General features: G+C 40.6%; 3 protein-coding genes and 1 non-coding gene across 9 annotated transcripts; 2 read left to right on the top strand and 2 right to left on the bottom strand.

The window, feature by feature from the left end:
• The first annotated feature begins 5,891 nt into the window (after positions 1–5,891).
• On the top strand, positions 5,892–69,900 carry LOC119119652 (vitamin D3 receptor A). 3 transcript variants are annotated; one of them, XM_037246137.1, is made up of 11 exons: positions 5,931–6,083; positions 11,529–11,696; positions 36,005–36,152; positions 37,082–37,212; positions 42,990–43,174; positions 43,872–43,971; positions 44,837–45,014; positions 46,808–46,959; positions 47,483–47,599; positions 67,790–67,872; positions 68,730–69,900. In XM_037246137.1, the coding sequence occupies exons 3-11, from the start codon at positions 36,007–36,009 to the stop codon at positions 68,763–68,765; spliced, it is 1,128 nt and encodes a 375-aa protein (XP_037102032.1). In that variant the 5' UTR covers positions 5,931–6,083; positions 11,529–11,696; positions 36,005–36,006; the 3' UTR covers positions 68,766–69,900. The 3 variants fall into 3 exon arrangements, with proteins under 3 accessions (XP_037102031.1, XP_037102032.1, XP_037102030.1); XM_037246136.1 differs by lacking the exons at positions 67,790–67,872; positions 68,730–69,900 and adding an exon at positions 48,458–49,552 and having other exon boundaries at positions 5,892–6,040; XM_037246135.1 differs by lacking the exons at positions 67,790–67,872; positions 68,730–69,900 and adding an exon at positions 48,458–49,552 and having other exon boundaries at positions 5,948–6,083.
• On the bottom strand, positions 34,244–34,315 carry trnae-uuc. Its single transcript has one exon. It is a non-coding gene; the product is annotated as a tRNA-Glu (tRNA).
• Positions 69,901–73,453: 3,553 nt separating the features above from the next.
• Positions 73,454–112,001, top strand: hdac7a (histone deacetylase 7a). Of its 3 annotated transcripts, none has more exons than XM_037272498.1 (27): positions 73,454–73,656; positions 82,728–82,864; positions 83,536–83,610; positions 95,126–95,304; positions 95,942–96,002; positions 96,539–96,659; positions 97,033–97,133; positions 97,266–97,388; positions 97,473–97,582; positions 98,259–98,360; positions 99,316–99,487; positions 100,263–100,468; positions 101,419–101,619; positions 102,562–102,793; positions 102,912–103,045; positions 103,272–103,392; positions 103,642–103,691; positions 104,391–104,498; positions 104,648–104,703; positions 104,836–104,923; positions 104,999–105,118; positions 105,185–105,282; positions 106,761–106,879; positions 107,205–107,338; positions 107,519–107,600; positions 108,339–108,477; positions 110,124–112,001. In XM_037272498.1, exons 4-27 carry the CDS (start codon positions 95,158–95,160, stop codon positions 110,164–110,166), a joined length of 2,868 nt encoding a protein of 955 aa, XP_037128393.1. In that variant the 5' UTR covers positions 73,454–73,656; positions 82,728–82,864; positions 83,536–83,610; positions 95,126–95,157; the 3' UTR covers positions 110,167–112,001. The 3 variants fall into 3 exon arrangements, with proteins under 3 accessions (XP_037128393.1, XP_037128384.1, XP_037128376.1); XM_037272481.1 differs by having other exon boundaries at positions 73,457–73,656; positions 95,915–96,002; XM_037272489.1 differs by lacking the exon at positions 82,728–82,864 and having other exon boundaries at positions 73,456–73,656; positions 95,915–96,002.
• On the bottom strand, positions 111,923–116,822 carry LOC119135137 (twist-related protein 2-like). Of its 2 annotated transcripts, none has more exons than XM_037272508.1 (2): positions 115,479–116,822; positions 111,923–113,750 (listed from the first exon to the last, which is right to left on the bottom strand). In XM_037272508.1, the coding sequence occupies exon 1, from the start codon at positions 116,460–116,462 to the stop codon at positions 115,833–115,835; it is 630 nt and encodes a 209-aa protein (XP_037128403.1). In that variant the 5' UTR covers positions 116,463–116,822; the 3' UTR covers positions 111,923–113,750; positions 115,479–115,832. The 2 variants fall into 2 exon arrangements, with proteins under 2 accessions (XP_037128403.1, XP_037128411.1); XM_037272516.1 differs by having other exon boundaries at positions 115,483–116,822.
• Between the last annotated feature and the right edge of the window lie 1,561 nt (positions 116,823–118,383).

Below are 118,383 nucleotides of genomic sequence, written 5' to 3'. Positions count from 1 at the left end.
TCTTTCGGACTCCGGTGATCAACAAAATATTTTGTGTTCAGTCACTCTGTGTGGCCCTTTACTAAATAAACATTCCGCAGCCCGGTGGTTTGGGATAGCTTCCTGAGAGGAATAAAAGCACAAACAGTACCGCTCTCTGCTTGCTTGCATCTCTCCTGTTGGGAAAAAAAATGCGGTTCGTGCAGCATTTTATAGAACAACAAGAAAAACTCGGTGTTTGGGAACGGATTTGTGTAATGAGTCAAAGTGTATAATTTCACTCTTCATTGAGATTGAACTCAAAAGAACAAAATCAAACAAAACATGCGTGTGTGGGGTGGGGTGGGGCGGGGTTGTGCACCAGACACAATCTTATTCAGCCTGAAGCTCATTTTTCGTACATCAAGTTTATATTTTAATGGCTGGTGTCGAGCTTGTGACTCGGGATTCTCTCGCTGGGTGCTGCTGCCATCTGACGATCCATCTAGTTGCTGGAAATGTGGCTTGTGAATGGACACAGGCAGAATAAGTATGTTTTCTCTGTTTTTCTTGCAAACACTCGCCGATTCATCGGAAACTGCCGTTTGTCTCTGCATAACTTGTGACAAAGCACACTAGGGCAAAGGGCAAAAACAACATGGGGGTGGTGGGTAGCGGTGGGCTGGTGTTTGCGAGTGGTTAGCCATGAGCATAAACAAGCAGTAAACAGAGACAGAAAGAGAAACAACGTCATTTGATCAGTGAGCGGCGAGAATGTCGTTGCCACGTGACTTGTGTTGGATGAAATACACCATGAAGCCATAAATTTAAGGCCAACGTAACTGCAGGGAAAAAAAACAACTAAAAGGGGGTGTTGCACAACAGCTTTGCACTGATCGGTGGTCAGCTGAGGACGCAGCACTCCATTGTCTCTCTTGTCTGTGGCCTTGTTGCTTCTTCTTGCAGCCAAGGCAAAGCACCTGAATTCTACTAATTTAAAAAAAAAAAAGATATCTTATTTAAACTTAACCCCCAGGTCAGATTTGTATTTTCTATTAATATTTTAATATTCAACAACAAAAATACACCTAAATTATCAGTGTGTGTTAAATCATGGTAGTGATGGAAATCTTGAAAATGCGAAACTGCACATGCCGTCAACATTTTTTATTATGGGATCGTTGTAACAGTATTCAAGAGGTCAATTGAAACAGTACAATTCAATAGAAATAGTTTTGTTCCTGTCCACCCAACAAGCGTCAACTTAAACATCTGCTAATTACTTGAAATTTCTCTCTGAGCTTGCCTTTCTGGGCTTCCTCCCTAGTGTTAGTGTGTGACAACATAAACAGCCAAATGTCACATCCATGAGTTAGAATATTTTGCTTTTCTTTAATCTAAGGATGTTTCTTTTCCACACTCTGGGAAGCAGTGCTAGGGCACAGCAAATTTACCCCCCCCCCCCCCCAAATCCTAGTGATAATTATATAAGTCTTGAGTGTGATGTGTTGCGTGTATGCTCTCCATGTGAAACGAGTGTGAATAATAGATACGAAACTGATTCATTTAAGATCCCAAGTAGCTGCTGCTCAATTGTGTGTGCACGCACCGTGACAGATTGCGGCATCAAAGTCGTGTTTTGTTCGGCTCCAAGTCTGCCATCGGATCATTCAGAAGCATTGCCGGGTATATTTTACGTCACACTAATTGTTTGTTTGTGTCTTTTGAAAAATGTTCTGCCACATTGGCAGCTCTTGGTGTGCTTTTTTACAGCTGCTTTTCAGATGCTCAGTTCAAAGACACAAAATCAGCCAGGACGATTCAATTAAGGCTTGATAACCACATCGCATGCAATTAAATTAAAGCAATTAATCTATTCGCATCTATTCCTCCCAGATCTCGCAAAATGAACTGTATGGTAACGTTTGACAGATGCAATTTGTTTATGTAAGCGTCAAATTTTGCAAGTAAAATGTTCCATGACTCAGGCCCTTTACACCAATAGAAATAATTGTTAGAACGCATTAACACAGGATGCAGGACCATTTTCATATATCTGGAGACATCATCAATGACGTCAGCATAATGGTGCTGACATTTAACTAAAGGGTAAAGCCGGAAGAATGATCAGCCTCACCAATCATCACATTTTACCTGTAGTGTAATGGAAGCGCTTCCATTATGCAAATGCTTATGAAAAACGAAATTATGAAATTTCAAATATCAATTTGCCTTGAGAGGTGTCAAATATTAAGTGTCAATCTTCCATCCTGTGCTCTCTTGTGTCAAAGGCATCTTGTTTGTCTGCGTGTTTTCCAATACCAAATGTTTGTGGACTTGGAACTCATCCCGTGCTAATTCCTTCAATGCAGGCGAGACGGGCAGTGTTTGCAAACACACACTTTGCTCTGTGGGGAAATCCTTTTTTTAGCTTCACGGTGTTGACATGTGCTTATAGGCCCTGGCTCCAAACCAGCATCTGCTAAATGGAATCGTCATCAGGCGCAGTTGCCATGCACTTACTTGTCCCTTGTCCCTTACATTTTTTTGACGAGTTCACTCTACCTGTGCAACTTGAAAAATGGTAAGCTATTACCAGATCATTTTATGCAGTTTTATGGCCCCCGCAATCAACTCCTGGTATGCTCACGGGAATATTACAGTTGACATTTAGAATACATTTTGTCCAAGAGAATAAATGGAAGTTGAATTAACACCCCCTTTCCTCCAAAGATTTTTACCTTTTAACCAATTTTCAAAATGTGAACAGCTCCACACATAATGAGGGGGGAAGAAAAAAGAAAAATCACAGTGTGTCCTTACCGCTCGGACAGTGTGTGATGTACTCGACACAGCACACCGCACACATAATAATCTGTGCTTGCACTAATACCAACCTGCTGGTTGCCACGGAGCTTCCTGGCTGTCCAAAAAATGCAAATAAGAAGAAAGATTAGTTGTTACAGGAAAAGAAATGGAAGTAGCACAGCCAATTGTTGTCTTATTTGGCAACGACATGACATTTACAAACTGTTCTTGTTATTTTCGTTGCGGTGAACGACGTGTTATGCAAACACTCAGATTTGGCTCAGTCCAAGTCGATGTTGATCACTTAAGTGAGGCTTTGCAATCGGAAACTTTTTCTGTCTCGCTGAGCGCTATCTCTGACAGTGGCCTGTGTTTTAGTTTAGGGTTAGAGAAAGCAAAGGTTTTCCTCAAATATTTTGGTCTCTGGGGCATATGACTTAAGAGGTTCCCTAGCATGTATATTTATGTTACTAATATTCCACTTTGGCTTCAAAGATAAGGAAGCAGCGGCGATCTAGTCCAACGGCTGTGTTGTGTATTGCATTATTAACTGACTTACTGACCCAATTTTCGAGCTATCCGATTCCCTCATGCCTCGCTGGACACAATCCAACAAACCTGCGGTGAATTCTGAATGGGTTTGAGTTTGTTGTGAGGTGTTAAGTTGATGATGACGGCGCCGAGAAAGACGAGACCCAAGTGAGGGGCATCAAAGTCTGACACGAGCGTGTGATCCCTGCGTGTGGCCCCAACTACGTTCGAAGGAGCGAGGGAATGGCTACGGTGTTCCTTTAGATGTGTGCTGTTGCGGCGCTCGCGCATTTCGACTGCGACCGAGGAAATCAGTGTGAGGGCTGCATTCATCCAAGTAATGGTCCAGTCATGTGTGAGAGCAAGCGGGCCAACTCTTGGCCGGACTATTTGCTTTTCCAGCTGTTTCCAAGACTCAAGTAGAGAACGTGTTTTGTGTGTGTGTTTTGTGTGTGTGTGTGCGTGTGTGAGTGAGTGTTTGTTTGTGCGGTAGCAAGCAGGGGGGCGGCACTCAAGTGGGATGGAGAGAGCCAAGACACCGTGAGGAAGAGTGTGTCACAGAAGCTATTTGTGCTCACTTTAAAGTCCGGGTGTCAACTTTTCCTATTATATTGGAGTTTATTTACACTGTGGAAACCACACATACGCTGGCGCAGGATGAGAAGCTTGTCGTTCCGTGTACGTGTGTGTGTGCATGCCCCCTACGTAAACCCGCCCATATGCCTGGCTGGCCCTCATATAGACAGGATCTGCCCCTCAGACACAAAGCCACAAGGGATGGCCCAGATTCCAACACATACACACAGGCTGCAGTCTGCAAAGACATATCACGCGACCCAGCACTTAATGGGGTAAATGTATAGTGCAGATTGTTAAAATCAGTAGCACTATACATTTACATTTGCGTGCTGCACCGTGTTCTGTAGCCCTGGAAAAAATTGCAAGACCAACACAAAAGCAGATTATATTGCAGCTTAAAAGACAAGATTGGCAGTCATTTTCAATAATATCAATTTGGTTTGGAGATGCCGTTATTCACCCATCCAGACTTCTTACGTAACCTAGAAATTAGAATTCAATTCCATGGAGATCCATTTTGAAAATATGTCACACTTTCAACGTAAAATTAATTTGAATCGTGGATCCGGAAGTTGTTGCCAGTGACGGGTGCGCGGCTTATCTACAGGCTACTTTGGAAGAAGAGCGTGTGAAGTGAGACTACATTCATTTTTGCTAGCGGTTTGAATGCATGCTCCCCTTTCAATTGTTAATATACATTTATGCAATGTCTCTCAAGCCTGGATAAAAAATAGATGGCTCGCAGGGCATCTGGGGTAAAAACTCCACCAAACAAATCATGAGAGAGACTCGCTGTGGCAACAACACCTGATGAAACAAGCCAAACGTTGCAACAAAAACAAATACCTAGAGTATATTCTATAAATGAAAGTGATTTCCTCAAACCTTCTTGATGCTTACTGGAACATAGTGTACATGAAGCAATGTAAATCATCATTTGTAGAAAGCATCTTTGGTTTTACCCAACACACTGGATTTTCTTTTACTAGTGTAACTTCATTATTTAACTTTGTCTGTATCATTTCATTACATAAAACTGCTCATTTTTTCATTGGCTTCAATGGTGAACAAACTCATTTGCTGAATATCAGAGAAACAACTCCATACGCATAATTTTCCTTTGTATGGTAAATAAGAAACCCCGGCAAAGGAAATTCACAGTCAGACCCCAAATTTAAAAGAGGTAGATTAAAATTTGATAACACCAAAGGAAATCTGGTGATTGTCTCCCAGTAATAATATAACAAATACATAATTAAATAAACAGTTAATGTGCATTCAGTCAGTTTGCTTGTGACTAGGCCCTCCGCTTGAATAACATGCATTTGTCACAACAGCAACTTTCTCTCTGTGAGCGAGTCAATGCTCAGAACTAGTGATGGAAGTTCAGAAATATTCCACATGTCCTGTCTTCAGACAGGTCCTTACATTGTGACTGTGGAGGCAGCGTATTGCTCTGTGCTCATGCTCTCAAAGCCCAGTCAGGGAGAGGTGGGACGGTTGAACAAACTATATAACTTGAGGCTAATGTTTTGTCGTCAAAAAGTATGTTCAAACATATCTTCTCTCAAATTCTAGGGCTCCTGGGATTCAATTTAGAGGAGCATGAAACCTATACTCGGGATGTATGTTCTTTCCATGCGCTGTGTATACACTCTACTATCACTTTCCAGCATTTGTCAGGATGGAGAGGGGATGCAGAAGATTTCATCCATTATGTATAGGTAAATCATAAATAATTAATTTGGGCAATGCGGTTTCAAAATACGTCTAAAATTGAACAATGTCAATAAAACAAACACAAAACTCAAACGCTCACTGTGACACTATTTCTTGCATACTCCACAAAGAAATTATTTGTTTTGATAGAGCAGTTTAAAGCCTGTTTCTGGCAATAAATGATGTTTTGTGATCCTTTTTGTCTCAGATTGTTTACCCAGCGCAGTCTGTATGTGACGTCACGACACACCCCTATATGGGTGGGAGACAGCTGGCGACGCAAACGAGAGTGAGCAGTCTCTCGACCAATGAGAGAAGAGCTGGTTCTCCAGTGAAGACCCGTGATTGGACGCTTGGAGATTATAGATATGTATAGATATGTCGTGTACTCCACATAGGGGGCGGGACACAGACTGGAGAAGCGCTTGTCCAGCAACATTAAGAGGTACCAGAACACTGCACTAATGCACCGTTTCGTAAGGATCAATGTAAGTTGTTTTACACTTTTAAGCGTCATTTGCATTGTCCGGAGAGGTGTTTTAACTCCGAACCCGCAATTGCATTTAGTTCTTTTCTGCCTTCGGTTTTGTTTCGGGGCAAAGCAAAAGTGTGCTAGCTGTCGTTACTGCTCTTAGTTTAGTTTAGTTTAGTTTATTGTTTAGCACATATTATTATAACAAATAACAGTGCAGGGAGGGAGACGAAGCCTAGGGCTTGTAAGGAGCTCCACTCCTGTATAATCAAAGTGCACAACAAACAAAGTGCTGTGACATCAAATATTATTCAAGTGTTTAAGAAAGAAAAAAAATAATAATAATATATATATATATATATATAAATGAATAAACATCAATGAATAAACACAAGCATAACTAGCTAAATATTAAATCGTCATATTTATATATGCATATATACGAAAGTGAACGTATACATACATAAACAAATACACTATACAAAATGAGAAACAAGAGAAACAAAATTTGACACTTTAGTGATGTTGAAACAATCAAAAAACACCAGGTAAGAAAATAGCTGAGCGGAAGCAGAAGAACTGCAAACAGAAAATAACAAAACAAGGAAGAATCAGGGTATAAATAGTGGTTTAAGTTGATGTTCTTAGTATGGATCAGCTGAGTGCGGTGGAGTAATTTTGGACTGGTAGGATCATGAGTGGAGAAGGTGGTGTTTCAGGTGCTTTCTAAAAGCAACCTGTGAAGATATGGATCGAATATGGATTGGTAGCTCATTCCAGAGTGAGGGCCCTCTAAAATGGATATTGTATTGATGGCGTGATGTTCGACAGGACGGTGGGTGGAGATTGTCCCCCTGTCTTGTAGGATAAGAATGTAATTCCGATACAAATGCGAAGAAATTATGAAAAGTGGCTGGAAGACAGTGTTTCCTGTATATATATTTATGGGTGAGTAGACAGGTTTGATGAATATTTACTTTATCAATTGGCAGTAATGAATAGTTTCTAAACAATGGTGCCGATGGTTCATATCTATTTGAAAAAGAGATCATTTTTAGGAACTTCTTTTGTATGATGAGTAATTTGCTGAGGTATGTTGGATATGTAGCTGCCCAGACTATGTTGCAGTAATTGAGTAAAGGAAAGAGGAAACTATAATACAGAGTGAGATGAGCAGACGGATGGACCAAGGGACAAACTTTTCGTAAGATACCTAGCGTTTTCATGGATCTTTTGCAAACCAAATCAATGTGTTCAGACCAGTTTAAGTGTTTATCTACTATAACTCCTAGGAATTTAGTGCTAGTAACTTGATGGATTTCGTTATTATTTATGTAAATTTTGGCCTGTTCTTTGGGGTAAGATTTATTTATATTGCAGAAGATCATGAAGTTACATTTGTTTATATTGAGTGACAACTTATTTATTTTGAACCATTTTGTAACAGCGTGCAACTCAGTATTCACACGTGCAATGAGGAAATTAAAATCCTCGTGGGTGGCAATGAGATTGGTATCATCCGCAAATAACAAAGGAAGAAAATTTGAACAAGACATGGAAAAATCATTTATGTACACCAAAAATAATAGAGGACCCAATATTGAGCCCTGCGGGACCCCAAATAGTATTTTAGATCTGTTGGAAGAACAACCATTTATATATACATATTGTTCTCTGTTGGCGAGATAGTTTGTGAACCATTTCAGGGCAGAATCGTTCACTCCATATCTCTCTAGCTTAGCGATGAGGATCTTATGGTCGACAGTATCAAATGCTTTGCTTAAATCTAGAAAGACACCAAGAGCGAATTTCTTATTGTCAAGAGCCGTTGAGATGTGGTTGGCAAGCTGAAGCAGTGCATGCTCAGTAGAAAACTTTTTGCGGAAACCGTATTGATGTTTATAGAGAATATTGTTTGTTTCTAGGTGCTTTGCCAATCTTGAGTAAACCAGTTTTTCTAGAATCTTGGAGAAGCAAGGAAGTACGGATATAGGTCGATAATTACCATATTCATTAGTCTCACCAGCTTTGAAGATAGGAATGACTTTAGCAATTTTTAATTCTTGGGGTACAATGCCAAATTTTAAAGATAAGGAGAAAATGTGTGTTAGTGGAATTATTATTGAATGAATAATTTTCTTAATAAGTATGCTTCTGATCTCATCATGGCCAGGGGCCGAGTTTTTCAAGCTCATGACGATGTTGTAAACTTCCTCAACACTAGGAGGGTCAAGAATGGAGAGTGAAGGAAACTGCCCTTTAATAAGGCAACAGGGGCTTGTATCAGAGGTTGAGAAGCTAGATGCCAAGGTAGCGCCAACATTTACAAAGAAATCATTGAAACCATTAGAAATATCTATTGGGTTTGAATGAGCTCTATTCTTCCCCAGCATCTCATTTGGGGTCGATGTTTTTGATTTCTTGCGATGTAATAAATGGTTGATAAGATTCCACGTTGTTTTGATGTCACCGGAGGCTTGTGTAAATTTATCAGCATAGTAAGTTTGTTTGGTTTTCCTTAGTAAAGCTGTAAATCTGTTTTTATATTTCTTGTATGTTTCTATATTTATAGGGATGGGATTTGCAATAGATTTTCTATATAGTTTATTTTTTTTACGTGAAGATTTTTTTAGTTCATCCGTTATCCATGGTTTCCCCTTAGAGTTATTTTTACGACTAGAAGTTAAAGGAAAGGAGAACTCTAATGCATTTGTGAGTATTGTTAGAAGGGAGTGATAGGCTTTGTTGACATCTTGCAACAGGATAACCTCATCCCATGACACAGAGCTGATGATAGATATAAAAGATACCATGTTTTTCTCAGTAAATTTGCGGAATTTCATTTGATCTCCAATATGATCTTTGATTTCAGGACTACTATCATTGTGGATGAGATGGAAGACAGGTAGATGGTCGGATACATCACAGATCAAAAGGCCAGATGTTATCTTGTAGTCTAGAGAATTAAATAGGATATTGTCTATGAGAGTGGCCGTTGAGCTTGTGATCCTGGAGGGTTTGTTGATAAGAGGGAAAAAGTTTCTGGAATATAATGTATTAAGGAAGTCTGCTGTATGTGACTGCTTAGATTCAAGCAAATTAATATTATAGTCACCAAGTAAGACACATAATTTGTTTTCTTTGTTTATAATTTCTAGAGTAGAGTCGAGGGCTTCATTGAAGGTGATTTTATCAGAGTCTGGTGGTCTATATATACATCCAATTATCACATTTTTGTTGTTTATAAGTGAGCAAGAGGAGAGTTCTATAAACACAGATTCTACTACAGTCATGTCAAAATTGACACTTAAATCCTTTCTGGGAGAGAAATTTAAGTTATCAATCACATACAGTGAGACTCCTCCACCTTGCTTGTTTGGTCTACAGGAATGTATAGGAGTGTAGTGAGAGAGAGGATAGCTAGATGTATTATCAACCATCCAAGTTTCAGTAAGAGCTATTACTGAAAAAGAATGTGTTAAGGTTGATAAATAGGTTTTTAGACCATCATAATTTTTAGAGATACTCCGTACATTGAAGTGGACAGTGGAGAATACATTTGTTTGGCAGTGGCCAGGAGGAGTATTGCACAGTTTGTTAAACATATCTTCAGAAAAATATTCACATGACATTTCAACAGATTTTAAGGGAGTGTAATTTGTATCTGGGTTAAGGAAGGACTCATAGATACCAGCATTAGCATTCTCTAGGTCAAATGAATTAAATAGTAAAGAGTCAAGATTCGGTGGGACAGAAATTCCTGCATTTGTGAGAATGTCACTGGATGGCATGAAAAGTGTAGGGGAACTGTCTACCTGAGATGGATGTCCTCCCTGCCAGTCTCTGTTTGCCTTGTTGTACTTCGCTGTAATCCATTATTTTCGTCCGGAGGGTCCATAGGTACCAGTTAATGGTCATTAGTTCAGCCATTGTAAATGTTTGGTTCCCCCACCACCAGGCCACATTTCTTCAGTTCCTCCAGTTCACTCACAACGAGAGTTTTGACATCTTCTGGTGTTGCTCCGTTTGTTTTAATCCATATTTTACAGTTCCTGACCCACGTTGCGAGAATCTTGTTTTCCTTCTTCAGTTTGCGTGCGTTCCAGGCTATCTCAGCATTCTTCTTAGTGAGGTGCTCATTTAGGTAAACACCCGTTCCTTGTAGCTTCCTCCCTTGCTTCAAAAGATCCACTTTATGTTTCCTATTTGCGAACCGAATGATAATTTTCGGAGGATCCAGTGGTCGTTTTCGGTTTCTTGGGAGTGTGTGACAAGCGGCAATGTTTCCTTTCTGGAGTTCCATGTGCTTACTCTCGAAAAACTGTACTACCTGATCTTCGAGCGTTGACAGCTCGTCCGATGGAGAGTCATCTGTCGAGGGATCCGAAGGACCCGCCGCCCTGGCGTAGGAGCGGTGAGATGTTTTTAGACCCGTGATTATGAGGTCTTCTTGTCGGGAGTACTGCTCCAGTGCATCTACTCTCCGTTCAAGCGACAGGATTTTCTCGTCTTTCTCCTTCGATAAGTTCTTAAGCTCCGTTAGCTCAGACGTTAGCTGGAGCAGGGTGGCTTGCTGCTCTAAAAGTGTGGTAATGTCTTGCCGTATCAGGTCAATGGATGATTTAAGTTCATCGTAACCCTCATTTTTTTTGGAGGGCGGCATAGCGTAAAGTTCGAAAAAGTTAGGCTCTATAAAGTTCAGTTATCAAAACAATTCGGTCACCCGAAGTAGTGCAAAAAGCTGCCTTGCCTCCTCACTATGACCACCTTTATCTACCTTCCCTCCTCCAGTCACTGCTAAATCTCTCTTCTCTTCACAGTATAGCTTCTTCTTTCTCCTGTACACACCTGCACATCCGCCGTCTTGAGCGAGCTGCTATATTTTGACACGCCGCTCAAAGGGACAATGCACGCAGTCAGCAGCCAGGGTGTAATGTCATTGCCTGGTGGCCATTTCACTGTCCCGCCGCTCTGGCTTTATGCAGACGTGACATTCTAGCGGTGTGCACTGTTATTTGTTATTATTGCTAGCTTCGCGGAGAGCGCGATCCCTGTTGACGTCCCTCGGTCCGTCCGTCGTCGCGCGCACGCCTAAAATCCCCGACTTGAGGGCACAAAAAAGCCTATTTTGACTACGATGACGGGTGAAGCCCTCTCGTGAACGACGAGCCTTCTTTGGGGGAGTTGGACCACTACGCAGCGTGATATTATGTCAAAGGTGAAATGTTGCGTCATGTGCAACTTCTCTTCCCTGAGTGTCTCACTATGCAAATGTGCGTGTGTGTGAGAGTTTGTGTGTTTTTATATTTTAAATGACGTTTTGCATGCATGTTAGAAAGGGGCGTCATCGGGGCTAACGCGACCCCCCCACCCCCTGTGTCCCCCCCCCCCCCCCCCCCTCCCATTTGACTGACCGTTACTCTGTCTGATTCACTCCCACTTTTCTTCTCTGTTTTGACAGTTTGGTTGTATCCAGAGGAAAAGTTTTTCATCGGGGAGAATTCCTTAAAGCCATTGCCTTCAACTGGCTCGGAAAATTTGGCCACCACAACAATTTTGCCCCCCTCTTCCTCCTCCTCTTCCTCCTCTGCTACCTCTGCACAGAGTGAACGTTGATATGCTGCATCAGGTAAGCGAAATCCCGTGTACGCGCACGCACGCACGCGCTTGTAGGGTTTATCGTGCACGCTGCTTGCACATGGTCCGAACAGCATCACGCAGCCTTGCGTTTTTTCTTTGTTTCCACGCTGAAGGGAGAGCCTCGCGTGGTATTTCGCATTGCAGATACACACTCGCACAGTTTCCAGCACACGCTAGGTCTGTTATGTGTTTTGTGTGTGCCTGGTGTTATTGTCGTGTTGCTTCCCTCCACATTCCACACTTGCGCGCGCGTGTGCAGCAGGGCTGAAGCGCGAAACAGCCTCTGCAAATGTGAAACACTACCAGAAACAACCAGCTGCATGGTTGCAATTGTGACTTGAACGTGTGAGGAAAATAAAAAGTGTTGCTGTGGTTTGTTTGAGCCTGCGAGACAACAGGCACATTCATTGCGCGCGGACGTGAGCGGAGTAGGTTGGACACGCCCCATTTTTTGGATCAATTCTCTTCTCTTCAAGGTTCTAATTGTTGTCGTGGCAAGGACACTTATTTGTTTTGATTATGAACTGGACATGTCTGTTTAAAACGTGGGCCTGCAAAGTGTTTCCCACAAATCATTTACACCACTTGTAATATTGGTTGCCCAAATGCTGCTGTTTCCTTCCTAGGACTGTCTATTTATAACACATATCTTTAAATCTCCCGCGTTTATCTTATTAAACATTTGACCTTTTCAAAAAGCAGTTGTGGGAAGAATTGAGACCCCCAAAATATTGGACTTGAAAAAAGTTATATTTTTAACCAATGTTCATTTTCTGCAAAAAATGCGACTGTTGTCACGTTTTATTTCCATACACACAACCCACAAATATTAAGGTTCTTAACCTGGGTTCGATTGAACCCGAGGCGTTCGGTGAGTCGATCTCAGGGGTTCGGCAGAGCCTCCACTGCGGAGGTCCGAACACACCCGAATGTCGTGTAAATTCGTGATGAGGCATAGCTGAACTGGTCTCGCAACAGCAGAAGTTACACTGATTTTCAGGTATGTCATTTTTTGGAGTTCGTGCATTGTGCATTATGTGCTTTGATCAAGGTGATGTTCATGCATGGCTCATTTTGTGCACCAGTAAAAAACATCTATGTCTTGAATTTGAAAAAAATAATTTTATTATTCACTAAAGAGGGGTTCGGGGAATGCGCATATGAAACTGGTGGGGTTCGGTACCTCCAATAAGGTTAAGAACCACTGTCTTAGAGCCACATATTTGGAAGAAAATAAGTACTTTTCAGGACTCATAGTCAGCATTGGACTTGTTGAAAAGCTTCCTCCCCATTATTCTCTGTCTACCTTTTTCAGATTTTGTCTCTTTTTTTCACCTGTCAATGTGGGGAATGTAAATTCCGATTACATCTGCCATAGTTATCTTTACATCACGCTTTCAAAGCACAAAAAGTCATCTGTCTATAGAAGGCATTTTATGGCATCTTTTCTACTTTTGAATAATGCATGAATCTCCCGGACAAAGTTCTGAGACTGAATCGGATGTTGCAGTTTGGTAGTGATCCAAATTACGATTGTTTGGCCTTGGCGCATGTCTGCACTCCTCTAAGTGTCATTGTAAGTTATAATAGTGCCAAGATGTGACAAATTCAACCAATGCTGTTTTATTACAGGAATCTCCAAAGGTGACTGCAATTGGACACAAGAAATAATGAAAAGTTCCATTACCACATTCCAAGGGCAAACTTTTATCAACGTTGAACACTTAAGTGTGCACGTAATTTGAAAGATACATGCATGTAAAAAGAACTTAACCACTAACAGTGAATTGTTAACTGACCTTCTGGCAGGTGTGACAGATAGCCAGCAGGATCACATGTTTTAGCATTCTTGACTGTCATTTAAATCAAAAAGAAGTTAGTCACAGCCTTGACTTACTTTTTACTGCGTTGTACTGTGAAGGCAGAGACATGGTACATCTTGTTGCCAAGCTACTTCCAGTCGCTGCTTGTCGTCATAGTTTTCCTCTTTGCCATCACCATCCTGCGGTGACGTCACAAAGAGGTCCAGGACAAGTCTTAACAATCGTCGTAGTGACTGAAGTCTGATATGCCCAAGTCTTGATGGAATGTATTTCACTTTACTGTGGTGATTCTTGATCGTAAAGGCCACACATCTAGTACAACAGATGATACAAAAGCTCCCTTGTAGCAGTTTTAGTTGCGAGTCTGCTGGCTGTCAAACTCTTACCAGTTCTTTGATTTCCGATGGTACCAGCAGAGCCACAAAGGGGGCACAGTCCATTTTCTGTCTGAAGTTGTATGTTGATCCCCTTGTAATATAATGTCATGCTAGATTAAAATTCATAATATAAAATCATTTGGACTTGAAGCAGATGGGCCTCGCTTAGTAGCACAACCAAAATAGTCATACTGACTTGCCTCATTAAGTTTGATTGCACGAATTATTTTCTAATATAACTATTTATGCCATGTATGCTTTTATTTAGTCTTCAGCTGATCTGTTTTCCATCTTCAAAGTATGTTGAGAAATGAGATGACAAGCAAGCTGAACACCTGGAATATATAAAAGGAGCTGAATGTCACGGGACGGGTCCCGTTGCTTGCACACGGGAGATCGTCATGCATGTTGAGCTTTAATGTGTATAATTAGTCAAAAATGTAGTCCCCCAATTGATTTGATTCAACTGAAAATTCTTGCCTGGCGTTGTGATCCATCGTTTGTATGAGTGTGAACACGGACACGCTTGCACATTTGGGTGCATTTGCATGATAATTAGTCTCAGCACTTAAACAATGACATTGTGTTGGTTTGTTGGAGCTCCACCGAGCATGGAAAGCCAAATTGGTGCACAGTGAGCTCACTCTTGAACCAGAACTAAACTGGCTCTGAACACTAGCCCAACCCGCGCTGCGGTTAGTTGAATGGAAATGATTTGTGTTACTCAGGAAGTTTGTGCTTTGTCGAGTTCCAGGCAGGTTGGAAATGATAGCAGATTGTTTTGCTCTTTCTGCTAATTGCCAAGCTTGTGTTGTGCACATGTGCACAAATCCCCAAAGACAATGCTTGCTGCTTTTGTTTTGAGCTCATTAACTTTATGATGCTTCTTGTTTACAATCCGGTCCTGTGAGTCAAAAGAGTATGTTCTGGTTACATTGTTTTGATGCTTTATAAATAAAGATGGTACAACATTCAATCACAATAGAGCATTTGTATGAATTCACTAGTTAAGCTGGGCATTGTTGACCAACATGTTTTCATGGAACTCAATATTGTCAGTTTAGACAACAAGATTGAGTTTTTCGAGGCAGTTGCAGTTTTAGAGAAAAGGTTCAACCTGAAACGCCCCAAAAGTGCTAATTTTTCCTTCCCAAATGGTGCAGTTAGAGCCAGAATTGGAAGTGAAACCACATAGTAAAAGTGCCAAGTTGCTCAGTACATTACAAGTTATCAATGGAAACAATCTTTTACACTACATATGTTAATTTTCCCCTCCAAACAAATTTAATGCTGGTGTAATATACTTCTTATGCACTGTCAGGCAAAAAATATTCTTAAAATGCCACTAAGTGACAGTATTATGTGTTTGTCAGGTGTTAAAGAGGGGACCACTTTTTTTGTTTGTTTTACTATTAATATTTACGTACACTTTATTACACATTATTTAAATTGGCTTTACTGTACAGTTAAAAGTTGAACTATGCAAAACGATTTGAACTTAGGAGAATTAATTGTTTGACTTTGAAAGTTTCACTATATGCTATTGTGTGGGTTGGACAGGTTGACGACCACTGTTTGTGAACCCCACATGACGGGATTCAAAGGTTGTTTCAAGGTCTATTGGGAGAATTCGGTTAATCAGATTAACCTTAAAGGTCCCATGTCACTATGTTAAAAAAGGATAATCTTTGATGACCTGCTATTGGTTTTGCACGATAATTTGGGTGGGAAATGAGTAGGTTGATTATTATTGTTTTTAGCTTTTTTCCATTAATCACTAATGTCAGATTTGTTTTAGCAGTTGTCTCATCATTAAAATACAACACGCAATCAATATGTACATAAGTCGACTCTGACTGGGTGACTGTTCTTGATTTAATAAGGAAAACAGCTTCAGTGAGGACCTTGATGCAGACTAATGTGGTAAAGCCGTAGTCTCCGGCTGGTTCCAAGTTGTACTCTGATTTCTATTTTGCGTTAAACCTACCTCCATGGTGTTGCTGCGCAAAACTTGCAGCCACCACAGGGAACTGACCAATGTCAAGGATGCATACACCTCATCCCCCCTCCCCCCACTTGGTCGCTCGGATTACAACCTTGTCCATCTGGTCGCAGACTACACCCCGGTAGTGAAACGGCATCCACCTGAGAGGAGGTCTGTGATGTTGTGGTCTGAGGAATCTACTGTCAGGCTCAGAGACTGCTTTGAGAATACAGACTGGGAAGCTCTCTGTAGCCCCCATGGCAGTGACATTGACAGCATGACCCACTGCATTACGGACTACATTAATTTCTGTGTGGAGACCACTGTGCCCTCCAAGTTGGTCCGGTGTTTTCCCAACAACAAACCCTGGGTGTCCTCCGAGATAAAGGCTCTGCTTAATGAGAAGAAGAGAGCCTTTAGTTCGGGGGACGTGGTGGAGCTGCGTAGAGTCCAGAAGGAACTCCAGCTGAAGATCAGGAAGGGGAAGGAGAACTACGGGAGGAGACTGGAGAAGCAAATGGAGCTTAACAACGCCAGGAACATCTGGAGGGGTCTGCAATCCATCTCAGGCCATGGTCAAGGGGTTGATCGGAAACTGCAGTGAGCAGCAGCGGTGCCGCGCTCGGGAATCATTTGGTGACCTAACCCCCCAATTCCAACCCTTAATGCTGAGTGCCACGCAGGGAGGCAATGGGTCCCATTTTTAGTCTTTGGTATGACCCGGCCGGTGTTTGAACCCACAACCTTCCAGTCTCAGGGCGGACACTCTACCACGAGGCCACTGAGCTGGTATTGTCTGTTATTTATCAATTTTTGCATTTGGCACTTGTCTCTTGTATTCTTGCACTCTTGTACGCTGCTGTGACAAGTAAATTTCCCCGCTGTGGGATAAATAAAGTTCTATCATCATCATCAAATCTGGCCCTCCTTGCAAAAAGTTTGGACACCCCTGCTTGAGTCATGAGCTAAAACTCATGTTGTGCTGTTTTTAAAAACTCGCTGTTTTGTAAGTCACATCTAAAGTCCAAAGGCAGCTGAGTGAAATTGATAGAAAATGTGCTTTCACTGCATTTGCTTGCACGTCAGTGCCTCCCCAGTCATGAACCTCACCGCATGTCACTGGTATATAGATATGTATGTATGTATGTATGTATGTATGTACGTACGTACGTATGTACGTGTATATATGTAAACCAAGCAAATTGGCCGAAAAAATATTCTAGTCTGAGCTCGAGCTCGGCGCACCAGCCTTATGTTAAATCCTTCCATTAATTTTTCCCCCTACTTTTCCGTCCCCTTGTTACCCCAGTAGAATGTTGGGAAAATGCTGATATGTGTATATATAACAGGCATACGTGCGTCTTTTCACTTTCTAAAGCCTTTCAGGATCTGGCTTTATTCAGAATAATAAATCAGCAATAAGGAAATAAAGAAGCAGATATTATTCTGCTTTATTGCATTCACATGTGACTGCTAAATCCTCTATGAACAGTGTCTAATGGATTCCTTATGGGAGGCAATTGTGTGCTTGTAGTAACAACTTGGATGTAGCTGAGGCTCTGGTGTTGTGGCCAGTGGGATTAGGACTCCTTTCAAGCGCCGTAAGGGGCTTGGCCAGATAAACCGAAATAGCGGCTCACCTAACCGTTTAAGTACACGGCCCGCCATCCATGAAGGGCTTTGAGAATCGCAGCTTTAACTTCTAACAGACTCGCGGCGGCGAACAATGCCAAAGACCATACAGACGGTCGAGATGAGCTTTAACGGAAGATCACCAGTTGCGGGACCATTTCCCACCGGGCCAAGAATGCATTGACCACAAAAACCTCTTTGGCGCGCTCAACAGAATACGCAGTGCTGCCTTAAAGCACTGTTGCTGTGTTGTGCCGAGGTGTTGGATTTCATACGCAATATATGCCATTTATTACATTGAATAGTTGAGCCTTTCTTGTTCTGTCTTTCCCAGAGTTTTTTTTGTAAGTTCTCTGCAAGAAATCGACGTTTAGTCCTCAAAAACAGATTTGTTGCCATTGCCACTCAATGCATGCACGCTTGCACTCGGCTTCTGAGGTTTTTGAGTCTGACAGTGAATAACAAAACTTTAGATAGAAATTCTGGCAATTTAAATCAGTACCTGGTGAACAATTGGAGGCATGATCTTATTTAATGGACAGAAATGTGATGGCACGTAACCTAAAAATATAAAAATGATAGATGAGAAAAATGCAAATGTATTAAACCTAACCTGTTTATCACAGTAAATAACTGTTCTTAAGGCAACTGTAATAAGTTAGTCTGCAATATAGAGACCACCTTTTGTTTCCTCTACTTTCCACTCTAATAATAGTTAGTTTAGTTTTAGATAGTTTTGTAAATGTACGATGTATAGTTTCAGTTAGATTTGTGTAAAGCATATTCATTTTTTATTTTATGTCATTAATAAAAATGTTTTTTTTAAATTTTAATATATTTCATTATTTTTCTGTTAACCCTTGCTCCAGACTAGGGCTGTCACTCCTGAATATTTTAGAATCTATTTTGTCTAGCAATTTTCCATTGAGCAATCAAATAGTTGGATACTATTTTATTTGCATTAAAGTGTAGCAAAACATTTCACCCAATTACTGTTTATTAATAAATGATTTTGTTTAGAATGATTTTTGTGATTAAGAAAACAACTAAAACAACACTTAAGCAATATTCCACAATATTGATGGTCATAGTTTTCCAAAGTAAAAGTAGATGTTTACAAATGTCTTATGTCTGCTTTCATGAAGGACTAGAGAAATCGGAGACTTACTACTTTTGGGAGCCTAAAATCAGATTGGTCAACCTTTAGTTATGACATCTCTAAACAAGGATGTGATTGTTAAAATACGAGGAGGCGATTCATTTGATAACCAGTTTGTTGTTGATTTACTCAATTATATTCTTGCGTCCTTGGACTTCTCTCCTCGCTGCTTGCCTGCCTGAAACACACTTACTCAAGCCTTTTGCAAAGCTTCTCTGAATAAGTGATGACTATTGGTTGTCATGAGGGAGGAGGTGCAATAAAAATGTTTGACGTGTGTATGCAAATCACCGACCAAAAGCTTTAATCACATCCACTGTATACTACTATATATATCAGAGAGCAACTGTAACAACCTTGTGGTGTTTTTCAACACCTGAATATATGAACACTGCTATTCCTTTAGTGGTCACCTGAGGATACACTGCACATGTTTCTGGATATTGTAAGGAAATGCCAAGGAGAGTAGAGCAAAAACACTCAAATGAGATTCAGCTCGTCTTTCTTCCCTTATGCCGCGCTCAGACTACACAGTTGTAGCCCGATTTGGACCCCTTAGTCTTTGTGTTGAATGTGTTGAGGCCCAGTGTAAGGGTTTTCACTGAGCAGTAAACCCTCCTTCCTGAACACCACCGCCCCCGCCTCCATTCCATTCCATTGCATTCCATTCCTCATTTTCTTTTTCCTGATGCTACTGTTGCAGAGAGAGGGAGAGGGAGACAAGCCCACTGAGGTGATTGGTTGTAACGCAGCAGGCCTCCCGCATTGAGGCCCCACCCATTGCTTCCTGGGGCAATTAGCCACCCACAAGGGATCTCGATGGCCGATAGCTCATCTGCATGTGCAAACACCTAACTATACTACATTTGTGTACTATTATATCCTCTGCTGGTCTCTGTGCTTTGACTGCATTATCCTGTGCCGGGGAGGAAACAATCAGTTATTAGATACGTGAAATGATGGAGATAGATATGATTCTGAATACATCACGACTAATCAAACCTTCTACCTTGATTTTGATTAAAAAAAAAAATATGCCAGCAAAATACTTTGGTATGAAAAAAACAACATCCCTTATAAAAAATGTAATTTTTGCAAGAAAACTAATAATTTCCCTTATACAATAGACAGATTTTTCAATGGGAAGATTGTTACAACTTTTTCAAACAAAACAAACATTGCTTTTCTTGTAAAATAATTCTTAACCAGAGATGAGCTGCACTGATCACTCAATGGATTTAGGTTCAGCACGCTACCTTCTGATGAAGTATGGAAGAAATCTAAAAGGGAGGCAGACCGAGCGCGGTATGCAGAGGCAAGGAGGGCGTCCCGGACAGCAGTGTGGGAGGCCCAAGAGACCAAGAGGAAAGAATTTGCAAGTGAATTGGAGAGTGAGAGAGGACAAAAGAGCTTCTTCAAGATAGCGAAGCAAATGGTTAAGGAGAGGCGTGATGTGACCGGTGCAAACTGTGTGAAGGATGAGGATGGCAACATCGTGACAGACAACAGAGGAGTGAAGGAAGTATGGCGAAGGTACATGGAGAAGCTGCTGAATGTGGAGAATGACTGGGATGGAGAGGTGGGATGCGACGAAGTGGAGGGTGAATGTGGCCCGATCACGCGAACAGAAGTGGGGAAAGCCATGAAGGCCATGAAGGATGGAAAGGCAGCTGGACCATCTGGAGTGGTGGCAGAGATGCTAAAGGCAGCGGGAGACATCGGTGTGCAGTGGATGACCGACCTGTGTAACAGTGTCATTGCTGAGGGGCACATTCCGGAGGACTGGACAAGAAGCGTCCTGGTGCCTCTATTCAAAGGGAAGGGGGACCCACTCGCATGCGGGTCATACAGGGCCATAAAGCTGCTGGAGCATGGAATGAAGCTATTAGAGAGGGTGTTGGAAAGGAGGGTGAGGTCACGGGTAGAGGTGGACGAGATGCAGTATGGCTTCATGCCTGGTAAAGGTACAACAGATGCAATTTTTGTCATCCGACAGATGCAAGAGAAACACCAGGAGAAGAGGAAGAGGTTGTACTTCCCTTTTGTTGACCTGGAAAAAGCGTTCGACAGGGTGCCAAGGGAGGTGGTGAGGTGGGCCCTAAGGAAGTCGGGCGTGGAAGAGGGACTGGTTAAGGCTGTGATGGCTCTCTACTGCAGAGCTGGCACAGCTGTTAGAACAGGAGTTGGTGACAGTAATGGGTTTGAAGTAAGGTTAGGGGTGCACCAGGGATCAGTGCTCAGCCCATTACTGTTTGCTATCGTGATGGATGTGGTATCGAGGGAAGTGAGGGGTGGACTACCATGGGAGCTGCTCTACGCGGATGACCTGGTATTGATGGCTCACAGTCGAGAAGACCTAGCTAGGAAGCTAGCGGCCTGGAAGACATGCCTGGAAGTGAAAGGAATGAAGGTGAATGCGGCAAAATCAAAGGTCATGGTCGGTGGTGCTGGCCTGGGAGTGATATCGCAGTCAGGAGCATGGCCATGTGGAGTTTGCGGGAAGGGAGTGCAAGCTAACTCTATCCGGTGCAAGGGTTGTCAGAGATGGATATACCGAAGATGCAGCGGAGTAAAAGGCCGCCTACTAGCTGCAAGTGAGACCTTCCAATGCAAGCGGTGCAGGGGAGAAGTCGCCCAAGCAGACCCAGCTGAGCAAGAGGGGCTCGTGGTAGATGGGGAGATGTACGAGGTGGTGGACAGCTTCTGCTACCTTGGAGACATGCTTAACGCTGATGGGGGGGTGGACCTAGCAGTGACCACAAGGGTGAGAAGCGGGTGGAAGAAATTCAGGGAACTCATGCCCTTCTTAACATCTAAGGCCCCATCCCTGAAGATGAGAGGCCAAGTGTACTCAGCCTGCGTCAGAAGTAGTATGACGTACGGAAGTGAGGCATGGGCCCTGAAAACAGAACACGAAGACAAACTAAACAGAGCAGAAATGAGGATGATCAGATGGATGTGTGGTGTGTCAATGAGGGAGGAAAAGACCAGTGCAGAGCTGAGAAAGAAGATGGGAGTGGAGGCCATGGTGAATGTGGTGAGGAGAGGCAGACTGCGATGGTACGGACATGTAGTGAGGAAGGACGAGAACGACTGGGTGAAGAAAGTTATGTCGTATAACGTAGAGGGAACAAGACCCAGTAGCCGACCTAAAAAGACCTGGCAGACGACCGTGGCAGCCGACATGAAGGCACTCGGCATCAACCACGAGATGGCCATGGACCGTTCCCGGTGGAAGAAAGCCATATCGAGAACCCAGTCCAACCCAGCGGCGCCTGGAAAGCGGACTTTAAACCGATGATGATGACGATGACGCTACCTTCTGATGACATTTTATAAAGGTTGGGCAATGCAGTTTTGGGCACAGTTTATCTTCAGCTTTTAAAACCACTCCATTCCACCGTTGTTTTAGAACCATGTCTTTGATGTTGCCAAGTGTTCCGGATCGTCTGTGATTTATTCCGTAAATCTCTGAATGCGACCTTGTTATGACCAGAACATGTGATGTTATGGAGATTTATAAAAAATAAAAAAAAATAAAGAAATCCACTGGTGGCTCTGATGACACAGCGTTATTGCAGACGAGCCCAAATTTAGCTGGAAGTGAAACTGAAACTATTTGACTCAATCTAGATTGCTGCCAATAAAGGTTGAAAATGAGCACAAATACATGGTAGATAATTGCAATCTGTTTGACAACACGCTGCTTTTGTGGGTGCTCCAGATGATGTAATGTGATGCTACCAGACAAGTCCAAAGTTAGCTCAATGCTAACGACTTGACTCGGCCCTTGTCGCTGATACTTTCAATATATTAATATCAAAGGGCAGCCGCACAGCGAGGCTTCATTGGCAAATTAATATGTCCATTGACATGCAGATAATTATGTGCTAATGACAACTTTAGGCATTAGAGAATAACATCATCACACTGCATTGTGTTGTAAGTTTTATCATTCTTGTTGGCCACTGGTCGGTGAAGTGTAGTAATGGTGAGTGACAATTTTAAACACTTGTTTTTGTGTTGGTCCTTGGAAGTATGTCTTTGCATGAAAATGCTTTTATGATTTAAATTTTTGGTATAAGGTGCATTTTTGTGTTTTCCTTCAAGATGCTTCTGTTTAGCGGACTGGATGGACCAGTCAAATGGATATTTTTTCCTCTTACGCTAGTTTTCCGGCAGTCTTCATGCAGCACCTGGCTCCCTGTCATGAAATTATGCACCCAGTATAATTTCAAGTGGGATAAAAAACATAATTACTGACACAGCAGTTTTACATCATTTAGAAGCTCCTAATGTCTTTTTTTTGTTGGTGAGGATTTGCCGCTTGTCCAAATTGCTTCTTGTTCAAGAATTCAAGTTGCTTTCAAGATCATTTGAGCCAAAAGGCTATGAATCTACACTGACACTGAGTTGGAAGAAGTGCCGTGGAGCAAACGCGCAGATGTTTATAAATGCCATTGTCTGTGGCGGTGCATCAAAGCCTTTATACCGCTGACGGGCACAAATGTGTCAATGATTGTCTATTAATTGTCTGATGATTAACAGTTGGAATGTTTTTAACCAACCCCTCTAGCAATGTCAGGGTCCTTCATTGTATAACATGTCTAATATGTCCTCTGATACCATACAGCAGATGTAATTTAAGTAATTAGATGGCTAATGTTAATGTATCCAGATAAGGACACGGTTCCTCACGAATTAAAAGTATTTTTTCTACCATTAACTGCTTTTGAGTGTCTGTTGAGTGTCCTTTGCATTTTTGTTATTATTGTGTGTTCAGATTGTTTTTTTTCATAGCACCAATAGTTCATCTTTGTTTGCACGCACATGTGAGAGCGAGCACTTTGCTTTCTTTCACACTTATCACTTAACACACTGTTTTACACCCTTCTACAGTATGTCTCGTGTATTTACAAAATAGTACACTACTGTCTCAAAATACACAACTAAACACATCAAGTGGTGGCCAACCTCACTTCGTTCCATTCTCAGATTTGTCTTCTCACTTTCTTCCACTTCTCATGACTTCCTTTTTTTTTAAGAGTGATCCTTCTTTCAGTGAAAACTGTTTGAAATTGCCAAAGCGGAGGTGTGCTGCACTGACAACTCGTGTGGTATCTTTATGCACGGGGACCAATCAATGTCCTTTTTCACATAAATATGTCAAACTGCCAATTTCATGAACTATAAGTCCTAAGCCATTAAGAGTCAAATTTATAGGAAATTGTCTGTTTTTTGATGCATGCATGGCTTTACTTTCTATCTATGAGAGTGATGCTTTGACTCAGTTGACTTTATGCAGAATTGGTGTAAAACGTCTGCCATCATGCGGATGCACTTTTTTGTACAAGCTGTCACACCGTATTCAGTATTTGTTCATTCGGAGATTACTGTTGGTGAGTTCTGTTTGGTTGCTCCAACTTACTTGACAACTGTGTCCATGTGGAAGAATGTGCAAATGTGACACTTTCGAGCTTCAAGCCGGTTCCTCACAGCCTTAATGGTCAGGTTTATACGACTAAGTTTGTGTTTAAATAAGTTTGCGAAGGTTGCATTTTAAGACTATACTCACTTAAAAGCAAACCATTTTTTAAATTTTTTATTTAGTGAGGTGTGCCCTCTTTCCGAGTCAAGTGCCTCTCCCGGCCGTTCTCTCTTTTCCGATGGCCCGGATGGCAGTGGACGCAAGGACAGACTATAAATAAATGAATAAGGGCTAGGGTTAGTATAGGTTAGGCAGTATAAAATCTCATATACAGGGGGATGCAATAGTAGTTATGCACTAGTATCATGATGAACTTATTTTTTTATTTGTTTAAATTTGATTTCATTTGAAAGTATTGTTTTCTGTTTTCAAAACATGTTTATCTACTTTTCTATCCAAAGTATTTTATCCGTAATTTATTTTATTTATGTTAAATTATTCTGGTCTTACTTTTTTTACGTCATCAAATCTTTCCATTTGAGCAGCGTGTTTGCAGACTTTTTATATCCACTGGAAATCCTCTGTAAACCATTCCATTGTTCTGTCACCACCACGTTGCCGCCGATGCCACAGAGACAGCCGGGTTTACTGTGTAGATGTGTGTGTGACTCTGCATGCTGATGTTTGAATAAATGTATGCGTACATGGCCTGTTTGTGTATCTGCGTATTCAGTGAGTATTTTCTGAGGATTTGTTAGTTTACACAGACAGTAAAGACATGCAACAAGCAGCGGCCTCAACAAGTCTATTCAGTTACATGTGGGACGTAATCCTTTCCCTGCCATTTGGCGGTAGTTGGAAGTGTTTGTATTTCTGAATTTTGGGCATGTATACATATTTTGTGAATGGCCCGAACTGCTAGGGGAACAGTCTCAAATTAGACTCCCATGAAAACATGTGTAGTGGATGTATTAAATTAATACACTCTTCTTGAAACACAATTTATTGTAAGATGTAAGAAAAAAACCAGACTGTAGTAATTTTGTGGGAATTAATAAGCGTACGTTTAGGCTGGCTGACACAGGCATCTTGTATGTTTATGACTCCTGAAATAATCAGATGGCCAAAATCTTAAGGATATTTATGCCTGTCTAAATGTGCTTGTTTTGTTCAATGCACACACAATTAATGTTTTGTAGTCTTGGCAATACAAGTGCACAAGTATGTAATGTTTTCACAATTTGAAATGCCCACTGTCTACAGCTCATACGCTACACTGAGTGGAATCTCACTGCCAGTAATGTACAGTGTGTGAAATCCACTCATTGCGTAATGGTTTAGAGCCATTATTAACTAAAGATTGTCCAAATCTTCTCATTTCAGGCTCTTGAAATTATTAATTCTCTGAATTCTCTAGTCCTTCATGCAAGCAGACTGATTTTGCTTTTGTGTTTAATCAAAATAAGACTCTTGCAAACATCTGCTTTTGCTTTATAAAACAATGAGCAGCAATGTTTCTTATGTGATATTGCTTAACTGTTGTTCAGTTGTTTTGTCATCACTAAATATTACCAAAAATGCAGGCAGAAATTGTTGGGGAATAAACAGTAACCTGCGAAACAATGTATTTTTTTTTTAATACACTCTAATGCAAATCAAATTCTATCAGATTATTCAATTAATCAATGGAATGATCAATTTTAAAATTATTCCATAATGACAGCCCTACTGAATACTATACATTTCGGCCAAAACTTCTAAATGTTGGCAAGAAAAATGAAGGAACAAATTTACATCAATCATATAAGCACGCAGCCAAATCAAAAAAGGAACTGCTTCACCTGAAGAAAATAAATGTCCCATCCAGAGCTCTGACCTAAATCCAAATTATAATCTGTAGGATGACCAATCTGTAAATTGTCTACCTAACCTAGTGGGGTGCCTTCGCAGTCAGAAATACTTTGATCACTTTTACAATGCATACGTGTGATGCAAAGCTTCAACTTAAACTCAAGTTGATGCCAACATAACTCACAGGACCCATCCCTCATTCCATGTGTTTATGGCCCCACAGTTGAAACTGTCGCTTGGAGACCAATTCTGTTTTCGTATGTGGTGACCCGAACCACTTGTTTAAAAAAAAAAAAAAAAAGTATTCATGTTTAACAGATGTGGATGTGATGGCTTCAGCAGAGATTTACAAATACTATCACCACAGTTTCCTGTAACTTTTGATTATGTGTTTGTATTCAAATGGTGAAAGTTTGGCCTGCGAAGGTTGTCGTGTGGTTCTTTGTTAGATGTTTTTGTTCTCTTGTTTTTTTGTTCTTGGTCTTCATCTGAACCATATAATTATCAAATCCGAGTGGAAAACAAACAACAACATAAAATAGATTCGTTTTAAGAAGGTGACCAAGCCTTTGAGATCAGAAATTAGTCGGCTCGCCACAAATAACTCAAAATACGAAAATCTTTATGGTTTCCCTAATATTTTCCCAATTTTTGATTTTGCCATATCGTCAGTAGGACAGCAGAATTAAATAATTTGTATTGTTATGATTACATTGTGTTCATAGTTTTCCCCAAAATATTGTTCACATACCAGTATTTCTTTATCTGTTTTACCATATTATATAATGCATTCCCTACATTTGTTTTGCATATCTCAACGTACAGTCCTTTTTTGTTCATTATATTTTGAAATGGACAGCACAAATTACACATAGAAAACTGGTGGATGAAGCATGGAGTGGCACAAAGCAGAGATTATCAAGCGGTAAGCGGGCATCACTGCAGGGGGGTCGTACGCACGCACGCACACACACACATACTGCAAATTGTTGGAGGGCTGAATTTTCTTCAGAAATAATCCAATTGAAATCCCTTCCTTCCAATTATTTCAATTATGATTTATTTTTCTAAAGGTCTTCGTTTCATGTATTTTCAGCAAACAGAAGTAATGAATGAATCTTTTTATTTTTTTAATGAACAGTAAATGAACTGTTGAATGAATTTGTTTTTATATTTTAGTCAGCCGAGGCGTAGTTTCTCCGAACCTAAGGCTGAGCTTGTTTGTGCACATTATGTCGTTGGTCACGTTGGGTGTTTTTGTGTTCAGGATGTTCTGTATCTGGTAACTCGACTAGTGAGCGCGAGAGAGAGTGAATGATGGAGGAATAGAGCAAGATGAGTCATTTTTTCTGTTAGACACTGTTGTTTTCCACTAAGCCTGTTATTTTCTCTCTTATATAGAGATGCCAGGTAGTGGGTAGGGAAAAATGATTCCTTTTTTTTGGTTTGTTTTGAACATTCAGTCTAATTTATCAACCTAATTCAGAAATTGTGGTTAAACTTGATGTAAGAAATCCTAATGAGACTGCTTTTCTTTTGTGAAGCCATATTTATGGTGAAATGACGTAAAGATTTAATGCGTATAAATCACACACTGAGAGGTTTTAAGTTGACAATAACTATTAAATACTCCCACATTTGGTTTCATACAATTTTGTAATTTTTAAGTGGGAAACTCACATCAACTTAAATCACACTCAAAAAAATGATACCAGAATACCCAGTGGTTTTCTCCTGAACGCAAAAAAACATCCTCTAATAAAAACTGAAATCTTACTTTGTTGTAATTTGCTGCAATAACATGTCAACAGAGAGCATGGCTTGTATCTCAACAAGCACACAGGGTTGTGCAACAGTTCCAAATAGGCAAGCAAGATTAAAACATCCTCATGTAAAATGTATTGTGGACCTTCTTTGTGGCTCAATGATGGAGTCTCCCACAAACCTCAGTTATGACAGAAGGTTGTTCAACAACCAGTTGACAAAAGTACATTACGTTTGCTTGTGTGTTTTTGGGAACACTGAATTCGCAAGTGAAGTCGTGAAGTGGTGATGTTTTGTTCTATGAACAGCATCTCGTGGATGCTTAAAAATTCTCAAAGGCAGTGAATTCATGAACTTAAAAAGGAACATGATTTTATTTTTACTTTGAACCCAGCTATCGTCTAGATGGGAAGTACAAATTGATTAAAAAAAAGAACTTTAAAAGGAACATGATTATATTTTTACTTTCAACCCAGCGACAGGCTAGATGGGAAATTTATTTAAAAAAACAAACAAAAAAACATCCCATTTCAGCCTTGCACAACCATGTAGAAGAGGAAATTCGCAAAATTCTGCCTATACAGATACAGCAGGGGACATTTTAGGGTTAGAAGTTTAATGATGCTGTCAGTTTTGGTGCCATAAGAGAATAGGGCGGCATTCGGTGGGTGGGGTCCTGTCTGGGTGTCACATTTTAAAGTTCGAAAAACTTGCATGCACACATGTACACACACTCAATTTTTAAGTAGGCTTGAATTTACTGTAGGGGGGCTTCAGCACCCACAAAACTGGGCTGGACACGGCTATGACAGATAGAATTTTGTTACTTGTTGAAGACAAGTAGACTTCAGCAAGAAACAAAGACATTTTTATTTGAAATTTTTATCCAAGTTGTTTTCTTCTACAGTTTTAGGTTGGGCTAAAACAAAGCTGAGCTATATTATGGACTATTTGAATACATGCTTGTAGAGCAAGTGTTTTGATAAATGGTCACATCATTCCTCAAGCTTTTATAGCCCTACTGGGAAGTGTTGTTTTTTTGTTCGACTGAGTGGAACTTTTATTTCCTCAGGTTCAGCTGACACTGCATCCTTTTCTGGCTATGCGCTCGTCGAGTGTTGTGTAGCTCCATGCTTCGTCCCACACCCTCACTGAAAATTCACTAAAAACTTGTTTTTGTTCTTGTTCCTTCTGCTTTGACGCCATGAGACCTGATCATCTAATGTGGGTCGATATTTTTACATTTAAATTATTGCCCTTACTTATCTCTATCAGACTCTCAAAAAAAGTTAATTTTTGTGTCAAGTCAAAGAGAAGAAATTTTGAAGGGATCACAGAGGAGGGATCCCCCTTCATGAATGACCAGATTGCAATGGATGCAGAGTTCACAACATGATGCAATGCTGTACAATGCCAGTTTTAAACCACAAGTGTCCTTTTAATGAGAAACTCCAGGGAAGTGGTCCACTTCAGGACCTGTGAAGGTTGCTCGATGCACAATCCAGACAACAGCCGCACTTGGCTTACAACAACTTAGCCCCCTCTCCAAGCAGGAGAGAGCAGAGGGGAGAAGTGGCAGTAGAACAAGCAAAAATACCTCTTAAGTTGAGGTTTCAACATTCTACACGGGTCGACCGAGTTTGCTTGCAAGCGACTGAGTGCCGATGTGCAAGTGACATGTTTTGATATCGGGACGGTAAGCATCGTTTGTATAGGTCACAGCAGAAAATGACTTCACCATGTCTCTAGTTATCGGAACGGCGTATGCCATACCACTGTGTGAATGTGTTGCAGAAATAGGCCTTGTTTATTGGGTTCTGTGTAAAAGCCAAGGGTGGATAAATGCCGTATGGGACGTCTGAATCCTGATGTGCCAATTTAGTGGAATTGCTCTGTAAACTGTGTCTGAGTTCTAATTCAATTTTAATTTATGTTGTAATTCAATTGTGAACCCCCCCCTTTTGCCATTCTGCTCTTTCACACGTTGTGGCTTTGTGTTGGATGTGTAGTTTGTTCTGAGTCGACTAACCTCTGTTTATCACGTTAATAATTCACCCACATGCTTCACCTTGTTGCCTCTTTGGCCCCATTCCATGTCAACACAAATGTAGCCACGGAGTAGTTTTCCTTTTGCGATAGGATATCTTGATAGCTTCAGATTGTAAAGAGGTGGACATTATTTGTGAGATTAGTAGGTTTGCCTTTATATGGAAAGGCTATCATTGATTGTCGTACTTTTTTTTAGTTAAGAACATTCACGTTTATGTCTATAGTTATAAATTCATTACACATGCTTCATGCGATTACTGTATTTTTCGGACTATAAGTCGCTTCAGAGTAAAAGTCTCACCAGCCATAAAATGCATAATATTCAAATAACTATGACATAAATAACATATAAATCGCTCCTGATTATAAGTCGCACCCCTGGCCAAAGTATGAGAAAAACTGTGACTTATAGTCTGTAAAATACGGTGCATTTATTATTTTCAATCGTTGTGCACACATAAACATTCCAGGTTTCCAATGTATTTGAAATGCACTTGTGATATTTGAGTCTTGGCTTTATAGCATTGACTGTCTAAAACAGGGGTGTCAAGATCCTTTCCTCGGGGGCCGAATCCCTACATGTTTTCCAAGTTTCCCTCGTTAAACACACCTGATTCAATTAATCAGGCTCCTGCTGAAAGTGAGGACGAACTGGTCATTTGAATCAGGTGTGTTTAACAAGGGAAACTTGGAAAACATGTAGGGATTCGGCCCCCGAGGAAAGGAGTTTGACACCCCTGGTCTAAAACATATTTCTACATTTTCTTCTAGAGAATTAACATTACATTCTGTAGGAAAAAGTTATATGTTAGGTATTTACTACATCAGAAACAATAATATTTAATACTTTTAATAGTGGAGCCACCCTCCTTCCTCCACATAACCCCTATTTAAATTAAAATCATGTGCATCTGAGCATAAAGAAGGAAATCACTTGGTTGCTCTTACACAGTCCTAGTTTAGAAGGTCAGAGGTGAATGTGGGTGCCTGGTGACATGTGAAAGCGACGTCCCCGTTTAGTTTCGGTTTGAGTCATCCATTATGTCATACATGCAACCAAATTTTGTATGCGGACAACTAACGATCTCATTTCGATCTCTTGAAAAAGGTTGTCATTTATCAGTTGCAATTTGTTGCACATCTTGATCGGCGCTTCTTCATCATATAGGACCTAAATGGAGGTAAATAATTAAAATTATGAGCATTAGACTACGTGTGATTGACAAAAGGTCAAACCTTTCACTGATCAGTTAATTTTTCTTCTGTATGAAATTGTTTTGAAATCAATTTCTGAAAGTTTTCATTTCACTCAATCACACTGATTTTTCAATGGTAGTGTTAGTATATTAAGGAGAATGGAGAGCTGGTCCCAACGGATGAAGGTAGCCCTTGGCTGACTCCATGTGCGTCATGTTGGACTATTAGGAATGATTCAACCTTGCCTCTACTGGTTGAAGCCAAACAGAGCTCTCTTTTTTCCCTAAATTGCTTAGTGAGATGATTAATCAATATCAGTTTGTTTCAGTTTATTTAATTTTTAATAGTCAGTGAAATGAGTGATTGGTATGCCCGTTTCTAATGTGGATTAAAATGTAGTACGATTGGGTGCTGTTTAATCCTTGGCATGTTCTGTATTCTTATTTTTTCTTTGCAGCGTTCTTGCTTTCTCATTTTGCTTATTCCCATGCTCTTCACTCCCAGTCAATTATCTTTCTTTTTCTGTTCTATCCTAACTTTCATTCTGTTTTTCCTCCTTACTTACAATTCTTTACAAACCTCAGTCACTAAGCCGCTCAGTCACTCACTTAGTCTGCCTGTTTGTTTTACTCCTATACTTGGTAAACAACGTCCGAATTGCCAAACTTAAACAGTCAAACTGAAACTATTTTCGAAAGCCGTTACACCGCTAGTGTATGTGTGTGTGTGTGTGTGTGTGGGTGCCAACTCGCCCAACGGCAAGCAAAGTGATCCCAGGAGTTGTAACGAAGCAGTGTGACTGACTGCTGACGGTGTATGTGAACAAACATGCCTGTAAATGTCAATTTATTGAGCTTGCAAAAAAATAAACGTCCACTGTATTTGTTGAACGATAAATCCATATAGTAATTATTGTGACAGATGTAATTTCAAGCATGCCATGCTACTTGAATTTGTAATTAAGCTCATTTGTGGCAAGTAATAGGTGCTGGCAATTTAGTAATAACGCTTTTAGCCAGTTAAAATTGAGGAAATGTGACCCTTTGTGTTGTGTCTTTGTGTACCATACCAATCATGAAGGGAAGAAAGAAGAGCAAAGAATTTTCAGACGATTTGAAACCCAAAATGGACAATCTATGGCTAAAGGTCTATCTGCAGACATCTGAATGTTCCTGTGTTTACTCTTCAAGTCCACAACCAGTGGGATTGTAGCTAACCTTCATGGACGATTTAAAACCCAAAATGGCCAATCTATGGCTAAACGTCCAGATATCTGAATGATCCTGTGTGTATTCATCAAGTCCACAACCAATGGCACTGTTGTCAACCTTCATGGACTCATAAGAAAGATTGATCAAAGATGCAATAAAGGATTGTTAAAAAATTGGGTAAAGAACCCCAATCCACTCTCAAACAAATTCAGATTCACTATGGCTATGATACAAGACCCAGGAGGACCCCACTGTTGCCACAAAAAACACAAAAACCATGCTGGAGATTGCCAACACCTACCAGGAGGAGCCAAAATCCATTCTGGGAGAATGTCCTGTGGATACGAGACCAATGAAAGCACATCACTGCACCGTGTATCGAAAATGAAACAAGGCCTTCAAAGGAAGGATTTGGCGCAAAGTACGGCCCAACGTCAGAAAGCTCTGTCTCCATCTGTGGTCATAGGTCTCAGTGCAGGACAATGACCTAAAGCACACTAAGAAATGGCTTAACACAAAGCGTTGGAGAGTTTTGAAGTGGCCATCAATGAGTCAAGCTCAGAAACCCAAAGGGGGTCACCGATGGAGACCTCTCAGAACAGCAGCTGGCAAGAGGCAGCCTTCAAATCCGACAGACCTGAAGCAGTTGGCAGAAGAACACTGCGCCAAAATACCAGCAGAGAAGTGTAAGAAACTTGTTGAAGGTTACAGGAAGCGATTCATTTCAGTTGCTTTTTCCAGCCAGTGTACTGCCAAATATTAAGTTAAACGTGTCAATAAATTTGCCCAGTCTGTTTTTGGAGTTCTGTGTAAATGTTCATATTTGCCTTTTTCTTTGTGGTTCCAATGCAAACAAAAGAAATATGTGAATACCAAAACATGTGTTTTTGCTACAAATTTGCGGGAAAAGTGGTGCATGATGTGACAAAAGCACAGGGGAGTGAATTTGGGATTTTTATTTTTGTCCTTACATCTTGAAGCAAAGTTCAGCAGATATGTTGATAAGAATAATAAGTTTGTAAGCGGTGGGATTCAGAGATTTTGTTTTTAAGCATTAGTGTAGCAGCGGGCTGTCAGTGAGGCCTTCTTGAAGGCAGCTGGTGGTAAAAGTAGGTCATGTTCCCCGTTGCGCTGCCTATAGAGCATTCCTCCCTATATGCCACGAATTCCATTTCCAATGTTGCCCTCCTATGCTGAGCTCCATGCAGTCATGTGCTTCTACAGCGACTGAGATTTAGAGAGAGACAGTCAAATGATGCCGCGATGGATACTTTACAGCCAACTGTCCCGATTTAAGAAGGTTGGTTTATTCAGCTACTCGACGGAGCATCTTAGTTAAGTACAAAACGTGCACATTTGTTTTATTTGTACACTTGTCTAGTGTACAAAGGTAATCAAACTTGTTGTAAACTCGATTATTAAATGATTCGGTCTAAAATACATGATCTCCTCTGTACCTTTTTAGGAAGGGAAATCTGATTTGCATTTTCCTTTTTAAAAGAATTTTTTGGGTATTCCCGAGACCATGCTAGTTGAGTCAATCTACACCGTCTTTGTTGGTTGCAATAAAGAAGTGCGCTTCATTTTTCCTCATTCGCAGACTAGACGTGGTCAATCAGGAACCAAATCAATACAGTCCTTCAGAATCATTGAAGATCAATCAACACAGTTTAGTCACTGTTTGAACATGTGACATTGACGTGACAAGAACAGTTGCGACAAATCCAAGAAATATGCAGTTTTCTATACGGATAAACAGTTTGTTGGGTAAAGTTCACTGGAAGTACAATGGAACAGAAAAGCATAAGTGTGCCTTCCAGGCCCATAAAAATATTTTTCATGTATATTATTGATAGACTTGGTTGGCTCCTTTCGGCTTTTTCCCCGAAGGGGTTGCCACAGCGAAACACACCCAGTTTTTTTTGTCCTGATGATTTGCATGAGAAGTGTTTGGCTCCATTTTTACACCGGATGCCCTTTCTGACGCAACCCTCTGCATTTATATGGTCTTGGGACCGGCACAGGGGAGACACTACACATGTGCCCTGTGGCTGCATATGGTTCCCTGACCGGGAATCGAACCCAGGCCGTGGCAGTGAAAGCCCCGCATCCTAACCACTGGACCATCAGGGATATTATTGATAGACTATATAATAATATATGAAATAATATCATATCGTAAATCCTTTTATATATTTTTTCAACCAATGAAGTACCAGGTAGTGAACAGTGATTGTTTATCCACAAGTTCACTTCTTCCCCCTCCTCAGCAGTGCCACCTTTGTCTTTGTCTAGGTTTGACATGCCTGAGTGGAAGTTCTGATGCATGTCAGCGGCATCCCACAGCCACGTGACTGCTGGGCACGCAAGTCCATAGCGTGAATCCCCCTCCTCTCTCATTTGCGCGTGTTCTCCACACGACTCCTCCCTCTCTCACAAACACAAATTATTTATGATGTTGTCGACCTTGTGCCAAGATGGTCTTTATCCGACCGCAAATGTACCAAACTCTTTTATGGATCTTACCATTTGACTTTTCTTTTGGTTTTTATGTCTATTCAAGTCTGAATTTCTACATTCAAACTCTGAAAACAAAGATTGTGGCAAATTGGTTCCTTGGTATTTTGCCTTGGCTTGTAAGCTGAACAACAAATAAGGTTTACCGTCCCAATTTCAACCGCAAATGCATATCCAGGCCTTATATTTTCTTCTTTAGATCCCTCCAAATCATCCTACGGCCGGGCAATTAATCAAAATATAACGGTGATTTCGGGCGGCTCGTTGGTGCACTGGTTAGCACGACTGTCTCACAGTTAGGAGGGTGCGGGTTCGATTCCACCTTGGGCCCTCCCTGTGTGGAGTTTGCATGTTCTTCCCGGGCCCGCGTGGGTTTTCTCCGGGGTCTCCGGTTTCCTCCCACATCCCAAAAACATGCTTGGTAGGCCGATTGAGCACTCCAAATTGTCCCTAGGTGTGAGTGCGAGTGCGAATGGTTGTTCGTCTCTGTGTGCTGGCTTCTCTGGATCTTAAAAACACTCAGTCAAAGAAAAAGAATGTGCCAATCAGTGGTGTGTGTATGTTCCTGATGCAGTGAAAGTACCTTGAATGCACCATGTTACCTACTCAGCAAGTGTGTGACTGCGATTCTGCCGTCCCTGAGTGTGCTTTAAGGGTTTAATGACACCCTTGCTGGAATTGACCACAAAACTGAACACATAACAAAAACAATTACACACATTTCATATCAAAATAGAAGACATGCTTCATTTTAAAAACATCACCAGTGCTAATGCTAAAGTTAATGTAAAATCTCATTGGCATGCGAACAAGAATTTGCCATTGAGTGATATTTAAGATAACGAATCGTATTTATTTTTTCCATAATCTCCCAGCCCTTCTGTCTTTATATTTCATATAGGTCATACAATCAGACATTTTGTACATTTCTTAGTATTAGATTTAAATTGAGCTTCCAGTTTTTCAAAAGGCATCATTTGGTTGTTTACTATACACCTTGTCTGTCCTGACTCATTCAAGCAATAGCAGGTTGTGAGACTGTCATTGCATGACGCTAAATATGCTAATCGCCCAACATCTGTGTTTTTATAAGAGGTGACAGCATAGGAGCATTTGACCAGGTACAGCCTTACAATTTGCCTAGAACATACTGCTGGTAGGAAACCAGTTGATTTTTAATCTTGCTTAGGTTGGTGGCATTTATAGCTCTCGCAGGAATATTCAAGCTTTTATCTTGTATTTGACTGCTCAGTTGTCAGCAGGATGAACAATAAGCAGCTCTGAAAATGTTCTCGTTTTTCACAGTGATGGAGCCCATGACGTTTACCACGTCGCTGGCGGGATCAGAAGAGTTTGATCGCAATGCCCCACGGATCTGTGGGGTTTGCGGGGACAAGGCCACTGGCTTCCACTTCAACGCCATGACCTGTGAGGGTTGCAAGGGCTTCTTCAGGTCAGTTAAGATGCCCATGTTATACCGACCACTTTGAATATATGAAAAAGGGATGGGCTAATTGTGTATTTATTGATTGTGTAATCATTGTCTTCAAGCAAATGAGAAGGAATAGAGTACTTGGGGAAAACAACCTCCCTAATTATGATTGAATCCTGTCAATTAATGTTTTAAATTATCACGTGAATAATTGTTTAGCAATTAAGTCTTGTGGTTTTCCTCATAATTGAGGAGGTAGAGATATTTTCTATAACGCCATTCCTGGCAAAAATACCAGCTAAAATATCTATATTTTTCCATCCTTTGTGAGTGTATAAATTGATCCAAAGTGTGCACATTTGGTTTGATTCGCTTGCCATTTCCAGTTATTTTTGTCATTGGACCAAAAGTTGCCGTAAAAAAAAAAAAAGTAATTGAAGTCAAAACCTGATTAGACTGTTTACTGCAGATGATACTCTTCAACTAATGCTCTCTCTGAAAACCTCTTATAACCAATGCATCTTTACCACTGTCCATAATTGCTTCTCTAAAATTGGTTCTTGGAAAAACTATAATGTACCTTTCAGCTACTCTTATCTGAATTCATTGCAAAAGAGGACTATAATAATGAACCAAGCTTGATTTCATTTATTCTTCTTTACCATTTTTTTAACAGATCTTGATGTTTTTCCTGCTTCTCTATTTAACATGTATGCCAGTTTCAGCTAAAAATATTCATCAATAGTTTTTTGTCTTCTCGTTCAGATATAGCCAATTTTTCATTTCGCGGTCTTATTTCCTTCTATTGTCATGGGTATGAAATGTGTTTCACTAATTCCATACGGTTCATTTACATTTCATACCAGTTTATTTCTGCTTGACCATTCAACCACAACAGGTAGTAAATGACTATTCATGAGTGTAACCAATCTCACGTATCAATCTGCTAGGCGCAGTATGAAGCGTAAGGCTGCCTTCACCTGCCCGTTCAGCGGAAGCTGCACCATCACCAAAGACAACCGACGTCACTGCCAGGCCTGCCGTCTCAAGCGCTGTGTTGACATTGGCATGATGAAAGAGTGTGAGCACATCTCTCTGATTTCTTGGCATGGTATTCTTTCAGACAGAGCATGTTCTTTCTTTAAGAACCTTAAAGAAAGTAATCCACATGAAGTACAGTACTCCCGGTCACCTCATGGTTGTGTTTGAATTGCCCTGTCTGTTGGGACGTTTTGGCTTCAAAGACTTACTGGTGTTGCTAGGGAATTAGTTGTCTTCCTGTCTGACGATGAATCAAATAATTAAAGACATTCAGAGGGAGCCATACAGCTACATTGATGGCATGCCTTTTTACCCCATATCTGGAGAATGTACTATTCTTCTTGCCGAGTTCAAAATGACTTTGTAAATTTAAGCCTATTTGCATTCTACCCTTTGAAGGCTTGCATTTTTGCACACATTGAAACTGTGAATAAGCTTTACACTTATCTTTTTCGTATCTTCATATTTATCATATTTCATCTTATTAAAGTCTTGGGACTGACCGGGCTAATGGCACCTCTGGGATTGTCTTTTGAGCTATGTCATGTGGAAATGTGTGCTGATCTGACAAAGGAGTTCTTGTATCCTTGAATTTTGAGGAAAGGAAAAATCATTGAGTCCTTGAAAACTCAACTTTAAATACAAATTGAAAGGACTAGTCCATCCATTATCCGAACCTGTCATGCTGACATAATGTTTTCAGCGTTGTGAATTTCTTTAGACTACAAAAAGGGAGATTGTCTAAAATGAGCTAACTCAGTAGTGGCTATTCATGGAGCTTACTAATTGTTATTTTTTCCTAGCCTAAAAGTGGCCCTCCCCTGAAGCTCTCCTGTTGAGACCAGCACATTACCACATTCAATTAGTCACTTTACAAATTGTAAATGTTTCTTTTGCCAAGTGCTTTGGCTTGCTCAAGTTGTTGGTTTGGTTTTTGTAAAGTAGCACCTAAACAATGTGGGCTCAATCATGGCAAAAGACCAACTGGCTCAAACATGTCCCTGGAATAGCCAAACACTGACCAAACTGTGCCTATTCACCAGTGCCACCAGGAGTGGTTTTCGTGTGTGCTGCTGGCATGAGAATGCAAGGGTGGTGGATTTGGACGGGCACTCAAAGCCTAATTAATGAGGACAGGGTCAAAGAGATGAAAACCAAACAAATATGTGGGCCAGATTATTTCAGAAGCCTTCTAAATGTTTTTGTTTTTGACATCCACGTCATGTGGTTGTGTAACGCCGCTTCTGTGGTTTCAGAGTCCAGAGTGCAACCATTCAAAAGCCACTTCACACAGACTTGTTTACAGAAAATGACCAGTATTTAGTAAAAATAGCACGATTTGCATCAAAAATAATTGTTGCCATGCTCAATCTTAGAAATTTATGTGTTTTAACTTCTTAAGAACAGCACTAAAGAAGCCTGAAGTTATTTGCCGCTTGCATGTTTAAAAAAAAAAAATGGTACAGACATACGGTATTTTTTGTGTAAAGTTTGCTCAGTTTACCCTGACAGTTTCATCTATCAACAGTCGAGCATTCTCAGAGTTGCTTCCTCGTGTGAGACGGTAGCAATCTCGCATGATTTTCATTAAATCACAAGTCAAATAAAAATGTAGCTCAAGGATAAAATTGTCTATCTGTCAATTCGGATAGTTTGTCTTTAGCTGACAGTCAGGCCACCTCGTTTCTATGCAAGCTGTACTCTGATGGCTCTGGGCCTTCCCCGTTTTGGCAGTCGCGGTCTTTCTGGCAGTCAGGCAGTCTGTCTACACAGTTGAGCGTTTCAGGGGTAATCGGCCACCATGGCAGAGAGTCAAAAGGATAATATGGGTAGAGGCATTCAGGGGTCAGTGCGTTTCTCCCTGAAGCGACTACGAGAGCCATCGAGCCAGTCTGGCTATTTTTACTTGTTTTCTACGGTACAGTAAGCACTAATGAGTGTAGGGTTTATGTGATTACCTTGTCAAACTATGAATATTTATCTTTTTGAATACAAAAACTATTAGGCTGAGCTGTTGACAGAGTGCCGAACAATTGTGAGTGTTTCTGAAGGCAGCGACTATTGCGTTCTCGACAGTCGCCAGACTTCTGTCATGTTTTGCAAACATTTGTGACCTTGAACGAACGCTGACGGACTCTAACGTGAATGCTACATTTGCTGCCTTCAAAAACATAACTGAGTGGGATAGGGGCTTGAGAGATGTAGTATGGGCCTAGCAAGAAACCTTAAAGCACACGTAATTGATCTACTTGGATTTGTATGCATACTTGCTTTCTGAGTAACTGTTCATAATCCAAAAGGTAACAAGGTCTTTTTATATAGGGTGTTTCATAAAGTACGCAGTTTTTAAAAATGCAATAAATCAGCCAAAATCGATGCAAAATTCAACATTTTTATTTAATTTCATTCAACATATACTTCAATTTAATAATGAAAAATGATATCGAGCATATGTCCAACCTCCACTTTCTCTGCAGGCAGTCATCCGATCGTTGAAATTCACAGGGCTCACATTCACACTGTCTTGCACTACCGCAATGTTTTGTTGCGTTCGAACATTACGGTTTCGACCGGGCGATTTTCTGGTTGCAACTGACCCAGATTCTTCGAATTTCTGTACCAACCTCGAAACTGTTGTTGCGGTCGGGGCATTGTCACGTCCAAAGATCGCGCGAAGTTTACGGACAGTCTCTGCGTAGCACTCCCCGTTTTTGTAATGAGTTTTCACAATAAGAATGCGTTGCTCGATACTGAACCGCTCCATGGCTACAAAATGGAAAAACGACAAATGGTCTTCTAATCGGAGTGATAATAGATAACGAAAATGATAGGAACAGTGCTGACAATCTTCAAACAAAAAAATCCCGCGCAATTAAAAAACTGCGTACTTTATGAAACACCCTTTATAACGATATATCGCTAGAAACATTATTCTACATTTATACAAGTATGATCACAGTTTTTATAGTTAGGATTAACAATAAAGTGTGTTAGAAGTGAAAAGGTAGACTTTATGTACTAAAACCATTGTGTGTGTTTATATTATACTTAACTGTAAAAACAGAAAAACTTCATTATTGATCTTAGAACAAAAGCGTGACGTACATTGTTGGCATTGAGCAGCGACAATACAGGAGAATGATGGCGTCCTTCCTACAAGTAAAAAAATCTCTTGCATTCCTGTCAGCAAATAGAAAGGCTTGATCGTGAGCCATCAGATGTTGACATTGGTTTAGGGAAAATACAGCTGTTCTTATGACAGAGATCAAAATTGTTTTCTCAAATTATTTTTTTCTCCCTACCTTTTTTTAAAGAGTTAAGATGTATTTTGTGCAGGGGAAAAAAAGGCAATGGTTTCTAGAAATGATCAAAAGCAGCCGGGTATTTTGTCCACCATTGTTTATATGAAGGCTGTGGTCAGAGGCCTGCAGGATTGTCTGCCTTCTCTTTCTGTTGTGTCGAATGCTCCAACAATAACTGTTTATTTAATTTCAGGTCAGTTTAAGCTCTGCAAATCGCATGGTAATGGCATCCAATAGCCCTTTTCCCAGCCAAGGGCCAACCTCCGCTCCCTACTCGTCTTGACAAAGCACGTTAGGAAAGATTAAAAGCAAATGTTAAAACACCTGATGGTTGAAAACAGCCATGTTTTATTTTTGTGTTCAGAGCAGTGGTGGTTATTTGGTCTCAGGCTGTTCACAGACTGCAACTATTATTAACCTTCCCGTTAGGCTTCTCTTGGAGTTAAAGATTTACCTTACCCTTGTGCATGTCGGACTGACTTCACTCAAATTTTGTTGTGAAAAATTAATCACTTCAACTAGTTACTTTACAATACAGAGTATTAGACGTCTTCTCAAAGTTTGACTTTTTTTGCATAGTTTGCCCACTTTAATGTTTAAGATCATCAACAAATGGTCATATCAGACAATAATAACTAAAGTAGATGTAGAATGCAGTTTTCAAATCATTTGGTTTATCAAGGGGAAAAACAAATTTGAAGAAAGCCGCTGCTGGCTTTCTGCGAAAAAGCACTCCCCGCCCAAACCAAATAACTGGTTTGGTCGAACCCAGCCGTTCAATAACTGGCTATTAGTCGTTGATGTCTCTGTGGAGATATTTTTGCTCACTCCTTAAATTCAGCAACAATGGTGGTTTTTTGAACATGAATAGCCTTTGTAAAGTCGTGCCACAGCATTTCAATCTGATTCACGTCGGGACTTTGACTCGGCCATTCCAAAGCTTCCATTTTGGTTGACTTGCTGGTATGTTTTGGATTGTTGTCCTGGTTGAGAAATGCTCATCTTGAGGTGGCAAACTGTTGGCCATACAGCCTCCATCTGGATTTTTGGCTAAAGACCAGAATCGCGTCAATTACAGTGAGTCAACACAGAACATCACACTAACACCACCATGATGTTCCAGTTCGGAAGTTCCACATCAGCGAGCTGTAACGAGACACACATTTTCCATAACGTTCAACATTATGTCCTGTCAGTCTATAGAATATTCTCCCAGGAATCCTGGGACTCATTTAGACATTTCTTGCAAAAGTAAGATGAGACTTTGTTCTGAGCTGCAGTGGTTTTCATTTTGGAACTGCAATTTTTGTCCAATCTCTTCCTTATTATTGAGTCATGATCACAAAACTTAACTGTTTTTGAACTTGTTCCATTTATGTGATCTCTTGATTGAAGAGATCTGGATATAATCAGAATTCTGTGTGGTCACACATGGACAAGTAGCTTTCAATATTTGTCCCCCCATGAATAAAATAAAATTAAAAACAGCAATTTATATTTGATTGGGCTATGTCCTCAAGGATGTTTCTAAATGTTGAAAAAATAACGATCTTGCCATTGAAAGATGTACAGAAATTTGCAACAGAACAAATAATATATTGGGACTTCATTTCTTTGAGTGCACCATCGCCACTCTATCAGGCACTCTTCTTTCATTTCAAAATGTTGCAATCTTAAATGAATGGTGAGAGTCGTGCATATGTTTCCAAAGTAATATGTCGACGTGTGACATACGGAAATGGCACGCAATGCTCGCAATTTCCCCAGAGAGCCCTTCATCTCGTCCAACCTAAAATAGTAACCATAAACACCGTTTAGACTATTCGACCATACACGCTGTGCCACTCTTCTCGTTGCATGAATAAGGCAAAAGGCACTTAAACATCAAACACCAGCAGTATGACCCATATAAAGAGACAGCAAACATGACACAGCTTCTTGGCAGAAATGTATGCTTCAAACAATGAAAACAAGCTCAACATCCAATCCAACCAATTCCCTGGTGTCTTCTCCAGTGTGTGTGGTTATATATTTTTGAAAAGAACAATCTAAAATATTAACATAGCTACATTCAATTAATTGCCAGTTAGTACATTTCCCCTTTGTAGTCTTATTAGCGCTTTCTCTCTTTGTAATTTTCTATAATTCAAAAAGTATTTTGATAATGATGTGAGTTCCACCTTTACTTTTTTTTTTCCCACCAAAAATGCTAAATTTTAATTTAGGGATTACAGCCATTTTAGTAGGTGAACAAATCAAGATCAGCAGGTTGGGCTTTCTAAAGAACGGTGATCAGTGGAAACTTGCGATTGGTGCACCACTACTGTATGCTATACATTAGTTAACAGTAGAGATGCAATAATTGGTCAGCAACTAATTCATTATGAAAACATCGACAAATATAATCAATTGTTTAGAGATTTCCATTGAGAATTTTTCATATCCTTGGAATTTCATCCTCTCAACAGTCAATTTCAAAATTTCATTCTTCCTTATTATTTTCCCTGCCTTGCAGTCATCCTCACCGATGAAGAAGTCCAGAGGAAGAAGGAAATGATATTGAAAAGGAAGGAGGAGGAGGCCGCAAAGGAAGCTTCAAGGCCTCGGCTCAACGAAGCGCAGGCCCAGATCATTTCGTCTTTGGTTGAGGCTCACCACAAGACTTATGATGCCTCCTATTCAGACTTCTCCCGCTTTAGGGTGAGGCCACTGCTGACTTTTATTCTGTTACTAAAGCCACCAAGTTGATGTCAGACATTACTAAATGAGCTACAGTATGTTTTTTTATTAACATATTACAAGTCCTATATTTAAAGAATTAAATTATGAGTTTTGTTTGGGAGGAGAACTCAGGGTAAGGGTGCAATCACAATATTTGTAAATAAATAAAAACATCACATCCATAGGAAGGCCCTCTTAGCTAGTCACATTGATAAATGCTCTTGATGAGGTCGAAGAATGTTGTGGTGAACAGAGAACGAGCATCTGGCCTACAAAGTCAGCATGAGTCACACTTGCATGAATCACTTTGAGAGAATGAAATCAGTAAATAGCTCTATTCTTGCATAGTCTTCAACCATCTACCTCCCAAGGTTGTTTTGCAATTTCACCTTTTTCCTCAACGATTTTCACCAATGTCTTTACCAAGGCTTCAGAATTTGCTGGTTTTTTATTCAGTTCTTGCTGGAAACTTCAATGAACAGAATTTCACTGTGTTTTGCTATGGGAAAACCGATGCAAAACGATCTGTACCTGCCGCTTTATTTTCAAAGCACTACTGCACTGCTTTACAGAAAAAAAATCTCCTGTGAGAGAGGTTTCACTACATGCGCTAACAGGGGAGATGGGAGGATTTTTTTTCTAATTTATCTGTTTGTGTATGTGCATCTGCATGTAGCCTCCAGTGCGTGAAGGTCCGGTAACACGCAGTGCCAGCAGAGCCGCCTCCCTTCACTCTCTGTCCGATGCGTCCTCCGACTCGTTCAATCACTCACCTGGTAAGTCCCTCCTTCAGAGAAGCACAGTTTTTTTACATTAATCTATGCTATTGGTCAATACATAGAGTTTAATTATAATAATAATAGTAGCGGTAGTAATAATAATAAGCGGGCGGCACGGTAACCGCAATCCTCGTGAGGATAAGCGATTCAAAAAATAGATGAATGATTGGATGGATGATAATATTATTTTATTTACAAGTTATTGACCTGTGTTAAACGTTGTAAATAGCTTGCTGCCCCTTGCAAAAATGCACCTGCTTTCAATCCATCTCAAGGGGCTGCCATTTTGCCTGTACTGCTACCTGCTGTCAGTTGAAATTGGCATAATTTTGCCCATGGGCTTAGTTTTGCGAACGTCATCGCTCACCTGTTTTTTGGGTTTGATCGCATGACAAACTGTGAGGAAAAAAACCCAGAGAAAGTACCTTTTTGCAACACTGTTTTTTGGTCTTCTGCTTCAAAACTCAAATTTTATAATACCGTAATCTTCGGACTATAAGTCGCGTTTTTTTTTCATAGTTTGGGTGGGGGTGCGACTTATACTCAGGAGCGATTTATATACATATATATGGTTTTTTTCACTTTTTTGGGCATTTTATGGCTGGTGCGACTTATACTCCGGTGCGACTTATAGTCCGAAAATTACGGTACTTAGAATTTGCCTCGTATATTTATTTTCCCCTGTCTTGTGTGAGGTGTCATATTTCATGTAAATTTTCGTATGCAGACCACTCAGTTCTAATTTGTGATTGTCCTTATTTAACCTTTAACTAGTTCTCTGCTGTTTCTCTAGTTACAATCGCCTTCTTTTAAGCATGTTCTTATTCTGCCTGGCCTCTTAATCTTGTCTTGTCTCGAGCAGAGTCGCTGGACACCAAGTTGAACTTAAGCAACCTGTTAATGATGTACCAAGATGGCGCAAGCAGTCCAGACTCTAGTGAGGAAGACACTAAGCTCTCCATGCTGCCTCATCTGGCTGACCTAGTCTCCTACAGCATCCAGAAGGTCATTGGGTTTGCCAAAATGATCCCAGGCTTCAGGTACGAATTGTTCAACCTGAATCCTTTTTCTGCACTGATGGTCACCATCCCCCCCCCAAAGAAGAATGCTACTTCTGTGCTACATATTATCGTGCTGTAAACCACGTGTATGTGTTGACGTCATATTATTCGAAATTACATCAGATTCCCCAAGCATGTTTCGAAGGCCGGCACACTCATTTGTTTGCTAGAAACACTACGATCACCGCTTACCAAACACATTTAGCTTGAGAGGTTTGTATTTTGTTTGGCAATGGAACCAAGTCAATTTCATACTCATGTTCATTCCTGCTGCTGGCCTTGTTGCAATGTGTCAAGGGTATATTAGTCAATTCATCATTATACCGCCAAAAGAAAGATGAAAAATAAAACAAATTACGTTTTTGTCATGTACAGTACTATGAAGACTGAACTAACTGTAATTAAGCCTAATTAATCAGCACGCCCGCGACCCCTGTGGGGACAAGCAGTATAGAGAATGGATGGATGGATGGATGGATGGATGGATGGATGGATGGATGGATGGATGGATGGATGGATGGATGGATGGATGGATGGATGGATGGATGGATGGATGGATGGATGGATGGATGGATGGATGGATGGATAATTGGCTTGGGCATGGCGTACACTACTTGGTTGCAACCAGCTGGGAAGCAGTTCATTCAGTTTCGTGTTAACTGGCGGTTCAAGGCCTGCTGCACATCGAGCGGTGGGACTGAACACACGTGACTTGTCATGCAGTCTGTCTGCAGGATGATGCAACTAGGCTTTAGGACTGGCAGAGCATTGGCAGTTTACACTGTCAATATGATGAGTAATATCTAAAGATTCAAATTTATATATGATATTTAAGAATCATGAAAGCCTTGAGTGAATTTGTCCCAAAACGGGATAGGGCAAGGAACAGGAAAACAGGCTTTAAATAAAAACAAAGTTGTGTTTTGCATGAAAGTGAGAATGATTTATTTTTGCCTTTCAGTTGTCCCAAAATCAAAATCGGCTGCCTTTTATTGCAGCCCCTGCTATGGATAAGATTTGTGATATGTTTGAGCCTCACTTGTTTTACAAACAATTAATTAAACACCAAAGTACACTTTCAGACTCAACTGAGGTTTATTTTGCTGACAAAAATACTCTAGGGGAGGGATGGAGAACTTGTGGTGCATGGACCAGAGGAATTCTATTAAATCTCAGAATAGTAGTAGTATGTCACAAAAGTCCAAACCATCCAACTACAAAATGCTGTAATTTATAGTATAAATGTGTTCAGTTGTAATTATGTTGTTTTGAATAATTTAGAAAACCCAAATGAATCCTCATAGGAAAATGGTAATTTCCCTGTTGTAGGGATGAGGTGAAATGGTCATTCATTCAGCACTTGGGAAAGCTGACTCATATTTCTGTTAGCGCTGCTGAAAACAATATTGACTTTACTTGAAGACATCAAAACATCAGCTGCTTTTCTCAGGGCGAGTTTGTAATTTGACTTGTGATGTCCTTTCTAATTTCCGAGAAGAAACTTGGAGGAGTTTTTCACAGATTTGATATGAATCCAATGTGGTTTGAATGGATAGTGCTGTTTGTATGCTCTGTGGGGAATCACATTTGGCATCTTAAGGCATGTCTGATTGTGATTTTTTTTTTTTCATACAGTGTAGATAGTAAAAGGTAAAATGACATAATGGATGATCAAAAGGGCAACATTTCATTCACTGCTTGATTTTGCAAATGGTTAAGCTTTGGCAGAAGTACAGTATGGTACTTACTGAGCATTTGACTACATATTTCAGAGACCTGACGGCAGAAGACCAGATTGCCCTGCTGAAGTCGAGTGCCATTGAGATTATCATGCTGCGCTCCAATCAGTCTTTCAGCCTGGAGGACATGTCCTGGAGCTGTGGAGGACCCGACTTCAAATACTGCATCAATGATGTCACAAAGGGTTGGTTTACATTAACTTGTCTACACCATTAATGGCATCATTGAAGTGCAAGTGGAGACATCATGCTTTGTGGCTCTGTCCTAATCAAAAGCTGTCTTTGCATTTGGCTTAAAATCAACTTTTATCATTCTTCCTATGTGAATACACAGATTAAGAACAAAAACCCATTTTAAATGGCGGCACAGAGATGACATTATTTTGAAAAACACTTTGCCATGACTTCCTCTTAAACTTGCAGGGAAGCAATAAGGCAGGAATAAATGCAATACAATGAATGAAAAGTAAAATACAATATTAGCTTTGGGTTTGATTTGACAAGTGCATCAACAACGTGTCAGACAGCTTTCAATGAAACTGACTTAATTGCTTTTATTGATGATGCAGCAAGATGCATTCGAGTTAAATGATGAAATTGGTGTTACTTTCCAAACAGCTAACTGTGTGTTTGTTTGGGCTTGAGTGTGTTTTCTCGCTTGGAGCCTTGTTAGTGCAATAACGCCAATGTTAATGTCATGCTGTGTAGCGGGTCACACTCTGGAGCTGCTGGAACCATTGATCAAGTTCCAGGTTGGCCTGAAGAAACTCAATCTGCATGAGGAGGAACATGTCCTGCTCATGGCCATCTGCCTGCTCTCCCCAGGTACCAAGTCTTTGTAAATCATATTGCCTGCAACATAACCTTGTTGAAGGCCACCCCCCCCCCCCCACTCTCCACTCTGCTTTGACCACAAATGGGCTCTTTAGCTACAATAATTTATTTTGGTGGTCACAAGGTTCTGTTTTGAAGGCTGTGGTTTACGCAATATTTTTCCTAAAGCTGCCCCATGTGGACTATAAATGTTCTGTTGCCTTTATTAGTTAAGATGCACAACATCACAAAGGCTTTGGTTGTACACAAGTTTGTAATCTTGGTCTTTGGTCGCCCGTAAAACGCATCTTCATGATTGTGTGTACTTGTGTATGAATCAGATTCCAGTGTACAAACAAGATCATAATCAATAGTATTTAAGCAATGGGCTCTTTAATCTCCTGCATTGAAAAAGTGTTTACAGCACCAGCCCAAACAAACCATCAAGTCCTACTGCAAAACACTGAGCACCAAATTAGAGGGCTTTGACATGGATGCCTTTTCTTATATAAGACTCATACCATGCTGTTCATTTGAAACTAAACGCGCGGTTATCATATTGAGCAAAGCTGGAAAATGGTAAATCATATTGGCGTCACGGTGCTATGGGCAAAGAGTCCATCGAGGGAAAATGGAGTTCATCACTTGGCTGCAGAGGAAATCTTGATTCCTTTTTTTTGCTGGATTTGTGGCTAAAGAGACATGCATGCATGACATGCATATGGGAAGTGTAACTTAATCCTAAATTTAGAAAGATGTAAGTTATGTTCCTTATTCGTCCTCCACCTCCCATCCCACCGCCTCTGCCATCCAAACTTGTGCTTCACATCTGCTCCTCAACCTCCTATCATACCTCCTCCCTGATGGCAGATCGTCCCGGGGTGCAGGACCACGGCCGCATCGAGCAGCTCCAGGACCACATGTCGGAGACTCTTCAGGCTTACATCCGAGTCAACCACCCCGGCGGACGCCTTCTCTACGCCAAGATGATCCAGAAGCTGGCCGACCTGCGCAGCCTGAACGAGGAACACTCCAAGCAGTACCGCTCGCTGTCCTTCCAGCCTGAGCACAGCATGCAGCTCACCCCGCTTGTGCTGGAGGTTTTTGGCAGTGAGGTGTCATAGCAGAGATGCACAAACGCACACCTTTATCCCCCACCCATGGCCTATCACTCCCACCGCTGGAAAAAAAAAACCCTGCCTTTGGAGGCAAATGACATGGATAGATTCATCATCATGCGCCTCACTCTTTATCTAGATCTTGGCTGGCAAAAAATCTGGAATGCATCAAGATCAGAATTCTCGGATGTATTGGATACCCGCAGCACTTGGATAATCAGATTACATCTTGACATTTAAACACCCTTCAGCTCCACAGTTCCTCGTAACATTTGGCGATGGATGGATGGATGGATGGATGGATGGATGGATGGATGGATGGATGGATGGATGGATGGATGGATGGATGGATGGATGGATCAGGCCACCCTTGTCTCCACCACATTGCTTGCTGTTCACATAGCCAATTGGAGAGGAATACACTGGTTGTATCCATCGACGCTGATGCCACAAGCCAAGGCACCCAAACAGCGGCAATCTTATAAGAATATTTGCTGCTTACAAGCAAGCTCTGAGTATCAGTGGCCAGAAGAGAAAAAAAAAGCCTGTCAGGAGTGACGGGGATGGAGCCAAAAAAAAAGGGGGTTGGCTACCAAGAGAGAGCCCATCTACGGTTGGAATTCCTTGCTGTCCATTCAAAAGGGAATTACGCAGGAATGTACGTATATGTATAACGCTATATAAATGAAATGTATAAGCTGAACTATATAGATTAACACAAATATATATCTATGTATTTAAGACGGCTTGGTGCTTCGGAAGAAGCATGATGGTAATGTGTAATGTAAAGCAGGGTTTCCCAAACTTTGTCAGCTAGGTTCCTCCGAGGACCCAAAGTCTCTAAACTTCATCCACATATTGCTGTACAAACTAATATATAAAGAACATGGAAGACACGTGTGAATTATAAAGAGATAGTTTGACTATCAATCTAAGAAAAAGTGAACCGCGGCTCTCAGTTTGGGAAAGCCTGCTGTATGGAATTTGAAGGCCCCTTCTCAGTGTGCCTTCGGTCCTCTTTGACAGTAGGGATGCAGTCTGAGCAGTCCTTCTATGTTGATGTGTGTACAGTATAAAAAAATATTGCTAGACCACAAGGGGGTGTCAGTTCGGCCCTGGCTGAAGCCTGGGCTTCTCCCGTTTTTCTTTGTTTTTTTCGGACCTGTGAAGTTTGTAGACTGACAATGATGACGTCACAATGTGGTGGATAGCAGCTGTCCACCACATTTTAGTTGGGCTGCTAAGACAGCAGCAGAAAGTTGCTCGCTGTTACCTCAGGGATAAGTTCTGTCTGATAGTGTGTGTACATGGTGTTGATGTGTGTCAGGCGTAAGCTTACAATCAGAAGACAACGTTTTCAAAGCTCTCTGCGTCACTGTGATTTCTAATTGTACCAGATAACACTTATTGAAGGCTCTAAATCAATTGGATCGATGAATGATGGACCCACACCTGAGGATAGATGTCAATTAATTTGATTCAGGACAAATACTCAAGGTAGCAATATAGAAAAAGACATGAGCGTTTTAAATGTGGTGATGCTTTCAGTGCATGGCAAGGGAAACATTTTACTGCTACTTCAGGTCACTTGACAGCCCCTCAGCAGGCCTTAAGCGCCCCCTTGTGGACAAACCTTGTAAATACCACTTGCTCAGTCTGGTCTGTACATATTTCGGATGTAATGTTGACAAAACACTAAAAGAGTTCAAGATGCTATGGCATTACAAGCATGATATGCAATTAGGAGTTATGGAGCCTTGTGTTGTATTATTCAAGTCGGTGGATGGAGTCGACCCTTCTGGTGAGCGCGTCTGGCTTGTTAAAGGAAACAAAACTAAAAGTGTTGTATTTTGGGATACTTTAACCAAATTTTTGCAATCTAGTATCATTCGCAGAATGTCTCAACCTCTCGTCACTTAACATTCCTATGCATAAAAAGAACCATGCGCAAATCAGTGCGTGGTCACCACAAGGCGTCCTCTCCGTCCATCCAAAGTCAATGGATAAGCTTTTGACACCGCTAAAGTACGATTATGATTTGGGTGAAAGTGCTTTCTCTGTTTGCGCTAATCCACATTCTCTAGCTTGCGCTTGGCTTGCTGGCTTAGGACTTTTGATTTTATGGATTAGTGGAGGTCTGCTAGAGCCCTTTCCACGCTCACTCGGTTCTAACTGAGCAACCATATTCCTTGCCTTTAAGGTAGGGAAACAAGCGCTTTTCAACTGGAATCTGTACAAAGCTGAACGCCATATCAACAACCTTCATGGAAGGAGTAAAATCCTGCCTCAGTGGCACACTGCCTCAATATAAGTGACACGCCGATGGCAACCGACGTCGGCGTGCCTCTTCAACAACCAACCACCATACCGCCTCATCTTCTGCAGAAGCCAATATTACCGCAGTTGATGACTCAACACAGCTTTAACCCAGCAGCCGTCTCGGCTCTGCTTCTTTGGTGCACCAAGTGCTGATGGGAACATCTGCCGTTGGACTTTCGCTTAACTGTGAAAACAAACAATGCTCAAATGACCCTTTACCCCACCCCGCTAAACCTTTCGATGGACCTCCACGAGACTTTGTACAGATATTTTGAAAGGAGGATCGCTTCGGGCCAGCGGGATATGCAGTGACTGATGACGACTTGTCACCTCCTGATCCCAAAGCGTGATGATGATACCTTGCTCACTTTTCTGCCTCACTTTGCAGCTCTCAGAATTTACCTTATAGGAAGAAAAAATGAAACACATGTTTGTTGTAGAGTTTAAGAAACTGGACATACAGTACATCACCTTCTTCAAAAAGGAATGCAGATCGGCGGAGGGGGAGATGGTTCAACTTGAAGGGTTCGGGCAAGGAAACATCAAACGTTTTCTGTGTTTGGTGATTGGATGAACCTAATCTGTTGAGCGTCCCGCCCATTCCAGCCAGGTTAGCAGCTCCACCTCTGTAGCCTTACTTGCGGTTCTTTCACACTAGCTTTCTTTGGTCCCATATAATGATTTATTTTTTTTCCCCATTTCTTACATTTCTACACTTTTTTATTATTATTATTATTTTTTTATTATTAATCTGACGACTGATGACGTACCAAGACTGACCTGTCACAGGCATTGTGGTCTTCCATCAGGCTGAAAAATAAAATGTACAAGTTTTTTTCTAAATCCATAATTCGCAGCAATATTTAAAGCATCAGGCCACCGACAAAGTTAACAGACAACTCAGGTTAGGTTAACAGATTGTCAGTATGTGTGAACATATTCTTGCCAACATTGTTGACTTTGGGAATTATTCTGAGTCAATTTGCCTATCTCTGTTAAGAGTAAGCAAGCCAGGAGTTTACGAACCAACCAGCTGTTTGGGACCAGAGAAAGCCAGCTAATAGTGTGAAAGCAACCTCCGCCACTATACACCATCAAAACAGATACCTCAGTCATATCCGTAATGTCTTGTTGACATCAATAGCCTTGTAAGGAACCGAACATCAACTCATCGCACACACTCTTTTGGTGGATCCCAATGTTTGGAGGTTTTGACTCCCTCTGTGGTTTTCTGGCTTTGTGCTCATTTCCGGATCATCACTCTTTTGTCCGGTGTCTGCAGCTCAGCTTCAGCGCTGCATGAACCAAACATACTACCTCTCCCTTCAGCACATAGATTCTGAATACAGTTGCTTATATTCAACGCCTTTTAAATTTAACACTAACTGAAATATTTGTCGTGTACAGTCATTATTTTCCCTGTTTGATCTCTTCAAATGCTGGATAATATTTTTTTACCTCAACATATCACAATATAAGCTTACGGATCTACAGTTAAGTCAGTGACGTTATCGTGTCAAGATTTATACGAGCGCACACCTAGCTCAAATTGTCCACTTGATGTTAGGCGGGTTGGTTCAAGCGCATCAAATTGTTTTAGTTGGCTGGATTCTCAATTCATAGTGTGCAAAGTGGGCCTGACTTTACAATCCACTTCAGACTGGAAGAAGTTTATACTAGCTGGCTGGCTGCTACCCTGCAGTGAGGAAGAAAGACTTGGGGAAGTTGTCTCAGCTGTCTCAAAAAGGGAGCCTTAAAGCCAGTATGGCTTCAAATCCTTGTCGTCTCCCCAGATGTGGCTCACATTTGTTTTAGTCAAAAGGAGATAATGTAGAGCAGTCTCAATAAAACAGAACTAAAACCAATTGAGTCAAACCAGCGTCAGATTGGAACGCAAACACATTTGAAAGTAAATGCCAGTTTAGTGCAACTGGTGGTGATTTGAAAAGTGAAAATGCTCATTTTGGCCCCAAATGTGAACGTCATGTCAAAAGGATGTTCCAAACGAATGTGCTAAGTGAATACAAACACTGCCAAGTAATATTAAGGCCACACAGGAGAAAATGTGAAGAGAGAAGTAGCAGGAATAAAGTTGTAAACTTATGAGTCATGTTGTTATCATGAATATTTAAAATTGCATTTTCACAAAGCTGTAATATTTCACCCATAGTGTTATAAGAATTAAGTTGTGATGCTGCGAGAATATCCGTAGTCATAATATTAATTTATTTGCATATAATCAAAAAATTTTTTAACATTGAATATAGTATATGTATTGCTACGGTTACTTTAACGAGTGAATGTCAAGATTTTCATTAGGACAAGGAAAGGTCCGATACCAACAGCCTCTCAATATTAATTATGCTCACCATCAAACATTTTTGGAAACGCGTTCATGCTCAGTGTTGACACTATTGATGTGGTTTTAAATATATGCAGGCACACGTATGTAAAAAAAAAAAAAACAACCTGTGATTTCTCAAATGAAATACTTGTTCTTGTAATAACAATTCTCATAATTCTGTGACTGCCCATAGTATTATTTTGCCTTTTCAGTGTTGTCGTAATAGGCGTGTACAAAGTCAACACGAGAAGTAAAGTAGGCCAGCCCACCAAAGGGGTTCCTCATCAACCCATCTGAGCCCATCGTCCAAACATCACGCGTCTCTGTCCGCTTTGCTCTTCTTGCATCGCTCTTGTTCTCCAAACATTTCATCAAGACATTGGGATCCCAGTTTAGATCACAGAAATAGAATAGTATATATATATTTTTTAATCGTTGGTGTTTTCTTTAGTTGTTGCCACTCCGAGCCGATGCGCATCAGCTTTAATCCAACCTCAGCAAACTGCCTGCTTTTCTTTCAAAACTTTGTTTGCTGCTCTCTCTCAGTTTGCAGGAAGCTTTCATAGGTGAGCAGTGAACAACACACATAGCTTTCAAACCTCACACACTCTTCTTGCATTCTATCAGCTATTAAGAGAAGTCTGCTACCGTCAGCCAATCTGCTCTCTCGGTGTAGAAATTCACGAGGTAATTCAAAAGTGTTCATTGTAGTGGCTTGTCCTCTCTCCGCCATACAGAGCATCTGGAAATTATTCACAGCGTTTCAACTTGTTCCTCATTTTATGTCACAGACACATACTAAAAGTGAATTAAATTCACTTAAATGTTTCCTCAAAAATCACTTAATGGCAATGTGTGTGTGTGTTTTTATTTTTGCAAATGTATTAATATATTCACAGCCTTTGCCCAATACTTTGTTGGTGCACCTTCAGCAGTAATCACAGGATGAAATCTTCTTGAATATGATACAAGAAGCTTGGCACAGTTTCGGCCCATTATCCTTTGTAGCACCTCTCAATCTCCAGCAGTTTAGATGCACAGCCATCTTCAGATCTCTCAGGAGATGTTTGACATTCAAGTCTGTGGTCTGGCTCGGCCATTCAAGGGCATTCACAGATTTGTCTTATGTTGTCTGAGTGGTGTGCTCAACTCATTCACTGCCAGCACAGTTAAAATGGATATTTGGCATCTATGGCAGTGAATGAGTTAAGATTGTTGTCCTGTTTGAAGGTAAACCTCCAACCCAGTCTGAGTTATTTAGGTTTTCATCCGGGATGTCTCTGTACATTGCTGCATTCATCTTCCCCTCAATCACGACTTATTATTTTTATTATTTTATTTTTCCTCAGCGGACTAGAGAATTTCTTTCATATGATCTAAAAGCCCTTCAGGTGCCTTTTGGGAAACTCCACTCTGGCTGCCATGTGCCTTTCACCAAGGACTAGTTTTCATCTACCATACCTGGCCTGATTGGAGTGCTGCAGATATGGTTGTCCTTCTGGAAGGTTCTTGCTTCACAGAGGACCAATGGAACTCTGACCCTGACTAAGCCCTTCTCCCCCAAATGCACAATTTAGACAGGTGGCCAGCTTTTGGTAGAGTCCTGCTGGTTCCAAACTTCTTCCATTAATGGAAGATGAATTATTTTTTGTACCCTTACTCAGATTTGTGTCTCAGGACAATCCTGTCTTGGAGGTTTACAGGCAATACCTTTGACTTAATGCTTGGTCACCTGTGGGACCTTATATAGTGTGTGCTTTCCCAAATCATGTCCAATCAACCTTCTTAACCACAGGATTCCAATCAAGGTGGAGTAACCTCACAAGGATGATCTGTGGAAACCTAAGCTCAACTTTGAGCTTTGTGGCAAAGGCTGTGAATACTTAAGTACATGTTTGTTTTTTTACAATTCAAAAACACACACATTGTTATACAATGTGAAGGGGGAATAATTTACAGTGTTTCATTTTGAAGTGAGACTATAACATAAAATGGAAAAAGTGAAGCGCCGTGGATATGTTCTGAATACACAGTATTCACCCAGTAGAATACCACTGAGCCAAACATGTTATTTTGTTTCAATAGCAGTTTCTTTTAACCAACTGTCACACTGTGTGATGTTTAACAGCATACAATTGCGTGGTACAGGCTGATTAGCTCTCGGAGTTCCCTTCACTCTGCTTCTGCTTGTTAGACTAATAGCCAGTCGTTGGCAAATGAAGGAGGGACATTTTATTCCTTCTCCTGGACGTGGGTATTCCATCATGCTAGCAGAGCTCCTGAAAGCCCAAGTCGCTGAGGCCATTGGGGTTTGCACTTTGTTAGTCATGCCTTCTGTCTATGATTGGTTGTTTTTTTTCAGGGATGTGGTGGTATCATTCGAGGCACAATATGGGTCCAATAAGGGGTGAATGGATTATTTCACTCATGTTCTAGTAAATGAATGAAACACTGTCAGGCCATACAGACAGTTTTAACAAGCAGAAAATTGCAAATCCCCCTTAAGATCTTAAATCCACCTATTCCACACTATTGTATTTTGTAAAGTCACGTTGGATGAATACGTTCACATTTTCAATGTGATTTCATGGGAAACATCTGAAGATGTCCCGTGGGTTGGACTGCTGTCATCCCCCACTTTTAAGTTCCCCACAAATCTGGCACCCAATTCAGACTACATACTTGTCATATGAGGTCGTCTGTGAGCTTTTGAACAATTCTGTGGATGGAGAGGCTGCATCTTGTTTTCAAGAGTGGAGAGTGGCTGAATTGTGACAGATGGCTGTGTTTCTCCGCTACCTCTTTTCAATGTAACGTGCTTGCTGGATGGCTTTCTTGCTCGCTTGCACCCTATTAAGTGAAGCCCACGGACGGGGCAAATGCAAAGACTCCCAGACGGACGCCGCACACGTCACTGTGCACTTGTTTCTCCCTCACCAGCAGTCCTTTTGCCAATGATGCACTTGTATATGGTTTTCTTAATGTCTGTATAAATGCTCCATGTCCATTTTTAACATCAGGATTTTTGAACCGATGCACATAATTGCTCAGCTCAGTTGTACCTTGGTGTGCCTACAACCTTCAGCCTTATTTTGGGACGATAGCAGGGCTTTTACGATCCGTATTTGGAGTGCTGATGTTGAAGCTGTCGTAGCGCTTCACGGCAACACTTTTGTCAGGGGAGGATATTTCTCCAATGTAGTCATATCCAACACTAACCGGAATTTAAGTATTACACAACCCAAATGATTTTGTATGAAAATGGAGACATGCTAATAAATTATCTCTTTTGATTTGTATAGTATTTGCTCAATTTCACTTCATGACAAAAATGACCAAGTTCATGTGATAAGCTCAGCGGACTTTTCTTTGTCTTTGCAAGCGGTACAGTTGTAATACACTTGCGTCCCAAGATAAGTACCAGTACCACCATGCAGTAAAACCAACCAGACCTCATTGCATCTGGGTTTTTTGTCATCATCACACAGTTGCCATGCCATCATTGTCGATGGCTCAACGGGAAGTCCTTTTATGCATACAACTCAACTGCTCTGGCTGTGTCGCAGTTTATCTTTCTTTTTTTGTGCTCTTCTCCCTGCATTTGATCCGTTGTACTTTGATTACATGCATTGTATCTAGTAAAAAATACTGATAATATTTGGAGCAAATCAGAAATAAAGCAGCTGTACATAATGATACATAACTCTGTGGCTTTTTTTAAACTGGTCTTCAAAGCATCATCGTTTGTGGAAGAGATGTAACGCAAGAGTTCATTACATTTTTAGCATTCGATATTATAAACATTTGTGCGTCAGATGTTTTGGGCTGTGCTTACTAGCACATCTGACTCACAGTTCTCATCCGTGCTGTTAGATTTGGATCACAGCTGTGGCCTTCCTGCTTGGAGTTTGAAGTTTGAATGTCCACAGGTTTCCCATTTATGTTTTACGATACGTGAAGAATGTCAGTTTAAATTTCATATGTTATCTTACTAGTCCACCACATGTATCACTAACATGATTTAATAAAAAGGTTTACAGTGCTCAACATATACTATTCAAATAACATCTATTACCTTTCAATTATTTCTATTGTGTACTGCATAATCACAAAAAAACTTACAACTGCTCACAAATGAGATTTGTCAATGAGACAACACATTTGTGTATGTTTAGAAGAAAGCCTAGTTAAACAACATTTCAGATTCAAAAAAATAACAGGAAGAAAATAACCTCAAATTCTTAAAATTATGGATATTGATCATTTATTATTTAATGATGCAGGTAGAAATCTTTAACCAGCAGAGGGTGCTCGGGTCCTAGAGTAAATTTGATTCAAGGCAATCTGGGTAGAAATATGCTGCAGAGAGGAAGAAAGTTTGGACTTTGTGGCAAGTCGTTTATCTTCCAACAGGACAATGACACAGCTGAAAACACTCAAAAATAGCTAAGAGCAACACATTGGGCTGATCTAAAATCTGCCAGCACATGTAGGCTACAAATAAACAAATTAATCCATTTCAGACCTGTGCCTGTGTGACCTGTGACATCCACCAATAATACGATTATAAAACAAAAAGTAAACTACTGAATGCTACATTTTGACTACATATTTTAAAAACTAATCGATTATTAATCATAATTTACTCCAAACATTTATGTTCAATTGTTACATACACATTTTAGCAATTTCTTAAAAGCATACCCAAAACAGTCATCTCTATTTTTGTCAGACTTAGAAACTAGATTTTCTTTTTCTCCTGTGGTTTCAGTTGTGTGCCATAACAAGCCACTTGCTTGCCACTTGCTTGCTGCACTATGTAGATTGAGTGCTGGCTATTATAGGATCTCGCTGGCTTTCACAGCTCTTAAAAAAGAGAAGCTATTAGAGTCCTGCTTGAGATAGAAAGAGCCATTTCAAGTGTTCTCACACACATTCCTGCATAATTGTTAGGAAATGCACTGGAGGCAAGCACAGACGTGAAAACACACACACAGTCACATCCAGCTCACTGTGACGCATTCACTTTTACTGGAATGTTACGGGATGTCGTAACACTGTAACAAATCAGGGTGTTCGGGGGCTGACTATGCTGCAATACTGGAAATTAAAATAATCCCTATATAAACAGATTCTTTTGTTCAGACAATTGTCTGAACAAAATAATCTTTCTATTCATTACCTAGACATGATGAATCTCATCGAAATAAAATAATCCCTGTCGTTATTAAAACGCATACTATGTTGCACACTAAATGTCTTGACCAAACCAAACAGAAGCAATAGCTGAGTTGTATGAAATATTCAGAGATAAATTGTGATGCCACTGTCAGAGAGAAATTCATGTCACAATTTGTTTTTTTTTTGTGGCTGTCATTTGCAGTGGTGAAGAACTGCCACTGAGATTCGAGGCAACTCGATTCCCAATTAAATGCTGTGGCCATCAAACCCAAAGTGCAAATGTAGTGCAGGTTTGTTGTGTCTGACATTAGGTTAGTGTTTTGAATCAAATGTCTTGTACTCATAAAAACACTTTATTAAAGGGGAAGTCAATACCAACATTTTCTTTACAATATGTTGTATGTGCCCCCACGAGTGTAAACACGGCGTTGTGATTAATATTGCGTTGGTGTAATATGAATAGAGCAGCAAAATCCACTTGTTTATATCCTTTTGCCTCTTGCTGTCAACTGAAAATTAAAATGACATCATAGCTGCTCAGGTAATGACCAATCACTTGCTTTCTGAATTTAGTCTTCTGATTTCTGCAAGCTGATCGTCGTTGTTGTTGCTTTAGCAAAGTATCCCACCCAACATATTCCCTTTGGAGACTTCATATGGAACATAGGCGTACCAAATGTACCAAATACACTATCAACATTTCTGACACATGCCTGTCAAAATGATGACCTGTTGATGACAATTATTATTTGACTGTCTTACAACTGTTTTATTGGTTCACAATTGAGTTCTGCTCCTTGGGCTATAGTCTGCTTTTTTGCGCAAGTCCTTTTTATCGTGTCTGATCTTGTGCATATTTCCGTCTCAAGTATATTCTCCCATACCGCCTTCTGACACACCCGCTTGCGCCTAACCAGGGAATGAGTGCACAAACGATTAATTGAATTCTGAGGCTGGCTATAAATCACGGGGCATGGAGTTTTTCTGAGACACGTGACGATCATTGAATTCCATGCAAAAACATATAGCACAAGAATGAAAAGACCTTATTGTCAGCCAGGTGGTACATGTGCAGCTGTGCACCTTTTCCCTCTTGTAAGAATATGACCCCCCACAACGGCCACATAACCCAAATTCACACTCCCAACAGAAAGTGCCAAACTTTATCACAAAGCTAAGTATTCTACGCAGTTCAGGTAATTAGTTCACAGCATATGCCTGTGGCCCACTTTTGGGTCCTAACCCGACAATCTAGAATCAAAACTTTAGAATTCCATTTATGTGAGTAATGTGACTCCATTGGACGCGGCGGAAATTAGAAGCTTCGCACCCTGTACAATGTACACCACCTAGCCTACACTTACTGTAGCACGCAGCACCCATGCGTGTCCTCTATTTTCACATGGTAACAATTGCCTGTTTTACACACAACCCCACAAAAATGGCCCATTAGAGCTGTAACAGGAAGCACTTAAATGGGTGGAACATTATTACAGAATCATACTTTGTGCGCCTTATTTCATTCTAAACATATGAAACACTTTTTGTGACACTTTTTGTTGGTGGTGTGCGGTGAGATACGTATTTGTGCCTCAGCTCAATGAAGACTGGGCAACATTGCCTTGTACATAATGGCTTGGTTGAAACCATCCTCACATTTCACCACGTGTGCTGTTGACACAAAATGACATAGAAAATAAAGGCTGTCTGTTTACAAAACAGGCGCTGTAAATTAAGTGCAACTCAAAGCAACCGCACGCATGCAGGCGAGTTCGTGGAGCGGGGGGGTGGGGTTAAAAAAGCAGAGGGGAGGATCATGGGACAAAAGGAGGGGGAGAAGGGGGATTGCGGTATCATTGCTGACGCACATGTGAAACACGGAGGGGAGGGAGGGAGGGATGGAAAGGAATCTATGGCTGCGATCACCAAACCTCCAGACGAGGTCAGAAAGCCACTGGCGACATGACGAATGCATTCGCACGCACGCTATTGCACACGGGACTTAAATTGCCATCAGTCAGGAATGAGGATCCTTTTAACTAAATGTGTTGGTCCAAACTTGTGATGACCGTTTCCTCATTTTGTGGGGTCTCCCTCTGTCGCCTCTCTGTTTTCATGTTGACGTCAAATGTTTGTACCCTACAGCACTGTATGAATTAGTGTATTTACACACACGCGTGTAGTCGATATGTGTCCAGAGGCCATGTATGGGTGGTGTGCGTGCGCTGGACATTGGGACCGTGGGAATGCGGTGAAGGATTTTTGTGGTATTTTTAATGTTTGTTATTAAATATTACCGCAAGGGACCGAGAGTAAACCCCAGACACTCCTCCGCTGCCTCCGCCTCGCTAGCTGACTCCCACATCTTCAAACAACAATGAAACCAAAAAGACTTGCCAATTGGTTTGCATAAAAATGACACGAGAGCAAAAGGCCAAATAAACTTAGTGCGGATTTAAATAGCCACATTTTTTTTAATCGTTTAAAAGAAGACAAAGAAGGTTCTAAAAATGTCCTAGGTGTTAGTGAGGAATTAGAGGAATTTGCAGGCACTAGGAAATGTAGTGGAATAGTGGTTAGTAGTTCTGCCTCACACTTCTGAGATTCGAGATTCAAATCTCAGATCAGGCCTGCTTGAGTTTGCATCTTCTCCAATTGCATCCAATCAACAGGGCAAAAAAGAATTTCTGATATTTTGAAGCGATATAAAGAAGACGACAGATGTTATTTTATGGGTGATCACTGGTGGAGCTAGGATTTTTTTCTTGGGTGGGCATGAGGGGGCCAAGCATATTTCAGGGTGTCCACAAAACAATTTTATATATATAAAAAACCTCTAAAATTCTCTGCCAGCCCAGTACAAAGTGATGTTTGATGTATTTTCCTCATCAATGGCAGTGAATGAGTTAATCTGTTTTTTTTGTTTTGTTTTTTATAAAAAGCTCTGCCTCACTTGTATGGATTTATGTTCTGTGTTGTGACTCTGCATTCCTCTGGCTGCAGTTGAACTTGTCTGGCATTGTTACAGTGGTTTGTGGAGAGGGTTCAGGATGGAGGATTCATACCATAGTCAAATCTTTTTTGGGACTTTGATACAGAACTTATTTTCTTTCAAGCGCTCTCACTATCTCAAACCAGTTGGTGACATTCCTATTTGTGGGTTTCTATGTTTTTATTTGCAAACTAATTGTCTCGGATTAGGTGACGACTAGTGAACATAGTTGACACAAACCTAATCTCACAAAACCATTGTCACAAAACAAAAACAACATAAAATAAATCTGAGCTAACTCTCTTGAGCGTCATCTGGCCAGTCAAAGTTTGTGTTGATGTTTATTCTCTGTCAAGACACACTGGAGAGCAAGCAGCTCAGAGATCATATAAACAGGAAGCCATAAGTACGCTCCAGGAAGTTCTACTTTTAGTGTTTTTATTTATCTTCTGGTATTGACTGATGGTAAAATGCCAATGATATCAAAAGTAATCTTTTGGGGCCAGATACAATTTATGCCAACTAATACCATGCCAAGAAATTGAAGTGTTCATTTTGTGTAAATGTCAAGAACAGATTAATTTGTGACACAAGCACAACAACCACAACAAACGTTGGTTTATTTAAACTTGCAGTGATCTCATTTGTTTTCCAGCACTGTATATACTATACGGCTACATATACATACTCCCAATGTTGTCGATATACTGGACATGAATCTCCCCATTTGGTCTCTCATTTAGTTTTTATTCCCTTAATTACATTCTTCAGACTTTTTTCCTTCCTGTTTGGGATCCATGTCTTCAGCATTCTGTCTCTCTCGCTCCTTTTTTCCCTCAAGAAGCACGCAAGAGCACAATTGTGAGCTTTTCCGTACAAAGCAGTCAGATTTATCCTTGTGGCTTTCCAAACGTTTATTTTCGGCTCTCTGCAAGGACAACACATCTTGCGGTAAAAAGTGAGCGTGCCCACAACGGGTGCTTTCCCTGTGGGGATCATCGACTGCCTGCGTAAAAATAGGAATGTCTTTTCTGGGATGGGTGAGTTCCTCTTGTGGGTGCTGTTCTCGCTTTCTCTCAGGAGCACAGCAGGCCAACTGACCGGTGCCACTGTCAATCTTTTTACTCTTTTGTTTATTTTTGCCCTTGTGTTTTCTGAAATATCCAGCCAATGGCACTCATCAAAACCCTGGAGTTGTAGCAATTTTAGAACAGCTACTACATCTACTCATTTTTAAAATATTATGTTTTATAGTTTGATTATTTTTTGTATCAAATCAAATCCTCCATTCCTCTTTCACCAGGAAAAAGCCTGATTCTAACAAATATTTTTCCATTCCTGAGTAATCTGTAATCAGTAAATAGATGAAAAAATTCAACCGCCTTGCCCCAAATCTGGATTTTCTTTTTTGTGTGTGTGTAAACAAAGCAGTTCAGAGATTTTGCGCTAATAATATTGTGCAATAATAATTCTCATGTTGGTCACAATACAATATAGGAAGGCATATATATATATATATATATATATATATATATATAGATAGATAGATAGATAGATAGATAGATAGATAGATAGATAGATAGATAGATAGATAGATAGATAGATAGATAGATAGATAGATAGATAGATAGATAGATAGATAGATATACACACATACATACATACATACATACATACAAAATTATATATACATATGTATATATGTATATATAATTGTGTATGTATGTATAAATGCATGTATATATGCATACATGTAGCCTATATTGCATGATTTACACCTAGGTTTTAGTAAGTGAGTATCGCTGTGATGAGGCTGGCATCTACTGTGGGAAAGGGACTCAACGGCATTTTGTCTGGTTTGCTTCAGGGCTGCTTATACAGTACAAGCTCTGTACTATGTACAGGGGATAGGGACAGAGCCCTGACATTAATAATGAAAACCACAAAGGATTGTAATTGTCTATAGATATCACAGGATTAAGCACTTTTTTATGAGACAAGGCTAAGGCTAAAGGCTAAATGACCTCCTCCCCTCAGCTCAGATAGTCCCTTGGCCCCCGTAGAGGTGAGTGGCAAAGCACTTTTTTTCAGTTTGCCAAAACAATCTATTTATTAGATGCAGTTTTGTCACTGATATTAATATAAACACATAAGGGGGAGATGCCCAGGCTGGCCCACCAATATACCATCGACCATCCTGGGTCACCATGGCAATAATATGAAATCTGTAGGGTTGGAGGTGGGTCTTAAAACTGTCTACACAAAAGAAATATTCTAAAAATGATGATTCCTCTGTGTTGGCAGTTTTAAAGGTTAATACATAGAATTCAAACCATGTCTCCAGAAACGAACCCTGTTAAGATTTGTTTTCCTTTTTTTTTATTTTTTATTACAGAATGGCTGTACTGGCTGTAAAGATTTTTGTTCTCTGCTATAGACCATAACTCCAGCTTGTAAATTCAGCTTTTTCAATTCAAAAGGGTCCAGAAATGCATTTGGGAATAATAGGACAGTGTGATGTCGCAGGTGCTATTTGACCTCTGCCTCTCACTCATACCAAGTGATTTAAGGGAGTTATCACACAGGATGAGAAAATATCAGGAATAAGTTTGAATGACAGTGACTCTTTCTAGACTGAAAAAACAACTTGGACACTCATGAAAGCCAAAACATCCAAATCTATGGATGACAAGTGGTTCAAAGGTGACCAACACTCTAGAATAGGTTCAATCTATGTGCTGCCACCCAGACTAAAGTGGCACATTTGCTTTGTATCTTAAATGCATACAAACTGGAACCCGTGGTTCACAATGTGGGTGCTGAGTGTGTTATTTTTTTTAGACTGCCTGTGAGAGTTAAAAATGGAATGTTTCAGCTACATAAAACACTTCCTGTTTTGACGACTTCCTCGCTGAGCCGTCGCCTCAACAAAATAGTCCCAGAGCCCCACAACAGTCTGACTGACACAGGAGAAAAAAAAAAAAAAAGTCTTTCTGTTCAAATAATTCCACACATTGCAGCGCGGTAGCACATTTTCTTCATGTTATTCTTGAATTTTATCGTCCCCAACAGATTACTCGGTTGTGTGTGCAGAATGAAGGATTTCCTTATGTGTGCAGCATTTCTTTTGTATTGTTAGTGCAACTTGAGTAGTTTCTAACAATTCATGTGAATTGTGATCCAAAACACTGGTGACACTGATTTAAAACTTGAAAACAAGCACAAGAAGAATGTTCTGATATGACCTCCTCAATTGTGGAATCTGCTGTGCAAACAAAATGTAAAATGAAAACAGTTCATTTAGTATATTCGCAACACTGATCTTTTGTTTTGATTGCTAATTTAGGAGGTTGATTTGATCCTGAACAGAAGATGTCTAGTGTGTGTGTACAGTTGTACAGTTTGAATGTATTTTTTTTTAAAACACACACACACGCACAGGCGCACGCACGCACGCACACACACAAAGCATAATGCAAAAGAGGCAATTCACCCAATAGTAGTGAGTCAATACTGAGGTGTAACCAATGTAAATACCGTTGTGTATATATATTTTTTCAGTTTCTGACACTTTTGCAATATGGGTCAAATTGACTCAGCGACATTACTGCCATTCCTCCCGAGAAAGGAGCATAGCCGTTGGGTTAATAAGTGAGGTACGTGAGTAAATAATGTCAGCCACAACCCCTCCTTCACTTTATACTGTTTGTCCGCCCACACATTCCACTTCTTGCTTTTTCATTCCATCTCTCTAATCCCCGCAGCTGTTGCTGTTACTTGCACTCTGGCCTCCTTCGGACAAAACCCGTACGTGTGTCTTTGTGGGAAAGTCACATGGGGAAAAGCTCTATTTTGGGTGAAGAATTTTGGGCGAGATTGGGGTGAGCAGTGTGAGTGGCTGAATGAGAGTCTGGGGAATGAATTGGTGAATTCCTGTTGACTTGTCCCATTTTGGGAATAGCTCCCGCACAGTCTTTCAGACCCATTGTTTTCCCCATTCACCTCCTTCCTATATCCATCCATCCTCACGTCCTCGCAAAATACGCGCTGGCTCTGCATTCGGATATCACAAATCTATCAGCCACATCTGGCTCCATCATGTGCAAGTGAGACGATTGTCTGCAAAGAATAGCTCTATAATAAGAGTGAGGGCCAAAAAGTGGCTTAGTTGTTCAAAGTTATTTATGTACTGTATGTTATTGATGCACAGTATTATTTAAAGCGACAATAGATAATGACTTGATGATACACTCCCTACTGATAAAGAGAATGATCATGCGTGGTGATACAAATCACCTACTTAAGCCGTCAGTCATATTGGTGGCCCAGCCAGAACACTTTGCAAGTTGCGTTAGCACTATCATCCAATACTTCATCAAGTCCCATAGAAACAACTGCACAAGATTTCAGGATTTTTGTACGTTTACTTTTAATTATGGGTGAAGTGACACAGAAAATAACCGTTCGAGCACTATTTTGGTGCCTCTTACCCCCCCCTTTACCGTTCTCTTTCTTTTTGAACCAAACCAGAAACGGACCCATTTGATTTAATTGTATGTTGTTCAGTGAATACTTCCAGTCTGTGGGGTGCTGTTTGGCACACATGCTTGGTTTTTGTGTCAGTCAGAAAAAATAATGATAGAAAAAAAAGACAATAAGCAGAGTCTCACTATAACTTTCACAAGGGTAAAACATTTGTCACGGAAGGGCACATCCAGTTTTGGGTCAGGTCCATTTAAATGTGACCAAAGAATGTGTTTTACTGACAAATGTATGCGGTTTGCACATTTTGTGGGGCAGCCGGTTTGGTTCTTGAAGTAATCACCCTGACAGATCTGAGCCAAGTACAGGGGAAGGTCTGAATTCAAACATCCCTGAGGTTGTACACGACACACTGTCCCATAAAAGCTCAGGGTTCGAACTAAGGGTGTGTTGTGCACGCGGTGGACTGGAGGCTGTAAATTTGGCCGACGGTACGTTTAGAAAATACCGACCAATTGCAATAATGCTTGTTAATGCCATCAGTATATATACCTTCGTGCAAAAATGGCGATAAGAACCTCTGACCACAAAGCTGGATCAATGTTTGAACCTGCTAGTTCAAAAATGATGCATTCACCCAGCCACCCAATTTTCCATCCTGCTCAGGAACTATAGTGGAAATGGCAAGCTACTAGCACTAGTTAAACATTTATAGTCCTTTGCCAAGTATAAACAAGACTATACAGCCAATTTCAAAATACTTTCATTATAATTGTTATCACTTGAGTTTATATCATGATATGCCTGAAGAGATTGAATTTCAGGCCATATGTCCCAGCCCAAGTTTGAATATTTTCTCAATTATTAAATTAAACCAACTATACACAGTATAGTGAAAGAGCATTTAAAAGCACCTGTGTCAAACTTGTTTTCACCTCCGCCTCAATTGAGTTCGGAATGCTTTCAGTGGGCCAGTTATAACTGTGAAAGGGAAAATAAGAACATTTTATGGTGCTCAAAGCTCTTGACAAAGCCTCACATTCAGCCAGTCATGCACACATTCATACCGGCAGCTGCTGCCCTGGAAGGCGCTGTCAGGCCCGCTGGGAGCAAACCAGGGTTCAGTGTCTTGACCTTTCGGGCACTAGAAAACATGCTGGGACAACTGAGCCCCAGCCGTGCAGATTTTCTGCCAGTCTTTCACGTACAGTAAATGCTTTTCATGTTCTCTATCATTGTCCTTGCTAATCAGATAAACCACATCTGTGGGTTAATAAAATTTGCTTCTGCTGTATCGCTTCGGTTTTGAAGAATTTGTGATAGAAGGATTACAGTTGGTGAAAGAGGCTCAGATAACTGTTGTTGTTCTTCATCCTTGGTTACATTTATTAGGTGAGTGACATTTCATATTCTGGAGGTAGTCCAGAACAGAGTTACTTCTTCCGCGATGTAATTCCGAGTTTGAAGGGTAAATGTGTTAACCATTTTTAAAAAGCTGTTTGGAAAGATAGTCACCATAACACATGTGCTTAATCTGTATTAAGCATGGGATTTTAGTGCACTTTTAGTTTCAGTCTTTATCTGGTTGCCTGGTGGAAATATTTTACAGCTAAATCATGAGAAAATTGCTCGCAGATTTGGAGCTTTACATCAGTCTTCATGTCTCTGTTTACAACTCCCACAGGTGCTGTCACGGTGACCACACAACCACTACAGTACTTGATGTCATTTTAATCAAAGCAATAAAAAATCACGTCTCTTCCCAGATGGTTTCGGACCTCGGAAATGGATCCATATTACATGTACACACTTGGTTCAAAGTCTTCCTTTAAGAAGCTCCTGCTTAAACGTGAGATCATTGTTTTCAAGTTTTACATGTGAAAAAGAACTCTCATCCACAATCACATCATCAGGAAAGAACTACATATTTATAGATATGTTTTAATAATTTTGACAGATATATGGTTTCCCCCATGAGTTACACGGTTGCTCAAATACTTAAGACATTGTTTCTGGATTTTCACCTATTGCGGGTGACTCTGGAGCGTATCACTGTACCCCCAAATGTCAGAAGTCACATGTCGTAATGGTACAGTAAATAAAATGACATTGTTTTTATTTTAAAAAAAAGTTACTTTATGAGACTAGTTATAGTCTAGAAAAAAGTCTTAAAATGAAAATCATGATCAAAGCCAGTTCTAATGTTAAAAGAATAAAGTTGTATTTTTACAGGCTAAAGTCCTAAGTTTAGTTTAACGAGGAGAAGAGAGCTCCAAAAACCAAACTTTACTCTTGTAGTGTCACACTTTTTTGTATATATATAAGATGCTGTCAGTCTCTTCAAAATAGGACTAAATTCTCAAAAATATGCTTTATCAATGCAGCAAGGATTTATGTGATGATACATCACAATCGCAGAGCGCTAAGCTAATGTGGAAAGTGGTAATGTGTTTATTTACATACAAAATGTGGAAATTGATTTTTTCTTTTTTAAATGATGACATAATTAATAACATGCAAATTATTTTTGCTGACCCACAAATTACAGCTCATTATCCCTACTTGCATGGTGAGCCACTTGTCTGCAAAGTAAAATCCCCAAGACCCCCATCTTTGTTGGCTACTTAGGGAGGAAAACAATAAAAGGCGCTGTTTCGCATTTGCCATGGGTTTTGAATTAATGACGTTTGTGTTTCTTGTTTAAAGATGATGTCCACACGCAGCGCTGTGCGTGTTTACTGAACCCACTGGGTGAGTTACGTGCTGTTCAGCTTTGATGTCGCGCCAGTTACGCGGCTCGTGCAGCTATCGGCGTCAAGCCTACGCACACGCGGGCAAACAGAAAGGTTTGGTCAAAACGTTGCTATCGTAAAGGTGTTTAAAGCTACCCAGCGGCACTGAGGCAAGGGAAGAATTTATTTGAGTGAACAATTCACCTGAAACACACAGTCGGTTTGAATGGAGGTATTCATTGTGGTTGCCATTCATTTCACAGAAGCAAAGTTAAAATATTGGAGTTGTTTTAGGCCCGGCTTACTTAATGAAGCCCTCTTTCAGCAAGAAGATGACAAAACAAAGGTAGGAAGTGAGCGAGTGCTGTGTAACCAGGGGAGTATCTATAACGTTAACATTCCTTAAGTAGGCCAAGTAGAGAAGAGGTTCCCAGCTTTTTGCTTCAACCCACAAAACAGCAGCAGCTGCTGGCATCAAGGGGTCTGGACCCCAGACTGTCCCAGCCTTCCTCCTCTTTGTATTCTCCTTTCCCACCCTTGTTCTTGGTTTCACTGTTATTCACCTTCACTTCAACCACTTGAACATATCATTTCCTGGCAGCACAAATTTATATGAATGGCGCACTTTCTCGCAATAAAACTTTGAACGTTCCGTCTTGCCTTTCTATTGTGTTTGTTTACAGTGGCTCTTCACTTTGTTTACATTTGGGTTCCACTTCAGTGGCCAACAGAGGAAGTTTCCACCCTTTCATGGGATTAATCATTGAGTCACCGGTGGACCTGGCAACGTCAGTTCTTGACAGATGATTTTGCGCTTACTGAACGGCAGCACGAAAGAAAATCTCACTCCAGATTTATTACCATTCATTTTATGCATATTTCTAACTCGGTAGTTTATGCATTTGAATTTATATGTAGCTCATAGCAGTGGTGGGTGGTGCTTTTTGGACCCGGAGACTTAAGTGGCCTATTCCACCCCTCGATACCACCTTGGCAGATGACATTGACATGACAACACATGAGGTCAAATCTAATTGCCCCTCCCCCCCAAAAGGAACATGCCCACTAATGGAAGTCACGCAGCCCAGAGAATTGCTGTAAAATGACAATAGGCTGTTGAAAATAAATGTATACAATTTAATTGATCTTGTGAATGAGTAAATGTGGAGATCAGTGCTTGTGATAGTTTTGCAGCCATCAGCAGGGAAGAACACCTTTTCTGACAAGCATTTTGTGAAAAGAAAATATGTCAAGCAGAATGGTGACAATTGTGAGTGACATTAAAAGGTTGGATTTCAGTTTCCAAATATAAAAGTGAGGATGAGTTAATACCAGCATATCATAATTCACATTTTCCAATGTTTGTATGCAAAAAAAGCTGTGGACCACTCACCTTACACAGTTAGAGACCTAAACGGAACTTCGAGTCGAAACAGGCGCAGAGTGGGCGGACATCTGCCTTTATTGGACAGAGGAAAAAGAAAGAGAGAAAGATGAGCAAAGCAGATTTTTAAGAAATAATTATAATTTTAGCTGTGTTGTTCAGTTGATGGCTGCTACAATTATGTTTTATATATCAAGAAGAGCATTGTGTTCCACAAAGTCATAGAAAAAGCTCTACTTAATATTTTTAATTAGAAGCTTTTCCGGCATTTTGAAAAATTCATATCCAGTGAGTACCCCGACTTACAGTAATTACAAAATGCCACCAAAGTCTAATTAAAACAGATTAATTAGACCTTGCACACTTCACAAAGGTTATCGATACGATTTAGTGAACATTTGTAGCAGGATATATCAACCATCTAGCTGTCTGATTTAAGGATTCTTCCGAGCGAATGGTTAAGACGGTCTCCGTGTTTTCCTGCCAGCAGGCTTGATTAGTGAGGCTGAGCAGATGAGCCCGGTAACCAAAACAGAGGAGGAGACGTGGAAACACACAACAAATCATCCCAACACACTAATCATTGTGTACAAGCATGACATATTTCCATGTGTCAATGCGAGACAGTAAGTGTGAGCTGGAGTTCAGTCAAAGTCAACGACTAAAAAAAGTCCATGATGGTTTAAATGTGCGTCTTTGCGGTCACAAGTTCTTTTAATAACTGGAAGGTAACTACTTGAAAGGACGTATCTGGACTGCGTGCGTGTATGTCTTCATTGTTATGTTTTGCCACAATGAGACTCAGATGTGCTTAACACATCTGATAAACAAACTTTATTACGCACAACCAGTGGGAAAGTGCGCAGATCTGACATCTTGCTCCAAATGAAAGCAAGGGGGCTTCATGGTAACATTGCAGCCAAATGAGAATCTTCTGTCTTGCGCTGTGAGACCCACCCAGTATGACATATTGCTATCGTTTGTGTTCTCATGGGACGCGCCAGAAGCGGGCCTGCAAACGATTTCAAAGTTCTCATGACAGAGTGGAACCAACAAGAGAGTTTGGTTTTATTGTCATCATACAAAACTGATGTGTCTCTGCATTTTGGATCTCCACCCCACATTCTGATGACCTTTCGTACTCGTGCGTAATTTCCTTTGGATAATTTCAATATCTGAACCGGGCACAGTAAAATGGAAAACAAAATTCAGCGCTCAGTAAGGGTGGTCATAATAAATTATTACAGCAATTTTTAATATTTAGAAATTGTGTCAGCCATGGGGAATTTCAATCTAATGTTCAATGAGCTTGTGCTGTGGAGACGCAACCACAATGCAAATTCAGACACAACTCGTTTGTTGCCTTAGATGTTGCCATAGAAATGGGCCTCAAATGCTTCATAACAAACAGAATTAGCATTGGAAATGTAAATCTAGATTTTGTCATCAATTTATGCAAATGTACAAAGCTCACCGTGTCATAGGAAGCAAGTTATTTTATTATGGGGCATCAAAACTGCCAAAATCAAAAATATGAGAAAGTGAAAATAAAAACACATTTAAAATAACTATATTTGAAAAAATAAATCAACAAATAATATAAATTGAGGTTTGATTGTCTTTATATATTCATTTTTTATTTTGATATTTATTTTAAAATATTTGTAATTTATTTTAATTTATTAACCTTTCATTTTATAGTATACATTTGTTGTTTTTATTTCCCTGTATTTTTAAATGTAAATTTTTAGTTATATTTTATATATTCTTGCTTTAACTTTCTAGTATTTATTTATGATTTTGGCAGTTTTCATCCCCCAATGCATTCTCTATATGTCATACAGTGTATTACAAATGCAACTCTGTCACATGTTTTGATGTGAGAAAGTCATCTGTGGTTTTCATTTTAAAGTCATGACTTCATGGCAAAGAAAATAATTGGGTCGAAGAAATGCTTAAATGACATCATTCATTCATTATGTTTTGGCAGTAATGTCACTAATTATGTTGCCTATGTACTGGATACATTTATGATGTAAATCTAAAGCTCAATTCATCAGTTTGTGCTATTTGTACTTTGAAACTTGTAAAATTAAGCAAATTCTAAAGGACAAAGCATTATAAAGTAGTTGAATGTAATTCATGTCCAAGTTGTAACCGTTTGGGGGTCCAAAAAAGTTTGTTTATAAGTTAGATATTTTCATAAATATTCAGTCAATTCACCATTTTTCTGCCCAAACTTTGGATTGGCATTAATAATCAGCCCAAATATATCGACATTAGCTTCAGAGGGCTCATATGTTCACAATTTTGTGAGTCTTCACTGTAGTAAAGTGAAACGGGCAGTGTAGCAGACGTTTTAGGGACAGGACCAGCAGTCAATGATGATAACATGTTGCTATACTCCTCCATCATGGGCAAATAGAAAGTGAATGGAGTCCATCGTACGGTTTGTTCATTGAGACAAAAATACTAGTTAGTAGGTTACAGACTGATAAATGGTGAAGGCGTGCACAGTCAGTTTACACACACGCACGCACACACACACAGCAGGATTGACCTAGCGAGGGAGGAAATTGAGTTAGCAGGGGTGTAATGCAGCTCCTTGTGTGTGCAATCAGAGCAGGCTTACAATACATACGGCCATTGTGAGGTGGATCTCAGAGAGCCGTTTGGGGAGGCTGCCCCCCTATCACTAGATATGATTAATGCTGGGGAGAATTTGTGGGTGGTGGTGGTGGTGAGACTTGCGTGGGAGTCGAGGCTGACGGGTTGTGCCGGGAATGTGTGTAGGGAATATGACAAGAATTTCTTCTATTTTCTCAATTTTTCACTCTAAACTCATATTGCAATTCTGTGTAAAAAGTCTAATATTATCAGAATGCTGAATAAAAGCTGCCATCACACTCAGCAATGGTAGACCCTTTGTGATTCAAACGCTCGAACAAAACTCTTGAGGGCAAAAGGTGGGGACTACACCAACGTTAAACTCATGTCTAGTAGTTGGGCTGCAAAAATATCACTCTGCGAGCCACAAATGGCCCGCAGGCTACGAGTTTGAGACCTTTCTTCTCTCCAGTATTTCCATCAATTGTGTTTTCCACCCCCCTCATCTCTGCTCTTCTACCTTAACGCACATGCCGGTCAGACGCACACAGCCTGTGTTAGTGATACTCTGACACAACATCTGTCTGTGTGTGTGTGTGTGTGTGTGTGTGTGTGTGTAAGAGAAAGTGAGAGAGTCCACAAGTCCACTCTGTGGGGTTAATCGCATTCTCTCTTTCTCTTGCTCTACCTCAATTTCTCCCTCCCTCTTACTGCCTTTTGTTGCAGCCCCTTACTTTCTCAACATTTGGACAGAGAGGACTGATGCCGTGCACGTGTGCATATATGTACAATACATGTATATGTGTATAGTTTGGGTGTCCCTTCTCACCTCTGAGGAGCTCCATGGACTGAAGTGTACTGGGATACGGACTGATGGGACCTTCATGTTGAATGACCGCACCACACACTGGTAAGGCAACTGGACAGCGATTGACCTTGAGTGTGTTTTGGGTGGAGACCATTTTAATGCAACAGTTTGTTTGGCGTCTTCCACTTGGCAGAGCTCAACTGACATCTTTTTTTGGTCAAAGGCGTCTATATACACCCCTGGCATCTTTCACTCGTCTTCTCCCCTTCATTCGTGTGTTGCCTCTCACCCCACCCCACAGTCTCTCCCTCTCTCTACCCCGGTCAAAGTTACTCAAGTTACTGGCTTCCTCCTGTTGTTTTGAGCCCTGTGGTTTTATCCACAGAGCTCTGAGGGCGCTCCCACGCTCTCCAAAAGAGAAAGAAAGGAAGGAAAAACAGTAACTATTTAAGAGCCTCAAAAGTAGTGGGAGAAGAATGCTTGGTTTCATACCCGGTCGCCACATGCTCACATTTAAGACTGCATGCCTGCTTTGTCACTTTTTTGTTTGTTGTACACATTGCCCCCCCACCCCCCACCCCTTTCTTCTAAGAGGTATTAGGGTGGCCGAGGTGGTGAGAAAATTGGAAACAGAGCCACCCACAGTGGAACTGAGTCAGCTCAATATTTAGTGGTGTGTTTACTTTGGAAATGGCAGAAATTAGACGAGCAATGTGTGTGTGTGGGGGGGGGGGGGGAACGAAGGGGTCAAATGGGTCCTGAGAAAAACAGAAAACAATGCATTTATGCTAGTATTTGTTTGAAGCCTTGCAAAAATGTTTTCTGTTCTTCTTGCTAGAAGTGGGAAATGACGAGAAGCCAGAGGCTGTTTATAAAGGGAGGGAGCGGATTGTGTCCATCTGGGACAATCCTAGCTCAAAGCTTCCTCACCCTGAGCCCAAAAATCTGTCCCCCTCTGCCCCTCCCTCCCTCTCCCTCACTCTCTCCCACCATTGTCCCTTCATCAGGTGCATCTGGACACATTTGGATTGCAACCTGCAAACCTTGCTCAATCTTGCTTTGCACCTGTTGTCTGTTAGCCAGCATGTAACATACAGTCACTGAAAAAAAAGGACTCTTTCCACTTCACGGAACTTACGAGGCATCTCACTGATCAACTTGATGTTGACAAATTTCCATCGGTCGAACTGTACTACCTTTTCCCGTGTCATACTCCGACCATTTGGTACTTGGGCTTTCAGTGTGGACTTTAATCTACCTTTTAATAGCGCCACTACTTAATTAGCAAATGTAAAGCTGTGATAATAAATTAATCAATTGACAATTGTTAATCAAATCAATCGACTACGACCCTTGTGAGGATAAGCGCTTTAGAAATCGGATGGATTACAGCAGCGCGATTCAATTGGTGGCTAATAACTGCTATTTTAATTTTCACATTGTCCTGTCATCAGTGACCATCCTCATTCTTGAATTATCAATTGGAATCTTATCAATTATTGGTGTGGAGTCATGTGATCTCACTATTTAGCTAATTTTCATTTATCAAGGCTGCTTGACCGCCCTCCCTCTCGTATCCCTCGCTCCCTCCCTCCCTCCCTCTTGGTCTTCCTCCTGATGCGTTGGCTCTGTAACCAGTGATAAGAGACAGCGATGGCAGCACTTCCTCTCACCACAGGAAGCAGGAAGTGTAGATTTCGACTGCAGCCTATCTGAGCAAACCCTGTGCTGGGTCCACTGGGATCATTATCACTTCCCCATATGTGTGCACACTTAAATGCAACCCACCGCCAGCCCACTCCACACGCATGCACGCATGCACGCACGCACGCACGCACGCACGCACGCACACACTGGGGTTGTTTGTGTCACCTGTCTGCATACAAGAATGCCGCTATATTACTTTGCTAATCTGCCGGATGGTAAGCCACCTGGGAACCAGCAAACCCTGTGTCACTTTGACCTCTGGGTTAGCCAGCAGGTCAAAGGATGATTGGCTAATTATTCCCCTAATCATGGCAAATGTTTGGTTATCTTCTGCTATGGCCACGCAGGTCGGGGTGGGCGCTGTTGAGCTTAAAAAAAACACAAACAACCATTCATCACTTAATGAATTCCAGTAACACCCAGGGGGGAGGGTCGGGTGGGAGAGAGGGACAGAAGCTGACAAGAAGACGATGTGGAAGAGACAAAGGGTGTCTAGGACTTTTCTTTTGTGCACTTCTTGTTCTCTCAACAGTTTTGGATATTGGGGAAGTAGTATTAAAAAAAAAAAAAATGTGAGTAAGAAAAATGAGTGCTTTAACAAAATCTAACGAAATGAAATGTCATTCTACTGTGAAACTAAAGTCCGGTTCACAGTCAAGATAATCTGAATGATTTTAGTCCCGATTCTCCCGTTCCGACAATCGTGGGTAAACCCGATTCGCATAATGGCTTCAAAGATAATCTTAGCAGATAATTCTGCCGTGTGTGGTGCTCAGACTATGCTTGGCCACTCGGGCGTACGTCCAACCTCAAACATGTTGAATTTCTTTTGGCCCGACTTCTCACCTCCGAGGACGAATAGTTACACAGCTGTTAGACAGTGACATGCAGCCAATCCGACAGCGAAGTGACAAGCGCGGTGGGGAATCCAGAATCGTGGTTGCAATCACGGCACAACAGAAAGTCCATGCTTGTACCGTATCCACTCCTCGTCTTTTCTTTTTATGACACTTTCTACTAAGAACAAAGCAAAAACAATCACTTCTTGGTTTGTTTGTTTTTTGTTTGTTTGTTTGTTTGTTTGCTTGTTTGTTTGTTTGTTTGTTTGCTTGCTCTGAAGTCCTGTTCAATATTAATCTATTGCCGCACAGAAATAAAGTCAGTCTTTCAGGTATTGTAGTTTATGTTCTGTTAATACACAATGCTAAGTGACCTTTTTCACTCTACTAATACTTCATCCATCCGTCCATTCTCTGCACTGCTTATCCTTCATATATGTAAATAACTAAAAGTAAAACTATGCTTTAAAGATAGTTTTGTTTATGGTGGGCTGGAAATGACAAAAATAGTATGGAGGATACAAAGAGAAGGAAGACTTGGACAAAGGCAAAGCGGAAAAACACGCTGCCCAGTGAAATAAACCTGACTGATAGAAGAGAGAAAATCACAAAGGGCTATTGCTGAATCACAAGAAAATGAGATTTGAAGCGATTAGGAATCATTGAAGATGTGAGCGTAAACTCTGAGCAGGTCACGGGTCAAGAGGGGTGAGCAGGTCAGAGTGGGCCCAGCAGCTCTACTTAGAACAGGATATCCTGCGAGGAAAGCCCATCTGTCTCCCTCTTACGCACTCTCGTTCTGCCTCTTAATGTCGCGCAGAGGGCACGGCAGAGAGGCGAGGTGTAGCCTTTCACTGCCAACACCAGTGAAAACACAAGCTGAGAAACTCTACTGTCATCAATCATCAGTGACAGAAACCGACGGACGTAATGTGCACTTGGTGTCCCTTTATGCAGCGGGCTAAGGTGGCCGTGCCATACTTCTAGCGCTTCCCGCGCTGCGGCTTGTTGCGGCAAATCACTTTAGCGGCCAAGATAAATTTCCTCGCTGGGACAACAAAGTAAGCGTATCTTATCTCGGGCAGGCAGACGGCGTGCACTCGCTCTGTAGCGTCCCGCTCGCGGTGGAAAAATACAATCATAGACCGCATGCCATACGAACAGTACAAAAAACTGTGTCCATTGCTTTACATAAAGTGCAAGACATCAATACAACATACTATATTTGTTTCTTTAAAATACTACACTACATTAGAGATTCGACTGTCTTATGTGTATTTAAAAATGAACCTTCAGCCCCTGATTATTCATTCAAAGAGTCTAGTGGGCTTGGCTGACATTTTCTTTTTACAAATTATTTCCTTTGGAGTATGAAACAGGTAGGATTGGGCCCTCTGAATTCTGCCTAGCAACAAGTGGCAAGAGACGTTACATGGAAAAAGAATCTGAACAATTTGGACCATACATACATACATACATACATACATACATACGTACGTACATACATACATACATACATACATACATACATACATACATACATACATACATACATACATACATACATACATACATACATACGTACATACATACATACATACATACATACGTACGTACATACATACGTACGTACAAACATACATACGTACAAACATACATACATACATACATACTAACACTGTTTAAAAAAAGTTGAGTGAAGTCAAAATTCAACAAACTTTGATAACATTTTAAGTTGCGAAACAATATATTTTAAGTTTTGGTAATATAAAAATGGTCTTTCCCGCAAAGATTTAAGAGTTTACGGAAATTCTCATTTTTATTGTCCCACAATTTATTTCTCGTAAACGTTTGGGGGCTTCTTAAAATAAATTTCATAAACCCTAAGCCCAACTTTCAGATACAGCAAACTTGTTTAAGCAACTAAATAACAGATACCGAATACATTGTCACAAGATCTTCTACAGACCATGAATTTGAAATTATTCGATTAAATTACCTTTTACTGGGAATCTGCCAACATTCATTATGAGAGCAGCCCTTATTTCTAGACTCAATTCTTTCATCCTTGTCTTTGATTTTTTAGTAGGTGATGGTTGCCGGATGGGAACATTCTCTGCTGTTTTTTTCCCCCAGCTGATTGTTTACAGCAATGTGGAGAGAGCGATGAACTGGCGGTGAATGATGGCTAACGAAAGCGGAGAGCTATATTTGGCGAGCATGGGTTTTTCCTACACACGCACGCACGCACGCACACACACACACACGCACACACATTGTGAGACTTTCAACTTGTTTTGTGTGAGTGTACTTGTGCGGGCGCTTGATATCCTTGGGATAGTCTTGCGGTCGCTATGGTTTGTGAACAACTTGCCGCAACTCCAAACATCCTGAGGTTGTTGTGGGTCATAATGACTTGGTGAGTGCTGTCGCCGGGGTTGACCTCACTTAGTCTCAGATCAAAGTGTTTCGTCCAAAAGAGCTTGTAAATTGCTCAATATCACCCCCTGTACCTCATATGTGTCCCCTGCTTTCTCTTCTGCGGGATTTGCATGTTCTGTTCCAGTGCGGCTTGTGTTTGGGTGGCCCCTCCCACGCACTAAAGTTAATGTAAATTGTTGCCAGTTGGAATGAATAGATGTCTGTGTGTGCAGAGGTTAGTGCAGATTTGAATCACTTGACCTACAGTGGAGCTGGCCTAGAACACAATCTCCTCCGGGATGCTTTTCCTCTTCAGATTATTTTTCCAAATTCACACTTGGTCCATTGAGGTTGGTCCATCTTTTGAAAATAGTGTCGCTAAGACACCACAAAGGAAGGAAGAAGAAATTCCAAAATAGTTTATCTGACAATGCCCTTGGGGGTATTTTATAATGATATCATTCCAAATTGTTTGGTCATAGGGCGATTTGATTTAGGCTGTTCCACATATATGTCTGTTTCATAATTTATGACGAACACAAATATGGAGAACTTCTTTGTGTTCATCTTTTTTTATCATGTGACATCCTGCTGACTGCTCGGGGTCTTTAGCGATTTATACTCAAGCACCATATCTCATGATCATCAAATGACGAGTATGAGAATTTCGGGCGTGTTTAGTGCTGAGCAAGGAGTTTTTCGGTGGCTATTGCAGAGTGACTTTCTCAGTGCACCAAAGAACAAGCATGGTCAAAAATGCTTTGAGTTGTTCTGACCACACCCTGAAAGTCATTCATCATACTGCAAAAAAGAAACACAGGTGTTCAGATTTCCTATCTCCTCCATTTGAAAAATAATATTCTCCATGCACTTCCTTCTTCTCAACCTGTTTCCACCTTCCTCCACTTTGTTTCTTTCATATCAACATGCCCATTCTATCACTCCCCCTGCACTCGGTCCTCTACTTTTCTTTTCAGCAGCATTCTTTACATTCCTGTTGGCTTCTTAAGGGGAAGGACCCCGCTGGCAGGCCAAGGCCAAACATTATTATAGTGCTCTCAACCTCCCTCCGTTTTTTTCCCCCCTGCTCTTCATTTCTTTCTTCCACCCTCTACCCCTACACTCATCACTACATCTCAATGCTTTGACGGTCTCTGTCTCCTCTGTACAATCTTGCCCTTATCCTTCCTACGCATCGGGCATTATAATTTTATTTCACGGACAGAGGCGGTTTGTACCAGCAATTTTGTTTCTGAAAAGTGGAAATGAGGGTCATCCACTTACTTCCCATGCGACATGAAACTGGAAATTGAGATCATTATCCAAAGTTTTCTGCATTTAGTTCATTAAAACCAAGTAACAGTGATGAGATTGTGGTTGTCTCCTAATGTCATTTAACAAGTGTATATTGTTTTAATTTGCTAGCAGTTGTTTAGGCTCACTTATTCTATTAAAAGGCTTGTTGGAGTAGATGGGAGGTGACATTTACAAAACATTTGACCACATCCTGCCCCAAATTGGCCAATAGAATGATGCCACTCACGATCTGGTTCACACAATTTGAAGTCAACGTATGTGCAGGGGTAGCAAAAGACAAACTTTGAGACGTGCTCTTATTCTTTGAATTTAGACAAATTTTCCCAAGCAGACGATTTACAGTCTGTACAATAATGTTTAACTCACAGGTCTTATGGAGGAGCTTATTACATATTTTATTATTAAATATGCCAAAAATAAGGTGCATTACATCTGTAAAGGAAATTCATAAAATTGATGTTCGTGGAAAATGGGAACTTAGTTGCAGTGTGTATGTGTGTGTGTATATAGAGTATCTCTCGCTCTCTCTGTGGGCGGTTTGCTTGCTGCACTACTTTTCTGTCACCATGTGGTTTTGTTATTTTCAGCTTGAAACCGGATGTGATTCAGACTTCATGGTAGATTGTGTCATTGAATGGTCTGCGCTTAGACACTTGCACACTTATGCACGCCGAGCATGTAGCGGCGTACACCCACGCGGGGGGGGGGGGGGGGGGGGGGGGGGGGGGGGGGGGGGGGGGAGGGGGGGTCTTCTGAGAAAGGTTCCCCCTCTGCACAGACACCTGAAGCCGAGAAAGCGGATGGCGGAGCCCCTAGTGACATCGATATATACGCGTCATTTGGTTTCAATATTGCTCTGATGCATCGTTCGGTGAGCCCGCATACGCTTAGGTTGGAAAATAAGATGACAGGCACATAAATGGTTTTGTTTTGTGGAAACAATGAATCTGTTTAAAGTGGGGCCAACATTGAGAAATGTGGGGGAAACTCACTTAAATTGCGCTGAATGACTGAAAAAAAATATTTCTGATATGATTAAGGGGGAAAAAACGAGAAGCGATGAAAAGACGCGTAATGCAAAAGGAAGACTATAGAATGATTTCTTGGCTTTACAGTCAAACCTCGATTTTCGAACGTCCCGGTTCTCAAACAAATCGGAATTTGAACGAAAAATCTAAGATTTTTTGCTTCGGTTGTCGAACAAAATTCGAAGGTCGAACCTCGCGAGATGAGCCGAAAGGACCCGAGAAAACCCGACCGCGCGGCCCGGATGCCGACTGACTCCGTTCGTTATTGTATTTTCGTTACTTTGAGGATTGTATTAACCCCTAATCATGCCTCCAAAGAAAGCAAGTGGAAGCAGTAAAGCCATCCTAAAACACAAAGACGCTCCATAGGCAATGCGACAGTGAGCGCCCGGCGCGCTGCAGTTGCGCGATCGGACCAAATTAAGATCCCTGCGCACTGAGGTCCACTTACATTTTGGAAAGTACATCAGGACTTTAAAAATATTTTCTCAATTTCAGCGACGGCTCTGTCACAATAATGCGGCCAGCGTGGTGCAGTTGCGCGCGGTCGGTGGCGCGCTAGAGTTGCGCGTTCGGCGGTGCGTTGCAGTTGCGCGATCGGACAAAATTAAGCTCCCTGCGCACTGAGGTCCACTTAAATTTTGGAAAGCACATCAGGACTTTAAAAATATTTTCTAAATTTCAGCGACGGCTCTGTCACACTAATGCGACCAGCGCGGTGCAGTTGCGCGGTCGGCGGCGCGCTACGGTTGCGCGTTCGGCGGTGCGCTGCAGTTGCGCGATCTGACAAAAATGCGCAAATTAAAAAAAAATGCTTAAAAAAGGTGTCTTTTTTAGTCTTAGAACTCATAAAAAAAATTTCCATTATTTGTTATGGGAAAAATAGATTCGGAATTCGACCGATTCACTTCTCGAACCGCCTTCTGGAACGGATTGTGGTCGAAAACCGAGGTTTGACTGCACCGCTCTAGATTTACTTTCACTGGAACTAATCAATGATAACAGTAAATGATCCAAAATGAGTTGCACAAACATCTCTGATGTAGTGTTGAAAGTTTGTATCAGCATAAAGTTTTTGTCAACTGTGACAAAGAAGCCTGCATCAGATTATCTCAGCATTACAAGTCATTGCAAAAAACAGCTTTATTAGGTGACATATAAAGTTTGTTCCAGCATAAATCATGGTGAAACACTGCAGTCACAGCTTGTGAAATAGCGATGACTGGAAGGGGGTGTTTAATTTAGTGCCTTTTCTAAACCGAGCAACTACGAGAAATGTCAACATTGATTCAAGCTGTGTGGGGGACTATACGACGAGCTGAATTCATCGAGAATTAATACAGAGGACAGGTAGAAATGTTGAAAACAATTTCATGAAATAAGAATGTAAAATACCCGTCATCTGTGGGGGAGTCCAAGCATTTTACAGGGGGCCTCCACCAGTCTTGCAGACAAAAGAGCCTTGAGGTCCTGACCTTTTTTATCCAGCTGTTGGGTGTGAATTTGACTGACAGTAGATGGAGCCACAGAGTTGGTTCCGTTGGTAAACTATGCGCTCACCTTTATGTTCATGATAATGATGACGTTTATGATACACAATTGCACAATATCTCAATTCATGGCACATGGTGGTAGACGCTGATTGGCTGCAGCGTGGATTGAATGAAAAAAAAAACAATAATCCAGGTTCAAGGAGGCTATTTTTGGTGGGGCCCGCCTTGCTCGCTTGCTATTTCTGTCAGCAGAGGAGCGACGGCGGAGGAGGAGGAGGAGGACTAGAGGGCGGACTAGAGGGGTGGGGGGGCCGGACTTTCTTTCAGCAACTTCTCCGCGACAACTCTCTTTTCTTCCTCCTCCTCAGCGCTGCTGTAAAGCCTGCTGCTGACCACCGCACCGCCACCTCCGCTTCAAATTCGGATGTCGAGACGTGAGTTGGACGTTCGCTGGATTTATCTCAACGAATTTTGAATCCACGTGGGTCGAACATTGTCTTCCAAGGTAGGGGACTGATGCACCAACAGCTGGAAGTTTGCTCGCCTATTTTTCCCTTTGCACGGTGTGGTACTTTTTGGAGTTGCAACGCTGTTTTAAAAGCGAGGTGTTGAACAGGTGTTTTCACCCGCTGCAGTTTCAGACATTCAATGACATGTTTATGTGTAGTTTTTATAGCTTTACAGAAAAAACCCAAAGAATATTCCAGCTTTTAGAGAGTTAAGATTACTCAGTCACTTGTCACTTCAAAGCAATGTTTCTAAAAACACTGCAACGCATAAGTCGCTCTGACGGATGCATTTCTTTTTATTTTGTATAAAGCGTTTAGAAGCACCCCTCCACTTCTCGCCTTCCCATCAGCGCTTAGTTTTGTGTGCACGTGAAGCAACTTTCCTTCTGTTGGCCAAGCCTCCACAGACTTTGTGAAATTCATTCACTCATGTATGGCAAGTTAAATATTAGACTTTCATTGTCTACCAAGTTGTATAATGGGGAGCATAACAACACCTCATAAACTTTCAAATACCTTTGTTGGCTGCCTGTCAGCTTTGCAGCAACTTCTCATGATTTGTTTTTTTTTAAACTGGCCAAAGGAGTGAATGACATCGCTGACATTTTAATATTCCTTCTCTGAGTTGATCTACCTTTCACCTTGTATCCCGTGTTTTTCTCTACAGATGGAATCAGCACCTAATACAAACACCCAAAAGATATAAAAAAGGAGCAATCCAGTATATTTCATCCGGTGCCAGGTAAGTTCATAACACTGATGCCTGCAATGTTTCACCTGAACTCATGAAAAATGAGCTAGAACTGTCATCGTTGAAATATTCATGTTCAAAGATGACACCAGTAACTCCCCTCAGGATGACATCTTGTCCTCATAAGTTGTTTTTTTTAACAGCTCACACATTGCTTATAGTCTCCACACGCCTGTGGTGACAGCACTTTTTCCAGCATGCACAATGATCTAAATCGTTAGATTGTGACGGAACGGCAGTAAAAGCACAGAACAGGTGTTGGCCTACTTGGAAAGACAAATTCCATGATGTTGTCTTTTTCATTTTTGTATGTGCAGTCTTGTGATCCTATCTGTGATCTATTGTGAGCACAAGAATGTGTCACGCTTTACTGCGTTCCAAATTTCCCTTTGTTGCTATTATAATTTTTTTAAATATTTTTTTACATGATGCAGATTATAAACCCAAAATACAGTGGAACCTCCAGCTGAACATGTTTTCTGTGATGCTTGATAACTTCCAGTTGTTGTTTTCATGACTAACTCAATATGCAACGTTTTAACAAATGTTTTGCATTTGTCGTTACACAAGCATACAGAGAAGTTAACTATAGTGTGATAAAACTATCCATCCACTTTCTATACTTTTCATCCTGTTCAGGGGTTGAAGGCAGACAACAACCTGGACTAGTAATGACTCAATTACAGGGCAAAAACTAAAACTAAAATAAAGTAACATACCACACCTCTAGTTAAATTAAACACACAATTATAGGTTATATTTAATTCATAAATTTGCAGTTCTCTGACCAGTTGTGTTATTTTTTTGCTTTGCCTCATTTGCCATGACTGGTTCTCCAGTGGCATCACCTAAAACACCCCAAAAAATTGATCAATAAGCTCATCTCTTGTGATTTGCTGTGGTGTCTGATGATTGTTTGAACCTCAAGTATTGTTTGACTTTGAAACATACAGAATTTGTAGAAAATTTTACTTGAACTCCAAATTTGAGGTGTTCAACTTTGGAGGTTTGTAACATCTGTTTGTAACCATGCATGTCTCAGATCAAAATGTTTTGCTCCGCCCCATCTCAAACCAGTTAGCCAGCTGTTTTGTTCCTTTGTGTGTTCTGCTCCGAGAGGCACATACATGCCTGTGTGATCGCACTGTGTAAGATCACAATGGACCTCTGCCCCAATAAAGGCGCCATGGCTCGTTCTGTGCCAGCCTGCGACAATTGCTAACCCTACACGGCACTGCCTGTGTGTGCGTGTGCATGTGTGCTCCCGTGGAAAAAGTCAGTGAAGTCATGGCCATGCCTTACAGCATCTGGTTACATGTGTGCAATCCACACAGTGCAATTGACACTGGCTCTTTCACCATTGTCTCCCACTTGAATTAATTTTCCTTACACAGTCCATTGTTTGAATAGTTAAGTCATAAGGTTACAACAGTCGAGTCACATGCAAAAAAATGTGAAACCCTACGTACGTCACACATCCGTTCTTTATGGAAGTGCAGTTTTTTGCATTTCCTAGATTAACAGGGTTTCTATCTGTCTATCTATCTGTCTATCTATCTATCTATCTATCTATCTATCTATCTATCTATCTATCTATCTATCTATCTATCTATCTATCTATCTATCTATCTATCTATCTATCTATCTATCTATCTATCTATCTATCTATCTATCTATCTATCTATCTATCTATCTATCTATCTACACGCACATACACATTCATGGACTAGGACATTAAGATTTGTATGTGTTCAATTAACGACATAGTGATGCAAAAAAAAAAAAACATTCCTCAATCAGTGCTGCACCAAACATTTTTGGAGTTCCAGAACAACCTAATTATTATGTTCATCAGTTATTTAGCTTTTACATAATGACTCTAAAACTATCCATCCCATTTTCTATACGCTCGTGCCCATAATTTGCAACTTTGTGTATTGCATTTTCCGTTTAGTACTGCAAGTATCCAGATTTTTCAGAATTCTGCCTTTGCCATGCCACACCCTCAGCCCAGTAGTTTTATGCTGAATTCTGCTTATAAACACACACCTCATGCTTTGCGCTTGACAGAAGTAGCTTTAGTCAGACTCAGAAATAATTTTCAGTACTATCTACGATCAGAAACAAAATGCTGAGTCCCACTGTGCACATATACGTACAATACAATGAGATTTATTTAAGAACCAGTCACTCCTGTCCCTGGAATGTCCACAAAGAGATTTAAAATTCTTGCTGCGATCCTGTAACAAAGGAAAGTATGACTTAAATCAGTTCATATTTTGTGGGCGGATGCATAGTATGTTCTCTCTATCCACATACTGTATATCTCTCCACTTGTAGATGCGCATGTTTGGTTCAGGAGAAACTTGGGACAGCGATAAAAACAGGCACAATTGATATAGTTTTGGTGGCGCTCATGTTTCTTTTTTCCCCAATCGTGGTTTTCACACAGTCCGAGTCAGCTGACCAAAGTATTGTTTAAGTCTTCAGGCTCATCTGGTAAAGACTACCACAGCGGCTTATAAACTTTTCGACAGTTTTGAGCTGCCCTTTACTTGTTTTAAAATTACGTGTTGCTTTCTGCCTTTTGAAGTCATCAAACCTGAGGCAGAATCGTTCAACTTTTGCAGTGTCCACAGGGGGCTCGTTAACCTTTGCTGGTCATTTGGTGCCACTACCTCCCTTGGGCTTTGTGTGTGCAAAAATCTTGCAGGGCTAGGTCTGGTAATGGCTGTAACAGTAGACAGCTATTTTTGACCCGCCGAACAAACGGCTCGATTGTGCTACCTCAAGGTGCATGAAATCACTTGATATGCCCGGGGTAATGTCTATTATACTCTCCAAGGGGCCACCGATTCTTGAGTGTGCCAGTCTTGTGTTTGAGTACAGCATTTGGAGCCTGCCCGGAACGGTTAATATATGGTATGATGTGAAGTAGAGGCGTCAAAATTCTGTGATTAATTGACTATATTAATCAATCATCAAATTTATCGACATCGAATCGTTTAGGGCCACTTTTTTAACTCGGGTGTCACCAATTTGGTGCCTGTGAGCACCAGGTCGCTCCCAAGGACCACATAAGTAGCCCGTGGGCCCCTTTCAAAGATATCTCACCAGTGTTGGGATGTTTGAATTTCTAGGAATGTTGTGATCACAGATGTAAAAGGTGCAAAATGGTATTCATATACTCTGAGTAAATTGAAAAATAGTTATGAATAATAGCAATTTCTCCACGACCATTGACAGTACCGTTAAGGATCGATATGCCGTTTTTTTTAAAAATTAAGTCCGCAGGCACTTTAGTACCAGGGCTCAATAGCCATCATTATTCATCAGTAATGAAAATGAGTGGAAAATTCAGGTGAGTGGCCAATGTGCTCCCCAACTTCAGGAGCAACTTTCACAGAGAGGCGGATAAAAGACGAGCTTGCTGCTATTAAGAACAGCAAGAGACACATGTGTTGATAGATATAGCAGAATCGCACGATTATGCCTAAAGGGCCTGTAGACATCATTCAACGCACAACCGTATCATTTCATCAAATCAGAGCAAATACATTGAGTAATTAGTTAGAAACATTTCCTCAGGTTCTTGTGTTTATTTCTACATACATTTGCAGCGCCCCTAACAAGTTCAAAGCCTTTTCCCATGATCCTTTTAGTGATTTTGTTTTGTTTTATATGACGCTTTGATGATAATGCTTTACAAATGTTTTGGCACAGCACTGCACCACTTCAATGCGTCGGTTTATTTTTTTTGTTAATGTTGGATCCCAATATCAATCATTGAAATTTACCATCCGTGACGCTCCTGTTGTTGTCTACAATGCATGTTTTCATACAGTATTTGCTTAGCAGCAAATCAATATATCACAGAATGCAAAACAATAGAAAATCGTCTACGATTACACCAAGGTCTAAAATAGGCAGAGGAAGGCCCTAAATGTCAACACAAAGCACAAGTAATATGGAGGGACACTTAACAACAGGGAACAAAAGCTGTCCCATCGTTGTCATCTCAAAGTTGCTAAGAGACCGTAGCTACTGCCAACATTGACTAAGACACTCAAAACTGGACAGAATGTTCAGTATACATAAATATGACAACATTGGTAAAGTTCAAAGGCTAATGAATGAATTGTCCAGACCCTTTGGACCTGGAATAAATGTGAGTGAGTACCGTGAGTATTCATGTGTTGTTCATCATCACTTCACTAGAAAAAAGTTGTACTGTGAAAGTAATCTATCGTCTATTTTTTTGTCGGGCATTAAATAAAATCATTTAAATTAAAGAAACACTCTGCTTATGATATTTATTTTATATCTCCAGTATTTAGGGCTGATGGAGTTAAATCAAACTGGGCCAGGCAATGCTGGGTAGCTGAGTAGCTAATATGATAGGTTAATTCATAACACCGTGCTTATCTGAAACACCTTCAGGAGGGGTTGGTTGAGCATATGATGATTTGAAAGGAATAGTTTTGGCTTCAACATTCCAGCGATCAGCCTTTTATCAATAACCAATTGAACCACAATTAAGAAACACAACATTTGTTTCTTGGACATGGGTATTTTAGGTTGGTTATGATAAAGGTTGCCCATCTGTGCTGTCTGTGAGTGTGTCAAAAGATAAAGCGGGGTTATCCTTAGTGTTGGCTGCTGAGTCGAGTGGCTTTATCTGCGTTGTGTAATGTGTAGAATTTGTTTGATGTGGAGGGGAGAGAGCAATGAAGCTCAAGAAAGAGCTGTGGACATAGATTAAGGAGACTTAGTCATGATTTTTAATGTAGGGTTTACCTAGGCCAACGGAAGTTTCACTTAATGCCCTGTTGTAAATCTGATAACGATTTTACGTTAGACAGAAATTAACAGGAAGTTACATCGAAGAGTGGGGGCTTTAATATTAACCTAGGTATTTTGGTTTCCCCGCATTCCACTGAGAACTGTATTGTAGCTGGAAAAAAATGAAATGTTACCATTAACTTAGAAATGAAGGATAAACTGACCTGTCCCATATTTTCAATGAAACATTCAGTGACTCAAAAATAAGACGGCTCTATTTTTTTGTCTTCCACACAAAAATCAATTTGGTGCTAGTTTTGAAGCAGCATGGTATGTGTTAACATACTCTAATTGGTTTTGTGTAATTGTTGTTTGGCTTTACATAATTCCCTGGGCAAATAAACAGCAGCAGTAAAAATGTGTCAAATGTCTGTCTGGCTGTCTGTCTCTGCTGGTTTAAGTTGACTATCAGGTGGACAGTGTACAGTGTTGTGTTACAGACAGCAAGCAGAGCTGACAGTGTCGTCATGGCTGTGAGTGTACCACTTGACCGCGTGTGATGTCTGAACAGAAGATAGCGTAAAGTGTCATTTGTCAATCCCCGGTCAACACCTGGAGGCTCTGACGGAGGCAGTTTCTTGTATTAGCAGCAGGAACTTAATGCTCCAGAGTTATGTATTGTTTCTACTGGTGTGGAATACATGTCTTTGTTATTTTATATGAAGTTATGAAAAATATTTCCAAGGGTAATTCAATTCTAGCACAACTTGAGGGGTGTCCACTGTCCAGGCTGGTCCACCAATACTGTGTAGACAACTAACAGACAAAACTGTGGTGGCTGTTCTCCTTATTACAAGCCAGCATATCACCTCGCTATATAATCACTTTGAGCAAACTGGTCGACTTTAGATTAGTTTGAATTATATGACAATTTCTCTGACAGGAAACAATAGAAATACAAATATTCACTTCCGCGGTCAAACTTATGCAACTACTTACTCAAATCAGATTTTTAGCACCTCTTTGCAAAGTTATTTAGTTCTAAGAACTGAGCGCTCCAGCTTAAAGAGCATGTGACATTCACTTCCACTACTAGACTATTCATAGAGATCCTGTATTGCGCAAGACTCGTTAAGCAACCGCGTGTGTGGACTCCTTGTACTTTTTCACTAATTAGGCCTTATTTGTCTTTTACCTTGCTAGACAGGTAATGAAGCTTGAGAGAAGCTAGTTTTGGTCAGCCGAGGGAAGGACGAACTCGTTCTAAGGTTCAATGCAGACGTTTCTGATTTTTCATGAACAGGTGGTCTCTGCAAAGCATCTGCCTGCAAATTCTAAAATGTGCACATGTTGCATTGTAAAACCAGCTGCAGTCAGCTGCAATGACCCACATCTTCTCTTTCATTCTTACAAGGGCTAATTGGAATGTTGCCAACCTAAATATTGAAATTATATAAGGTCATTTAAACCCTCCGTTTTCCCACAGTCGGAATTCTTGAAAATGCTTTTCCCCCCACATTGCTCTGCTGTGATGATAACTGTTCATGCAACTAAAGGTATGATATGAAAATACACAGCAAATGACTGTTAGGTATTTTTTCACAGCCATCACTGTGACCCAAAATGATTGCAAACCATACATCATATTTTCTAGCTTATTCAAAAGAAAGAGATAACAAAAGGAACCTTCAATAGATTTGTGCAGGTCATCTGTGGAGGATTTTTTTTCAAAGGAAATTAATTTTCAAATGTTATTTCAAATTTAATTCTGGACCAAAGGAACATTTCAGAACCTGAGCCCTAAAGTTGAAAAGCATCCGAACTGAACATTTGGGCGTTAGGATGTCGATGCTGTCAGGGACTCTGAAATCAGCTGCAGCTAACCGAGTCACTTGGTGGTGAAACTCTTCTTTGTTTGTGTCTGTGTGACTGTTTTAAACTGCCCCCAGTGAGGCCAAGGACGCATATCAGAAGGTTGCGTATTCAAAAGCTCACTGGCACTATGGCAGCGGCATGACAACAACAGCTGGGGCTGAAAAAAGGGAGGAAATGTGCATCTAAACTCAGCTCTCAAACAGGAAGCCACCCTGGTGCTCTCATTGTTGTGTTTTTATAGACTTGACTTCCTGCTCGGCTCCACCACCGTCCCGGTTACCGCGGTTACCATGCGTGTTGTTAATGGAATGGATTGTAAAGATTAGGGGGCGAGCATAGTCTGATCTGTGCTTACTGACCAAAGTATGACACATGAGATTATTATCAAACGAATATCCTGCTTCTGTGGACATTCATCGTTTTCTTGTTCTGATGCCCAAATCTCTCTCTAAACTTAAATTCTAAATGGCATTTGAATGAGAAAATCACAATACTGTCATTATGTTATTGTGATGATTAAACCGTTTTGGAGCAAGACGTAGGATGAGAAGGAGTTAAAAACAAAAGAGGATGTGGCAGTCTGTAAAAGATGACTAAAGGGGAGTGGCGGATAATTTTAGAGCCAGCTGTTAGTGTGACACCAGTGCTGCTGGCAGTTTACCAGCCAAACACATTGTGACTTCTTTATGGTCTTCTTAGGGGTCCATGAAATTCTTGAAAATGCATGAATTTTAAAAGTTGTCAAAATTGAATATAATCAATTTGACAACTAATTGAGTAATCGTTTAGAGACTTTTTTTTTTATCTTAGAATTGTCCGAAACCTCTTATAGCAGACTCCCAACAGTTATTATTCATTGATTTTTATAATAATTCATGACTACAAAAGAGATTATTTATTGTGTTTAATCAAAACAAGACATTTGCAAACATCTGTTTTGACTTCAAGAAATAATAGCCTCACTTTTAACTGAGTTTGTGTTCAATTGGCATAAAGAGACTGCATGACCAATTCATTTTTTCATGTCTGGTGTGTGAAGGTTTATGTTAAAATGGTGCATATTCTCACATTTGTGAAGCCTGTCAATCTTATTATTTACAGTATGTGGACCTCATCAAATTAAAAGTGTTTATTAATATCATTTGCCGCAGCAGAAAGGTGGTGAACAAATTTGAAAATTGATCTAGAAAGCACATGAAAATTACTTGAAATGCTTGTACCGTGTATGCATTTCCTGTTGATCTCATGGCATTTAATGATAAAGGTTTTTTTTTAATACTACTTTACACTGAATATCATTTAAATTTTACAAATGAAAATGGATACATACCCTTCACTATTATGCTCATCACAAGAAAATAAATGACTTATTTTAATGAGAATGATAAAAACAAGCATACATTCATTGTATGTCTTTTTTTTTTGCACAATTGATCCCACTTGAACCTGCCGATTAGATAAAATCAGCATCGCTAGAACTAGGTGCACACGCACAAATGAATATCCTGTGAGCTAGATAGCATGAAGAGTGCCATTCTACTGCTTCCTTTATAGCACATGAACACACACATGGGTCTCAGAGTGATTGACATGGATCAGTGCCAAGTCTTCCCTGATGTGTCAGCATGTCCTGTTCTGATTACATATTTGAAAATGGATACATTGAAAACTATTCTTCAATAATTTTGTAACATTTTGGCAAGGTGTCATGATTTCAATATTTGCATATTCTGTACTGCAAAATATGATGTAAGATGAGTTATCACACAATACACAGCTCTATTGTCTGCCTGGTGGTTGTTGACTAGATGCAGAATAGATGCCTTCGTCGGTTTGCGGGAGTTGACAAGACTGGCAGACCTGCAGCTTGTCACATATCTATCCTTTTTGACATAGTTCTGTTCTGTTTTGTAATCTGTACCATCACTTAGTTATTGTATTGTTGTCTTTACATTTTGTTGTTTTTATTGTATCGTGACAGAGCGAGAGCGAATGCTTTATCTCGGTCTTACCTGCTGAACCGGTTCAAACATCACAAGGGCCAATGTAGAACTAAATAGAGGTTGGGATGAAACTGAGCCAGAATGCTGTGTCATCATAGTATGATGAGCATGCACGTACACTCAACTTGTTGCTCTGTCGCATTATCTTTTCTTTATGATCTTCACTAAACACAAATAGACGGGTGATTGTTATTTAACAATGCTGCAATACGTCATGAATGCCCAACACATGCTTGCAAATCATTCCCATAATTATTAATTCCTCATTTCTTGATGTGTCTCGCTTAGGGCAGATTCATAAGAATGGTTTTCTAAATCTGTAGAACATGCTTGGTGAGATGAGAAAAAGGTTGCATGAGATGTATTTGAACACTGGGCATTTTTCAACTATTCGCCAAATGCTCCAAAGATATTTGCTTATTATATTATATCCCAAATGAGTCGAAACATTTTCTAGGGTGACAAAACCCACATTGGTCTGTATACCCTGTGGCCACTTACCGATCCTAAATTCTAACTTGTCACATTAAGGTGACTAACTATCACGTTTGTACCCAAGTGTGGTATAGCAGTACAGACCGATGGAAAATTGAGTGCCACAGGTCTGGAACTTTTTCAAATAAGACAGTTTTAAGAATCACAACCACCCTACTCCCTTCCATGGAATTATTTGTGCTTATTTCTTTGATTTTGTTTCATTTGTTTAACTTCACCCACTCCTTTCTAAAGGCAAATAGGTCACATCAAGTTCCATTGACATGATTACGCTGCTATTTAAATGCAATCAGCACAGCTGCGGCAGAATCCGAATATTTTCCTTTTCTTAGCATAATGTAAAAGTGTAATGGACCGTAATCAAATATCGTCCTTAAGCGAATATACGAACATTTTAGCTTTAAATGCCTGGTAGAAAAAAATGACAGCGGAGAAAATAAATGTGGTTGCAGAGGGTCACTGACTGAACAATTACACTGTTGTTTCTAGACTTAAAGTTCTGTTTCCTACATGGGAAGTGTGTTATTATCAGTTATTTTACAAGCTCAAGGACATTGTGTAGCCACTCACTGGGAAGCCTGGCTGCCAAGTGGTTAAAGAGACTATTTCTCCTCTTGAAGATCCAGTACATGGATTGAGTGTGGTTTTGGTGCATACAGTAGTCAATGAAGGAGAAGTAACACCAGCATGTGCTTAATAGCATTATTTTAAAGCAGACATTTGGCTTCCAAACAGTTCCCAAGTGTTCTAATAAGTCTCATTTCTGTGATGTGCTTTGTAAAATACCCCAAGGATGAAGAATGGACACCCTTATGTTTGTAGTATTGCAGAAATTATCCTGTTTCAGAGGAAGTGGTCCAAAAACTGATATGCTGGAAAAAAAAAAAGGAAAGACATTTTTAAATCATTGCCAAAAATAGATTTAGTATTTTTGGTATTTCACAATCTTTGATTTAAAATATTCTGTTGACCAGCGTTTTTTTTTGACGACAACAGAATTTGGCCGATATACAAACCTGCAAAGTCTAAAGTAATGTTAAAAACCTCAATAGTCATTGTCAAGACAGCTTTCGCACTCCCAAAAATCGTAAAGTAGATGTGACTTGCAGGATTTATCTCTTGTGTGTGTCTACTTGCGTGTGAGGGCATGTTTATTGTTTTCCCCTGTAGACACATAAGACTAACTGTTAGTAAATGTTCAACTAGTGTGTATTTATAACCACTAGGAGTCAGGGAGAGATACTGGTATTCCCAACTGTAATGATCTTTGTGCGCTTCCTCGGAACGTTTCCTCCTTCCTGATGATAAAGGCCTTATTCCGGATTACCATAAACCGTGTGTGTGTTTACCAAAGGTTTATTTCATGCTAACCGTGGCCTGTATTTGCAACCGCAAATATGAAGAATTGACACTGCAGCACCCGCTATGTCACATGAACCTAAAGAGCTCTTTAGTTTCTGTTCCACTCCACCATAACAACCTTCTCAATGAGTGGCATTTACTTCACACTCTGCAGGTTGACATCTCACTACTGCCACAGCAGCACATCAATGATGTCAGACCAAATGGCTTCAAGGCATGTGTGTGTTTTTGTGTGCGGCTTTGCGAACACCCCCAGCATTTTCCCAAACTGTTCCCTTCCTGGATTTTGTTTTCAGTGCCAGATGAGGCAATAGTTCCCATTGACTCAGCCCCGCAATGCAAATATGCCCAACGGCATGCAAAGAACATGGAAATATGTGTGAGTCGACGTCAGAGCCAGACAGCCACAGAGTAAAAAAAGTTTGCAAGAATGACACCAATGAGACTTTGGACTCTAAATTCAGCAGACGCTTAAAATTACAGTGCAACCTCAACAGTTGCAGAGTCGATTCTCTGATGTTCTAAACTTGGGTCTTGCGTGTCATGCTGACTTTGTGTTGGCAACAGTTTTGTACAATTACAGTTGTGTTTTTCAGGAAATTTTGAATGGCACTGGTAGTTCTATGGTTTATGCAGATGGGGATTGAAATATATCTTTGTATAAATAACTTTTAGTTGCTACTAAGGGGTATGATACAGTGACAGTGGTTTTGTTAACATATTTGTGTGCTGGCAGCATCTTCGAATGTGAGTTAAATTAAACATGTACGGGCTGAGGTCAGAAAATATGAAAAGATACATACACTATGTGTAATGATGTTGTTTTCACCACCTTCTGTTTTGTTATTGACTGAATCTGGTTCATTTGTGGAGCGGTGGAACAAAAGTTATGTTGCATGTGATTTATATTATCGGTAATTTTGTCCACTTTAAGATGGAATGAATTGATTATAAAAATATGACAGGATTCATCCTTTCTTATGTTACAGATTCCTGTGTATTGTGTGTCGGTTTGGTTCCCATGGACCTCAGAATTGGAGAGCGGGGGATGCGCCCCGGCTCTGACACGGCCCTCCTCACACCATTGCACCCGCCGTTGCTTCTCAGCCCATTTTCCCCGCAGACCCGAACCTCCTTCTCCCAGCACCAACTTCAACAGCACATACGGGTACAGAGGATCAATATTTTACTCAATACATGTTGGGAATGTTTTTCTGAATTGACACCAAATTTCCTCAAATAGTGGTCCCTTCTCTAATGATTTGAATTAATTTGCTAACCAAATTACTCCTACCAAACCTGCCAACATTTTGCGACGTTAATGAAAACTATGGAGGCTTTCCGCATTCTGGAAATGAGGTATCTGCACATTGTTGGGGAGGATGATAAAACAATTCGAATCTATATATGTTAAAAATCTGTTTGTAGTAAAGGTTGAACTGATGAGGCAATGAGCCAATTTTGCATCTTGTCTCTTTTGTGACAACATAACAATGCTGTACTGTGATGGAAACATTTCAATTTCAACGAAATCATCAACTTCAACTTGACGTTCATGTCGTTATGGCTGACTACAGAAAAATCTTTGCTTTTACTTACTTCATACAAATACAGGCCTCCTTGCTAATAGACACCTCCCCCAATCTGTAGTTAGATAAATGCCCCCGAGCCACATGTGAGGAAATATGGTATTTTAAATTTAAATCAGTAACTGAGTTTTTTAAAAGTATACATTCCAATGGCTGTTTCGAAGTTTAATGAAAATCTTGAATGTTTAGTTTAATATGGAGCGGCGTCGTGAACAGGAACACCATGAGAAGCAACAAGAATTGCAGCAGCTCAAAAACAAGGACAAGAGTCAACAAAGTGAGTCTGTTATTCAAAAGCGGACATAACCTCATGCACACACACACACACACACACTTTAAAATCAGAGTACATCATTTTAATTTCAAGGATATTGCTCATATTAAGTTTGGTCATGTTTGGGCTTCAAGCGGTTATCACGCGCAAAGACTACATATTTACCTGTTATCTTTTGTTTGCTTTGAGTCAAATATAACCTGACTGGTGGAGCTGCAACACCTAAGTTAAATATAGCTTTGAATGTCAGTACAAGTCTCTGGGTCAATATTTACTTGAACACCTTCTGTCACCTCTTTGTACACACATGCACGAATACGCGCACAAACGTACAAGACAAGTCATCTAAGCATGCATGACACATATTCACAAAATGTTGACGCAGAATTAGGAGTTGTTTGCACATATTTAACCATTTTTAAGGTAAAATGTGAAGCATCTTCAATGAGTATTTCTTGTGCCAACTAAACATCTGCTTTGTTCATGAACACGTCTGACGTTTTTTTTTCTGGTGTATTTTTGATGGGTGGAATGGACAGGTGCAGTGGCCAGTTCACTGGTTAAACAGAAACTGCAGGAGGTCATCTTGAAAAAGCAGAAGCAAGCGGCACTGGAAAGAACTAGCTCCAATACTTTGACTTCTACGCCGGTGACATACAGGTGATAAAAGATGCATACACACAAGGTAGTACAGTATCTCTGTAATACTGTTTGGACTGTTTCGATAATCTATATTATAGGTTTTAGTCATTTTTGTGTCGGCCAAGTTTTGTGGTCAATTTATCCAAGTCAGCAGTCTTTGTTACTGGTAGAGCTTTGTCAAATAATTATATAATAATCATAATAATCGTTTTGAAATAATTTTCCTGACAGTAGTCTATGCCCTCAATTGGTAAAATGGGTCAAGTATATCAAAATCATAATTTATCCTCAATCCAATGGTTCAAAATAATAGTCAGTTTGTCATCTTCAATTAAGATAAGTCACTCAAAGGCCAATTTGCTTAATATGGACTTGTGCTGTGTGTTCGCAGAAAACTTGGACCGGATCAGAGTGTTTCCTCCCAACCTCCGGTCACATCTCCCACGCTGCCTTCGTCCGAGGTTTCAGAAGGGACACGTTTACGCAGGGCAGGTAAAATGCACAATAACTGAAGATGTTATTGAAATGTCATTGGAATCTGAAGATCGTTCTGATTGTTCTGTGTAGCTAGCATCTTTGTTACACGACCATATCAATGAAACTCCTCAATTTCTTCTTTATCAGCATCTGAGCCCAATTTAAAAGTGAAGCATAAGCTGAAGAAACATCTCAACACCCGCCAGAGCCCGCTCACCCGCAAAGAAAGCGCCCCACCCACTATCAGACACCGAGTACCTGACACACTTGGTAAATCATTGATTTAGCAACAAAATAAACCGTCATCATCCGAATATGACTCACTTTTTTTGTTTGCCTCTTGTGTCCCAACAGACTCATCGCCCAGCAGCAGCAGCACTCCGGTCTCTGGTTGCAGTTCCCCCAATGACAGTCTTCCCAGTGAAAATGGGCTAGTGCCATCTGCAGGCGGACTTTCACATGAGGTGAGAAACTGTGCACATAGATTATAGTCACACGCACTTAATTAAGCGGCAGGTTATCAGAGCTTTTCTCTCGATTTGATGCCAAATACAGTTCTAATAGACATTTAAAGGTGTAGACAAATCATTTTTATAGAATAAGTGCAATAGTTCACATTGAATGCATCAACATAAGACAATGTATTAAAATGTTGACTGATGTTATTTTTGGATTGATGCCATTTTTTTTACATCTTTGGGGAATTCCATTTTGTTCAGAGGGATGAGATGGAAAATTCAACACGTTTCAAACAAGCAGAGTTGTCTCTTGTGCATGAGACAATGAGTAATGACATGTTTAATGCAGCAGCACACAAGCCTGCTGGAGTGCTAAGTGTCAGCTGTTTATACATAATTGATTTAATCACAGAAAAGTCAAAAACATAGCAACCAGTGTGACATCTGCTCTGTTTGTGTCATTCATGAAATTCAGTGTGTCTAATTAATTACATGAATGTTCTTACATTGCTTAAAGCTGCATTTTTGGAAGTGGATTTTACAAAGGTGTGAAAATGTTGGGTTACATTACAGTTTGATTATTCTTTCTGTAACAATTGTTTTCACATTCTGGGTCAAACATTTGCCTTTAACCTGCGTGTGAATTATTTTGTGAAAAATATAAATGTTTGGGATTTACTAGGCACAGAAGCTGCTGCTCAGAGATGGCACTCTGGCAAACTTCACCATCCAGAGTCCTTCCACTCTGCCGACTATCACGCTTGGACTACCAGCCAATGCCAGGGTAAGCACAGCACTCAAACAAATGGCATTCATGAGACGCAACAACAAACAAAACAGATATGGGCGAGTACAGACACCAGGTATCGTTGCCGACAACAGCCTTATTTCACAGTATTGTTACTCACAATATTGGCCGATACCAGGATTGGCTTCCCTATTGTGGCTATTTTATGATCAGGAATTAGAAATTTGAGGAATGGCAAATTGCCATTAATCAATTCAAAATTCATGCAAATATTGGGATAAAAAGGTCTTTTGAAAATATGATCTGTCATTGCTTTTTGGGGAAATTGTATTTATCAACAGCACTAGTGTTATCGATGCTTGGTATCGGTGACTACTCAAGAACTGAGTCCTCACACTGGTACCAGTTAGAAAAAATCTGATATCGAACATCCCTAGTATTTAATGTATTTGTTTATTCACCATAGAATCTGTCATTGTATTCAACAATTGTGTAAGCTATGGCAATCTTTGTTTTCATTAGGTTTTGTTATAATTTATTGTAGTCAAATTGACCTACATTTTGAAGACAGGTGTCAGATATCACAATATTTTATTTATTTAATAAAAGTCCAAGGCCATCATTAGACGTGCTGTTTGAACAATTCTTTAATGACCATTAGCAATTCTTTAATTTATCACACAATTTTAATATAATGCTGTTTAAAAACAGTAAAAGAATGTGAAATGTGCCTCAGAACCATTCCGACGACTGAATATGTAACCATGACTTAAAAATACTCACAACTACGGCAAAAAATAATTGCACACGTGCATGGAACCTGCTTCTCGAAATGAAACAGAACCTTCATTAAGCTTGCATTTGTACTACTATGTACTTTTAATCAGTCACAATAGCTTCTGTGGAAAAGGTCTCTGACAAAATAAAGCCAGTTCCAAATCGATCTGCCATAAATTACCATACAACTCATACGCATATGTCATTTGTGCAGGTTGAAGGAGAGCTGTCCACTCTGAAGCTTGGTCGAGGGCCCTTGGTCGCAGCCGGAGCCCCGCAGGTCTTGTTGCCGCTGAGCAGAGAGGATCAAGCGGGGCAGCTCAGTTCACGACTTCCTGTTATCATCCTGGAGCCGTCCGGATTGGTTCATGCTCCACTACTCACTGGTAAGACACGCATACATACAAGATTTTGTTAATACAGAACATCCCACTAGGACGATGACCAGTCGTAGTGTCTTTGAATTGCTGTCTTTATGCTTCACACAGAAATGTCCACCTTTGTCAATGTATAAACGTGATATCAGAAAGGATCAGCCTAAACTTAATAAACTAACTGATTTAAAAACTCCAAATGAGTCATACTTTTTCGTTATCTATTGATGTTTTCATATAGTAGTAATTCATTTAAGAAATACAAACAGAAGGAGGTCATTTGTGGGTTACATTTGCCAGAAATCAACGAGGTTAAGCTCCAGCTCCCTGGAACCACATTCAGTTTATTTCTCAGTGGCCTAGTGGTAGAGTGTCCGCCCTGAGACTGGAAGGTTGTGGGTTCAAACCCCGGCCGGGTCATACCAAAGACTATAAAAATGGGACCCATTGCCTCCCTGCTTGGCACTCAGCATTAAGGGTTGGAATTGGGGGGTTAGATCACCAACTGATTCCCGAGCGCGGCACCGCTGCTGCTCACTGCTCCCCTCTCCCCCAGGGGATGGATTAAAATCACATGGGGATGGGTTAAATGCAGAGGACAAATTTCACGACACCCAGGTGTGTGTGTGACGATCATTGGGACTTTAACTTTAACTTTAACTTTAACTTTAACTTTTGGTCAAATCTCTCTGTAATTTATAGTTTGCTAATGTTCTATGTGTTTGCTAAATATACAATATGTTTCTTCTCATGTAATCTTGCCATCTATCCGTTTGCCTCAAACTAGTTCCAACACTCGACTCAGTGCCACTACAGTTTTCCTCCCACTTGGACCAACTGTCCCCAGGGGGTGCCCAGGCCCACAAGCCCCTTAGCAGAACCCGTTCAGAACCCCTCCCGCAAAGCCCCAGGATGCTTCACTCACACCTCCTCCAACAGCACCACAACACGCAACTACTGGAGCGATTAAAACAACAGACTCACCTCGGAAAGGTAAGCGGGCTCTTTACACTTTTGGGGAAATGTCGGTGTAGTCAAGGTCAATTTCAAATAGAGAAATCACATAAAAGCTAGTTTACGCGAAAATGTGCCTCTTTTTTTCTTCCATTCCCAAAAGTGACGATTGTCTGGCAACTAATTGACAGCCTCTTTTTTTCATCCATTCCCAAAAGTGATGATTTAAAGTCAGAATTCTGAGAAAAAAAGTCGGAATTGTCACTTTAAAGTCAGAATTCTGACTTTCTGACTTTAAAGTCAGAATTCTCACTTTAAAGTCATAATTCGAGCATAAAGGCAGAATTCCCACTTTAAAGTCAGAATCCTGAGAATAAAGTCAGAAAGTGGGAATTCTCACTTTAAAGTTTCTCAGAATTCTGACTTTAAAGTGAGAATTTCTTAGCGCCACCCAATGGCAACTAGGCACTTGTGCCACTGGTGTTAGAATCCTGAGAAAAGGTGCCAAATAATGGTTAAGTTAGTACATAACTTACAATACTGAACCAAACTGCTCTGATTGGTGAAAATGGGCCGAACCATGATACCAACAATTTGTCGGTGTAACACTGGAGAATTCAAACTCAATTAATTCTTTGTTGAGCAAAACCCATTTGTACGCTGAGGTAAAGCGCTTAAGATGTGTGTGTAAATAATTTGATGTGTTGCAAAGTGTCTATCTCAGAGCCAAAATGAATTCAGGTTCTGTTTTTAGCTGTTAAAGTCTTACATGGGCACAGTGAATTGGAACTAGAGTTTATGATATTTACCAAGGACTTTGAACCTGTTCACTGATATCCTCCGTATTAATAACATTAATAAATGTTATGCAACTTTAATAATTATTTGACAATTCCTTTAATCGCGAAAGACCGATAACTTTGCCAGTCTGTTGTACTACATGTGTTTTACGTGTGGGGGTGTGTGGGGATTTTTGTGTATGCATACAGCTTATGTCCAAGTCCAGTGAGAAACCCAGACTGCATCAGATCCCTTCCGAGGACATGGACTCAGAAGATGGTGGAGCAACGTCGCCATCGGAGCCAGCCTATCAGAGCAGACTGAGGCCAGATTCTCTAAGGGAGGCGGATCTAGCAACATCCAATAGTCAAGAGCAGATCAACCTGCAACATGCACTCATACTCAATCAGGTTGGTGTGCTAAAGGTGTAGTTATTACAAGCTAGGGAAACAGGACATACAAAATTTACAGTATGTCCTCCAAAGCTGTTATTCAGTTGACTGTCCTCGTGATGGCAGTATTATCTGCCTCTATGTGGCTTAGACTCAACAGTGGTTGAATGACGTTTAATTTGGACCCAAACGTAATTCTAATCATTCTGCATTTGACTTTACATGCTTATTTTTTTAAGTCATGTCACATGAACCTTAGCTGGTTGTTTTTTGCTTTTTCCTGTACTTGCTGCATATTTTAGCCACAGTATAGTAGTCGTCAGTGATTGCATCACTGGCATCCAGACTCTTGCTTTAAAAGTAAAGACAAAAGGGAATATTGATCTCAGTAATAACTCTATTGTAGTGGACAGACACTTGGAAGTGGATCACAGTCATATTAGGTCTCGGAGGATCATATGTGATGAACAAAAAGCCTGGAATAAAATGATTCCCCTTTGTCAGGGGTCGAACTACGGTTTTAAAATGCGTGAATAAAACAAAGTTACTATTTCTCTTTTTAAAAAAGCATTTCTGTAACACTTTGAGATTCTATGCTATGTAAAGTGCAATATAAATATAATTTATTATTATTATTCAAGGCAATTTTAGCACAATTAATTTATGCAAACAAAAGTTCTACAGGTACGTAACTGTGTGACATTAAAAAAAGCCATAAAACTCTTAACTGTAATAAATCACATTTTGTTGCATCTTGGCAATTCCGTTCTTGTTAGATCATCGTCACCACCATTTCTCGGACTTGTCGTCATGGATACCCTTGTGAAAAGGAGCACACAAACAAAAATACAAAGACAGGCCAGGAAAATTGGATAAAGGCAAATTACTTTGTCTAAAACTTATGTGGGATATACTTCCTCTTACGTCTTGTCATGTCTTGACCGCTCTTGTGTTTCATAGTCACTACTGTGGGAACAACAGAAGCAGCTGCAGCAGTTACATCGACAGATGGAGACGCTGGCCGTACCGATGCTTCGTAGCGGCGGAGGCGGTGCGGTCTGTGGCGCGTTGGGTATGCATCGGCCTCTATCACGTACACAGTCGTCCCCGGCCTCTACATCTCTGACTCTGCCCGAAAAACCTCTGAGCCTAACTGGGCAGGAGTCAAGCAGCAAATCCTGCTTCACCACTGGTGAGTGGCACATTCTGTGTGTGACTTTGCTAGCTCTCAAATGTCACAACCAAAGCCTGATCGGAACCTAACCAACCAAAGAGGCGCAGTGATCACTGAGACACTTTTGCCTGTGCAGGTCTGGTGTATGATTCTCAAATGTTGAAGCACCAGTGTGCCTGCGGAGACAACAGCAGCCACCCAGAGCATGCTGGGAGAATACAGAGCATCTGGTCTCGACTACAGGAGAGGGGCCTGAGGGGGCAGTGTGAGGTATGACTCAAGACACACGCATGCACACACACTGACTCATTAGCGCTTGTTGTTGTCCAGAAAGTGATACCTTTTTTTTTTTTTTTAGTGATTAACATGAAACCGTTTTGACCGGAGTTGTTTTTTCCCCAGAGATTGAATTATACATTGAAGCTGGCAACATCCTTCATAGTTCAGGGCTGAGTTAGTATTAAGTCTAACAATCGCCTTCCTTGTGTTGTCGCAGAGCATTCGTGGTCGTAAGGCAACTTTGGAAGAGCTGCAGTCCGTCCATACGGAGCGCCATGTTTTGCTCTATGGCACCAACCCGCTCAACAGGCTCAAACTGGACAACCGCAAACTGGCAGGTATTCTACATCTATTCATTTTCTGCTCCTCACGGCGTTTTGACCCTAAACTGTTTGCTGGCCAATCGCAGGACACAGATAAATAAATGACGATTCACACTCACAAATTATATTTCTCTCATGTTTTTAAATAAAACTATTTTTTGGAGTTATTTCAAGTCAGCATCTGCAATTTCCAACTTGTATGGTTTCCCAAAAATATTGAAAATTGGATGGTAATATTTGACTGTTAATTTGTTTTTTTCTCAGGAATTCTCTCTCAAAGGATGTTTGTCATGTTACCGTGTGGAGGTGTTGGGGTAAGTTTAAAACATAGTTGTTCTCACGTTGTACATTCTCTGTGGTGAAATATTTTACATTATTTTGCATGGAATGCACTGCAAAGTCAAAGTCAAAAGATCACTTTTTAGGACTGCAGCAAATGTTTCCTTGACAACCTGACCATGAAAACCATGAAAGCAACATGTCACAAGTACAGATAGGTTCTAATATTGAGTTAGGTGGACAATCATTCTATTTAGTGAACAATGATAAGAAAATTAAATTAGAAAAAAAAAAAACGGCTAGGTATTGTTGTCAGACCTTATGTGCTCATTTTGTCTATTTTCAAAGAGAGCATGATGGATTGCTTCAAGGTTTTCATGTCATTATCGGTTAATTTCTTTTTATACTTGTTAACATTCATAAAAATATTATACACCCAACATGTTTCGAAAATATTACAGTACGTATGTTTGACGTTAATTTCCTCTCTCTTTGCTATTAAGGAACAACAATATTTATCATCCTCTTTTTTTAATGTGCTCAACTGAAGCAATCATCTTGAGGATGTGTTTATCATACCTAAAAATGGAAAGTATAGTTTGGCACGACTGAAAAGTACTGCAGGAGCTTGTTAATTGAGGTGCTTGAATTTAACCTTGAGAAGGGTCTAAGAGGTCTGATGGATAGTCGTGCGTGACCATTGATTTGTTATCTTGTTTTCATTTGTGCTCCAGGTTGACAACGACACCATCTGGAATGAGTCGCACACATCCACGGCGGCACGCATGGCCGCCGGCAGTGTTGTTGAGCTGGCTGTCAGAGTGGCCAAGGGTGAGCTGAAGGTGAGCATTTTTTTTAACCTTTGTTGTTATTGTTGTTATTCGTATTATTAGGCAAGCCAGTTTTATTTTTATAGCGCATTTCATACACAAGGTACCTCAGCGTGCTGTTTTTATAAGATAATCTGATTCATCCCCTCTTTTCTAAACAGAATGGCTTTGCTGTGGTCAGACCACCAGGGCACCATGCGGACCCCTCCAACCCAATGTAAGTTTCTATGTGTTTGAGTCCTCGATTGTTAAGATAAACATTATGAAGACAGATTTCAGAGTCACGTCAAACCACTGCAATCTTTCCATGCCATTATCTTCAACTCAACCCGGCAATCTGTTTTCACAGGGGTTTCTGCTACTTCAATTCCGTAGCTATTGCCGCCAAACAACTCCAACAAAAGCTCAGTGTGAGCAAAATCCTTATTGTTGACTGGGTAAGATCACCACCTTTGCTTTATGTTCCACTTCAGAGTTTATAAATGGTCTTTAAAAATATTTTTGGTTCCCAGGATGTTCACCATGGTAACGGGACCCAGGAAATTTTTTATAGTGACCCAAGCGTCCTCTACATGTCGCTGCATCGCTATGATCATGGCAATTTCTTTCCTGGCAGTGGATCACCTGCTGAGGTGGGTGGCATATCTTGGCCGATGGTCCATTACATTTCTATTCTGACTCAATCTTTATCACGACAGGTTGGCTTAGGTGCCGGGAAGGGCTTCAACGTGAATGTGGCATGGACAGGAGGTCTGGACCCTCCCATGGGGGATGCAGAGTACCTTGCTGCATTCAGGTAGGAAAAACACTTCTGCTTCACAAGACAATGTGTGTAGAAACAAGAATACTTGTTCAGAAAACCAAAACGGAACAGTCAAGTCAGCTGAATGACCTTCTACGGCCTTGTGCTTTTTGTTAGCACATAGGGGTGTATGTGTGTGCGTGTGTGTGTGTTTGATTGTTTTTATCACAGTATGGGAATGCACAGTTTATCTCTGTGTCTATGAGCTCATGTTGTTCATCTGCATGCAGTCATGACAGCAGCATGTGTTTATGTGTGTTTGTGCGTGTGTGTGTGCAAAGATGATGATTGGGAGGGGGGGGGGGCGTGGAGTCTCCAAAGTCCCCGGGCAGAATAATGAAGGTAAATGGATCCCAGATGGACTGTTTTCCTCTTTTCCTCCATGTTGTCAATGACGTGAGGAGAGTGACAGGGCTCTAATAGGAAACAGACTCGCTCACTCTGCCTTTGAACTCTGCCGACTGCGCTGAGCTCAAGTCGAGTCTCGCCAACAGCCCTCCTCCAGTCTTACCAAAATGTTCGGTACAATGGAAACCTTTTTCACAAGCACAGAGCAACAATCCAACCTGAGAGTTGCTCTCAGGTACTTGCATTTGCACCATTCTATAAAATAGAACTGTTTTGTCAGCACGGTTTGAAATGCGCTCTTAGGTTATTCACACTGGTCACTCAGACTTGGGACATGGAACGTCACAGCATCGGGCAGAACAAGATGGAAGCTATACAAGCAAGATACAAGGGTTGTGGGTTGAGAAGGGATTTCAACAGATTTGGTTACTAAACTTTTGTAAATTCAAAAGAAAGGGAGCCCACTCATGCTCTCAGACCATACAGCATCCACAGGTTGTGAATATTGTGAAAATGCTGCTGTTCTCAAACATTAATCTTGCACTGTAAAAGTGAAAACATAAACAGCAATTTTTTTATTTTTTGTTACCGTTTCATTTATAATTATCTTCATTATTTATAATTCAAGTATTATTCATTTGCTCTTCTCCCAAGACATTTGGGTTGATAAATATTCCTGCTCACCAAAGATAGGGTTAATTTGACAAAGGAAAATGTCATTTTGTGTATTCTAGTGACTTCATATTTGGTAATTTCTTAATTGCTTATTCATAATTTAGTCTTCTCTCATTTCCTTGTTTTGAATGCAATGGTGAGCTGAAGTTCAAGTTATTTGAAAAAGCTTCTATTTTCTCTCAGTCACTCTTGCATAAAATGTAGTTCCTGCTTGGAGAGCAAGTCAGGAAAACAATTTCCGACTGTAAGCAGTAGCTACTCGGTTCCCTCATGTGCTCAGCGCTTGAGCCAAGCATTTTGCACATGCACATCTTGTTGGAAGAGACTCCAGTTCAGACAATGTAATATGTTTCGTAAAAGTCACGTGTTAATTCTTGCTAAACGGCACGATGGCTACTTGCCCCTCAACTGAGGCCGAGCGAAATTTATGTGACTTTTTGCAACCGCAGGACTGTGATGATGCCCATCGCCCAGGAATTTGCCCCGGATGTCGTTCTGGTCTCTGCTGGGTTCGACGCTGCCGAGGGCAACCCCGCACCTCTCGGAGGGTACAAAGTCTCTGCCAAATGTAAGCAAGGCCTCTCATCAAAACACTCTTTGCCAAGCAACTTTACATTCTGGCCTCTTGAGAGGTATTAATAGATTATTATACCTCCTGTCAAGTTTAGTCTAAAAAGCAGGAGTTGTGTATTCAAGCATCTCTGACTGCATCTCTGATGTGACCATAATTACAGTGACTGCTTTTGGCATCGTGCAGCGGGAGGTCAAAATATATACTTGTCTTAAACAAATATTGGGAAGTGTAGTAAAGTTGACGTAAAGACAGCAAGGCAAATGTCACTTTGGTTTAGTTACTGGATCTCATCAATATTTGTGTGTGCTGCATCTCATAGGTTTCAGCTTCCTGACTCGCCAGCTGATGTCTCTAGCAGGGGGCCGTCTGGTTTTGTCCCTGGAGGGAGGTCATGACCTCACAGCCATCTGCGATGCATCAGAAGCCTGTGTCAGTGCGCTTCTCGGTGCACAGGTGAGGCATGCTGGGTAATGGTGTTCTTTAAAAAAAAAAAAAAAGAAGAAGAAATCGCCACATGCAACCACTTGACTCTGAATTGTCCGTGAGGTTTTTGCCTAATTTGAATTCCTAAATGTCAGACTAAACAAGTTTCTGATGTATTTCCCCGTCTTTTGTGTCCTCTTTGTCCCGTAGGACCCACTATCAGAAGAGGTTCTGCTGCAGAAACCAAATGATAACGCTATCCGCTCCTTGCAGACGGTCATACAAATTCAAAGTGAGCAATCCTTGTATTCGCAACCTTCAGTTGTTAGTGACCTGACTCACGCATTTCATTTTTCGGGTGGTGGGGGGTGGTACAACGGACACCAGTAAATGTTAAACAGCAGACAGTGAACAAATCTTCTTAAGCGGGGCCAAGGGCTTACTAGAAATGGTCTTTATACCGTTTCAAGTTGAAGTTTAAACATAAAATGAATTTACGCATTGTGTCTTTAACCAAAACACAATTTCCAAAACATGCTCGCTTAATGCTGGCACACAATGCAATAGACACTGTTAGACACAGTGTTGTTACTCTTGGCCACAAACATGTTGACAGACAATTCAACAATACTCACAGGCATTTATTATTTATCCTCTGCGTAAATCGGCTGAATATTACGGCAGTCGACTCAGTCACTTAGTTGTGAAACACTTCTTTGTTTCTCAAGAACGTCTGTTGTACACTGCCCCCTGGTGGCGTAGCGTGCACACTAGAAAGGCAAGGCGCACAACGTAAATGAGCATCGAAGCGATTTAATTCTTCACTTTTAATTACGAATGTATCACACAGTACAGAAATTTCCTGGTTATAGCCGCAAACAATAATATAAAAAATAAAGTAATTTTATATAACAATAATAAGCACAAATAAAATAAAATACTATTTATAAAGGCCATCTGTACTAATGTCTGTCCAGTCACCATCCACTGCATAATTTAGTCATTTATCTGTGTATGTTGTGTGTTTCAGGTCAGTACTGGCAGAGTGTGAAAGCATACAGTGGCTCCGTGGCTCTGTCCTACCTCGCTGCTCAGAGACGAGACTGCGAGGAAACGGATGCCGTCAATGCTCTGGCCTTGCTCTCTGTGGGAGTTCTTTCCAGTGAGAGGTACTCGACTCATAACTCCTCAACATTTCACAGTCATCAGGCAGTAACATCTAGTATGAGCAAATATTTAACCCACGCAATTAACTTCTTTGGTATAACAAGGTACGAAGAAAAAAACCATACACAAGTTGATTTTTTTTTTTAACTTCCTGATGTGAGGATAATAGTGTGCAACAATGACGTTGCTCCTTACCAAAGCACAAGTGCATCATTGTAAGAGTTTTCCCAAGTTACAAGACATCGCTTAGTCAAATGCTTTTTAAAGTGTGCTACAATTAACACCAGTGATAGTTTTACTCAAGTAGTACGCAAATGAATCAATGAGTCAAACTGTGCATTGTGTAATCAAGTAGCGTCTACTTTAAAAAAAAAAAAATCCAGTTAAGTACACTTAGGTACAGCGTATAAGCAAACCTCAGATACATCACCACTAGAAGGCGGCAAAGAATGACACAACATCCGCCCAGTATCAGGTCTCACACAGTTTGTAATTTAAAAAAATTTAGCTGCAAGCATAGTCACAGGCTCACAGCACAAATTAAACTCAACACTTGAATGTATTTCCACCATAAACACCCATTCATCAAACCAATGTTCAATTCTTCCTAAATTAAGTCAACAATATGAATAATTTGGCTTTAACTGTAAATCATTTAGTAGCAATGTGACAAGAGCTCCCAGAAATGGCAGTCAATATTAAGACTGGTTGGAGTGACCACCCACTTCAACCTAAGTTCAATACCAAGCATTTGGAAAAAGTGGATGATGACTTCATTATTTCTCAATGAATCTCTTGGACTCTTTCATATGGTCAGCTACTCGTGGATGCCCCTTTGCGACTGCATGACAAGTTTCAGTTAAAAATATTCACCAATAAGGTGGCACAGGCTGAAACTCTGAAGACTGCTCCAAGTTGACATGTCAAATTGCAGCGGTTGAACAGTAGTGCGTCACTTGCCCTAGAAAAATTTACTCAAATGGAGCATTAGTCAAGAGAAGAGCAGTCATAATTGCTTTTTTGTGAATTTGCCATGGAGGACTTTAGAAGCGCTTGTCACATTGCCAGTTGTCCTTATCGACTCACAATGGTCAAAATGGCTTTAGATTTGCTGATTCCTTCTGAGATAGCAGCTCTCTTTTGCAGATGCAAGTGTGAAATCTTTCACCCGATACGCCAAAATCAATGTTTGAGTTCCAAAAAGCTAAATCTTGAAAAACAAGGTGCAGGGGTGATGATATGCGTCGGTTGTCATTTGCTCTCAACCGACTCCAGAGATTCCAGGAAAATGTCCCTTAACAGGCTCCAGTATCATCTTTTTTTTTTTTTGTATGAATCATATATTATTCCCGTGTGTGCATCATAAATTCATGTACAGTTTACAGCAAGTGAAAAGGGACTTTCCATGGATGGATAATCCTCGTTTGGAACCACACCAAATTTTATGCATTTACTGTCACAAAAGTACCAGGAAGTGGGGAAATATCCGGGATCGGCACCTTTGCGTCCTCCCCATCATACTGGCTCCTTGCGTTGCTCTTTTTTCACTTGCCCCCAAAGTAGTGGCATCTCCTTGGCAGAGCTCGCCAATCAGATTTTCTGGGAGGAGAAAAAGAGGCTGACCTCCAGTTTTCTGTCTTTCTTGTAGCCTTCCGGATGAGCCAATGGAACATGACAGTGACTCCATGTGAACGCTGGCCTCACTCAACTCCCCTTCAGGAACTAGACTGGGGCCACTTGTAGCACTGGATCTCCAGCACCGCTCACCAGCATGGCAATGGGCGGCAGGGGCAACAAACAATCCATTCATCCATCCATCTTGCCTTGTGGCCACACAGACACACAAACGCGACATAAGCACCTCAACGCTGAGAACCACTCGGCGCCAACCTTGTGAAACCTCACCAAAGAGCAATACGAGATGTTTTATGAACTTGACTGATAATGAATTGTGCCTTTTGTACAGCTCTGAACACTCACACACGCACCATTCAAGTTTCTCCTTCAAGCACTATGTTGCAGATGCTGGCTTTCTCGCCTCAACTTTGCCTTAACATTCGGACCAAGGACTGCGTCCATCGGAGGACTTTGGATTCCTCCCACTCCCGCTTCATGCCACTTTAACCCCCCCCCCAAGGACAAATAGAATGACTATGGAAAAAGTATGTAACATTTTGAGATTTAATAACATCCTGACTGCAGTTTAACCACTATGTGACACAGCTGCAATTTTGTTGAAAAAAAAAAGGGCAAAAGTCCTTGTTGCTTAATTGCACTGTTCATTCGTTAATGTGAAGTGTGAAAAATTCCAAAGCCTGGGTAGAAAACAATGCTCCGATGCTCTTAAGAAATGTTTTTTTTGGGGGGTAATTGAAAGCTACTTGCATTGATCTTTACCCTGCAATGTCTTATAACCTCCTAATAACACCGATGAACCCAGATACCGTTGAACTTCATATTCCGCAAAGTAAAGCAGCATTTGCTTTGACTGATGTAGCACGAGTCATTGAGTAGCGTTTCTCATTCCATCGTGCCAGTATGGGAAATGTCATCCAAGTAGAAGTGCCTGCATGAAAATACCCAGCTTTTGGAAATCAGGGCTTTAATAGGAACAATAATGGGGACCATAATGTATGCAAGGGCTGGGCATTTTTTGACCTTATTTCCCATGGTGAGATTTAAATATTTATTAACTATTAGTTGTTGTTTTTTTTGACAAGAACTTCTGTCTGTTCATTTCCATACCAGTGGTGTTTTGGGCAGACGTGCGCGCTCATAGCTACCAGCGTCTCTGCTGGTTGCAGTATTATAATTGAATTTAGTCTCATCTATGTTGCAATTTGTTATTTTCATAATCCAAGAGTTCTTGAAAACTAACTAAACGAATGAATTTGCCTATCCAAAATGTATACTGCGCTTATAATTCTGTGGATTCAGTGAAGGACACATACCTAGGAAACTGATGTCCACATTTAGATTGGACTTTTGATTGTAAAACAAAAAAAAAAATTCAGGGCCAGAAAACAGTTTTGTAGTATTGTGTACAAAAAGCAATGCACTGTATAAATTTGACTTATTTTTATGCATGTTTTTAAAATCTAAGTCCTAATCTAACGAGTATAACCACTCGAGTCATGGCGTCATGTTGGCAAAATGTTGTCTTTTGTGGAGAGAAGGGCTTCTTTGGCACAAAATAGAGTGTAGCAAAAATGAATCCTCTTGGTAATCTTCATTTTCTTCATAAAATTAGAAATCACTTCAACTTGGGGAACAAACATTTACATTGATAATGTGACCTTTAATCAGTATAATTCAACTAGAAAACTGACAATTCGGATTCAAGAATGCAGCACCTCAGGACATAATTGCAATTAGCCTCATTTTGCCAGAAAATCAGTTAGGCAATTAGGATTGTAATATAGAGCCCAACCTTTTTTTTTTTTTTTAAAACTCATATCAGATTTGTATTCACATTTGGAAGAGGCCTAATTCCAAATTTCAGATCTCCAATTCCATGCATTTTTTTGAAAATGTGTCACTTGAATTCTGCAATGTAAATTCAGCCCAAGGCAGTACTTTTTCCTACTAGGGTTCCTTTTAGTCTTCAAAGTTCATGAAAAGAACTTAATGCAATGACCAAACATATTGATTATTATACGGTATTTTATTACGAGCTTTTATTGGTTTCACTTCATCTGAGGTTTAATTTGTTTTGACAATTCCACGGTGGGATAAAATGCTCTCACGGGCCTTACGTTCGCCAGCCCTGTTATGAACGAACGACTGTGTTGTTTTAGTGGCTCTTCCACAGCTTGTGGTGTTCATGAAGTAAATGTGTCTGCGTGTGTGTGTCTGCGCGTGTGTGTGTGTACGTACTGTAATTGCAGTACCGTTGTGTGATCTGTTATCAGTGGATGTTGTCTTATGCAGAGGCCAAAATAGCCTCCCTTCTTCTTAACTGCCTCTTTTGCTGATGTCACGTGTACTCTTCTTATAAGAAATACACTGTAAATAGAATCTTCCAAGACCAAAATACACATCAGCTACGTGCCTTGTTGCATTTAGTAGGTTTATGCGTATTGGTAACTGTTTAACTAACTGGACTTGCAGTCATACTGTTGAATTGGATTTTATGCTATCCTTTCCTAATGACCTATACTGTATGTGTTGTGTTTTCGTCCAATTTCTTACCATATGTATGTATAGAAAGATTTTCTATTTTGTACTTTTGTCTTTTCCTCCTGATTAAAAAGAAATACTTATTGAAAACGAAGAACTTGTTTTTTTCAGACTGTAAAGCTGCATACAATGATCAACTGATTAATAACGCAAAGCTAAAGTGTTTTGTCTTGCTCTTTTATGTTTTTCTTTATTATTATTTGGGAAATTAGTTATTGGTGTTAGATAGTTTGAGTCTGAAGCGTTTCAGGCAGTTCTTGTCATTTGTAGATTTGGCAGGGGAAGCCAAAGAAAACCCACACAAGAATGGAGACAGGATGCGAACCGCACATAGGAAAGTTGGAGCCAAGATTTGAACCCAAACCTTAGTACCGTGAGGCAACTTGCTTGTCCACTTAGCTGCCTCATGCCTCATTCATTTGTAATACAAATCATAAGTTAGTTTGATTGTTTTCTACCTCAGCAAGTGCCCATTTGATAAACCATTGAAAGATACCATTGTGAATTACTCAGTTTGAGCATGTACCTTAGAATTTGTGGAAACTGAACTGTCTTTGTCTTTTAAAAGCAACTCAAAAAGGCCCAAACAAGTTATAAATACCTCTGGTGCCTTTTAATTGCGTATTAAAGAGCGTTATTTTGGCAGTATTAATTGTTCCTGACTGACCAGGCAAAGGAAGGCGTGCAGACCTCATTAACAGAAAAGGGGGGGGGGGGGACTGTGAGACAGCATTTAACAAGAGGCTGGAGACAAAAAGGGCGGGGTGCCTGGATTAATGCTAGTTGCAACATCACCACCACGGCTGTAACAAAATAAGCCATGAAATGAACTTTATTGGCAGAACACTTAGATTTTGAATAACGTACCGTACGTGCCGATGTGCAAATATGAAAGCAAAATGCCTCTTTAATACAGATCCTGTTTTGTCATCTCTGTCCAAAATCTAGTTTTAACTGCACATTCTCCAATTCTTTATAGATCCATGTTCTCAATAAGACAGACGGTCCTCTCATGCCTGAAATTGGCAAGCCAAGGTCCACATAGCAGGAATCGCAGAAAGGGTGTTGCGCAACAGACAATTCCTTTTCCGAGCAGCTGAAAAGACAGAAAGGCGAACGGGTTACTGCTTTAAATACCATTGAAATGTTGATATTCACAGGGTAGTACAGTTACAATTGATGGAATTTCAGAGAGACCAAAAGAAATATGCAATGATTTTGATTCTACTTGTAGTTAGGATGTCAAACTATAAAGTAGCCCTAAAATGTGAAAATCTCTTACTATATACACTGTTTATAATGTTTATATGTAATCTGTATGGGAATAAAAAAATAAGATTTGTACTACTTCTGGGCTTCCCTAGAGGTGTAAAGAGAAAATTCATGGACATCGGCAAAATGTTTGAAGTCCTATTTACTTGTCAGTCCTGAACTTTTTCTGTATTTTATTAATTTGTGCAAGAGGATTTTATTGGTTTACATGTGTATGCAATAAAAAAAATTTCAAGCAATTATTTTATTTGCGTGCTTCGTAGATCTCATTTGTTCTGGTTGTGTTTTAGGTAAACTGTTTGGGTTCGAACTGGGATAGCTGTTCTCTGCAGGAGTCTCAAGTCTAGTCCAGGGATGGGCAACTGGCGGCAGCACAGGTGGGATTTGGGAGGACATTTTTTTTAACTGAGATAACTGTCATAAAAAAAAAAGAAAAAAAATCAGATAGGGGTCACATATGGTCCAAAAATTCCGATTTTGGGTCACCTTTTTCTGCGGTCTGATCATAGTCTTACGCTGCCTTATATATATGTAGGCCTAATAGTTTTGTGCTGATTTGGAATAAATGCAAGACAAACATAGTACCTCAATACATTTTTTGAATTTAGTTGTGAGAATTTAAAAAAAAAATTCTGTTGTCCTTGAATAGTTTTTATGCAAGAGAGCACTTTGAGCTGGAACAAAATATTACAATGTTATTTTGTTGTTTGCTTGGAGTTCTGTGTTAGTGGGCTAGGAGAATGCATCTTTTACATTTCTATACTGTACATCCATTGAAAAATATATTATGAAAAATGGAAAATATTCAGTGGTCAATACATGTTCTAAACCTAACGTTTTGCTTATCATAAACATTATAAGATTGTTTATATGAGCCAATATTAGGAAGCTTCCTGGCTGGTCCACCACAAAAAAACCAGCAGGTCTTAAAATCTTAATCTTAAATCTTAAAATCTTTGATCAGGAAAATAGACATTGGTGCGTATAGGTTTGTGTATGTTGAGGAAAGGGGGATGTGGTGGGGTTACACCTATGCATGTGTGCTACATAAATCAGCTCTCACCTCCTCCATCACTCCCAGTGGTTTATATTAGCCCAGTGGGAGAGCCCCCACATGGGCCTACTCCTTTGATGGCACCACATATGATTCATCGCTTTTTCAAAAACCGTTTGTTTTCATTAGTCCTCGTCGTCAGCTCGCCGCGAATCTATCGCACTCTTTTTGTGCAACGCAAGCACATTTAGGGCCAAACGAGGGGAAAGAATTTGCGAGCGGTTGCAAGGGTTTCTTTGGCACGAGAACAAAGGAGGTCGGTTTGAGTAGAGACTGAAGACTGGCGGGCGGCAATGGGTGCTTTTTCCACTCTTATTGATAATGAGCAAAAAGGATGAGAATTCAAGTGACGTGAGTTGGTCGGTTTTACCTATCGAACTGACAAATGACCTGTCTGGAATTCAACCGCGTCAGCTGGGACCTTGGACACGACCAACAGTGAATATCAAAAATGAAAGGCTGGACATTTGTTTTTTAAGATAACTTAAGGACGCATACCTACGGTGATGGTGGTGATGTTGCAGTGCTCAGGATGAACGTAGAACGAGGGATGAAACTTCAGTTCCAGGGCCCAGGCTTAGTCATGAGAGACATCATTTTGGAGGATTGTCAGAAAGATTGGAATTTAGCATCCTTGTTTGAAGGCAACAACAAAAACAAAAGCCCCCGGGATGAATCAATATCTTATACTCAACAAACTAGAAAAGTGGATGTTTCAAGCAAATGTTCTCATTAAGAGTCATAGTCTTTGCCTCATCATCGAGCCAAAGCAATGATGTAACCAGTGACTTGTGGGTCAAACGGGCGATCCATTTGAAATCGAGTGAGAACATTGTTTTGTCGAAGACGAGGCTAGTGACTGGCAGACATAGTGGTCCAGGCCCCCTCCATCCTCCAGACAGAGAAGGCATAGCTTAGTCTCTCATGGGCCAGGTAGTTACAGCCACTCAGCTTTGAATCGATCTCGTCGCTCTGTAGAACCTGGTACAGGAAGTCAATGTAGCGCGACGCCAATTTAAGGGTCTGGATCTTACTCAGTTTGTCTGAAGGGAGCGTTGGGATTATTTTACGTAAGGAGGCGAAGGCTTCATTCAGGGATTGCGTTCGCTGGCGCTCTCGGATGTTGGCGATCACACGTTGGCCATGTGGGTCCTCCAGGGGCGACAACCCACCAGGACTTGGACCAGGAACCGGGGAAAGGGATGTCCCCGAAGAAGCGGGCAGATGTTGCGGACTCCTTTTGAGTTTTTTCAGTCCAGTCAGAGTATCGATGCGGATGTCGTCTTCCGGCTTGTTGTCGGTTGATGCCACGGCAGTGGCGACGCCCGCCTCAGGTGAGGCTGTGTGGCGTTTCCGCCTGCGGAATGCAGGCGTTGCCACGAGGACAGGACATGCATTTGATGGAGCTTTCCCGATGTTCTCCTCACTGGAAACCACGGCTCCCACCAGATGATCTGCGCCAGTCTGCTCCTCGTCTCTCATACTCAAGTAACACTTCTTTCCTTGACGGCTACTTTCAAGTCCTCTTGTTAAGTCTCTTCTTCTCAGATTGATTTTTAGGAACTGCTGAATCTTTTTCTTTGTCACAAAGGGCGAGAACGCAACATTCAACTATCCTTTTATCACCACGCTTCTTCATCCACATTCCCCGCAAGGCAGCCAGTAATCACCACATTGGTCGTCGTGTCCCGCTGCTCCTCGAGCTGCATGTGATCCAACAGAAACTTGAATCTGACTTTTAAAAAAGGGAGGGGACCTAGACGCTTTCGGCGGTCCGCCCATCGGAATCACTGATTGGTGTGCAAGTCTATTTTTTTTTAAGGCTCGGTACAACAGGAACCCTAAACTATGGGGCACTGTGATCAAAGGAACAACGTGTCTGTTACAGCCAACCAAATCAAGCCTCAATGATTTTTTCTCCTCAACATGGAAGCTTTCCAAGTATATTGGTTCCAGATTTCCTCCTAAACACGTCCTTGTCCCACCAATCCCCCCCCCCCTTTCGCCGTCTCCACAAACTCACTCTCTGCTGCTTTCCCCCTCCCCTGCCTCAACACCGCATCGTTCATCCTATTTTTCTATTAAGTATACACGCACTATGATCTTTTTAACATTTAACGTTCCAGGAGTATGATGTAACAGTGTTGAAAAAGTCTTGAGTTGGTCGAAGCAACAAGGCAAACACAATGGTGTGTTTTATTCTAGTTGGCTCTAATCATAGGCCTAGAGGGAGGAAGGAGCTGGCGTTGGCTCGGCACCGCACCACCGAGGTCCAATCAGACACTTAAGAAAAGAAAGAGTCGAGTGGAACGAAAAGAAAGACCTGCGGGACATGATGTTGCTTTCATCCAGAAGCAACCTTGGAAATTCGTCCAATGCCAACTTTGCTGTCCAAATCTCTGAGTGACTGGTTGCCCAACCCACCTAACACACCTCCACACAGGAAAAGTCAGTGATTTTATTTTTTGCTCATCATCACCAGAAAATATGTTGCTTCATAATAAAACCAAATATTTGGTTTTGGATGTGCTGGCTGCTCATGACTAAGTGGAAAAACTCCTATCAAAAATCCCTCCTCAGTGTGAGTCAACCCAAAGATGGCGCAAGTCCACCACAAGAGAAGAAACCACTTTTGCCAGCCCGCACAAATAGCTTTCTGTGAATACAGGAATCATCTTAAAAATCAAATATATAATATAAGCAATTTGCCTCCAAGTACAAAAGACTATATATTTTATGTCAAATGTGTATTTACAGAATGATTGAGGAACTAGCCAAAGGCCACCACTAGAGAGCTTTTGAAGGTTTTTTTGGTAAGGCAGCCACAACTCTTCCGGAGTACTTTCCTAACACACATGGATAATTATCCTGCTCTGTAAAAAGATTTTAAAGTGTTAATTAGCTATGTTGTAACTACAAACTAACTGTCATTATCATCATGTTCGGTCGTGACACACTCTCAACCAAATGTATTGGAGCAGTCAGACCAGTTTTTGGACGGGTAGACTGAAAACATTTGAGGAGAGTTATGAGACAATAGAGTCACAGCATTTCTGCTGTTATTTTTAGGTATTGACAGTACATCAACAAATACTGTGGATTGCTTCAAAACCCCTGGTGATTTTGTAACTTTGCTGACTTTCAAAGAAATCTATACTTTTCATTTCATATTTACATATACCGTATTTTAAGGAGTATAATTTGCACCGGAGTATAAATTGCACCGGAGTATAATATGCCCCAGCCATAAAATGCACAATAAAGAGGAAAAAAACATATAAGTCGCACCCGAGTATAAGTCGCATTTTTGGGGTAAATTTATTTGACAAAATCCAACACCAAGAACAGACATTAATAGGCAACAGGCTGACCGGTACAGTATGCTAACGTTAATATGCCTGAC

The sequence above is a fragment of the Syngnathus acus genome, chromosome 2, assembly GCF_901709675.1.
Source record: "Syngnathus acus chromosome 2, fSynAcu1.2, whole genome shotgun sequence".
Lineage (NCBI taxonomy): Eukaryota > Metazoa > Chordata > Actinopteri > Syngnathiformes > Syngnathidae > Syngnathus > Syngnathus acus.
This window is presented reverse-complemented; position numbering and strand designations above follow the sequence as displayed.

What these genes read in the sequence shown, in the direction of transcription:
- LOC119119652 (XM_037246136.1), top strand. Translation starts at nt 36,007, where the DNA reads ATGGAGCCCATGACGTTTACCACGTCGCTGGCGGGATCAGAAGAGTTT. An exon ending in CAGACTTCTCCCGCTTTAGG is followed by an intron (nt 43,175 to 43,871) that starts GTGAGGCCACTG and finishes ATCTGCATGTAG; the next exon opens with CCTCCAGTGCGTGAAGGTCC. An exon ending in AAAATGATCCCAGGCTTCAG is followed by an intron (nt 45,015 to 46,807) that starts GTACGAATTGTT and finishes TACATATTTCAG; the next exon opens with AGACCTGACGGCAGAAGACC.
- LOC119135137 (XM_037272508.1), bottom strand. Translation starts at nt 116,462, where the DNA reads ATGAGAGACGAGGAGCAGACTGGCGCAGATCATCTGGTGGGAGCCGTG.
- hdac7a (XM_037272489.1), top strand. Translation starts at nt 95,158, where the DNA reads ATGGACCTCAGAATTGGAGAGCGGGGGATGCGCCCCGGCTCTGACACG. An exon ending in CAGGCGGACTTTCACATGAG is followed by an intron (nt 97,583 to 98,258) that starts GTGAGAAACTGT and finishes GGGATTTACTAG; the next exon opens with GCACAGAAGCTGCTGCTCAG. An exon ending in AACAGACTCACCTCGGAAAG is followed by an intron (nt 100,469 to 101,418) that starts GTAAGCGGGCTC and finishes GTATGCATACAG; the next exon opens with CTTATGTCCAAGTCCAGTGA.